At 40.7% G+C, this 117,061-nt stretch overlaps 6 protein-coding genes, 1 non-coding gene and 1 pseudogene across 8 annotated transcripts; 5 read left to right on the top strand and 3 right to left on the bottom strand.

Annotated features, from left to right (window-relative positions):
* The first annotated feature begins 1,643 nt into the window (after positions 1 to 1,643).
* LOC118899527 (olfactory receptor 56A1-like) lies at positions 1,644 to 2,584 on the top strand. Its single transcript, XM_036861304.1, is given in 3 exon segments — positions 1,644 to 1,739; positions 1,741 to 2,201; positions 2,203 to 2,584. Coding segments are annotated over 3 exon segments (939 nt in total).
* A 19,488-nt stretch (positions 2,585 to 22,072) lies between these two features.
* LOC118899526 (olfactory receptor 52E5) lies at positions 22,073 to 23,638 on the bottom strand. The gene is given in 3 exon segments (XM_036861303.1): positions 22,073 to 22,119; positions 22,122 to 22,688; positions 23,626 to 23,638. Coding segments are annotated over 3 exon segments (627 nt in total).
* Positions 23,639 to 25,617: 1,979 nt separating this feature from the next.
* Positions 25,618 to 33,249, bottom strand: TRIM6 (tripartite motif containing 6). Of its 2 annotated transcripts, none has more exons than XM_036861628.1 (7): positions 32,812 to 33,249; positions 31,924 to 32,019; positions 31,024 to 31,254; positions 28,501 to 28,523; positions 26,706 to 26,806; positions 26,394 to 26,420; positions 25,618 to 26,180 (listed from the first exon to the last, which is right to left on the bottom strand). In XM_036861628.1, exons 1-7 carry the CDS (start codon positions 33,232 to 33,234, stop codon positions 25,618 to 25,620), a joined length of 1,464 nt encoding a protein of 487 aa, XP_036717523.1. In that variant the 5' UTR covers positions 33,235 to 33,249. The 2 variants fall into 2 exon arrangements, with proteins under 2 accessions (XP_036717523.1, XP_036717522.1); XM_036861627.1 differs by having other exon boundaries at positions 31,024 to 31,248; positions 32,812 to 33,234.
* A 20,678-nt stretch (positions 33,250 to 53,927) lies between these two features.
* LOC118899736 (olfactory receptor 52B6-like) lies at positions 53,928 to 54,935 on the bottom strand. The gene is given in 1 exon segment (XM_036861638.1): positions 53,928 to 54,935. A coding segment is annotated over 1 exon segment (1,008 nt).
* A 7,158-nt stretch (positions 54,936 to 62,093) lies between these two features.
* UBQLN3 (ubiquilin 3) lies at positions 62,094 to 64,729 on the top strand. Its single transcript, XM_036861637.1, has 2 exons — positions 62,094 to 62,153; positions 62,433 to 64,729. The coding sequence occupies exon 2, from the start codon at positions 62,470 to 62,472 to the stop codon at positions 64,447 to 64,449; it is 1,980 nt and encodes a 659-aa protein (XP_036717532.1). The 5' UTR covers positions 62,094 to 62,153; positions 62,433 to 62,469; the 3' UTR covers positions 64,450 to 64,729.
* A 9,493-nt stretch (positions 64,730 to 74,222) lies between these two features.
* Positions 74,223 to 75,794, top strand: LOC118899525 (annotated as a pseudogene).
* Positions 75,795 to 88,616: 12,822 nt separating this feature from the next.
* On the top strand, positions 88,617 to 93,416 carry LOC118899524 (olfactory receptor 51I1-like). Its single transcript, XM_036861302.1, is given in 3 exon segments — positions 88,617 to 88,815; positions 88,818 to 89,376; positions 93,230 to 93,416. Coding segments are annotated over 3 exon segments (945 nt in total).
* A 16,792-nt stretch (positions 93,417 to 110,208) lies between these two features.
* Positions 110,209 to 110,371, top strand: LOC118900343. Its single transcript, XR_005021120.1, has one exon. It is a non-coding gene; the product is annotated as a U1 spliceosomal RNA (small nuclear RNA).
* The last annotated feature ends 6,690 nt before the right edge of the window (positions 110,372 to 117,061 follow it).

The following is a 117,061-nucleotide window of genomic DNA, read 5'->3' as shown; positions in this document are numbered from 1 at the left end:
TTTGGGCAATAGAGTCTTTCCACAAGTAAGTGGCGAACATGTGATGAACGGAAGCAGATAAATAGGAGAACTGATCAGTGAGTGGTCTTTGAGGAGAAGCATGAACAGGTGTGAATATTATGTCAAACAATGCTAGAAAAGGACACAGCGCTAAGAAGGGCACTCATCAGGGATGAGAAAATAGAATATGGGGAGAATAAAGTCAAGAAGGAGAGGAAAGATCGGTGCAGGGAGATGAGATTTTGTATGGATAAAGTTGGTAATAATTTAAACAGAAGGAAATTCAAGAAAATTCTTACTAACATATTAGGAGCAATAGAGTGGTTCTGTGTTTGTTTTAGGGCAAGGGCAAAAGATTTATTAAGTCAGAGACCTAGCCCAGGGTTTTACCACTCACCAAGGGGCAGGCTCTCGAGGAGCACCTGCAGACAGTGGCATGAATAAGCCTCCAAGTTCCAACATGCATTTTGTGTCATGCCCAGTCCATCCTCTGAAGTCCGCCGCACAGACCCTCAGTGACCACTATTTGTAGTATTTTTAAAAAATATTTATTTAAAAAATTTTAAATTTTAAATTAAAAAAAGTTTTTATTTTATATTGGAGTATAGTTGATTAGCAATGTTGTGACAGTTTCAGGTGTACAGCAAAGTGATTCAGTAATGCATATACATGTATCTATTCTTTTTCAAATTCTTTTCCCATTCAGGTTGTTACATACTATTGAGCAGAGTTCCCTGTGCTATACAGTAGGTCCTTGTTGGTTATCCATTTTAAATATAGCCACCATTTGTACTATTGATCAGAACTTCTCCTTTCCCTTCCTCAAGGTTCCCTTCGGCACTGCAACTCTGGTTAATTCTCTACTTTCACTTTCCTTCCTTGAAATTTTCCATCATTGTAAACACCAAGGTTCAGGAACTAAAAAACCTTTTTCAACAGGCTTTTGTTAAGAATCTATGAGGTGTTAGAGAATGTTGGTGTGTATAAATGAAAAGTGCATGTTATTTGTCCTCAGATATTTGAGTGGGGTGGAGGGAGACAGAGGGGTATAAAATCTATGTGTAAAGGGCTACAAAGAAACTATAATAATAATAGAAGTTGCATTCTCAATGAACTAACTACTTCATTTATCTTACTTTCCTTCTGAATTCATAATCTTTTTCCAGACAAATAGGTATGCTACAGTATGTTTCATTTCTGTCTTGCTCTTTTCTTTACTGACAAGCTTGAAACGAACCTTTTAGCTACATAGTCAGCCCTCCCTATTTACACTTCCTCACTTACGAAATCTTCAACTCCTTTCATTCTGGTTTCTAGTCCAATGAATTAGTCATGTTCAGATCACTAATGATACCCTTTAAAAAAAATTTAATGGTCATTCATATTCTCATGTTATTAAACTTCTGCTTAGCTGACAAGTTGGTCCTGTGCTCCTTAAAATTTTCATTGAGAAAGCAACTTCTATGTTATACTATTGTTTTGCTTTTCTTACACTGGTACCATACTGAATTAATTTGTTGCACATTTTTAATATTGTAAGGTTACTACCTATTGTTACTCTTGAAGTCAATTAAACAAAATTACCTCTTGTATCTGCCCAAGAAAATAGTCAAGAAAAGACTTCTCAGCTCGAGATTCATTGGATGGCATCACCCAGCAACTACTCCACTGCTCCAGTCTCTGAATTCCTCCTCATCTGCTTCCCTAACTATCAGAGTTGGCAGCACTGGCTGTCCCTACCCCCTCAGCCTCCTCTTCCTTCTGGCCATGGGGGCCAGCGCCACTCTTCTGATCACCATCCAGCTGGAGGCCTCTCTGCAGGAGCCCATGAACTACCTGTTCAGCCTCCTCTCCCTCCTGGATATGGTACTCTGTCTCATTGTCATCCCCAAGGTCCTGGCCATCTTCTGGTTTGACCTCAGGTCCATCAGCTTCTCTGCCTGTTTCCTCCAGATGTTCATCATGAATAGTTTCCTCGCCATGGAGTCCTGCACATTCATGGTCATAGCCTATGACTGCTACATGGCCATCTGCCATCCACTGAGGTGCCCATCCATCATCACTAACCGCTTTGTGGCCAAGGCTAGTGTCTTCGTTGTCATACGAAATGCCCTTCTCACTGTACCCATTCCCATTCTCTCTGCCCAGCTCCTCTACTGTGGGAAAAATGTCATTGAGAACTGCATCTGTGCCAACCTGTGTCCAGCTCTCCTGTGAGAATTTCACCCTGAACAGAATCTACCAATCTGTAGCTGGTTGGACCTTACTAGGCTCAGATTTCATCCTCATCTTCATCTCCTACATCTTCATCCTAAGAGCTGTGCTCAAGTTCAAGGCTGAGGGGGATGCAGTCAAGGCTCTGAGCGCGTGTGGCTCCCACTTCATCCTCATCCTCTTCTTCAGCACCATCCTGCGGGTTGTGGTGTTGACAAATGTGGCCAGAAAGAGCGTCCCCATGGACATCCTGATCCTGCTCAATGTTCTTCACCACCTCATATCCCTTTCCTTGAACACTATTGTATATGGGGTTCAAACCAAAGAGATAAAACAAGGAATTCAGAAATTGCTGCAGAGAGGGATGTGAATATGTAAAATAGATTTCTAATTCTCTCTCCCCTTCCTTCTCAGTGATTTTGCCCAGACATGAGCTAGAGAAAAGCCTGACCCAGGTTTCTTCCTTTATTCTTACCTGTTTCAGGATGGGGTAGGCAAGAGGAAGAAACTCATTTTTCTTGAGTAACTGCTTTGAGCCTGGGCAATTATAGTGAAGTAATTTAATCTTCACAACATTCTTGTAGGTACTATTACTTCCATTTTACATAGCAGAAAAAATATAATTTTAAGAGAACAAACTGCTGGAGATCATATATCTGGGAAGTGATAGAGCAGAGATTAAAATCTAGGCTCTACAGCCTGGTGTCTTTCTAGAGAAATGCCCCTTCTTGTGCAATTGAAGCTGGAGACCAGGCCTCTACCCTACTCTCCTTCGCCTGTGTTTTGTCCTTCTGGATGTCCACAGGTATTTCCTGCCTGTACCTACTACTTTGCGAGCCAGGGGGTTCTCAGAGAAGGCAGAGTCCTGTCTGACAAAGCATCTGCAGGACCACAGGGAAAGAGCACTCATAATAATATAAAGCAATGCCAGCCTCCTACTATGTCCTACACAGCCTCACAACCTTCAGGGAGTCTAGAGAATGAGGATACATGTTGAGAGAGGGGTATGGAGGGGGGATACCAACGGGGTAAAAATTGGGAAATCAGGTCAGTGGGTTGACCACTTCTCCACGTGTTTAAGCTGTACATGCAGTGAGCTGAAAGTCAAGTCTTATTTGTTGACTCTTCCCAAGAGCTCTAGTTGAAGATGGGAAGACACAGCACAGTGTCAGGTTTCTGGGTAACTAACAGTGGGTCCAGTCAGGAGAAAATAAATCCCGCTGGTATTTTTAGAGAATTTAAGGTAAGCACTTGATTAAATAAGTATTGGAGACTTGAAAACCAAAAAAAAAAAAAAAAAAAAAGGGGGGGGATGCTGAGGTAACACAGAGATAGTACCTGCAGGAAGAACCTTATACTTGGAATTCCTTGGTGGTCCAGTGGTTAGGACTCTGCACTTCCACTGCAGGGGTCACAGGTTTGATCCCTGGTCGGGGAACTAAGATCCCACATGCTGCGTGGTGTGGCCACAAAAAAGAACAAAAAACACTGGTCATTTAAAAAAAAATAGAACCTTATACTTGGGAAGCATTGTGTCATTAGGAGACAGCAGGTTGGCGGGGGGCTCGTTGAACTACTTTCACAACTCTGAGGAGGGGTGCTGCCTCTGAATGCTACTAGCGTCACAGGAAATCCAAGAATGTGCCCTTACAGCCTGGACTGAGACCCCTGAGGAAGGACTCTATCCTGCTGCTGGTATCTCTTAGGGAGTTCAGTGAGGCTGATTTGATCCTGGGAGTTCTAAAACCCAAACAAAACGTAAACCCAAACAAAATCCAAAACCCAACCAACCAACCAACCAACCAATCCTGGAGGCTAAAACCAATTCCACTGCCAGGAGGAAGAGTCATTGCTGAGGGAATCCGACAAGAGGAAGAGACAGGAGGGACCAAATATCCCCTCCCCTGCTTCAACCTTCCAGTCTTTCTCTGTTGCTCTCTGTAGGTGGAAACTAAGAGGGAGCCGGCTGACCAAGGGTCCTATAGTCTAAGCCCCAGCATCACAAGATGTTTGGATGGGAGGGTCTAGGGCTGAGAGACAAGAGTTAATTATTGGCACAGCTCCAATTGCTTGAGTCTGAAAACTTAGTACCACATGAAGGACAGCTATAGCAGAACCCTGCAGTACAGCATGCCTCCCAGTGAGACAGAGACAGAATCAAGTCCTCCAGTTCAGACAAAAAAAGAGATGTGACATAATGCTATAGGGGCAGCTTTCATAGTTAGGAAGGAATTTGGCATTAAGCCGGCAACAGGAATGGAGATCAACTGCCCCACCCTGTGGGGTTTAAAGCAACTGCAACTCAATGCTGATGTGGGTTCCAGGGGCAGATTCTCCTAAAGCCACACTCAATAACAGCGGGAAAGAAAAATGACATCCATTTCCCTACAAGAAGGGGCTCTTAATGCCCTCAGACATGCTTCTCATTTACTCAAGGCAGAGCCACAGGTATGATTCAGTATTTATCATTTTTTTGAAAAGGAAATCTTTAATAGGAATTCTCTCCATCTCACGGTTGCTGGAAGAATTTTATGCACCACCATCTCCTACTGTCCCTCAGAGGACAGAAGGGCCAACTTCAACACCACTTGCCTAATGATACTAATAATCTCAATGTCCTTATATATTGATAATAATTATAGTAATAATCATGAAATGAAAAGCTCAAATATTTTGAACACTTGCAATATACCAGTGTTTGTGCATGATAACGTTTAATTTTCATGAGAGCCTTCTGTGGATAATTATAAAAATGAGTTTTAAAAAAATGATCTAACAGAAAGAATATAATTCATAGGAATATGGTACGTATCGTCAAGGAATATTTTCAAACATCTGGTCTACTCTGTTGGCCTGTAGGAGTGCTTTCTCTACCTTTGTTATGCTTTGCCAGCTGCAAACCCAGAAGGAACTCAAATAAGAGTCTGTTAGTTGGACAAAATTCAGGTCTTAATTCCTCAGCTAGGCTTCTCTAGATCAATGCAAACAGCTGACATAATCATGAGAAGCTTGACTCAAACTGGGAGCACACGGGGATAGATACTACCAACTTGTTGTACGGATTTGTAAGGATGTAGGGACCAACACACCAGTTGTCATTCCTCACAGTAACTAGCACAATTCTTGCACATCCAGGGGCTCAGTGAACATCCCCTTACTTACGAGACTGAAGTGACTAAGTCAAGAGTTGACAGTGTCTACAGTGCATCTCTAGTTTCATAGAAGCAGGGCACAAACAGATATGCCATCTACATAAGGGTGGCTCTCTGCTCTGGTTCTAAGGAGAGAAGTTAAGAGGACCACAGGTTCTCACAGAATTGTCAAGCCCAGGGCAGGTGGTTCAAGGAACGGGACACAGTGGTCCTAAGATAGGCTTTGGGGTGAATCTACATGTAGATAAAGAGGATGGAGGAACAGGATAACTCAAAGAGCCCAGCCTTGAAGGTCAGACACAACTCTGCTGTGAAGTTCCCATAGCATTAAAAAATATACTTAGTAGAGATCTTTGAACACTGTCTTGAGTGGATAGAATGAAGTAGCATAAACTGAAGGCAGTTTAAGTTGGTGGGGTATAAATATACAAACTTCCAGTTATAAATAAGTATCAAAGATGCAATGTCCAGCATGATGACTATAGTTAACGCTGCTGTGAGATATATTTGAAAGTTGCTAAGAGAGTAGATCCTAAAAGTTCTCATCACAGGAAAAAAGCATTTTTCTTTTTCTTCTTTTTGGTACCTATATAAGATGTTGGATATTAACGAAACTCTTGTGGCAGTCATTTCACAACATATGTATAACTTAAACTTTTAAGTGCTGTAGGTCAATCATATCTCAATAAATCTGAAAAATAAAATAAAATAAATAAAATGGTGGGATACAGATGTTTTTTCAGTTTAACTGAGATCTGTGAAGAATCACGGTGCTACAACAGGCTGACTGTGGTCCAACTGTCCTGGAAGGGGTGCACTAAGAACATGAGAAGGGGGGAGAAGTGACCTACCAAGGCCACTTACTTTACTCCCCGGTTTGCAGGTTAGTCACATTTGCATGAGGAACAGAGAGCGTTTTGAGAAAGAAGATCTGATACCACTGAACACTGCTATTCAGGATCAGAGCAGATTTAAATCAAGACGCAGTGGCAAGAGAGAGCAACAAGTTCCCTGGAATTAAATTATCTGGAGGAAAAAGGGAGTCTATGCTGGTGACCAATGCCCAAAACAAAGACCGAAATATTGCTGAGGGAACAAAACTACGTTTTCCACAGTGGAGTTTGGGGGCCTCTTAGTACATAGTCATCTGATACTCTACTGTGCTTCGGGATATATTCTAAGCGTACGGGTGTTAAGGATGAGAGCTGTGACCTCAGAGGCGGACTGTGGAACCTCAAGGCTGTGCAGCCAGGGAGCCTAAACAGGATGGCATTACTGCAGAGTAGAGAAACGCTTCGTTGCTGACATGTCAATAGTGCCGCCCTGTGGCTATAAGTAGGAATAGCAATACTTTAGTTCTCAACCTCTGCTTGTTTCTGAAAGGGGACTGACAACTCTGAAAAACTGGCGTTCCAACACTCAGGGGGAGTGGTAGTGAGTAGCTTCAAGAAGAAAATACTGTACTTCCTGCTCATAAGAATGTGGGGAGCTGAATGATTAATTTAAAAAATAAAAGGGATATAATTTATTCTCTGGTTTCCTTTTTTCTTATTTTTTCTGGTTTCCTTTTTTTCAGTGACATTTAAAAACAATGTCAAATCAATCGTGTGAATCAGGTATTCATAAGGGTATATTGTATTATTATATTTAATAAGATGTTATATTAGCAGTATTTTGCTAAGGACTGTAGGTAATAACAACATTTATTTATTTCTTCATCTGCGCAACCAAAATTTAGTTATTGAGTGCTTTACGTGTGATTAGCACAGTAGTGATTAGCATAGATGTTACCAAGAGGTAAACTACTTTCAGAGAGATTATGGTCAAAATAGCCCATGAATTATCATTATTCCCAATTTTGCAGGCTAGGCAACTGAGTAAAAAGATAAAATTCTAATGGTCATTCAACTAACAGGGACAAGGATGAAGAGAGATAAATTAGGCATATTTGCTACTAAATCTACTTTTCCTATTATATTGTCTAGGGATTGAGCTACACTTTTTGACTTCAATTAGATAGATTTGTAGTTTTCTGAACTTTTTCATGTTCCAGATTATAGATAGCAAAGGCAGTGCACATCAAAACCCGTCATATATTGAATTAGTACATACACGTAAAGTTAGTTACTACAATAAAGATACCACAGGAACTTAGCACAGTATAAGTTTACTTCTCATCCACATCCTGATTTCAATGCATGGGGGCTTTGCTTCATGTCAACATTTAGGGACCCATGCTTCTATCACATGTGGGTATTCCACATTACCCTTCGAGACCTCCACAGGTCCTTTTGAATCTGGCTGTCACACAGCGAAGGGAGAGAAAGTGCAGGATCTTGCGGGATGTTTCTGGGGCCAATCTGGGAGAGATTTACATCATTTTCTCTATCATTCCATTGACCAGAATCCTCACATAAATCTAGCTGCCTAGAGGAGAGGCCAGGTGACTAAATATTTATTTCTTAAGAGAAATGACGTAAGAGAGACTCTCACATGTAAAACGATTGTAACCTCTTCCCAAGTGAGACTACCCAAACTCTCATCTAGTCACTGTATACAGCACAGAGTCCAAGATCTCCAGGAGTGTGTGGTCATCTCCATCCTGATGTGGTTCCTCTTGGACCAATCATCCTCCTTCTCCCACTACATATTTAATGGTGGAGCAGAAACTGGGTACCAGCCATTAAGATTCCCAGTTGAAAGTGAAGCACAGAATACATTTAGCAGGAACTTTTCAATAGTAATGCTGGAATACTTTGGGGGCAGGCATCGCAACATTTTAATCTCCTGACAGTTGGGGAAGATCCCTGACTAGACACTGGTTATGTTCTCTGGGACAATGTCTCCTGGCCATTGTTTTCTATATCCCCTTGTTCTGCTTTTAGGCGGTTGTGCCTTCTTCAATGTCCCCAATGACATTAAATGAAGCAGGCATTGGAGCATGTGACTTCTTTTGCAGGTACCATATTTGCAGCCTGTTTCCTGCTTATAAAATATTAGAATCAATAACTATTTTAATTCTTTACCAAAAGCTTTCTTTAAAAGCCAAGCTCATGTTTCTTTGGCAATGAAACCCCTCAAATACCTAACAGGTTTCTGATATATTAGTATTAGGTCAATTCCACGTGCTAGAATCACAGTGTAGTGTAAGCACCCGACAATTAGCTTTTTTGATTGTAATGTAAGTGCCTAACGTTAAGCTTTTGATTGCTGAAGCATCCACTTTAAAGACATTCATCTCCTGCAAATCAAAACTACAATGAGGTATCACCTCACAGTCGTCAGAATGGCCATCATCAAAAAATTTACAAACAATAAATGCTGGAGAGGGTGTGGAGAAAAGGGGACCCTCCTCCATTGTTGGTGGGAATGTAAATTGATACAGCCACTGTGGAGAACAGTATGGAGGTTCCTTAAAAAACTACAAATAGAACTACCATACAACCCAGCAATCCCACTACTGGGCATATATTTGGAGAAAACCATAATTTGAAAAGGTACATGCACCCCAGTGTTCATTGCAGCACTATTTACAATAGCCAGGACATGGAAGCCACCTAAATGTCCATCGATGGGTGAATGGATAAAGAAATGTGGTACATATATATAATGGAATATTACTCAGCCATAAAAAAGAACAAAATAATGCCATTTGCAGCCATATTGACCTAGAGATTGTCATATTGAGTGAAGTAAGTCAGACAGAGAAAGACAAATATCATATGATATTGCTTATATGTAGAATCAAAAAATGGTACAAATGAACTTATTTTCAAAACAGAAATAGAGTCACAGATTTAGAAAACAAACTTATGGTTACCAAGGGGGAAAGGGGGGGAGGAATAAATTGGGAGATTGCGATTGACATGTGCACACTACTATATATAAAATAGATAACAAATAAGGACCTACTGTATACCACAGGGAACTCTTCTCAATACTCTGTAATGACCTACATGGGAAACGAATCTGAAAAAAAAGTGGATATATGTATGTGGATAACTGATTCACTTTGCTGTACAGCAGAAACTAACACAACATTGTAAATCAACTATACTCCAATAAAAATTAATTAAAAAATAAAGACATTCATCTCTAATAAACACATTACCAATGACACAACTAGGTAAAGAATCAGGATACCCGGTCCGTGAACTTCCCCTTTTTAGAAAGCTCTGGTTCAGTAGATGAATGACCTTTTGAATGCCCCTGGTTTTCCCTTCTTGCACTTTAATTCCTGCTCTTATGTTTTAAATTCACCAATAAAGAGTGAAACTGTGAAAATCTGGGGACCTCACCCTTGACCCCAGTAAAGGCAGAACCTCAGGTCCATTCTCCCTCCCACTTCTGTACCCCTGACCTTGTTGTGTGGCTCAGGTATGCTGTTTACCCTACAGGACTTGTGAATAATAAACCTTGTTTCTCCAAAGTTTTCTAATGGTTGTGGCTGAGGTCGTCTTGTAATCATAATAAGAACTCTGAGGGCTGGTCCAGCCTCAGCATTGGCTCTGGGTGGGAAAATGTCTGTGGGAGCTCCCTGCAAGGAGGAGGAGCCCACATGAGTGCCCCCAGGCATTTCTAGCCAATAACATCACTATCCATAGACTGACACCCACACAAAGCGCACACCCGAGGAATTTTCTTAGGCATAATTTAACATTTTACTTTCTTTTCTTTATTGTCTTTCCCCTTTCCCCGTGCCACTCCTTTTCTACATAATGGTGTCTATTTAAGGCTATCAGTCTTGAGTAGGATAGCTATCCGCATAATCTAGTCTCTTCTCAGGGCCGGTTACCATGAGTCTTTGCTACTTAAAGACATTCTAAATCTTTCTCTTAACCTTTGATATCCCAAGCAAGACTGTATATTTATGGACTTTCTCTATTATGATTAATTTCTGCTTGAAAACCAGCTTAACTTTCTGCTAAGCTCATCTGTTTCTCATAATAACTTGTCAAATGAAATCAACAACTGCAAACACACACTGTTATTCTGAATTCTTCCAACCATTTCCCCTAGAATTACCATTTCGTAGACATGTCAGCTTTCCTTGTTATGTGATCTTTCTAGCATTGGATGCCAATTCTCTCGTTGTCTTCAGCCTTATTCAGGATAACTTGGCAGCTGTCAAAGCAAACAATTCCAAGTTGTCAGTGGTTTAACACAATACAATTTTATTTTTTGATGACATCCAGCCCAATGCACATAGAAAGGGAAAGCTCTCTTCCATGCAGTCATTCAGGGTCCAAGCCTCCTCCAGTGTGTGGTTCCACCATTTTCCATGGGTTCTTGTCTTCCAGTGGATTATCTGCAACTAGCCAGAAGAAGAGGATAGAGCGCAGAGGGCATCAGGGAGGTTGTAAAGCCATTCCTGGAAGAGGTGCATGCCATTCCCTTGGACAGGCTTAGTCTTATAGCCCCACACAACTGCAGGTTTGCCTGGAAAATGTAAATTTCTCTGTGTTTAGGAGGAGGAAAATTTACTTGTGTAAATTTATTGTGTTAGAGTTTTTCCAAACTCTGTTTGGAAAAACTAGACTTGTCTCTGTCATTTATATACATTGATTATCAAGCTAAAATCCAATTTGTGGAGTGAGAATGGTAAGAAGTGGTAGGAGAACTTCTGGAGGTTTCTGTGATTCTCCTGGTCTCTCTGAGACACTGTCTGCCCTAGAGCCTGATCTACATCTTGTTTGCCTCTTACAGATGTTTTATTAAATAATTCACCGTCTTTTATTTTAGACTCATAAGAGAGAGGCAAAGGGACGCTTTTAGATCCCTTCCATGTTTTCCAGTCATCCCCCATCACCTGTGGTAGGAAGGAAGAGAAGGCAGTGGGTGGAACGTCGGTAAGCTGCATCTCAGGGATAGAAGTTCAATGGATGGGGTGCAGGGATTTGAATCCTTCCCCAGACCCAGTTCCCAGCCCAGGACCATCTAAATGTATTCCTGAGACCTGCCTTGCCATTCTGCCATGGTGACATCAGGAGTCCCGTGTATGATTCAAACAAGCAATGATTTTCTACTCAGCCTTTGAGTTTATGCAGTTTGTTGTCTGTCAGGAGACACTGCTGTTGGGACATAATTGGGAAGAGAGACTAGAGGAGTCAATATTCTAGGGACGAACAGACCTTGATGGATTTCCTCAACAAAGGCACTGAATCTATTACATTTTCTTGGATGTTTATAATAGAATTAAGAACTGTGTCCTGCTTGAGAAATAGGCTGAGAGTTTCCTAAGACCTGTGCTTACTCCTGTAAAAGTAAATATTGATCTGTCTGTAGACTGAGCCGAAAGGGGGATATTTATGGGTCCATGTGTCTTGCTTCCTCACGGCTGAGGTGAGAGCAGTCTCCTTGACTCCCCAGGTACACTACTGACTTAAAAGGAGTCTGAGGAGTTCTGTACCATGTTTATCCAGCCAACTAGTATCAGCAAGAAGATATTTCTGAGATGTTTTTTTCCTGTTGTGGGAAAATACTACCTTGCTTAGTATCATCACTTCACTTTCCTTTTGCACCAAAGTCTTTTCTTCCTAGCTAGACGGATTGCTTAGTTCACCAAATAGTAAACATGTGATAATGATCGCCATGCCTCATTCTTCCTACTCTCCACTGAGTGACGGATTGATCAATATGCCATATACTCTTCGAGAAAGAGCCTCCTGACACTCACTTTTTGCTAAAGAGACTTGGATTTTAATATTTGGAAGTCACATTTAGTATCCTGGCTAGGCTGTTGCTAGCTATGTGAATTAGGCAGATTATTTAAACCCTCCATATTTTAGTTTCAATTTCTCACAAACATGGACAAGAGCAATTTTTTTTTTTTTAATTTAGTTATTTTTGGCTGCGTTGGGTCTTTGTTGCTGCACACGGGCTTTCTTTTTTCTAGTTGCGGCGAGCGGGGGCCACTCTTCCCTGCAGTGCGCAGGCCTCTCATTGTGGTGGCTTCTCCTGTTGCGGAGCACAGGCTCTAGGCGTGCGGGCTTCATTAGTTGTGGCACGTGGGCTCAGTAGTTGTGGCTCGCGGGCCCCAGAGGGCAGGCTCAGTAGTTGGGGCGCATGGGCTTAGTTGCTCTGCGGCATGTGGGATCTTCCCGGACCAGGGCTCGAACCCGTGTCCCCTGCATTGGCAGGCAGATTCTTAACCACTGCGCCACCAGGGAAGCCCAAGAGCAATTTTTTAACTGTGTGATTTTTAAATTCATTTGTACACAACATTAACTACAATCATTCAATAGATTTGTTCTTTTTCCTTATTTATCTCCAGTCTTCTTCTTTCCCTCTCTCCCTTCCCTTTTTTCTTCCTTCCTTCCTTCTTTTTCTCTGCTCCTTTTTTCTGCCCCGATATCTCCTTCTCCAGCAGTTGTGGGTAGGAAAGTGTGAGCTGTAGAACCCGACTCCACCTGCTCTCCGCTCTCCGTGATTCCTGTGCACAAAGCTCCAAAGATCCTCCATTTAGCCTGAGTGTCCCTATCCTAAGAAGCATTTAAAGACCTTCACAGGAAAGGCTAATTTTTTAGGTCCTATTTTCTTCAATTCAGAGTGGTGGCTATACTAGTGACAATCCCATTTGTTTTCCCAAGAAAGCAATGCTAAGTGTTGCTCTGTATAAGACATGTATTGTTAACAGTAGAATTTCCTACAACCACGCTTAGGTGACAGTTAGACAAAGAACAGCCATGAAGGTAAAACCCTGGACAGGAGACCACTGTGTAAACAGGGTCACTACCAGGTATTTGCTTGGGTCCAGACCACTGATCCTCCCATTGCATGAGATGGGACCACATGGAAAGTGCTTCCTGGCCCCCACAGTTGTCTGTGGTCCATGCTCCTTTGAGGTCCCTGATCCTTTGATTGCTGGGGATGTTCCTCTGGTCACTTCCCTCCTCAGACTTATAGTTCTTAGGATAATTTATTCATTTCCTTCTCCACAGGTACATCCATAGAAGTTTTTCCTGAGAAGATTCTCATCACTCAGTTTTCTTACCCTTCTTTTCTTGGGGTTTCTTTCTCTTTATTTAGACTCCCCAAGAGCCTCTGATCTCTCTGTCTTCACTCTGTTCACGATGCTGAATTAAGCCTTTTATAATATTCTCTCCTGGGAAATAGACCATAGGGCCTCAGGGTCCAGGTGTCTAACAAGGGCACCAATCTCTGTGAGCAATGGAGATGGAGGGGCATAGTGGAGCCAGAGTCTATAAAATCAGTCTTTAGAGCCTTTGGAGGGGCCAGTTAAGGCGCTTTTTTTCAACAGCCAAAAACAGCAGCAGTGCGAACTTCTGAAGCTTGTAAGTCTCAAGCTGGGGCCAGGAAAATTGTGAGGAAGGAGACAATGAGGAGAGGAGGTGAGTCCAGGAGCCTGGAATGGAAAGGAGATGGAACTCTTTCCATAGGGCCTGGTGTAGATGTCGACCTGCCAAGATGCTTAGATCCTGGGGCCATACAAGTTTTGTGGGCCCTGAGCAACTGCAGGTTCAAAGCCCCCCACCCATATCATGGCTAGGAGGCCAAGGCTGTGTGCCTGGCTGGGTCAGGATCTTCCTTTCTGCTCTTGTCTAAATCCATCTATGAGCCAAGATGATCACTCCTGTTTCTAGGCAATCATAGCTAGGCTTGGATCTTCTGTTATAATTTTGGTAATTTAAGACTTGTCTGACCTTTCCAGATTCTCAGTATCTCATGGTCAGAGATCATGTTTTGTTCATTAGCGCTTGGAACAAAGAACTACTGCAACCATCCCTTTGTAAATATCAGTCTGTGAGTATAAACTAATGGAATTGCAGTATTGAAGATCAAAGCAATGCCCCAGATGGCCAATGATTTCATTGAGGAGAGTATGTATATAGAGAAAAAATGGTCCCCGCTATAAGGAACTTAAAAGGGACTATAAGACAGAGTTGAAAGTATACTGCTACAATATATCAGTGTTATAGGAGGTCTGAAAGGGACATTTCTTCCCTGTGTCATTTAAAAGACTCTTGGTGATATTCTTGACTCCAGTCTCTCTGTGTCCGCTGCCTTTCTTACGCTAAATCCAGGTGTCCTCCCCACCCCTCATATACATCCTTCTCCACCTGCATGCCTATGTTCAGATCTTGATCACTTTTCCTTTGGCCTATTCAGAACTCTCTAAAAGGCTGCTGTGTGATTCTCCTTTGTCCCATCCATAGCACATCATTTCCCTGTGTCAGATTTCTGTGATTCCTCACAGCAGTGCACATGGCAGTGCTTACTGCCAGGTGGACCTTGTATGACCGCATATGCTCCTGTATGCCTTTAAACCTTGTCTCCTGACACTCTGCTCTCCTACCTCCTTCCCCCAAAGAGCTTAGGGTCTACCAGTCCCTAAAACCACATCATTAATCATTACTGAACATCCACCTAGGCAGATCTTTCTTCTCTTAGCATCGCCTACAAGGGTAACCTTCCCCTCTTCTTTTCTTTAGATTCCATATATATGTGGTAGCATACAGTATTTGTTTTTCTCTTTCTGACTTACTTCACTCTGTATGACAGACTCTAGGTCCATCCACCTCACTACAAATAACTCAGTTTCATTCCTTTTTATGGCTGAGTAATATTCCATTGTATATATGTGCCACATCTCCTTTATCCATTAATCTGTCAGTGGACACTTAGGTTGCTTCCACGTCCTGGCTATTGTAAATAGTGCTGCAATGAACATTTTGGTACATGACTTTTCTTGAATTATGGCTTTCTCAGGGTATATGCCCAGTAGTGGGATTGCTGGGTCGTATGGTAGTTCTATTTTTAGTTTTTTAAGGACCCTCCATACTGTTCTCCATAGTGACTGTATCAATTTACATTCCCACCAACAGTGCAAGAGGGTTCCCTTTTCTCCACACCCTCTCCAGCATTTATTGTTTGTAGATTTTTTGATGATGGCCATTCTGACTGGTGTGAGGTGATACCTCATTGTAGTTTTGATTTGCATTTCTCTAATGATTAATGGTGTTGAGCATTCTTTCATGTGTTTGTTGGCAATCTGTATATCTTCCTTGGAGAAATGTTTATTTAGGTCTTCTGCCCATTTTTGGATTGGGTTGTTTTTTTGATATTGAGCTGCATGAGCTGCTTGTAAATTTTGGAGATTAATCCTTTGTCAGTTGCTTCATTTGCAAATATTTTCGCCCATTCTGAGGGTTGTCTTTTCATCTTCTTTATGTTTTCCTTTGCTGTGCAAAATCTTTTAAGTTTCATTAGGTCCCATTTGTTTACTTTTGTTTTTATTTCCATTTCTCTAGGAGGTGGGTCAATAAGGTGGGTCAATAACAGCTGGCAATAGCTCAGCCAGGACACTGAACCTGGCTTCCACACTTAAAATCCAAGTCTCTTTACACTGAAAGTGAGTGGCAGGAGGCTCTTTCTGAAGAGTATATGGCATATTGATCAATCTGTCACTCAGTGGAGAGTAGGAAGAATGAGGCATAGTGATCATTATAACATGTTTATTATTTGGTGAACTAAGCAATCCGTCTGGCTAGGAAGAAAAGACTTTGGTGCAAAAGGAAAGTGAAGTGATGATACTAAACAAGGTAGTATTTTCCCACAACAGGAAAAAAACGTCTCAGAAATATCTTCTTGCTGATACTAGTTGGCTGGATAAACGTAGTACAGAACTCCTCAGACTCCTTTTAAGTCAGTAGTGTACCTGGGGAGTCAAGGAGACTGTTCTCACCTCAGCCGTGAGGAAGCAAGACACATGGACCCATAAATATCCCCCTTTCGGCTCAATCTACAGACAAATCAATATTTACTTTTACAGGAGTAAACATAGGTCTTAGGAAACTCTCAGCCTATTTCTCAAGCAGGACACAGTTCTTAATTCTATTATAAACATCCAAGAAAATGTAATAGATTCAGTGCCTTTGTTGAGGAAATCCATCAAGGTCTGTTCGTCCCTAGAATATTGACTCCTCTAGTCTCTCTTCCCAATTATGTCCCAACAGCAGTGTCTCCTGACAGACAACAAACTGCATAAACTCAAAGGCTGAGTAGAAAATCATTGCTTGTTTGAATCATACACGGGACTCCTGATGTCACCATGGCAGAATGGTAAGGCAGGTCTCAGGAATACATTTAGATGGTCCTGGGCTGGGGACTGGGTCTGGGGAAGGATTCAAATCCCTGCACCCCATCCATTGAACTTCTATCCCTGAGATGCAGCTTACCGACGTTCCACCCACTGCCTTCTCTTCCTTCCTACCACAGGTGATGGGGGATGACTGGAAAACATGGAAGGGATCTAAAAGCGTCCCTTTGCCTCTCTCTTATGAGTCTAAAATAAAAGACGGTGAATTATTTAATAAAACATCTGTAAGAGGCAAACAAGATGTAGATCAGGCTCTAGGGCAGACAGTGTCTCAGAGAGACCAGGAGAACCACAGAAACCTCCAGAAGTTCTCCTACCACTTCTCACCATTCTCACTCCACAAGTTGGATTGTAGCTTGACAATCAATGTATACATATGATAGAGTCGAGGCTAATTTTTCCAAACAGAATTCTTTTTCCTCGTAAACACAAATAAATTTACATTTTCAGACATACCTGGAGTTGCGTGGGGCTATAAGACTAAGCCTGTCCAAGGGAATGGCATGCACCTCTTCCAGGAATGGCTTTTACAACCTCCCTGATGCCCTCTGCACTCTCTCCTCCTCCTCTGGCTAGTTGCAGATAATCCACTGGAAGACGTGAACCCATGGAAAATGGTGGAACCACACAGTGGAGGAGGCTAGGACCCTGAATGACTGCAAGGAAGAGAGCTTTCCCCTTCCACATTGCATTGGACTGGATGTTATGAAAAAGTATAAAATTGTTTTGTGTTAAACCACTGAAAAATTGGAATTGATTTTTTGATAGCTGGAAGGTTATTCTAACTAAGGCTGCAGACAATGAGAAAATTGACATCCGGTGCTAGAAAGATCACCTAACAAGTTGACATGTCTACTAAATGGCAATTCTAGGGAAAAGGTTGAAAGAATTCAAAGTAATAGTGTGTGTTTGCGATTGTTGATTTCACTTGACAAGTTATTATGAGAAATAAATGAGGTTAGCAGAAAGTTAGTTGGTTTTCAAGCAGAAATGAATCATAATACATAAAGGTCATAAATATAAAGCCTTGAAGAATTTTCCTAGTACTTGGGAAATCAAAGGTTTAGAGAAAGATTTAGAATGCCTTTAAGTAACAAAGACTCATAGAAAGCAGCCCTGAGAAGAGACTACATTATGTGGATAGCTGTCCTACTAAAGTCTGATAGCCTTAGGTAGACACAATTATGTAGAAAAGCAGCGGCATGGGGAAAGCAAAAAGACATTCAAAAAAGGAAAAAAAAATAAATTTTACCTAAGAAAATCCTTGTTAAGTTTCGAGAGGGTTCGTTGCCAAAGAAAGATGAGCTAGGCTTTTAAAAAAGCTTTTGATTAAAAATTAAAACAATTTTTAATATTTTACAGACATGACGCAGTCTCCATATGTAGTATCTGCAAAAGAAGTCACATTCTCCAATGTCTGCTTCATATAAGGCAGCGGGGGACGTTGAAGAAGGCACAATCCCACATATGCAGAAAAAGGGACATAGAAAACAATGGCCAGGAGAGATTCTCCCAGAGTCATATGCAGGACCTAGTCAGGAAACGTATTCTACTGTCAGGAGATAAAAGTATTGCAAAGCCTGCCCCCAAAGTATTCCAGAATTACCACTGACAAGTTCTTGCTAAATGTATTCCATGTTTCACTTCAACTGGGAATCTTTTTCACTGGTATTCAGTTTCTGCTCCACCATTAAACGTGTGGTAGTAGGAGGAAGATGACTGGTCCAAGAGAAAGCACATCAGGACCTGATGGAGATGACCACACACTCCTGGAGATCTTGGACCCTATGCTACATATAGTGACTAGATGAGGGTTCGCTTAGTCTCATTTGGGAAGAGGTTACGTATGTTTTACATGTGAGGCTCTCTCATATAATTTCTCTTAAGAAATAAATATTTAGTCACCTGGTCTCTCCACCTAGATTTATGTGAAGTTTCTGGCCAATGGAATGATAGAGAAAATGATGTAAATCTCTCCCAGACTGAGTCCCTACAACCTCCTACAAAATCTTGCATGTTCTCTCCCTTCACCTGCCTGACAGATTCAGAAGAAACAGTGGCAGTCTGTAAGGAACAGGAACATGAAGGATCCAACTAATGAAAGAAACATGGGTCTCTAAATGCTGATGTGAAACAAAGCCCACATTCATTGGAATGGTATGTGGATGAGAAGTAAACTTTTATTACATTGTTACTGTGATATCTTTGTGGTAGAAACTAACTTTACTTGCATTGACTAATTCAACATATGCTGGGTTGTGTAGGGCTCTGCCTTTGTTATTTACAATCTGGAGCCTGAAAAACTTCAGAAAACGACAAAACTATCCAGTTGAAGTCTAACTATGCAGCTCACTCCTCGAAAATGTAATAGGAAAAATAGATTTATGTAGCAAATGTGCCTAATGTCTCACTCTTGACTCTGGTCACTATTAATTAAATGATCATTAGTAATTTATCTTTTTGCTCAATTGCGTAATCTGCAAGATTGGGAATAATGATAATTCATGCGCTATTTTGAACATAATCTCTCTGAAAGTAGTTTACTTCTTGGTAACTACCTATGCTAACCACTACCATGCTAATCACACATAAAGCACTCGATAACTAATTTTTTGTTGAAAAATGAAGAAATGAAGAAATGTTACTATTATATATAGTCCTTAGTCAAACATTGCTAATGTAACATCTTATAAAATACTGAGATATACTCTATCCTTATGAATACTTGACTCATGTTATTGATTTGATATTGACTCTTCAATGTCAATGGAGAAAAGAAAATCAGAGTATAAACTGTTATATACCTTTTATTTTTTAAATTAATCATTAAAATCCCCACGTGCCTTATGATCATGAAGTACACTATTTTCTTCTTTAAGCTATCCCCTGACCTTCCCCTAGCATTGGAGATCCCAGGAGTTTTCTGATTTGAAAGTTGTCAGTTTCCTTTCAAACACCAAGCAAAAGTTAACTGGAATCACTTCAGTATTGCTATTCTGGTTAATAGCCACGAGGAGGCACTGTTGAGTTGTCAACAATGAAGCATTTATTTACTCCTGGCAGTAATGCCCTGCTGTTTAGACTCCCTGACTGCCAGTCTTGATGTCCCACACTAGGCCTCTGAGGTCACAGCTCCCATCGTTAACACCCATATGCTTAGAATATATCTGAAGCATATCAGATGATTATGTACCAAGAGGCTCCCAAACTCTACTTTATGATATGTGGAATACACAGTTTTATTTCCTCAACAATATTTAGGTCTTTGTTTTGAGCATTGGTCACCAGGATAGATTTCTTTTTCCTCTAGATATTTAATTCCCAGGTAACCTGTTGCTCTCTCTTGCTACTGGGTCTTGATTTAAATTTGCTCTGTTCCTGAATACTGTTCAATGGTTTCAGATCTTTTTTCTCAAAAGAATCTGTGTTGCTCATGCAAATTTCTCATGCAAACACAACAAACCTGCAAACCAGGGAGTGAGGTGGTAGGTCCCACCTTCCCCTTCTCTTGTTCTTAATACACCTGCTTCCAGTACAGTTGGACCATAGTCAGACTATAATAGCAAAGTGACTCTTAACAGATTTTCTCAGTTAAATTGACAAAACATCTACAGTCTACTAATTTAAAATGCATTAATTAATACTAAATCTAGCCAACCAAGACTGTGCTAATAGGACATTTTTTAATACTGTTGGAACTTCATGGCAGAGTTGAATCTGCCCTTTAAGATCTGGCTCTTTGAGTAATCCTGCCCCCCCACCTCGTCTCCTTTATCTGTATGTAGACTCACCCCAAGCCTGTCTTAGGCCTATTGTGTCCAGTTCCTTGAACCACCTTCACTGGGTTTGACAATTCTGTGAGAACTTGTGGTCCTCTTTAACCTCTCTCCTTAGAACCAGAGCAGAGAGCCACCCTTAAGTATGTAGCTTGTCTGCTACTTATAGTTAGGGCTTGACTTCTATGGAACTAGAGATCCATTGTAGACACTATTTGTCAACTCTACACTTAGGCACTCCAATATCATAAGTAAAGGAATGTTTACTGAGCCGCTTCATGTGCCAAAATTGTGCTAGTTATTGTGAGGAATGACAACTGCTGTATCGGTCCCTACATCTTTTACAAATCCCTACAACAAATTGGTAGTATCTATCCCTGTGTATACCCACTTTGAGTCAAACTTCTCATAATTGTGTTGCCATTTGCATTGATTTAGAGAATCTGTATTTTCTCTATTTTCTGATTTTGTCATCAGGATAATGTTAATTTTCTAAATAATTTTCAAAGCTTTGCAAATTTTTTAATATTGCAAAACAGTTAATATAGTATAAGAAACATACGAAAAGTTATCATGGTCTACCATCTTACTTGGAAGAAAATCTGCAATGACTTTTTTTGTCATCTTCCTTCATATTTTGATATGTTTAGTTTTTTTCTAAATCTTGTTTGTGTCAATATTGTAATTTCTATTTAGAAACTGATCATTCGGTCATTTTTCTTTATAAATTTATACAAAGTATCATTTTTTTCAGTTCACTTCCTCTCTTAGTTTACATTACTATTACTTTAGCCCTATTCTCTGTATATTCCTTGCTCATTCTACCTTAAATTTCAGCCAGGGTCCCATTTCCAATTAGAAGCCAACTTCATGTTTTTGCAGCTCCTAGAATACCCAAAGAAATCAATTATCCTATCTAGCTTCCATACTCAAATGAGAGTGACTTTATATTAAGTCAGCAGTCATTCTATTTCATTCTGCCCTGAAGCTCACCCTAACCAGAACCGCAGGGCATGAGGTTTCACTGAGTCCTCTAGCCCAGAGAAAGCCCTCTTAACTCTTCAGGCTTTATAGTTTTCTAAATGAAATGCTCTGACCAAGGTAAGGACTGAGTCCCTAAAGACCCCCAAGCAATGGGGTCATCTGGAGCTGGAGACCTCACTTCATACCAGTGACTGTAGAGTAGGATTGGATTTAGTAAGTTAAATCTACATGCACCAGAAGTAACAACCACACTAGAAATACATGTGTTTATTTGTTGTCAAACCTTTCTACGTTCCAGAAGCTGCAAAGATTTTCACAACAGTTTTTTTTTTTTTTTGAGTTATTTTATTGGTAAGGATACCGAAGCTCAAAGAGCTCTAAGTGACATTCTCACGTACATCTTCCAGTCAAGGCCAGAGCCTGAATTTAAACCTGTATCTCATGACTCATTGTGCATTTCTCTTCCCACTATATCCTGCTTGGTTTTCATGAAATTCATCATTTTTATAGTCATGAACTTCAGCTTCTGACATGTGAATGAAGAGAATCCCCATGAGAAAGAAAAGTATTTAAGGTAGTTAGTTACTGGGGGCACTTTTTCAAACCTTTTTCTCACCTTAGGAATTTTGTAGTATCAGTGGGGTTTAAATGTGAGAATTTTTTGTTGTACTTTTCCTGTGGCAAAAAATAGAGTGATTATTTTGGAATCTTTGAGCTCTGCCTTCTAATGTGGTGTACGTTATGACTAATGAGGAAAATGTAGTAGAGGATTACACGTAGAGGATTTTAGCAAAAATATTCCAGTGTTTACTTCTGTTTTGATCTTATCATTCCACTGAATGATCGTGGAAGATCCTCTTGGGGTTAAATATCAATAGCTTTTAGGGTTAAGCATCCTAAGTGCCCGCTCTCTTATCTGCTTTGTCCTGACCCCATAGATTACAGGGTTAAGGGCAGGGGGAAAAACCACATATAGATTGGCCAGAAGTATGTGGATATAATGAGGGATGTTGTGGCCAAAGCAGTGTGACATGAAGGAGAAGAGTGCTGGCAGGTAGAAGGCCAACATTAAGCAGACATGGGAGCCACATGTCCTGAGTGCCTTGAGGTGAGCATCCGAGGACGGGAGGTAGAAGACTGCTCTGAGGATTTGGACGTAGGAAAATCCAATCACAGAAAGGTCAATATATCCCATGGAAAAAGCAATCAAGCCATAGATAACAGTGACCTTAATACTGGCACAAGCCAACTTTGCCAAACCCAGGGGTTCACCATAGGTGTGGGGTATGATCTGGACATCACAGAAAGGAAGGCTCAGGATAAGGGCTCTAAAAGGAGTCACAGACACCAAAGTCCGGACTATGATGGCTATGCCCGGGACGGCTGTCATCTTATTGGTGAGGATCGTGCTGTATCTCAGGAGGTCGCAGATGGCAAAATTCCCTTTAAGTTAGAGTCAAATGTAAAATGCCAGCTCTAGCAAGCACAGACTTGTTGGGAAATGTTAGGATAACTATACCACTTGCCTGGTGACAGTACTACTCTTTATGAATTTAGGCTACAGGATAGAATAAACATAGCCCCAGAAAAAAAAAAGTGGGTCTTCTGTGATAAAAGGAGTTCTTTAAGGTTCTAGGTACTCCTGGAATCTATGTAATAGACACTAGATCTCCACCAAAATTTGCGTTTTCCTTCCTTTGAAATTTGATTGTACATGACTGTGTATGGAAGACATTTTTACAGTCTTCCTTGCAGTTAGATGTGACCTCATGGCTATTCTCAGCAACAGAAAGTGAGCAGAAATTATGAATCCCATATATGAACTAAGGATTTAAGAAGTAAATTGCCTCCAGTTTTCTTTACCCTTCTGCTGGCTTGATGCTGAGAACAGTACTGTCCTAGGGGATGGCAGAGCCACAGATGGAAGAAAGTTTGGTCCCTGAATCTCACATGGAACAGTGCCACTCACCCACTAGTTACACTCATCATAGATTTTTATATGAAAAAATAAATTTCTTTAATATTTGATGCATTATGTTTTTGAATTTATTTTTTCATAGCAGTTTAGCCAACTGCATCACACCAAAAGTGTCAACGCCAATAGGCCTCTGCCCAGATCCCCTAATCCCTCAGGAGACAGTCAGGGCTGCAAACTCATTCCAAGGATCCTAATAATTCTCGTCAAATCTACGATTGAACAACCTTCCCCAGATACCACCTACAGAATACTAGCAGGTACTTTGGCTTTCCTATTATCTAAGGTCATTCACTGGACACTTCCACAGATAGGGGACAGCTGGGCTAACTGCTTTTGCCTGGGATTTATTATATGAGAAAATAAGTGGGAAGGGAGCAATTACTCAGACAGATTCTCTTTTACCATCATCTCTCATCCCCCCAAATCCACCAGCTGCATGAACCCGGGTTTGCCTGTTCTATCTCCTTTCATATTTCTCCCAATTGAAATGCAAATCAAGGTGAAGAGTATGCATCTGGCCTCTAATCTCCCAAATGAAACCCTATCCTAGACCAAACCAGTACTGGGCTTTTACTATATCCTTTACTTAATCTCACCACAGACACCAGAGCTGAGCCCCAAGGATGAACTCAAACCATGAAGGAATGTCAAGTGTCCAACCGACCGAGGGCCAAAAACAGGGACCAGACTAGGCAGTATGGCATATTCTCTGGCTATGAACCCTTCCTACAATCTTCCAAATTGTAAATTTCTAGGTAGGTTGAGATCCAATTCTCTCTGCCACTACCTTCTGCTATAAATATGCCTCGGAGGGGTCACGAGTCCCTGAAGAAATAAACACATCTGCCTTACACTAGGGCCCCCTTGGGGATAAAAACTGCATTACAGGAAGAACTGTCCAATAGAAATGTAATGCGAGCCACATACGTAATTTTAAATTTTAAATTTAAATTTTAAATTTCTAGTATCTACATCAAAAAAGTCAAATGCAACAGGTAAATATATATTTTAGTTAATCCAATATATCAAGGTATCATCACTGCAATCTATAATATGAAAATTATTAATAAGATATTTTACATTATATTTTGAACTAATTCTTCAAAATTTGGTGTGTATTTTATATGTACGGCACATCTCAATTCAGACTAGGCATGTCTGACGTGTTCAACAGCCACCGGAGCCCCTTGGCTATCATAGTGGACAGCCAGATCTTGATATTCAACTCCTTGATATTCATTCCATCCTTACAGCCCCCTCATCATAATTTCTTTTACAGTTAGCTCAAAAAGCATATAGCATCCCTCTCCCAAAGGCAAAGCGCTCACGCACAAGCTGTTCATGTTTGATCGTAAAGAGAAGGAGGTATGGAGAAGCTAGAAGAAATCATTCTCTTCCTAAAAGTGCTTCATATTGATTATTTTCTTTTTACATTTTCCTCCCATTCTGACAGAAAAATCTGTATTGGGTTGATCATTTTCCTCTTCTCCCCTGTTTTTACTTCAGTGTGTTTAATTTTTTTCAATCACTACCTTAGATTTTTAAGATCCATGAAGTTTGTAGTAAAAATTGAAGTTAGAATCTTTTTTTAAAATTGAATTTAAAGCCACCCAAATTAACATTATAATGGATTTTAGCACTCAATCCTATATATACTTACATAAAAAAACAGCAATTTCTTTGCCCACGTATTGCATTTTACAAAACCTGACAACGATGTTACAAGAATGTAAAATTACAGGTCAATTTCTTTCATAAACAGAGATAAAAACAAAACCTAAACAACGTATAAGCAAAAACAAATCCAGTATTGCATATGAAGAATAATAGTGGTTTATTCCAGAAATCTGTGTTAGATTTAAAAATGGAAATAAATCAATGTATTCCAAGAACAGAATAAAAATGACGTGTGGTTATCTTAATAATTACAGCGATCATATATGTTGAAATTCAACTTTCCACTCAGTACAAAAACTGACATCAAATTAATAAAAGAGAATTTCCTAAATTTGATTCCATACATCAACAAAGAAAAATCTCCACCAAATACCATGCTTAATGGTAAAATGTTGAGGGAACAGTTCTGAGCTTTCTGAGATGCTCTTCCCAGGTTATAATCCTCAAATTTGGCTCGAGTAAAATTTTCCAATTCTTTCTTTAAAAAAAAAAAAAATGGAAAAATGTTGACAGCTACCCCTCACCCATCTCAAGATCTGTAATTAATCTGTCAAGGATGTTCAGTCACCACCGGGTCACTCAACTCTAGCACTGAGTAAATGTTCAACAGGAAAGGAGCGAGAACACAGGAAAATCGGAGGTAAGAAAGGAGAAACTGAGATGCAGAAGAGCCTTGGAGTAGAGGGTACGGCTCAGATGGTGGGAACAGCAGGAAGTTCAAGAGCTTGGGCGACGCAGGGTCATCGGGACTGCACAGTTGCAAGGATTAAAATACGGACAAAGGGTGGTAGGAAAGTAATACTTAGAGAAGGTGTAGATGGGGAAGCCGTGGTTGGTGACATTGTAAAAGGAGACTGTGCCGGCCTCATAGTCTAAGAACACCCCAATTCGGCGAGGGGGCACCATCATGGAGAGGAGCAAGGAGGTGGACGATTCCTCGTAGGCTCTGTATTCGTGCTTATGATGTAACCCAATCACCCAGTATCCACTTTGAGGCTGGTATCGGGAGTAAACGTTCCGATTGTTCGCAAACTGGTTGAAAGATAACGTAGGTCCCATTGAATCACTGCACACCCCCAGGATCCAGTCAGTCTTCTTGGCCACGTCCACCTCCCAGTAATGCTTTCCTGAGGAGAAGTGCCGAGAGCCCAGGACACCACAGCCATAATGCTCTTCCAGATGAGACCCAGACAGCTGAGCGCCCACAAATCTCACCTGCCTCCGGTTCTTGGACAGGACAAGATTTAAATTAGCCGTGTGTGGATTCAGAGTCACGTCCACTGTGGGAGAAAGGTACAGCATCAGCAGATGAGAATGAGTATGTGGGTCTTATGACTCTGAGAAGAGGAAGCGCAGGATATGGGTGGGAGGAATTGGAGCAGGTGGTGGGGGGCTGGGGGGAAACAGCAATACCTCATACCTGAGAGTGTGTGTGGGTATGTCTGGCAAGGATAAGAACATGTCAGCTCAAAGAGGCCACAGTTTCTACTCACCCCAGTAGCTCTGGACGTCTGTCAGCTCTGTAATGATAAAGAGTCAATCACATTATATAGAACCATCAGTCTCAGGTCTGCTGTCTCTCCCTTACCTGGCTGAGAGGTGTGGCAGGGTATTCTATAAGGATGTGAACTGGCCATTTCATTCCCCCTTCAGTATGACCTGCATCTTCTTCAGCACATTGTGTCCCTCCCTCTCTGATCTCTCTCTCTGACACTATTCCCAAATACCAACCATACCCTTCATTCTTTTTATTTCCTATACTACCATGATCCCTCATCCAAACGCTGTTCCCTGAAACTCCTCACCTCTAAACACTCGCAGCATCTTTTTCAGATCTGGGGCTCGAAACATACTCTGCAGCTTGGTGGGGAGAGCTTCTGGCTTCTTCAGGGTCCAGAACTCACTCCTAGAGAGAACAGACACTATGAATCTTCAACACTGCTAACCTTGGGTGTCTCTAACACCTGTCTCCTTCATCTCCCAGGGCCACTGGTGAACTTCAACACTCTTTCTTGAAGAAAATTAGCATCATTCTGCAAAGACCTCTGGCATAGGAGCCAGAAGAACTGGACTAAAAACTAGCTTCTCACCATCTGTGTACATACTGATAAGATTTTCATTCTATTTTTATTGGCCGTGTAGTATCTCTCTCTCTCTCTGTATATATATATATATATATATATATATATATATATATATGCCACATCTTCTTTATCTGTTCATCTGTTGAGGGACACTTAGGTCACTTCCACATCCTGGCTATCATAAATAGTGCTGCGATGAATACTGGGGTGAATATATCTTTTGTACAGAACAAGGAATATAGCCAATATTTTATAATAACTTTAAATGGAGTATAATCTATAAAAGTATTGAATCACTATGTTGTACACCTGAAACTAATAAACTCTTGCAAATCAACTATATATACATCAATTTAAAAAAAAGTTAATAGGATTTATCCCTCAAAGCCTCATTTTTGTTTCTTTGTTTGGTTTGTTGTTGTTTTGTAAAATACAATAATTTTCCCTTCTTTCTCTGCATCCTAGAGACTGTATAATATTAAATAAAATAATGGCTGGGAAATCCTTTGCTACCTCTAAAAAAGTTACAAAATACTTAAAATGTCAGCGCCCTCTTAGAGGGTCTACAGGTATCTGTGTTGACAGGCAGGACATCAGGACCTGCTGCTAGGGCTTTCAGAGTATCAGGTGAAGGGCTCCCTTAGAAGAGTCTGTGATTTAGATCTCAAGGTCTTGCAGAGGCCTAGGGAGAAAGACCTTCAGAACAGCCTCTTAGGATTCTCGGTCTCTGGGAACGTTACGCCAGTCGGAGAAAGGAAACGTCCTCACCTCCAAACTGAGAATAAAGACTTCTGAAGGGACAAGAGGCTCCATAGGTCATGTGTTCGTGAGGCGCTTCAAGGTACCAGATACGTGGGCTACTTTAGGGGTCACCTTGATGAATGAAATTCTAGAGTAGGTGATAGAGAAGAGAACATGTTTTTGTTCCAGGGCCAAAGCCACTCTTTTCAAGACCTCAGGTCTATGTTTTTACTGGAATTGAGAAAAATGGAAGTCTGAGGAGAACTAGGTAGCAAGGCATGGCCTGTTCCAAAGCCAAGGGGGAAAGGGAAATTTAAGCAGCTGTCCCAAGAGCTGATTTCTGGACCTTGGAAAAAAAAGCAAATGGGAAATTTCCCTCTGATAAAGTATGTGGGCAAAGAAAATCCCTGTGTATTTTGAGGTAGCTATGAACTACTAGAATCAAGACTGGAAAGCAGGTACAGAGGTTTGTGGGAAAGGAGTTCCCTCACGAGGTACGTGGGGAGTCAGTGATACGGTTATCCTTGATTCTTAAGAACACTACTGTCCCAATTTGTGACCTTCTGCCGCTCAAATTCTCCTACCATAGAAACCAAGTCATTCCCTTTACTTTGGGGGACCCCAAATTCTCATGAAAAGCAACTCAAGACACCACAGTCCTAAATCTTCCCTGCTTTGTGATTTTTGTTTTCCTTTCCCACTGACCACAAGATAACTCTATGGGTACAGGAATCTTTTGTCAACCCAAGGGAACCACGTCATGTTCTACACATACCTTTTTGCGACATCACTCACATCCTAGGAAAGAAAGAGACAGGTTAAGTCAAGGGTAATAGGCCTTGTCCTCTACTACAGCCTCATCCATGTCCCTCATCCCATTCCCACCACCCCATGATGATAGAGCTAGAGATGATCCAATATGGAGGCCACAAAGTAGAGATAAGAACTCAAAGCAGACTCTCCCTGAGACCCTATGTAGGGATGTCAGGAAATGATTCACTTCATTCATTAGTACCTTTATTTTTTACAACAGAGTGTGTGTGCGTGTGTGTGTGTGTGTGTGTGTGTGGTGTTATATATGTACCTCATCTTTTATTTGCCAGGCACTGTGCCTGCTTCTAGATGCTCTCATATGACTAAGTCCTAATTTCTGTCCTCGAGATGCTCACATTCTGGTTGCTGAGGACACAAGGGCCATAAATGTGGTTGTTTCTCAAATTCCACCTCCCCTAACCCTCTATGCTACCTTTGCTGACTTTGCGTATTTTTCTTGATTTCAACACACACATGTGTTGATGATTCCTAAATCTGTACTTCTGCTTACATCTCTTTTACATACCCCAGCACATAAGCCATGGGCACCACAAATTCAAGATATCTGAAAGAAAACTTCCCTTTCCTGCAACCATGAGGTCTCTTCTGTTATCTTCCATCTTCCTCAATGATCCCACCATCCAGTCACCAAATGTAGACAAAGTACTGTCCTAAGAACTACCTGCCATCCCATCTTAGACCAAGCCAGTGCATTTCACACCCTTACTGTTCTTTACCATCATCACTGCCACTGCCCGCCTCAATTGAGTAGAATTATCTCATGGCCTCCGAATTGGTCTTCCTAACTTCTGCTCTATACACCTCAATGCAGCAGAAGAAAAGGCCAATGGTTTGATCTATGTAACACAGGAATAACTATTTTCATGGTATTGGAGCTATTTTTGGTTGTATTTGACAAAAACACAACTCAAACTGGCTTGCATATGTAAAGTGGTAGAGGTGGATCCAGGATTGTAGCAATCTTAAGGCCTACTTGTAATAAGGAACTCAAATGATCAAATCAGGGTGACATTTCATGCCTCTTCCTCTTAGGTTTATTCTCAGGGTTCACATTTTGAAACTTGAAAGCTGCAGGCTTGCATCCAGCTGTCAAATCTTAATGGTAACAATGTCAAACAGATATGAAAAAGAGAAGGAGGAAGTGTCTGTGATGGGCAAGTTCTGGAAAAATTGACTGTGAGATAACACTCTAGTTAAAATGACCATTGGGCAGTCATACTAACTAGTGGGTAGAAGAGTCTAGACAGGTGCCTGGACTAGGTATTATATAAATTGATGATCCATTTGCACCTATGAAGCAATTTTTCCAGTTTGAAGAGACTTGTAAAGGGGCTAGAACAAGTGGGGGAAGGAGCAAGCATTAGGGCAACCCAACATCAAAGATGAAGAAAAAAGCAAGAAGAATAAACTGAAGATGTGAAACCAGAAGCAGTGAATGAGGAAAAGCTCCAACAGGTGGAAAATCACTACCCCATGACCCCAATACTAGGGCCCAAGTATAAGTAAAGAAATTATTATTCCACCAGGAAAGGGAGCAAGAGGAAAGCAAGAAAGCAAACAGAAAATAAGGAAGAGCCTGAAGGTTCCAGAATGTCACAAGGTACATCCTGTTTCAACTTAATAGTCACACTATTCACTCTATGAAGCCAACAGCTGCTCAGATTTCAACCTCAGTTCAAATCTCTCCATCAAATCTCTTTGGATTTGACAGCTTGCACCCTCCCAATCCACATACACACACAGACCAGAGCTCATTGTTTGTGCCTCAAAAGTCCTGTTCAAACTTCTATTACATGTTCAATGATTCTGCCCTAGAGAGGAAAGTGAAGCAAAGAAGGGCTGGTAATTACATAAAAAATCTCTAAGTACTTGAGTTTGGTATGTGTTTGCCTGTGACTAAGCTGAGTGAAAAGAACCTGACCAATCCCAACACGGCATCAGAGACAACAGGTACCTAATGGCCAGTGATTCTCAACAGGGGGAGGGAGGATAAGTTCTCCCCAGGGTCACTTGGCAATGTCTGGAGGGTTTTTCTGTTGTCACAGCTAGTGGGATGCTGCTGGCATCTAGAGGGTAGAGGCCAGGGGTGCTGCTAAACATCCTACAATGCACGGGGCAGCCCCTCACAGCAAAGAATTTTCTAGCCCAAAAGGTCAATAGTACCAAGATTGAGAAATGCTGCAGTAAAACATCACTCGATCTTTTACATTGTATCAAATGAACTTTTGGACTATCCTTTATACATAAGAAATAAAAATGAGACATTCCTTTAGCATTTGTACTTTTAATTATCCTATGCTTTATCCATGAACTTTGAACTGTTTAATAGGGAAGAGGCACTACAGGGTCAAAGGAAATTTTTTTCTTTCCCCCACCAAGGTAAGGAGTCCCACCTCAGAAGGGAAGGAAAGTTAGTCTCTCTTTGCCTTGACTGTCAGACCTCGGGCTCCTTGGCGATTCCTACCTGCAGCAGCTCCGTTGTTGACCCCTGACACCGGCGCTCCAGGTCTGAGATGAGCTCTCTCAGGGACTGGCTCTGCTGCATCAGCTCACCCTCGGCTTCTGCTATGATGTTCAGCCCCTTCCTCTCCTCCTCCTCCAGCTTCTTCAGCTGCCGCTTCTCCTCTCTGTCCAGGATGCTCCTCAACTGATCAAACTGCTTCTGGATCCTGTGTCTCTCAGGTTCCATCTGACTCTTCAGGAACATGGAAGAGAAAGAGGCTGCTAGTCTGCAGAGCTGATGGTCTCCTGTATAAGGGGTTGGGGAGGCAGGCTCTGCACTGCTTTCCTGGTGGGTCTCACTGGGAGGGGAATGAGCAAATGAGGGAGTAAGTCCTGCAGAACCTGCCCTTTTCTCCTATTCTCCCTTCAGCTCTTCCCAGACCATTGGCCCCAGGCTGTCTTATCTAGGCTTCTGAGATAGAGACTTTGACTCCTAGGTGAGATTTAGATTCCAAGCAGCCTCTCTGGCCTCTCAGGACTCACCATCAGCCTCCCCTTCCAGTTTTCAATATTGAGATCGGCCTGTGCCTGACCTATTTTTCCAACGTTCAGAGCTCGAAACTATAGAACAAAGTCCAGAATCAGGAATTAAGGGCTGCCAATGCCATGGTTCCTCTCCCATGATTGTCTTCAAAAACCTAGATTCCCTTTGATATGTTCATTTTCTAACTTCCCCTTCTCTCTCCCTGGCTCTGCAGCAAGAACAATGCCCTTGTTTGGAAGGGTTGCAGTGAAGGACGAGGCAAAGGGAAGCTCTTCTAGCTACATCAGGGAACAGACAGAACTAGGTCCCCTTTGCCCTCGGCTCCCATGCCCTGCCCTGATCGCCGTCCCAGGACACCTTCAGAGGAATCTCTCTTACCTTCCAGGATGCCCTCTTCTCTCTGATAACAGCTGTTAGTTTCTCAGCTTCCTGCTGCTCTTGCCTCAGCTTCTTCAGAGACTCCTGGAACTTCTCCTGGAAGAAACACATCAAGTCAAGCAGGATCAAGTGTCAAATCGTTTCAGTGCGGAGACATGGAATGAACGGGGGAGAGATTATTACGCTGACCTCAGGAGATGCCTGTCCTGGAATGGAACACTGAGAAGGTCAAAGTTATCTTTTATAAACAGGGGATAGAAACCACTGGGAATAGGCTGATTCTCTTTTCTCCAGGGGAAAGAAGTTGACCATGAACCACTTTAAGTCCTTTACTCTCACTGCCAACATATGCCCTGAACTCAACCTGCCCCGCGCCCTACTGGTCCTGAGCAGCGTCCTCTACTCATGCAGAGCCAATCATGAGCAGCGAGAAAGAGCTAAAGTCTCTGCTCTTGGCCAGAGGGGCTTTTTCTAGGTTCATCCTCTACATACATAGGCGGACTCGGGCTTCCCTGGTGGCGCATGGTTGAGAATCTGCCTGCCAATGCAGGGGACACGGATTCGAGCCCTGGTCTGGGAAGATCCCACATGCCGCGGAGCAACTAGGCCCGTGAGCCACAATTGCTGAGCCTGCGCGTCTGGAGCCTCTGCTTCGCAACAAGAGAGACCGCGATAGTGAGAGGCCCGCGCACCGCGATGAAGAGTGGCCCCCACTTGCCGCAACTAGAGAAAGCCCTCGCACAGAAACGAGGACCCAATACAGCCATAAATTAAAAAAAAAAAAAAAAAAAGGCAGACTACAAAGAAATTAGATTAGAGCATAAAGAAAAGTTAATAATCTACCAAAGAGTCTGTTCCCACCTGCCTTCCCTCCACCTGGGCTCCCACCTGGTACTCCTGGGCAACCTCCTCCATGAGGAACGTGTGGTGACCACGGTGCTCCTGGGACCTCTCGCACAGCCAGCAAATGAGCTTCCCATCCTCCTTACAGAAGAGCTGGAGTTTCTCTCCATGGTGCGCACAAAGAATCACCTTCAGCTGCTTCCCCAAGCCCAATACCACCTCCCTGAGCCTCTCCGCTATGTTGGCCAGGTGCCGATTGGGCCGCAGGTTCCCAGGCTGGTAGCTGGTCTGGCACACAGGACAGCTGCTCTCTTCTTCTTGGCCAATACCCAACTCCTTGCTACTCCCCGTGATGCAGGCTTGGCAGAAGCTGTGTCCACAGTCTATGCTCAGGGGTTCTGTCAGGAGCTCCAGGCAGATGGGGCAGGTCACTTCATCCTGGATGTCCACCAGGACTGCTGAAGTCATTGTAGCCACTCTCCTGGCTCCTGCCTGCCCAGCCCTGACTTCTAAGGTGTTTCTTGTGTATAGAATCCTGGGTAGATGGCCAAAAAGAAAGGGTTCAGGGTAAGAAATGAGGCAGACAAAGGCAGGCTGACTGTTCTGGATAAACAGGTCAAGCACCTGGGGTAACAAGAGCTTCTCATTCTAACTTCAAACATGTTCTTTGCCCCTGCTCACATTAGACAGCAATTTGCACTCTCATTAGAGCAATGATCACGGTTTCCTTTTACTCCTACTGGATGAAGGGACAATGATGTGCTGGAGAGAAGTGGCCTTGGGTAGCCCACTGTTTATTTAACCTTTTCTCAGCCCACCAAAACACATCCTCAATGTTCAAAGCACCAGAACATGCTGCTGCCTCAGGATTCTTGCACTTGCTGTTCCTGCTGCAAGGAAGCCCCTTCACCCTGGTATGTGCATGACTCTCTGACTTCATTCAACTCTCTCCTTACATGTTTTATCAGAAGAGTTTGCCCTGTCAAGCCTAGCTAAGGCATGGCCACCCACACCATCACTCTCAATATACTTACCTGCTTGATTTTCCTTCTTATCACCACCTAATATGGATCTTTAATTGTCTGAATCCTCCCACTGGAACATAAGCTCCATGGGATCAGAGACTGCTTTTGTTCATTATTGAACTAGCTCAGTGTCCAACACACAGGTCCTCAACTTTTGATGAAGAAAACTCTAGAACCTCCTCATCCCTCCATAGATGATAAGACCTTTCTCATGAGCTCCTTCACCTCTCTTTCACATGGCGCTGGCATTGCTCTCCAGGATCTAATCTCCAAGATCAAAAGTATCATTTATTGTGACGACACGTCTACCTTCTAACAGCTCTTTACAGAGCCCTTTCATCTCTCATGGTCACCTTCCCAAAAAGACCCAAAGAAACAAAAATGACCACAATAAGCTGATGTTATATCTTTACAATTAACACTTGTATAACCAGTTTTGATTTAGAAATCATATTCCCCTGTTTTCTTTATCTCTCATAGGAAAACTCTGAATAAATGAGTATTTTTAGCCTCTTGATAAAGAAATAGAGACAGTAAGTGACTTTATAAAATCACACATCTTATAAAATCATAGATGTGTTCTAATAAGAACCTGCTGTATAAAAAAATAAATAAAATAAAATTCAAAAATTCAAAAAAAAATTATGCTTCGAGGTAGGGTCAGTATACCCATTTTACAGGTAAAGAAACCTGGACATGGAGGTTGAATCAGCTCTCCTGTGAACTGAGAGTGAAAGGGGTGGCCCAAAGAAAACCAAGAGACTTGTGAGAAGAGAAGGCACAGTGGGCAGGTGAAACAATGGATGTTTACTATGTCTACTAGTTGTCCCTCAGCTACCGCCCCTGATTCATTCTGTCTGGTATTATGGTTAGATGCTTTCATGTGTATCTACCCTCGGATTGAGAGCCCCTGAGAACTATGTATCTGGACTATGTATCTGTTATCACTGTATCTCCTGGAGGACCCAGGACAATCCTCCGAATATAGTATATGCTCAATAAATGTTTCTTGACATTATTGTTTCATTAAACTAGTTTAAACCAGAAAAAAATCAATAAATAAACGTAGAGTTGGCAAAACCTATCATGTCCAGAGTCCTAGTTCAAAGCTCTGTCCTCAAACCTCATAACTTTAACCAAAGACAGTGGTGAAGGTGGTCAAAGTCAGGCACAGACCTGGTGCTTTGGGAGAAGAGATTTCACCAGGCCTGTCCAAAACTCTGATAGGAGTCTTAAGGTGCCCGTGTCAGGGGGAGAGAGGGGACAGGTGGGAGAGTCGAGGCCACATATGTTCCAGAGAGAGTTCACAGAAAAAAGATCTGAGGCAGAGGTATGCAGGTGGAATGGTTGGGACAAAGAGGTCTTATAGCATTTGGGGAAAGCATTTCAGAATCGCTAATAGGAGAAAAGTATAAAAATGGAGGAAAAAGAGGAATGAAGTATCAATACATGTTATAACAAGATTGAGCCTTGAAAACATTATGCTAAGTGAGTGAAGTCAGATACAAAAGATTACACACTGTATAATTCCATTTACAGGAAATATCTAGAGTAGGCAAACCTATAGACATGGAAAGTAGGTTGTCAAGAGTTGGTGGGAGAGGGAAAGGGAAATAACTGCTAATGAGTCTGGGGTCTCTTTTGGGGGTGATGAAAATATTCTGGAATTAGATAGTGGTGCTAGTTGAAAAACTTTGTGATTTTTCCCAAAAAATGAATTGTATACCTTTAAAGGATGCATTTTATGGTCTGTGAACTATATCTCAATTTTAAAAAAATTGTATCAGAGGAAAATAAGAGGGAGAGGCTATCTTGTGACTTCTGGTTCAGAGCTGTCCCAACCCCACAGCTTTTACACAAGGCATGCTGTGGGAGAGGATCTAAGAGACAAGCACAGTGCTATAGTTGGTATGGTGAGATAACGGTGAATGAAATATACTCTACGAGGAGGTGTACCATTCAGACTTCGAGCAAGAAACACATCCATTTTTGAACACATAGCAAAGACAATCATCATTAATGCAAGCAAGTATATAGGCATGCAGGTATTTGTTTCAAGGAACAGTGGAAGGTAGAAAATAATCAGAGACCATCTTCTGATCGCTTTTTATGTGAGGTAATGGCTGAACTCTTTACAGGTAGTATATTGATATAACCCAATCCCACAATAACTCTATCAGATACGTTTAATAACACCTATTTTACAAATGTGAAAAGTGAACTTCTTAAAAAGGTATTCAATTACCAAAGGTCTCAGAATGAATAAGTGACAAAGTAAAGGTTATAATCTAGTTTTATGCAAATTCAAACCTCAGGTTGTTGTCTGGTCCTTAAAGGAAGAGAATGTTTCCTTTATGCCCCCAACACCACCTGCAAGCATGCTCAGGTCACAAAGTGGCTCAGTTTCTTTCTACCCACCTCCTGACTGGTGCTCGTCTCATTTTTTGGGCTGCACTGATTCAGCATGATCGTCCCCTTCTTCCTAGCATTTGAAGGCATCCTACAGCTCTTCCTAAGCTATGTGTAGGCTCCTTCTCCAGCCCTGTTCTGCTTCATTCCTGGTGGCACATCCCCAGGACTCAGGCTGCTTCCCTTGCCCTGGCAGGGTGAGGTGAGAAGAGAAGGCACCTGACACTGGAGTAACACAGACACAGGTCTGAATCCTGAATTTATCTGTCTCTAGTTCTGGAACACTGGGGTAATTCCTGATCTGAGATGTGGTTTAATGTTTTGTGTATTGCCGATAACAAATCCTCCCTTATAGCACGCTTGTGATAAATTATCTGAGCCAATGTGTAGAAAAGTCTCAATAAAAACTAGTTGTCACTACATTTATACTGTCATTGTGCTTCAGTCCTTCAGTGCTCTGCCCTCTTACCATGAGGAGAAGAGCCTCTTCAGTATTTTTACCAGAAATAGGGATACAGCAGAGTCTGGGGGATGAATAGCTCTATATAAATATCTGTATAAGAATGAAGGCATCACTTTCTCACCCCCTTTCATATCTTCTTCCTTGTTTTGGACCTAGGAGAAAAATCCACCACCTCAATTCATAACAAGATTTAATAAGATGGCATTTAAGGACAATGTGAGAACGCTGGACCTCACCCAGTAGTTTCTGTGTGCCTGGCATAAATAAGGGTCAGTTAAGAAAGCTAGTAGCTTCTCTGACAAGACAACTAAAGATGCTGGAACTAACCCTAACTTTATTTTTTGTCTGGGCTGAATTAATATGTATGTCCCCACTGAAAAACATCTTATTCTCATTCTTGAAAGTTTTCAGTCATCAAATTATATTACTGTTGTCTTAAATCACATAATTTTTTTCTGAATTTTATTTTATTTATTTACTTTTTATACAGCAGGTTCTTATTAGTTATCTATTTTATACATATTAGTGTATATACGTCAATCTTAAATCACATAATTTTGTAAAGACATTTAAGATTACTTATTTATTTATTTTTACTATTCCAGTATTGAATTACTCATTGGAAGCCATATGCTCCGTTTGCCTAGCTGGAGTCTAGTTTGGGCCACCAAAGAAGAGCCAGCTGACAAATGCACTGCCTAGTTGGAGGCTCACTACCCCTGATCCCAGCTGTGACCCTTGTGTACAGGATGGGCCACAGGGTGACTGAGAGCAGATATAATTCCATAGTGTTTCTTTGGCCCCCTTGCAAAGGCAGATGTACACTGATGTACAGCGTGGTCAGTGTGGGCATAATTAAAGAACACAAGGTCTGTCAGCTAGGCAGCAGTAGGGAAGGGATGGGGTTAAACGAAGGTGTGCTTTGTTTTGCAGAAACTAACCATTAAGTTGCATAAAGTTCCAAACACCAGATGTTTCAAAAAGGTTACAGTGCATTCCAATCAACAAGCTATCACAGTATAAGCAAACAACCAAGCACCTGCTTGCTTGCAGTTTTTGGCAACCTAGAGAAACCCGTACTACATGGAAGATCATGCCTGCCCCTGAATGAACACGCATGCACCCCAGACATAAAACTTCCCTGATCCAGCTATTCGGAAAGACAGTACTTTGAGAGCTATCTCCCTGTCTCCTTACTGGTCACAAGTAAGAAATGCTTCTACTTTAATCAAAAGTACTTGGTGTGTCCATTGGCTATGCACCCCAAGTGACGGACCATTGAGTCTAGTAACAGGTCCTGTAACTGTCACCAATTTCCCCCTCCTGAGTGCGTGGTAGGATAAAAAATATCAAATTGCCTCCCAGTAATAAGAAGCCCTTACAGGAGAAAGGGCCTGAGAAAGTGTCCCAGACTAAGAAAACAGTCTGTGAGATACAGCATAGATGAGCAGGGTGAGTACAGGGCATTGCTGGGGATCGAGTGAGCTGAAAACATGATCTCAATGAATATTACCAACCAAGAAAATGGATGTACTGATATATACAACAAAATAAATCTCAAAAGCACTATGCAAAGTGAAAGAAGCTAGACAGCAAGGATAAGTTGCTGTATGATTCCATTTATACGAAATACTAAAAAAGACAAAACACTACTATTTGAGATCAGATTAGTGGATACCACGGCCCAGGGAGAGAAGGGGATGAATTGCAAAGGGACACAAAAAAATTTGGGGGGGTGAGAGAAATCCCCTATATATATCATGATAGTGCTGTTTGGACAGCTATATACAAGTCAAAACTCACGGAATTGTATGCTTAAAATTGCTAACTTATTAAATGTAAATGATAACTCATTAGAGCTAACAAAAACAAAATAGAAGAAATGCAATGAGAATAACTGAGGCTTGGTTTTTTGATCTTCTAAGCACAAGTAATAGCTGTGTTGTCAAATATGGTAGCCACAGGTGGCTACTGAGCACTTGAAATGTGGCTAGTTGGAAATGAGATGTTTTAAGTATAAAACACACACTGGATTTCAAAGATTTGGTAAGAAAAAATAATCTAAAACATTTCATTAATGGATTTTTTACATTGATTACATGTTCCAAATATATTTTGGAAGCATGGAGTTAAATATATTAAAATCAATTTCATCTGTTTCTTCTAACATTTTAATAAGGCCAATAGAAAAATTTAAATTATATATGTGGCTCTATTATATTTCTCTATTACTTTTCCATCTAATGCTCTGCTTGAGATATTCAAGGCAGAGAAAGAATCTTGAACAGAAAAGATTATGTAAGAGTTGATGTCTCTTGTTAAAGAGTATAAAGTTAAGGCTGGGAAAAGGAAGGCGGGGAACAGAGTCAGCTAACATTCAGTTAGAGAGGGTTTGCATAGCCCTGCCCACATGCCAGCAGGGGCTTGACCACTAGCTACTCCTGATGGCAGCCTAGAGGACACAAGAAAAGCCAACAGAGTCCCTGACTAAGGCCACATCTCAAGAGCAGTGTGGGTGGCAGAAAGATAAGTCTGGCTGTGTGAGGAGTGCAGATACCAGACCTTAAGGGGAAGAACCTTGAAGATCAAATTAGCAAATGAAAGAGGCCAAATTCACCACTAGTGCCAGTTAAATCAGAAGCAGATGCCAGAAAAAGGCCCTGTGGTCTGCTAACTAGCCTCAGTGGCATCCAGTGGAGCTCTTTATGCAGAATCTCTAGGCCTCACTGAGACCAATTCAGTATCTGCGCTTTAATAAGATCTCAGGTAATTCGTATGCACATTAAGGCCTCAGAAGCATTGCCTTAAATACAGGAGCCTTCTTCCCAGGTAAATGCAATTTAGGGTGCAAAATAGAAAAGGGGGAGGGTGGGTGGGGAAGGCCAAAGAATGGACTGATATGTAGATCTGAAGCATCGTTTAGAATGAAAGCTCACAATTAGATATTGAAAGGGCTTTCAGAATAACACTAGTCCAGGCTGGGGCTCAGACTGAAAGTTAGAAATAAAATGGGTGGGACTGCCCCCCGAGCTGGGAGTTCTAGTGAAAACAGGGTAAAAATCTAAGCACGTGGCAACTACACTCATAAATGAGTTGAGATTGTGCTGAGGAAATAATTTTTTTTTACCCTTTTGCAGGAAGCACTCGATAAATATTTGATTTGGAACATAATTTACATTTTTTTTAAACTTCAAAAAATCACTACCTCATGCATTCAAAACTTATAATGATTTAATAACTTTCCAAATTCTTAAAATATTGTCCTGCACAGGTTTTCTTCTCCCTGAGTGTTAGATAATCCATTAACCGAGTGTCTTTTTTTAGGTTAGATAATAAAATTCTAATCATTTTTTTCTGCATTTGTGATATTCCACTTGTAATTCCTAATCGTTTAAACCCTGCTGTATTTTAACTTGTTGAGATGTCAGAAGGAGTCATAGTCTCCTTTATCATAGTGCATTTTTATGTATTTTATTCCCTACTCTATTGTTTCAAAAATTGTTTTGATTTTGCATTTTTTAAGGTAGGCATTGAGTTTGTCCATAATAATGACTTAATAATTTGAGTATTTATTATTTTTTCAGGCACTCTCCTGTGTGTTTAAACTTCTGCCTTACTTAAGCCTCACCAAAACTCTATAATATAAATATTACTCTGTCCATTTTATAGACGGAAGAAACTGAAGCTCAAAGAGCTCAAACAACAGGTGCGGGGTACGCAGCCAGCGTCTATGTCAGAGGCAGAGTTGGAACCCAGGCACTCTGTTCGCAGCACCCACGCTCCTAACCACACATCTCTGTCTTCACTGATTGACAGATTAAATGTTGTTCCTGATCTCGCTGAGCTCATTCGCAGTGAGGATGAAAAGATAAATTATCTGTATCATGAGCTCCTAAAGGGAAGGGACCCCATTTCTTTTACCGCCCTGTCACTTCAAGTGACAGTAAGTGGCCCAGCCACAGATGGCATACATCTCCAGGTGACCGGCACACGGGGGCTCCAGATGTAAGGCTCCACGTGGTCAAAGCTCCTCTGAGCAAACCAAGGAGTTTTACATAGATTCTGAGCAACTGAGAGCGCTCACTCCTTTGGTCTTTTTTCTTGAACTCAACCGCGCAGGGCCCTGCTACCTAAGGTGAAACGCAGGGCTCTCGGGCCAGCCCGGCCTTTGCACAGACTGAATGCGGAAGGCTCATCTCCCAGCTCCCTCTGGGAGGAGTCAGGGCCTCCTGGGGCGGGGTGGGGTCGGGGGGACGGTAGGATAAACGGTGCTCACTTCCTGGAGCAGAAAGGCTGGAGATGGGGGGAGGGGCTGCTGACCTCTGGATCCACACCAGCCGCAGGGTCTGCCATCATTCCCTATCAAAACTTTCAGAGCTGCCTCCCCTACATCCTTCAGCTTCCAGAATCAGGGTTTCATTATCACTATCTTTACACAGGCTACTCCCAGCTCCAAAGGTGCCTCTTCCGTACTCTCTTCCTGAACTTGAGTCAACTCAAAACTGCAGAGTTCTCCCTCACCCTGCCTCCAACCGCGAACCTCCCAACCAACCTGTAGGGCGCGTCAACCTCTGAGTACTAGTGGCGACAGCGGTGGCTGGCCAGAAAACGGATTTGCTCACCAACCTGGAATCTGTATCTTGGATCAGAGCCGAGGATTTACAGCTGCCGCAGCTTCCACCAAAGCAGAAAGGCGCAGGGGGAAAGGGGCGGGGCGAGGGGGGAGGAGATGCTGCTGATTTGTCCAGCGCGGCGTTAGGACCTGCACTCCAGGGCCCCGTCCAGGGGCAAGAGAGCTGTGCCGCTTACCTGATGAGCTGAAAATTCTGAGGCCTTGGAGAACACCTGAAGGCCAGGGGTGGCATTGTAAATTGTCTTCACTTTAGCTTTCCGACCTCATGTCAGTGTTAATAACACTGAGAATACACCTGTACCCCATATTAAAATATCAATGAAAATGTCTGAATAAAAAACATCTAAAGTTATATGAGTAAGGAAAAATTACCACTTGGCATTATAATGGCATGTTTTGCAAAAAGATCATTAAAAGTTATCAATTTAAAATTACATTACAGATATAAGTTTATATCTGTGATTTTAATCTATATAACTGAGAGAGTGTACATGTTTGTCCTTAGGTCCTTATGCATACACGCAAAGCTTATAAGGCCCTGGGAACTATAACTATAGGGTTTCAATAGCACAGCAACTCTGAGAAGAAAAGGAAGGCTAAACTTCCTGCCCCAAGGAAACTGACCTGGTCTGGGAAGGTGAGCTGTGGGAGGAGGGCCTGGACCTCCAAGGGTGTCCAGATAAAAGTCAGGACAGAGGGCTGGGGGACCTAACGTAATATTTTCAGGGTTCATCTATGTTGTATGTTGTATGAGTACTTTGTTCCTTTGATAGCTGATAATACTCCATTGCATGGATTTTCCACATTTTGTTTATCCATTCATCAGTATTTTAGACATTTGGATTGTTTTTACTTTTTGGCTATTGTGAATAATGTGGCTATGAATTTTCTTGTACAAGTTTTTTTCTAAACATAGGCTTTTTATTTCTCTTGGGTGTATACCTAAGCATAGAATTGCTGGATCACGTATTTACTTTTTTGAGGATCTTCCAGACTATTTTCCAAAGTGATTGTACTGTTTTGCATTCCCACCTGCAGTATAAGAAGGGTTCCAATGTCTCCATATCTTTGCCAATACTTGTTATTATATGTGTTTTCTATTATAGTCATCTTACTGGGTGTGAAGTGATAGCTCATCGTTATTTTAATTTGCATTTGCCTAAGGACTAATGGTGTTTATCATCTTTTCATACACTTTACTATCCATTTGCATATCTTTTTTGAGAAAGGTCTATTTGGATCCTTTATCCATTTTTTAAATTGCGTTATTTGTCTTTTTTCTGAGATCTTTCTACATTCTAGATACAAGTCCTTTATGAATTCTGTGATTTGAACATATCTTCTCCCATTCTAAGGGTTGTCTTTTCATTTTCTTGATTGCATCCTTTGAGGAACAAGTTTTTAATTGTGATGAAATCCAATCTTTTTGTCACTTGTACTTTTGATGTCATATCTGTGAAGGCCTTGCCTGATCCAAAGTCATAAGGATTTACTCCTATATTTTTTTCTAAAAGTTTTATAATTTAGCTCTTACACTTAGATCTAGGATCTATTTTAAGTTCATTTTTACTGTGTGAGATAGAGGTTCAATTTTATTCTTTCAATTTTATTCTTTGGCATGTGGATATTCTTTTGTCTCAGGACCATATTCTTTCCCCATTGAATTGTCTTGACATTGTCAGGAAACCATCATTAAGGAGTTTTGTGTGTGTGTGTGTGTGTGTGTGTGTGAGACAGAGAGAGAGAGAGATGGTAGGGGGCAGATGAGGAATGACATGTTTTGAATGTCTAAATGTTAAGTGAGAAAAGGTCACCTGGCAGCCCTGAGCAAGTTGAAGAGGTCTGGAGCTGACAAAAAATGCCTAAATCCAGGACGAGTAAATGGCCAGTTATTGCTTTTAGTATGGAGGAAAAGTTGCTTAACTAGATGCTACTGAGTATAGATAGAAGAGAATTAATTTGTTAATAATTGGTTTTCTCTTCATGAGATTGGTGACAATGTGTAGGTGGGGATTAAGGATAAGTAACTCTAGATGTACAACCAGGTCTCTTACTCTCACATCTCAATGAAGGACATTAAGAAGAAAAAGTACGTAAGTTAAGAGATGCAGAATACAAGTAAGAAGAGAAATGAGCTGAGCAAAGCAACTATACTCCAATAAAAATTAATAAAATAATCTTAAAAAAATAAAAATAAAAAAGAAATAGAAAAAAAAAAAAGAAATGTGAGCTGATACTCAAGGGAGCACACTGAAGAAACTTATTTCTAGGGAAAGTTCCTTGAAGGAACAGAGCAAAAAGCCAAGGCAAAAGCTCAAGGGAGCCTTGATATTAAAGAAGACCAGTATCTAGGTCTGGGAAGGAAAAGATTCAAAAGAAGGTTGGTATCTAGCACAAGAATTAACTCAAAATTCATTTCATCAAAAGGTTTTTTAAACATGAGGATGAATAAATCAAAGAGTTGGTAATCAATTCCATTCAATACAACTTGCATTTCTTTTCTGATTTGTATTTCTCTTAAGAGACCAGCTACTTCAAAATTCCAAGTCAAAAGTTACACTGCTGTTTTTAGAATATCTTTTTATCTTTCAAGTTCTCCTAACAAGTTTTCCTTGATCTTTCTTATTTCCTTCACCCCACCGCACACTTTTGAATCCCTACTTTATTCAAGCCCAATCCACCCTCCTTCACCCCTTAAAGGTATCTTCATTTGCTTTTACAGATTCAATTTTTGCACTTAAAATTCAGCTTATCACAGAGAAGTTTGTGAAAGATGGAACATGGTCTTTACAAAGAAACTCTGAGAAACTCAATTTACATTTGTTTGCCTAAAATTAACTGGCAGATCAGGTACTGAATAGCTGTTGTTCTGTAATGTATCTGCTCATCTACTTTCCATCAATCAATAGCTATTCCATGATGTTCGATTTTATTCTTTTACAGGCAATGGAAAATGCAGTAATTTGTATTTTGGGTAGATCTGTTGGGTGACTGGGTAGTTGGAGGCTTGGAAGTGCACAATGCTGAAATCAGGGAGATCCATTCAATGACTATTGAAACAGTCCAGATGAAACTAAATAAACTAAGGCAGTAGAGTGAGACTATGAAGGAACTGATGAAACAAGTTGCTAAGACGGAGTGATTAGGCTGTGACAGCAGCATATTGGAGGAAGGAAGAAGGAGGAATCTAAGATTGATTCTTTTTCTTTTTTAAAATTTTTTATTGAAATATAGTTGATTTACAATGTGTTAGTTTCAGGTATACAGTAAACCGATTCAACCATATATATATGTGTATTATATATAATATATATATTATATATAATACATATATATATTCTTTTTTTATATTCTATTCCATTATACATTATTACAAGATATTGAGTATAGTTCCCTGTGCTATACAGTAAATTCTTGTTGGTTATCTACTTTATATAGAGTAGTGTGTATATTTTAATCCCAAACTTCTAAGATTGATTTTTGCGTTAAGCTATTGGAAAGATGGTGAGGCTCTTCACCAAGGTGGGGAATTATGGAAATAAAGCAATTTGCTGGGGGAAAAAAAAATGCACATTTGTTGTTGTTGTTTTTTAAACCAAGTTAGAATTTTCTGGATATCATTCATATGAGATTAATAAATTCTGGATTCCAAGTAAGCTGTAGCCACTATATTTTACTCTAGATTTGTGAGTCAACACACTATGTGAGGGTTAAAGCCACGGGATACAATTATAACCCTAAGGAGTATATATGGAATGATAGGAAACAAGAGGCTGGAGAATAACACTCTGAACTCTTTAAGGCCAGGGATCATTTCTGTATTCATATGTGTATATCTAGAGTGTAGAACAATACACAGAATGTACTAATTATTCAGAATTGGCTTGTGGAAGGAAGAAAGGAAGAAAGTACATGACTTCCTTTTCAGGGATCAGATCACCAAAAGAAAGTAATATAGACTCCTCTTTATATCCAGCAAGTCTCTCTGGCTGTAGACCCTGGAGTTCTTATTTTTGTATCTTCTCATGACCCCCAGTTAGTTCACTGGAATAATCTGCCTGGACCCTGATCTTGTTTTTATGATGGCAGTACTAAGCCTTTCTGAAAGGGGGCAGTGTTTTATGACTTCTGGACTGAACCTGTTTTTCTTTTCTCCCACAGGAGGGGAAAAGTGTCCCAGAAAAGAATATATGGATGGGGGTGGGGTGGGGAGTGTCAGTCACTTTGTCTTGTGAACTGTGGTATGAGCCCTTGTGGGAATCATAGGGTAGGGAAGATGGGATATTGAGCAGTTAGCAGATATGGGTCACTGATCTGGGTATTAAGGATTCATGATCAGCAGGAATGGGCAAGTGTCTATGGTAAGAGAGTTTGGCAAGTTCTCAAAGTCAGTGGGGGATGTGGAGTAAAAAGAGTCTCAGGATTGGTGATTCTCTTCCTGTGTCCTCACATTACTTTTATTACTGAAAACTTGTTTATTGTGCTATAGAAATTTCAGTCTGAGCCATATTCTGCCTGTCGATCTCATCACTGGGAGTGTTTTGACTCACTTGCCTCTTCAAATTCTGAATCAATTCTGGGAGTTGTAGCATTATGACCCATGCTTTCCATCACAGTAGAAGGAAGAACTCAAGTCTTGCCCTCAGGCCATATAATACCCATACCCTAGATCATGGAATTTCTAGAGTTTTTCCATACTTAGTCACTCAAAAGCCTCTCCTGTGGGGTTGATGTCAGGTTAGATTGTCCTTCTCTGACTTCTTTTAGTTCTTTCTATACTCACCTTCATGTCCTCTATGAAGCCTTGGCTTTAGTTGAGGAGGCAAAGAGTCTGTTCCTTTGAACTGTAGGAAAGACTCAAGACAAATTGAACTCTAGGTACTGAGAGTTGTACTACACTTCAGCAAGATGTTCTGCACTTATTATATCCAAAGACTTCAAGAAGTAAAGCTAGGACAGACTGACATCTGATATAATAGTGTGTTTTTATAATATATCAGTTATCTCCTGAGTCAGACCTACAAGATAGTGGAGAAAGGGATATCTCTTTTTAGGTAGGAAAGAGGCTGGGATCAGGAGCTACCTTCTCTCTTAGGCAGTCAACCACATTCTCTCTTGTAGTCCCCCAGTATCTCCAGTAAAAGCCAGGAAACGTACTTGGAACAAGCACAGGGAAATGGCAATTTCAGGTCTGCACTTCATTGAACAAGCCCAGAGACACTGCTTTTTGCTGTGCAAATGCCCAGTTTGGTAGGTAGCTGGAAAGCCCATTTCTGTGAACAAACTCTCTACCATTTTTCTTTCTTCATGCTTGTATAGTATATTTAATTTCACCAAAGACTTTCAAGCCATTATTCAATTTTCATGACAACCCAGGAAAATAAAACGGGCAGAGATTATCATCTTCTTTAAGAGATGATAGCTGAAGCATGAGCTCCAAGAAAAATAAAACAGAAGTCTAAATATGAGGCATCTACCATTCTAAATGAATTGGATTTACTTTAACATATTTTTATTCATTAATTAATCTTCCTAACATTAGATTTCTAGTCCCATTCCCAGGGGTATAAATGAGGGCTAATTGGGACATGGCAGGAAACTGTACTTACCATCATTAGCCATAGGGAAATACAAATCAAAACCACAATAAGATACCATTTCACACCCACTAAGAGGGCTAGAATTAAAAAAAAATATTAATAACAACAAATGTTATAGAGTATATGAAGAAATTGGGAGTTTCATGCATGCAAGTAGAAATGTAATTTGGTATAGTCACTTTGGAAAACAGCCTGGCATGTTCCTCAGACAGGTAAACGTAGTTACCATATGACTCAGCATTTCTACTCCTAGGTATAAACCCAAGAGAAATTAAAACATAATTCTACAAATACTTGCACATGAACGTTCATAGCAGCGTTATTTATAACAGCCGCAAAGTAGAAATAATTCAAATGTCCTTCTACTTATTAATGGATAAACAAGATGTGGTATATCCTTACAGTGGCATATTATTCAGCTATCAAAATGAATGAAGTACTGATACATGCAGCAACATGCATGAACCTTGAAAACATGAAAAATGAAAGAAATCAGTCACAAAAGATCACACACTGTATGATTCCATTTATTTCAAATGTCCAGAACTGGTAAATCTATAAAGAGAGAAAGTAGATTAGTGGTTGCCTAGGGCTGGGGGTGGGATGGGAGAAAAATGTGAATGATTGCTAAGGGGATACACTTTGTTGGGGGCAGGGGAGTAATGGTAATGTTCTAAAATGAATTGGGGTGATAGTGGCACAGATCTATGAATATAATAACAAAAATATTGAACCATACACTTGAAATAGGTGAATTATATGGTATATAAATTGTATTTCAATAGAGTACAATTAAATTTAAAAAATTTTCTAATTAATTAATTAAATTTTTCTAATTAAAATTAAAAAAAGGAAGAAAAGAAACTGGACTTACTTCCTGTAGCAGAAAGAAATGTGGGCTGCTGGCCTCTCAATCTCCTCTTATCTCATGGCTGAATTCCTTTATCCAAGGGATTAATCCCTTTATCCAAGGCTTCAGGGCTCCCCCTCCCATCTCATTCAGCTTTCTGGGTCAGGGTCTGCTGGACAATGGCCTTTACACAGCCACTTCATGGCCCGAAATCAGCTTTTCTATGTTTCTCCCCAAGCTTGGATTACACTTTAAACCTGCAAAATTCCCTACATTTCTCTACCCAACCCCAGCCAACTGCTGAAGTCTGGTGGGTGAGGTGAAACCCTCTGAAGGGAAGATGAAGGCTGCCTGACTTCACTCACCTATACTTGCACGTGCAGAAGAGGACAGAAAGTAAGGAAAGCTTCTGGGGGTGGGGAAGTGTCTTCAAGCAACAGGAGCAGCCAGAAAAGCCTCCTATAGAGCCAATTCAAACACATTCAGTCATTCCAAGTCTAGAACTCTGCAGCACCAATCAGAAAGTGGGAAGAGGAAGAAATGTGTGCCCTAAGCAAGAAAGAACTGTGTCAGGATTTTAAAGAACAGCAGGTACAACAGGCTTTAATAATACCAGAGGCCGATAGATAGCAGTATAGAGGTCTCAGCCTCAGTGATCTTTGCTTTTCCATCACAATTTAAAACAAAGAAAACATGCCTACATCCCACCTATTAAAAGTAATTAGGAGAGTTGAATTGAAGCATTATTGAAGTGTGGTTAATAGTGAGTTAAGCATTGATAATTTTGGTTTTGTAGCTTACTCTCCCCCCTATATTAAGGAGTTATTAGGTCCATATTGTTTTTAGGATCCAAATATGTTTATAAGCACTTTAAAAGTTATGGAGTCTAACATTGTGTACTGAAGGCATAAAAGAGCCTGGGAAAACTTGACTGCCTTGTGGAGAATAGGTAAAGTCCATCTTGTCCAAAAGGGGAATGGAATGTTGGGGTGATGCCCCAGGAATCAAGAGAGTGCTCCCCTGCTCCAGAGAAGACCAGTCCCTCCCCCAGCCTCCACATCTCCATTCTCACACGTCCCTCCTCATAATACTCCCCACCACTCACTGCTTTGAGACCACTGGGAACTATGCTATTATGTATCTTATCCCTGTTTTGTCAGATGCAAGAAGCTCATGATTCAAGGTCATCACTCAGATCCTCATCTCCATAAGGCTCCGGATATCCCTAGTTTTGATTCCATATATCATCTGTCTCCAACTTTTGAAATCCTTTACTGAGTAACCTGTGACTCATAGTCAGCTATCAGCAAAATTCCCTGTATTATCAACTTCTCCTTGGAACGTTCTCTTTACTTTCTTGGCTAACCTAAACCTGTCTCTCCAGAGTACACTTGTTCATTCTCTCCCACACTTCTCAGATCTCCTGGCCTGGAGGTCATCCCTGCACCTTATCACTAATTCCCTCCCTTCTATTAAAATATAAAACCCTAGCATCTTTATGTCACTTTATCATACTACACTTCTCACTAATTGTCCATATTCCTGTTACCTACTAATTCCTGTTTTTTCCTTCTTTCCCAGGTGGCATCTGCTTCTGCTTCTGAATCTTTGTCTTTATCTCTCTTCTCTCTCCCCTCCCCTCCCCTCCCCTCTTCTTCTCTCCTCTCCTTTCCTCTCCTCTCCATAATTATTCTCTTATCACAATCCTTGATGACTTCAATACTGATGTAGATGATCCTTGCTTATTCTGAACTTCAGTTCTATTCACGACTTCTCCAAAAATGAGCGTGTCTTTCATTGTCATCCTTCCCCAGTCTCTCACTCCCATGGACTTGCTTCACTTTAAGTCTCTCAACTTATTCAAGGCTATTCAGACCGAAGGGTTAAGGACCAAAGGGAAGAATATGAGGTGAGGTAGAAGCAGTTACCAAAATTTGCTAAAATGGAACAGACACCTTAGGTTTGTTTAATTCAAATCCTAATTGATATGGACATAGATAGGCAAATACATTTTTTAATAAACTTTCTCATTAATAAAACTAGCATAAATAAAGGATGGTGACCATCAGTAGGCTGTGACACCTGGAAACTCACACACAGAAAAGTATTATCTGAAGTCTTTTGATGTTTGTTCTAGGGCTAAAGTTTCAATTAATGAGATTGAGGGCTGTGAGGCTTTGAAAAGTGCAAGTGGGATGGGGAAGGAACTGTTCTAGCTTTTTCTTCTTACTGTTCTTTCAATTTCAATTCTTTGGAAATCTGTCAAACTGAAAGGTAAAGCCATCATTCATTTGGGCATTCTCAGAGATACTTGAGAATAACTCTTTAGATAATGATATGGGAGGGTTGAGATGGAGACTTGAAAGATTGATAGGGACTCCATGAGAAGAAATATCTCAAACCCCTGGATACTTTTTTATATAAACTATGTCATACCTGCTCGATTACACCTCCTTTATTCAATCTCCCTCTCAGATTCTTAACCCTCAATCCACAAGGAAAGGCTCCCTTGCGGTGTTCCTTACATGAAAAAGGGAAGATTCTCCCTTTGATTCTGGACAAGAACATGTTACTTTTGTGGAAATAACATTAGGGAAGCTTTGTGTTCCGCTTTTCAAATTTAATTCTTTACTAATAGCACATGTTAATTTTGTAATTAAAAATATAGGGAATTCTCTGGTGGTCCAGTGGTTAGGACTCAGCGCTTTCACTGCTGAGGGCCCGGGTTCGATCCCTGGTCCGGGAACTAAGATCCCACAAGCTGTGCCACCAAGAATAAATAAATAAATATAAATAAAAATAATAAAAATATAAAGAAGATATAGAAGAAAATTGTGTCGAAAAAAAGAAAAAAATAATAATTTATCAAAATTTCAAGAATGCATTATCTATGACCTAAATGTTCCACTTTTAGACATTTAACCTATAGAAATACAGTCCTCCCAGAGGTGCACGCGAATATATTCCACCTCTTTTATAATAGTGAAACAGTGAGAGCAACAAAATGTCCATTAAAACTCCAGTTATTTATTTTGTTATATGTAGGTAATCTCACTAATAATCAAAACTACTCTGAAGTAGGTGTTATTATCTTTTTTATTAAAGAGAAGGAAGCCAAGGCTTTAAGAGGTTAAATATATTTCCCAGTGACAAATAGCTAGTACGTACTGAATATGGTGAGTGCAATTCTGACACAAGTCTGAGTGACTCTAAAGCCTTTGTGTAGCTTGGGGACAGTTACACTACCAGTAAACATAAGGGTGTGGATTTGGAATCCAGGAATTCAGACTCCAGTGAAGTTGTTTCGAATATTTTAGTACTACAAAAACTTTGCCATAATGACTAACCTTGTGTGTATGTTGTTTTATACCTATGAAGGTACATTTGAAAGGTAATTTCCTATAATTGTGATTCAAAAGAAAAATGCATAAGAATTTTGTTAAGATATTTCCTAATTCCGCAGAAACTCTATCACATTGTTTATTCAGGAGCAATGTATGAAAGGGCCTGTTTTCTCACATTGCTACCAATCCTTTTAATTTTTGCCAATCTGACAAGAAATGGTGTTTTGGTGTAGTCTTCATTATATTTTCTCTTGTTAACAGCTAAGCTTACTCTAATTATATTTTGTCCTCTTTTTCATCAAACTTTTGATAATTTTTTCCCTACATTTTAAGAAAAAATTAACCTTTTATCTATAATATAATTTGAAAATATTTCTCCCCAGTTTGCCATTGACTTTTGACTTTGTTTATGGTGGGGTTTTTTTCCTGTGGAAAAAAAGGGAGGCATGGTTTTTGTTTGTTTGTTTGTTTTACTGGAAGATTATAATTATAGAGATGTCTCAGTGAAAGAGACATATAAACAGAACACTGAGTAAAAGGAGGGAGTGTGTCATTTAAAGATATAGGAAGTGAGCATTTCAGAGAATAAGATTAACAAGTACCAAGCCCTGAAGAGGAAATGAACTTGCTGTATCTGCAAAACAACCAGAAGGCCTGTGTGACTTGAGTGGCATAATTGTATTTAAAGCAATGTCTACAAAGATTTGTAAATGCATTTAATTTTGATATTTCAAAATCATATTTGGTTCAATTCAGTTACTGTAAACACTAGATTAAAATACTTTTCTTTTGATTCTTGTTTTCTTCCTATTTCTTGATAGAGAAACAAAATTGGAGTATAATCCATGCAATAGGCTTAGGTCTCAAGACAACTTTTTATTAATTATGAGGTGATGAGCTATTGAGTTGGATGAGCTATTAATAATTAAAACAACAATACAAGTAAAGCTATTATTTGTAAAGCATTTATTATATGCCAAGCACTATTATATGATATATATGTGAATATATACATATATATGCATATCTTATATATGTATATTTCTCATCAAATCATTAAGAGAAAGGTACTATTAGTATTTCCCTTTTAACTGAGAGAAAGTTGAAACCTAGAGAGGTGAAGTAACTTGCCCAAAGTCACATAGTATACAGAAGAGTCAGAATTCCCACAAAAATCCAGAACCCCAAAACTTAACCGCTACTCCTGTTTTCTCCTCCACATAATAAATGTTAATAACTTCTCTCTCTAATTCTCATTATACTATCTCTAGGATAAAGAAAGTTATGCAGAAAGCTATGTGGAAAGAAGAAAGAGCAAAATGAACTGAACAATCATTGAATGCTTAATATGTAATAGATAAATGATGTTACATCATTCTCATCTTATTTACGGATGAGTAGAAAAGGAAGTTCATTGGGATTATGCAACCTCTAAACTCATCGAATAAGTAAGTAGTAGATCCAGGCTTTAAGTCAAAGCCTGGCCTCACACCTAACACCGTTCTCTCCTCTACTTGACACTGAATCCCAGGGCTGAGAAGAGCTCACTCAAAGAAGAATAAATGTGAGCATAAAAGTGATATTAAAAAATCTTTAAAATAAGAATTTTATGCACATACACACATATTGCATATTTGCTATGAGCAGGTTCTTACGCTTTGGAGCAATAGAAATAAAAAGCCTTTCAAAATAACCTCTTTCCTCAAGGAATACATTCTAGACAGGGCAAAAAGGTACCCACATGAAAAAGATCTTTAATAAAACAAGAAGAAATAGTCTCAGGACCCAACAAAATAGTGATTTAGATGAAAAGAGGTGGAGAATCTTGAAAGATGGCTCTTTCACTGTGGGCTGAGTATGGAAGTGGGCAGTGTTGAGATGTGAGCTAGGTTTTTGAGGATGAATTGGACTTGGGATAAATTTCAGGCTGAATTGCTCTTCTCAATCTTCGAGGACATAAGGCTAGACTAATCTCTTGTGTCAATAAGTAATGATTAGTGGGCAAGCAACTAAGTTACATGTAAATGTTTATATTTCTTTAACAAGTTATTAAAGAATATGTAAGTCTATGTCTATTAGATAAGAGTAGGTATTTGACTTTTCATTTTAATGATGACTACAATTTTTAAATACAAAACATATTTGGTTAGAAAAGAGTACTCTATCTCTATACTATTATCTTTATTTTGAGGAAAGCTCTGTCTGGAACAGGTAACAGTGGCCCAGGCTTATTTGATAAAAGTTTTTGAAATGGTATGTTCACATTTAGCTGGTGATAAATGGATGTGTCCACCTACTGTGTATGCTACTGTGTGTTAGTGTCTCTGAACTTGGGTATTTAAATATGTGTAATTATGGACACGTGTAGCTGGTAATAAAAATAAGTGTCATCCCAGGGAACTATGAGTTTCTAGACATGACAGTTCTCAGGGGTTTCCATTGTGAGGAAGATATTGAAGTGGCAAATCTAAATGTCAAAATTATATGAGTGATCAGGTATCACATTTAGGAGAAAATGAAAGTGGATGCTGAGAAAAGTACTATTTAGGTAATAGATGCCAGATAAGTTATCACATTTCCCCTAGTTAGTTTTTCTTGAGATAGTGGGGGGATCAGAAGTTATTTGAATAATAGATAGAAGAAAGTGGGGTGGGTATTACTATACATTTTAAAGAAACTTAATCAAAGGTAGATTTGAGTAGAACATGTATTTAATTAATTGGAACATGGGTGAGAATAACACAGGGATAAATGGAAGATGTAGAGATGAGGAGGGGTGAATATAGAACAATTAATAGGTATAGAAAGGGATTAATTTGAGGTCAAGCTGGGAGCATTTATTTATATTTCTTGGCAAGATTTGAAAACATCTATTTAGCCCCTTCCAAAATCTGCTTGGTCCTCACTCCATAAATAATGGGATTGTGCATAGGTGGGATGACCACATAGAGGTTGGCCAGGAGGATATGGACATAGTGTGGGATGCGGCTTCCACCAAACCTATAGGCAAAGACAGAAAAGAGGGCAGGGATGTAGAAGAGTAGGATGACACAGACGTGGGAGCTACAAGTAATCAGGGCTTTGGAACGGGCATCTCAAGAAAGGAGGTGGAAGACAGCTCGGAGGATGTAAATGCAGGAAACAGTGATAAGGATGATGCCCAGGTCTGTGGAGAGTAGAGCAGCTGCCAACCCAAACCAGACGTTGATGGAGATCTCAGAATAGGACATACGGGCGATGCCCACGTGCTCACAAAATGTATGTGTAATGATGTTGATCTGGCAGTTGTGCAGGCGCTTGAGGAGAAAGATGGGTGGAAACATGATGAAGAAGCTGTGGGCCAGCGTGGCAGCGACGATCTTCCCAATGACTGTGCTGGTGAAGATTGTGGCGTATCTCAAAGGGGAAGAGATGGCCATGTAGCCGTCAAAGACCATGGCCAGGAGGACTGCAGAGTCAGCCACGAAAAGGAAGTGGATGAAGAACAACTGGGCGAGGCAGCCATCAAAGGAAATGTGGCTCCCTAGCCAGAAGTTAGCCAGTGCTTTGGGCATGGTGGAAGTGGAGAGCAAGAGATCAGCACTGACCAACATGGACAGGAATATGTACCTGGGCTCCTGCAGGCTTGGCTGGGAGAGGATGACACAAATTAAAATGCCACTGCCTGCCAGAGCATCTACATACATGGTGCGGAAGAGGATGGAGAGCCAGATGTGTAGGTGCTCCAGCCCAGGGATGCCAATAAGGAAGCAGCCCGCCAGGCAAGTATCAGAATTGTTCACAGCAGCTGTGTTGTTAGCAGATAGAACGGCCATGATTTTCTGCAGAAACCTCACCTGTGCCATAAGGGAAAAATAGCTTCAGACTTCGTATATATTAGCAGAGTGCACATAAAGGCTTGCCATCAGCCACAAGGTCTGCACACACTCACAGGTCCTACAACCATGTTGGGCTCTGCACACAGGCATATTCTCTATAGGGAATCACACCCAACATCTGCACAAAGTACAGAGCTCTAGACCCCCACAGACAGGCTCTGTGTCCTTATTCAGAGGCCCCCCATATAGTTATAAGACTTTCAGGCACCTGCAGGTCTCAAAAACATTGCCAGACTCAGTAGAGTGCCACCAGTTTGGAAAAGAGCAGGAATAGCTAGAAAATCAAACAGTCTCTATGAGTATGTGAACTGTACTGAGCTCTGCAAAAGCCTCAGGTTCTCCCACAAAGGGCCACAGTCTCACACCAAAGAGCAATTGCCTCTGCCTGGTGGACTATGTGGAAAAGTAGGGTTGAGGGCAGTGGGCACTGCAGACCCTATGTCTCTTTTCCCACAGTCACAGACGCTCTGACAACTACCAAGGCAGTGAAGGCTGCTCTGGCATTTACGAAGAACACTGGACAGGGTGTGAATAACTCTAGTTCAGAGATCTCTGTCAATTAGACTGTGCGATTTTGGACAAGTCGCTGTCTTTTCTGAGAAACAATTTTCTTTTTTTTAATTTTTAAAAAGACTTTTAAAATTTATTTTTTAATTGAAGTATAGTTGATTTACAATATTGTGTTAATTTCTGCTGTACAGCAAAGTGATTCAGTTATACATATATGTAAGTTATTTTTCATATTCTTTTCCATTATGGTTTATCTCAGGATATTGAATATAGCTCCCTGTACTATACAGTAGGACCTTGTTGTTTATCCATTCTATATGTAATAATTTGCATCTACTAACACCAAACTCCCGGTCAACCCCCCTCCCCCTTGGCAACCACAAGTCTGTTCTCTATGTTTGTGAATCTGTTTCTGTTTTGTAGAGAAGTTCATTTGTGTCATATTTTAGATTTCACATGTAAGTGTAAGTGATATCATATGGTATTTGTCTTTCTCTTCTGAGAAACAATTTTCTGATCTTGAAAATAACATAATTGTTTTTCTATCAGTGTGTTAAATTAAATTTTGTCTGTGGAAGCCTTATTAAATTGTGTGGTGCTTCCTGAGTCACCTATGTGGCGCTGAAGTGTGGTGCTATCACCCAGAACACGAAGGAAGGTGTGGAACAATGCTTTTCAAAGTGCGGTCCCCAGACCACCATCAACAGCATCACCAGGGAACTTGCAAGTTCTGGGACGCTACCACACGCCTAATGAAACAGAAACTCTGAGGTCAGAGCAACAATCTCTATTTAAGCCAGATCACCAGGTGATTCTGATTCATGTGAAAGTTTGTGAACCACTGATGTAAGAACGTCTTTACTTTCTTCCCTATCTGGTCTAGAGGTCTATCTCACAGGACCGATAACTTCTCCGTCCCAATTAGTTTCTGCTGCATTCTCTGTGAAAATGCTCAGGTTTCAGCTAAATCTAACCAGTGCTTTCCTCAGCTCGCATAGTCAGGATGTGAAGAAAATGACATAATCATACCAATAGCCTTTATTACATGTTAGGCTACTTTACCCCTCCTCAGTCCTATTAAATTATTCTCACAACGACCATACAACTTTTACCACTGCCCAGGTTCTTGTTTCTCCCTACGTTCCCTCCTACTTACCTGAGATTTCGAGACTGTCAGGAGGCAACTCCTCGTCTTTTTATTCCACTCCTGTAAATTGATCTTATCTCTGAAAGCAACCTCTTCTCTTGTCCTTCACTCTCAGAGGAAGTAGTGTTGATGTCTCTCCTGCATTTCGATGTTTCCTACCTTAGGGCTGTAATATATTTTACTTTACCTAGGCACAAGAAAGCCCCCTAAAGTAGTTTATGTATTTGTTTATTTATTTAGAGAGTACAAAGACAATATAAATCAATTATATTTTTTATACTAGCAGCAAACAACTATAAAATTAAATTGAACATTTTCTTTCTATATTTAACTCAAACTGTCAAAGCCTCTACACAAAGAATTACAAAATATTGCCAGAAGAGATTTTTTTTTTAATGTAAATAAATGGAGAAGTACACCATGTACACAGATCAGAAGTCCTGATGGATTGTTAAAATATCAATTTTCTCAAAACAAATATGTAGTTTTAGAGTTTAATTTTTCCAGCTTTATTGAGGTATAATTGACAAATAAAAACTGTATATAATTAAGTGCACAACATGATAATACATGTATACATTGTGAAATGATTACCACAATCAGGTTAATTAACACTTCCTTTACCTCACACAGTTGTCATTTTATTTTTGTGGACTTAAATTATTTTTAAAACAACCTGGATATACAGACACACACGCACAAAAAACCACAAAAACCCCACAAATGTACATATATAGATACTTGCATGCATGCATATGTTTATAAACATGCACATGTATATACATACGTATGTATATATATTTTCAAGAATAATTTTACCACTTATTCTCTGAATTTACTTTCTTTCCTACCTCATCAGGGACTTTGTTCCATCAATTATCTCCCCTCTTATTTACCAGCAGTTACTCCTAATTTCCTGAATCTTTACTTATGAAAATTCAAATATTTTAAATCTTAAAAGCAATCAAGGGGCTTCCCTGGTGGCGCAGTGGTTAAGAATCTGCCTGCCAGTGCAGGGTACACGGGTTCAAACCCTGGTCCAGGAAGATCCCACGTGTCGTGGAGGAACTAAGCCCATGCGCCACAACTACTGAGCCCGTGCTCTGCAACAGGAGAAGCCACTGCAATGAGAAGCCTGCACACCGCAACGAAGAGTAGCCCCCGCTCACCACAACTAGAGAAAAGCCCATGCACAGCAGCGAAGACCGAACGCAGCCAAAGATTAAATAAAATAAATAAAATAAAAAACAAAAATTTAACAACCACAATACAAATATTCTATTCACCTTGCCTGTCTCACTTCTTCCTTCAAAATCATACCTTTCATTAGATACTTCTTTTGGCTTTGATTTGTTTACCATCCACTGGTTCTTCTCTTGTCCCTGACCTTCCTTTTTAGGCCTCATAAAGGGTTCATCTGTCCCTGAAGGAAGGTTTACTGTTGGTATTTTCTATTGGGGTCTCTATGCTGCCCTCACTCTTCACTCTACCCGGCCCATCTTGTCACCTGCTTTGGTTTCATTTAGCGTGCTTGTGCTGAGACATTCCAAATCTATAGTTGCCATTTATAATGCTTTTCAGGCTCCAGATCTACTTATCCAAAGACCTCCCAACTGGTCTTCTAGCCTGTAGTCCTTCCAGTCTCTAAACCAGCCTCCATATATAAACTGTTTCCAAAAGGTAATTTTGAGCACACTACTTACTTGATCACAGATAATAATTTCCCATTGCCTAATAGATTCATACACACATACTATGCTTTCTCCACTGATACTGGTTCAGATGCATGTCTCTGAACTGGCTCTTTTATAAATTCCACTTCCTCTATCCCCAACCTCCCCTTTGATCTAGCCAGTTTATATTTCTCATTCAGGAAGACTTTCCTCATTTCCCAAGGCTGGGTTATGTACTTCCTCTGTACTCCTATATTCCCCTGCAGTTATCTACTTCTCTCTCTAGGATTTATCACACTGAAATATTTTCAGCCCCAATATATTATGAGCTCCCTAAAGGTCAGGCTGTGTCTTATTCACTGGTGTCTGGGATAGAGTTGACATGTAGTGAATGTTAAAAAAAATGCCAGAATAGGTAAGTTCCCACTCATTCAGCTATGTGAGTTCACACTGTGAAGGACACACACAAATATCATAAAAATCATGGATTTATAATCATAGATATTCTGTCCTCACAGTCTTCTCTTGTCTGTAGTCTGTCATTCATTGTGCTCCTTTCTGCAGCATCGTTCAACATGTTCATCCTCTACTACGTGCTCCCACCTTTGTCAGTCACATCAGCACCTGCATAAATTTTCTTCTCTGATTTCAGTTCTTTTTCTAAATTATCAGCTTCCCAGGCAGACTCTGTTTACATTATCTCTCCATCATTCATTTATGTGACTTCTGTTTTCCTGCAATTCAGGAACCCATTGATGTTGCCACACCCTCAAACCAGGGAGCAACCTCAGGCACTCTGCTTAAAGTTTGTCTCTCTGGCAGCCTCTTTTTTTCAGAACTTCCACTTTGTTTTTAAAAAATTATTTATTTATTTTATTTATTTTATTTTTGGCTGCGTTGGGTCTTTGTTGCTGCACATGGGCTTTCTCTAGTTGCAGCGAGCGGGGGCTACTCTTCGTTGCATTGCACGTGCTTCTCATTGTGGTGGCTTCTCTTGTTGCAGACCATGGGCTCTAGGCATGTGGGCTTCAGTAGGTGTGGCACAAAGGCTCAGTAGTTGTGGCACACAGGCTCTAGAGTGCAGGCTTAGTAGTTGTGCTGCATGGGCTTAGTTGCTCCACGGCATGTGGGATCTTCCCAGACCAGGGATCGAACCCACGTCCCCTGCATTGGCAGGTGGCTTCTTAACCACTGAGCCACCAGGGAAGCCCAACTTCCACTTTTTAAATGGCCAGTTTCCTTGCCCACTGATTCCTGCTTCTGTCCTCTTTGGAAAAATTACCAGAAAAAGTATCCCTTATATTTCAATGAATTCCTTTTTCCACCTGTTTTTGAATCCTTTACCTGACTGCTCTGTCTAGGAACATTGTTCTTTTTAAGTGGTCCCCCAAATGCAGTAGAATAACTATTAATTTTTTGTCAATGTTTGAGGACAGAACCTCTGCATCAACTTCTGCATCCTCCATAGGAGCCAAGGATCACTTACTCATCAATCTCCTCATCCTCACTTGGAAAGTGACCCTCCAAACTGCCCTTCTCCCATCTGACTTCCCAGGAAAACACAATTCATTCCAGCTACCCTAGACAATTTTTTCCAACAGCCTTCCATTCCTCCTTGAACATTGCCACAGAACTTTCCTATTACCTGGTTCCTATTCTCCATCCATCTGGCCATATTAATAACCTTCTCTCCTTCCAGAAATATCTGACCCAGACTTACCTCTCCACTGCAACCTTCTCAGACTTACAGTTTCTCAATTCAGTATTTCATACACAGCTTAGGCTTCCTTAATATATAGAATTGAATCTCACACCTTGCCTCATATGGTGTTTATTCCCTCCTCTCCTTCGGGAGCAGAGATTCTCCTCCCTTTGTGTCCTTCCCTTCCTCAGCTCCAACTTCATCCTCTACCATTCAGGCCAATATGCCTCTGTTCAACACAAGGATCTAAGGCACATAGGGATATTGTTTGGCACAGAGCCAGATAGAAGAGAGCTATTGTTAGACACTCTGAGCATCTAAGTGGGGGTGGTCAGCACCAACTCTGAGTCTCTTAGCCTGAATGTTTCACTGAACTTGTTTTTGCATTTCCCATTCCAATACTAGATCCCTTTCACGCTTTCAATGCTACTCCTTCTCTCTTTCTCTCGTCTCATTGTCCTTCCTAAAGCATTTCCTCTTAGGCTTCTTTCATTCATAACTTTCCTAGTGTCTGTTTTCAAATCCTTGTTTATTTTTCACCTTGGGCTTCCCTGGTGGTGCAGTGATTGAGAATCCGCCTGCCAATGCAGGGGACATGGGTTCGAGCCCTGGTCCGGGAAGATCCCACATGCCACAGAGCAAATAAACCTGTGCACCACAACTACTGAGCCTGTGCTCTAGAGCTTGGGAGCCACAACTACTGAAGCCCGCGCACCACAACTACTGAAGCCCACTCTCCTAGAGCCCGTGCTCCACAACAAAAGAAGCCACCACAATGAGAAGCCTACACACCACAATGAAGAGTAGCCCCCACTCGCCGCAACTAAAGAAAGCCCACGTGCAGTAACAAAGACCCAACGCAACCAAAAATTAATTAATTAAAAAAAAAGCATGTTGTAATCATCTCATCTTAAGAAAAAACAACAACAACAACAAAGCCTTTATTCCCCCATTTCTATGCAGCCATCTGTCTTTTCTCATTTACAGTACTCTTATTGGATTCACTTTCTTTCCTATGCATTTATTTTTAAACCCACACCAATCAGGTTTTCTGTCCCTACCACTCTTCCAAATTGGCCTCATCATGGCCCCCGATCTAACCTGTCTCTCTTGTTCAAATCCAGTGATCAATTCTCCGTCCTCATCTTTTTGACCTACCAGGATCATTTGACACAGTTGGTTACTCTCTCCTTTTTTTGAAACTCTTCTCCTTCTTCATTTGGCTTCTTTCTCTAACTTCTTTTTCTGACTTAATGTATTATTTCTTCTCAATTTCCTTTGTTGAATTCATCTAACCTTCCAGACTTCTAAATATTGTACTATCCATGACTCAGTTTTTTCTCACCTCTATCCTTTTACTATGCTCACTAATTGCACTATTCTAAATGCTCTGTTGTTGCTGATGAACTCTAGACTCACAATGTTGAACTACTTTCCTACACTTTCATTTGGATGTGAAATAGACATCTTAAATATATGTAAAACTGAACTCAATTTTCCATTTAACAACCTTATTTCCTGGTCTTTTTTACCTCAACAAATAGCCAATCCATTCTTTGAATTTTTCTGGGGGATAATAATAATGGGAAAAAAAATAAAAAGTTTATTTCATCCTGAACCTTTCTTTCATACTCTAGATCCTACCCATTAGAAAGTCAATATGTTGAAATATAAAAAAAGAATTCATGGCTAATGTTGAATCAGAGAGGAAACAGGAACATATGATGCCAGGAAGAGGTTCAACTGGCAAGCAGCTGAATTTGGGTTTTCATGGGCACACAAGGGATTAAGGACCTTTCCTTAATTGTCCAATCCCAGTCTGAGTCTCCACATACCACATACCAGCTGTGTGAAAGCAGAACTCTTGGCTTGAGAAGGAAGTGTCAGCCCAGGCCCCTCACTATGAAGAAGGCAATTGAGACAAAGGAAATAGAAGAGTTGAAGGGTGGGGGGAGATGAAGCCCACAGGGATTCAGAGCACCTTGGAGAAGTCTCAAAAATCCATTGTATGAGGCGGTGATGTCGGTGCTGAGGTCACAGAGGAGACCTGATGGAGTGAGTTCTGGCTTAGAAGGCTTCAGTGGTGGCTGTTCAGCAAGATGAGGGCAGTTTCGAGCCTTGTATAAGAGGAAGGACAGGGTCACAGCTGACTGGTATGTTTCCCCAAACTGGGCCCTTCATGCTGCCCTTGCCCCTTCACTCATCAACTATAGACCTCTTTCCCAGGGCCTCAGGTTTCCCTCCCATGACCCCCGACATCTCTCAAACCCAACATCTTCCCAAAGCATCCTATCCCAGGGACCTCATAACCCCTTCCATGTGGACCCTCCCGTTCCCCTACCCTGAGATCCCAGATCCTCTTCCTGCTCACCTTTCCTACTTTCACCCCTGCCCAAAAGGCTGATCTCTGTCTCCCATCCCCATCCCCCTAGCCGTGTTCCCACAGACCTGGGCCTCCTGCTGCCCACCATGGCCAAAAGTGGAGAGGCCCTGCCACAGGGCAGCCCAGTGCCGGTCCAGGGTCCTCCCCTCATCAAGGTGACCGTGAAGACGCCCAAGGACAAGGAGGATTTCTCAGTTACAGACACTTGCACCATCCAGCAGCTGAAGGAACAGATATCCCAGCGCTTTAAGGCCCACCCTGATCAGCTGATCCTCATCTTTGCTGGCAAAATCCTCAAGGACCCTGACTCACTGGCACAGTGTGGGCTCCGAGACGGCCTCTCTGTCCACCTGGTCATCAAGATGCAGCGCCGTCCTGTGGGCACTGCGTGCCCAGCTGCTTCAGTCCCTACCGCAGCCCCAAGCCCTGGATCGCTCCCTCAGCCAAGCTCCATTTGCCCAGCAGACAGGCTACCCACCTCTAGCTTAGGTGTCCTCACAGGCCTCAACGGGCTAGGTCTGACCTCTGGTAGTTTCCCCGACCAGCCAAGCTCACTGATGTGGCAGCATGTGTCTGTGCCTGAGTTTGTGTCTCAGATCATTGATGACCCCTTCATCCAGGGTCTGCTGTCCAACACAGGCCTGGTGCGCCAGCTGGTTCTTGACAACCCGCACATGCAGCAGCTGATCCAGCACAACCCTGAGATTGGGCACATTCTCAACAACCCTGAAATCATGCGGCAGACGATGGAGTTTCTATGCAACCCTGCCATGATGCAAGAGATGATGCGTAGCCAGGACCGGGCCCTCAGCAACCTGGAGAGCATCCCTGGTGGCTACAATGTGCTCCGTACCATGTATACAGATATCATGCACCCAATGCTTAATGCAGTGCAGGAGCAGTTTGCTGGCAATCCCTTTGCTACCACCACTACTGCTAATGCTACCACCAGCAGCAGCAAACCTTCAAGGATGGAGAATTGTGACCCTCTCCCCAACCCCTGGGCTTCCACATTTGCAGGCTCAGCTGGTAGGAGAGGCAGGAGGCCTGGGGACCAGGATGTATCCGAACTTAGAAATAGGGTTTCCAATATTCTAGGTAATATAAGGCTCTATGACTATCTCCAGCAATTACATGAGAGCCCCCTGTCCCTGGGAACCTATCTGCAGGGGATTGCATCTACCCTCAGCCCAAGCCAAGAACCACCACCACCACCAGGAAGCCAAGTTCCCCCAACTTCACCCTCATCCCAGGAACTTGAGTCAGGCCAGCCTCTCCCCAGGGAGTCAGTAGCAATCAAGGGGAAGCCCTCCTGCCCCTCATTCCTGAGATATCCCACAGAGAGCAGTGCTAGAAGAGATGGAAGCCAAGATGGTGCAGGGAATGGCTCCACTGCCCACGGCACCAACAAGCCTGATCTTGTCTCCAGGCTGGAGCGTGCTGCCAACAAGGTCCCATTTGTTCCTTCCCCACCTTCACCCACGGCAGCTACCGCTGGAACCCCTGAGCATGTCTGGCTGCCGCCACCAGCTTATCCAAGATCTCTGAGGCCAGCCGGAATGAATCAGGCCCCACAGTTGCAGGACGAGATGCGCTGGCAGCTGCCACTGCTGCTGCACCTTCAGGCAGCCATGGCAAACCCTCGTGCCATGCATGCCTTGCTGCAGATTGAGCAGGGTCTGCAGATCCTGGCTACTGAAGCCCCTCGCCTCCTCCTCTTGTTCATGCCTTGCCTAGCAGGGCTGGGAAGTATGGCAGGAAGTACAGAGCCTCGAGAGGGTGCCCTTATGCCTGCGGATCCTCCCCTAGCCCCAGCTCCTGAGGTTCCCTCAGCACGAGGCTCTGCAGAGCTGGGCCTCCGCTCCATGCCCTTCCTCCAGATGTTGCAAGCCCTAGCTGGCGCCAATCCCCAGCAGCTGCAGCCCGAGACTCACTTCCGGGTGCAGCTAGAGCAATTGCGGGCCATGGGCTTTCTGAATCCTGAAGCCAATCTGCAGGCCCTCATTGCCACCGGAGGTGACGTAGATGCTGCTGTGAAGAAGCTGAGGCAGCTGAAGGAGCCCTAGTGGTTCAGACCGTATCTTTTCCTCTGTGCCTTTTCCCCCATATGCCCTACCCTAACTCCCCCATTCTTGAATGCAGCTGCACTGTGAACCAAATTTACTATGATGCTTTTTACTGTGGAGACAATGTTGTTCCAGAGTCATTGGGAAGAATGAGAGCCAGAACGGGGTAGGGGTGCTGTGAGTGACCCAGCCATCCCTGCCACCGTACCATCGTGGGACCCCAGTCTGAGCTCTGCTAATGCCTATCTTGAGATGCAATTACATCCAATCTCCAGTGTCATCTGCTGCCTGAGTCTGATTTTTTGTGGGCTATGAGAAAAGGGGGGGTGTATAGGAGAAGAGGTGGTGGTTAAGAGCTGTCTCTGCATGGATGGGAGGGCTTGGATGGGAAACCTAAAGGTTTCAAGTTAGAAGATTCAGAGGCACGGGGAACAGAGGAGGGTGAGCTGAAGACTGCAGCTTTCCTGGTGTCCTTCCAAAGGTCCCCCCCAGATTTGGTGTCCTGTAGGAGCTGCCACCATGCACTCTGTGTTCTTTGGGGCTCTCTACCATCAGCCAGACTGAAAAGTGGGCACAGCTTCTTATTTTTATTGCCTCTGAACACTATCCTACAGGCGGCTCTCACTTTTGGGATTTGATTCTGATCTCTGAGTGGATAGCAATAGAGCAGGAATCAGGCTGAGTTCTAAGATTCCCTGATCTCACCAAGTTTACAAAGTCACTGTCCCTGGTAGCCAGATTTATAGTTGATTCCACTGCCATGGACCCAGCTTGTTCTGGATTTTGTCTTTCTTGCAATATCTAGCTCAGAAATTGAGGACCTACCCTGTGCTCAGCATTCTGCTAGGGATTAGGAATTCAATGTGAGTAAAAGAGGCATGGTCCTGCCCTCATGAGTGTATGACGGTAGCTGGAACTGTTCAAACAGTACCAATTATATATAATCACAAACTATGATAAGTGCTATAAAAGATGGGGAACTGTGAAATAGCGTTACAGAGACTTGGTCTAGTCTGGGGAGAGAGGGAAGGGTTCTGTGAGCAGGTACGCCCATCTAAAATCTGAAAAGTGGTAAGAATGAAGTAGGTAAAGATTCGAGAGGGGAGGGAAAAGTATTCCAGCAGAAGAACCGTTATGTACAAAGGCGCCGAGGCAGGGTGTGCATAGCACACAGGAAGTGCTCTCAGCATCTCAGACTAAATTCTCATTTGCCCTCAGGGATGCTTCCCAATACCCATGTGCTTCTGGGGCAAAAGTGTTACAATCGATGAATCAAGTGAGTGAACCATGCCTTCCAGCAAATAAATGTGCCAGTGGGCTCACACAGGTAAACACGCTATGGAGTAATACACTGACACAAAATGCATATTCACCCTTTAATACACCTTCACATGGGCACACTTTTGTGCACGCGTATGAGCATACACACAAAACACAGTCTGTTAGAGTTTTATCACCAATGGGGGGTATAAACAAACAAGCAAAAATCTAATGCTATATTCTTGTCAAGGAAAGAAAAGGGTCTTTGAAAGAGGATACCACTATAGTAAAAGTGGCCATGGTGTGTGTTTAAAAGTCAGAGACTCAGTGTTGGGGGTCCTTTTAGGGAGAAACAGGTTCTGCCTGGAACCTAGGATGCTTGGACCAACCTGTCTTTACCTTTTAGCTACCAGCACATGGCTTAGAGATGAAATGAGCTTTGGGGGCAACTTTCTCCCATTGTTTTCTGTTTTAATCTCTAGGTAAAGCACAAGGCTTCAAACCTCCTTTCTATCCCTTCTTCACTCCCCATCAGTGAAGGAGTGCTTGTCCAGATCAAATGAACTGTTGTTTCTGGTGGGGCTAGGGGAAAGGCAGACGAAAGTCTTGCCTCTTCATTTCCTGCAACTAAGAAGTCTCTGGGACTGCTTCTGACCGCTGAAGTTGTACACTGTAATCTCTAATTTCAACCCTTGGAAGGCCAGGTAGGTCTGAGAAAAAATTCAGGGAAAGAAATGTTGCTTTTATTTCCCTTTCATATGGGCCACGAAAAGCCTGAGGATTCATGTGACGTAAATTCCAGTTCACCAGGGCAGACAGTAGGTGGGAATCTGGGTCTAAAAGTCCTGGGGAGAGAGGAGATCACTCATTTATTGGATTGTTTTCTGGTCCTCTCCTATGGAGAGCCCTCAATTGTTGATTGTGTGTTTGGAATCTTTGCTCTGGCCTCATTGGAGACTGAACTCAACAGCTCCACGTTCAGCTCTGTGGTGGTGTCCAAAGGAAGGAGGTTGCTGGGGTGGGGAAGGTCACTGTCCCCCACCTAGCAGCTGATGTAGGACCTGGCACACGGGAAACATTCAATAAATGATTGAATAAATGAATGTTGAATGATGAATGAAGAAATGAGTGACCAAATGAGAAAGTGGTTGAGGAGGTTAGGTAGATATGAATCAAATAAACAATCTCAGAGGACCAGGGCTTCTGCTTGGGAAAATAAAGACTGTTGGCGTTTGGGGAGGAGATGCCTGCAGGCTGATGTTACTGAAATGGCAGGCCTCCAGAGACGTCCCATTTACAGTCCCTTCTCTGACTCTCACACGACATCAGCAGTGGTCTCAGTCACATATCTGGGCCTTGAAAGGACCCCACACTAGGGGGTTGTGTGGATGGAAGAGAAGCAGAGTCATAGTTTTGGTCATATTGGGCCTAGTATGACCTTGCTCTTCCCAAAGAAAATGTACCCTTTCCTCAGACCAAGAGATTTTTTAGAAAGCCAAAGAGCAGTGAAGCTTGAAAAGCTGATTTGCATCACAAATAGCCAGCCCGGTAGTTGGATAGCAATTTAAGAGAAAGGTATTATCCAAAAACCAGAAAGTGCTTTTATGCAACTGTGTTCTTTATTTTTTAAAGATGTTCCCCTAATATCTCTGTCATAAATACATGGGTACATTTTTTTCTAGATATTTTAGGGTTTCACTACTTACACTTAATTTTAAATAACAGTTAACATTATTGAGGCTTTCCTCTAGCCAGGCCCTGTTCCAAGCTCTTTACATCTGAATCCATGCAATTGTCCTTTAATGCAAGTAAGTATTATTATTCCTAACTTCAGATGAGGAAAACTGCGGCATAAAGAGAGAGGAAGTACTTTGCTTAAAGTTTTACAGCTCCTGCATAATAGAGCCAGGATTTGAAATTAGTGTACTTCCAGAGTCTACACTCTTAACTGCTGCACTAAATCAAGTTAATTAATGCTTTAATCCTTACCTCTAGAAAGTGAAGAGGGGTACGATTTGTGGTATTTCATTAGAATTTTTGCACCCCTGACTCCTGCAAGTATCTACACTGGATTGAAATATTTTCTTTACCGTATCCTGCATATGTGTACATGTGCATGTATTTTTGGTGTTTTTTAATTTAATCTACTACTTCAATTTTAACTTTGAAATATTTAATGACAAAACACTCAATGCTTGACTCATTATTCCTTTGCCAAATGCCGTTGTCCAATTCTGGTTATTTTTCTAAATATACTTTATAGTAGATGTCAAATTTCATAAAAGACCAAAGGAGATCTTGAATGGCTTTCTATTACATTCATAAATTAGAGGAGAATTGAGGGATTTGTAAGAGACAGTCTTTCCTTTTAAAACAGAGAATGTTTCCATTCAAGTTCCACTTGTGTCTGTAGAAAGAACTGTAGTTTCTTCACATAAGTCTTACTCGGGTTTAAGCACTACATTTTTTTTTTGGTTATTTTGAGTGAAAATTTTTGCATTGTACTTTCAGAATGGATATTGCTGTGGTGAAACTATGCTGTCACCAGTTACACTATGAATTATTATTTTAGACAGTTTTTTTGATTCTCATGCAAGCAAACATGTGCATCCTTGAAAAATAAAACTTCCACTCTTCTAATAGTTAATTAGACCTCTTTTCTAGAAACGTAAGTTGACTTATTTTCACAGTTTGAGCTATATATATATGATAATATATATTAGATAATGTAAATGATTAAAATAAGAATATAAAAAACATCAATAATTCCACTATCCAGATAGCACTGTTATTAACACGATGGTTGTCTTTCCACATATTTTACAAAACTGTGATTATATTGTATATAGACTTTTACAACCTGCCGTTTCAACATGACAATATACCATGAAACTTTCCAAGTTATTAAGTAGCCTTTTGGAACTCATTAGTTTAATAAATAATTCCTAAACCCTTCTTATATGCCAGAAAATGTGCTTGGTAGTAGGAATACAATGGTGAACAAGATAGATATGGTTCCTGCTTGAAGAAGCTTACAATATTGTAGAGATAACAGACCTCCAAAAAAAAAAAGAAATAAAAGAGTAGCTAACACAGAGCACTCACTGAGAACTAGGCCTGTTCTATAGACTCTATGCCTATTAACTCATTAAATTCTTACAACCCTATAAGGTAGGTATTATTATTATTAACCTATTTAACAGATGAGTAAAGCAAGGGATAGCTATGTGGGTCTAGTCCAAGGTTGCACAGCTAAAAAATGAAGGAGCTGGGATTTGGGCCAGTGCTTCTAGAGACAACACCTTTTATCTCTATTCTATATAACTTTCTATTATATAAATAATTATTGAACTACAATTCAAATTAACTTCGTGCAGGGAATAAACAAGGCATTTTGCTAGTGTATATAAGGGAAGGAGGGATATAATTTTAGAAGGGTCAGAGCGTATCTCTCTGAAGGGAGTATTTATGCAGAGACTCGAAGGATAAGAGGAAGCCAGACATTCAGAGAGCTGGGGGAAGAAAGTTTCAGGCAGAGGGGAAAGTATAAAAGAGTTCCCTGAGTTTGGTTAGAGCTCGATACATTTGAAGGGAAAGGAAAGAACGCCAGTGTGTCCAGAGTAGAGAGAATGAGAAGGAGAGTGCTTCAAGGTGAGGTGGGAAAGAGACGTGAGTGCAAAATCGCACAGGGTTTCGCTGTGAGTGTGGATTTTATTCTCATCTATGTGGAGCGTGAATGAGAGGGTAGCTGTGGTGACAGCTGAGTCAGGCAAAGACCCCTGCAGTCATTCAGGTGAGAGACTGTGTTGGCTTAGACTGGGCTTCTCCACTGGGGCAGATGACAAGAAGTGGACAATTGAAAACATGTTTTGGAGACTGAATTGATAAAACTTTCTGATAAGATGGGGTGTGCAAGCTTAAGAAAAGGGAGGAATGAGAGATCCATTTATTTATTCAGCTAATATTAATTGAACACCCTCTCTATGCCAGGTCCTGTCCTATGTCCCAGAGATAGGAGGTGTTCTAGATCACAAAGCCTTGCCTTCACGAAGCCAACAGAGAGGGGACAGTCACCAAGTAATCAATATAATTTCAAGCAATAGGAGAAGCTAAGAAAAAACACAGGCTAAAGAGGAAAATCGACAGTGAACTGTTTTGGAGTCTTATCAGGGAGACCATCACTCAAGAGAGCATTTAAGCGGAGATGTGAGTTAGCCAAAGCAAGAGTTCCCAGGCAATAGGGACATCAATTAAAAAGCAGGCAGAAGCAGGAATGCAAGAAGGCTGCCGTGACTGAAGCAGGGTGCTCAAGGGGTGGGGTCATGGAGTCAGGCACGGGCCAAATTATTAGGGCATTTTAGTCTTGGGAAGGCATTTAGATTTAATTCAAATGTAATAGGAAAATCTTTGGTGGTTTTGGGTGAAGAGTTGAGGTTAATTGATCTATAATATATTTTTAAAAGATCACATTGGCTACTTGTAGTGTCAGCCCGGACAGTTTTTTTCTTTTTCTTCTTTTGTACTGCAAGAGCCTAACTGGGGCTTTGGTTGCCCAGGCATCCAAATCAAAGAGACATCGGCTTGAAAGATGGCTATCTCCCCAAAAACACATTGCTAGCCACAGGACTACATAAAGAGTCAGGGTGCACCCCCCTCTGATATTTCCTTTGCTTTAGAGGTTATGGATTTCCATAACTATTTGAGCCACTTATTTTTTTCTCTTCCCACAATTTAAATTCTTGTTCTTAAGTTTTAAATCCACCAATAAAGAGTGAACCCATAAAATCCTAGGTGCCCACCCTTGACCCTAATAAAAGAAGAACCCCAGACCCTTTTGTTCTCCCTCTACCCACGACATTGCCATGTGGCCCCAAGTGTGCTATGTAACTTCCAAGACCTGTAAGAAAGAAACCTTGTCTCTTTCAAAGTTCCCTGATGGTTATCACTGAGGGCGTGCCATGTAACTTCCAGGACCTGTAAGTAAGAAACCTTGTCTCTTTCAGAGTTCCCTGATGGTTATCACTGAGGGCGTCTTGCAATCATAATAAAAATCACAAGGCCAGGTCCATCCACAACGTTGGTGATGGATAGACTGAGACCAGCACAAAACACACTGTGGAAATTAGTCAAAAGTGGACCAAGAAAGGAAGTAGGGAAACCAGCGAGGAGGCAATTGCAGTATTGAAAGTATGGAGGTGATCAGATTCAGGATATACTTTGAAGAGAAAGCCCCTAGTACTTGCTGATAACTTAGATGTGAAAAGAGAGGAATTAAGGGTGATTCCTGTGTTTGGATGAATGATAATTTTATTAGAAGAGCAGAGAACTCGAGGAAATGGCAAGTCTGAGATTCTGTTCTGACATTAACTGTCTTGGGTGTAAAGTTAGTTGATGTGGGGGAGACTGAGAGAATCAGGTTTGTGGAGAGAAAGTCGAGTCCGTTCATTGCTATGTATTATTCCCCTTATCATGGCAGCAAAGGGTTCTAATATATGCCAGCTCCAGGTTTGTCCTATAAAAGAACAAAATTTGCCACCCTAAAATGCGTCTCTTTAACATGAGGATTAATTTAGGCTGATTATTTTTAAGAGACATAAGACTCAGGAAGTTTTTCTTGTTATCTCCTCCTCAATTGCCCAAAATAATTTAGATAAAGGGCCAGTTCCAGGAAGAGAACTATCAGCATAAATAACTAAATTATAATATGAACTAGGTGTGGTAAACTGGGGGAAGCTTAGCAAGTCCTATTTGATCAAAACCCTGTGTCCCATTGTCTCAGTACTGCCAAGAAAACATTTATTTACCAAACATTTGCCTTTCCATCTCCATGTGAATTGCCTTCCTCCCCTTTGAAATCCCAAACCAAAAGACATAATACTCAGTATTTAACAAGTATCTGCTCTGTGCCAGGTACTGTGGGTTGCACTTTATAAACATTATCTCCTTGAATCTTGAAAACAAGTCTGTGGAAAACGACCATATTATATATGATAAAAAGTAGGCTTAAAAAGGGTAAAAGACTTGTCAAAGGTCATGAAATTGTGACTGTGGGATTTAAACCAGGGCTATTTGGCCCTAGAGACTCCAAGCTCCCTTTTTTTCTTAATAGTAAATTTTAAATTGATTAAATAAATAGTAAATTGAGTGTATTATTTTATTTTATAAATTTAAAAGAAATATATGTACACCATCACAGAGGAATGGATAAAGAAGATGTGCTACATATATGCTATGGAATATTACTCAGCCATAAAAGGAACGAAATAGTGCCATTTGCAGAGATGTGGATGGACCTAGAGAGTGTCACACAGAGTGAAGTAAGTCAGAAAGAGAAAAACAAATATTGTATAATATCACTTATATATGGAATCTAGAAAAATGGTACAGATGAACTTATTTTGCAAAGCAGAAATAGAGTCACAGATGTAGAGAACAAACTTATGGTTACCAAGGGGGGAAGGAGGGGGTGGGACAAATTGGGAGATTGGGATTGACATATATACAGTACTATGTATAAAATAGATAACTAATGAGAACCTGCTGTATAGCACAGGGAACTCTTCTCAGTGATCTCTGGTGACCTAAATGGGAAGGAAATCCAAAAAAGAGGGGATATATGTATACGTATATCTGATTCACTTTGCTGTACAGCAGAAACTAACACAACATTGTAAAGCAACTATACTCCAATTGAAAAAATAAAGTACAAAATATGAAAAAAAAAAGAAATGTATGTACCATATAAAAATAGTCAAATGATGCCAGCTCCTCAGGAAGAATAAAGTGTGGTTCTTACGACGAAGAACTCAATGGGCTGTGTGGCCAGGACCCCTACTTGAGACACAAGCCTGTAAATGGACTGGGAAAGGTCATCAACTTGGGCAGGAGACATTTAGACACTGACAATAGAGCCTGTAGGAGAGAAGAAGAAGGATGGTTCACCTCAAAGACTGTGAGGGAAAAAAACTTCCTGGAACTATGAGATGTGCAAAGGTGATTCCAGACAATTGTTACCTGGAATGTTCTTCGACCTCTGCTACACATTAATGTAATAGCTATACTAGCTAAGGAAAAGCCAGAAACGTTAATTTGAATATCTGATTCTGCTGAGGGCAATCCAAATGGAATCCCCAATGGGAACTGGGTTTGGTACTGATATTTGCATAACAGAAGTTGTCCTGAGGCCTGGACGTTACCAGGAGAGGCCCACTAGGCTGCTGGCTGCCAGCCAGCCATGAGGATCACTCTGTGAAATTTACTGGGACTGAAAAAGTCTTTTGAACTCAGAAATGACAACTTATCAGGGTCTTGATATGGGTTGGACGTGGAGGACACTCATTCAAACTAACTGAAGTTTAAGAATACATATTAATATATCATAAACAATGTGGTTGTAGAAGGATCTAGGTGTTCACGTTGCCCACATCTAACAGAATCTCCTGGCATTCTAAGCAACCAAATCCTACCTTTGTAGTCCTTTGAAATTCTAGAATCAGAAAAAATGGTCAAGTATATAATGGAAAAAGCCTAAGACAGCCTGATGTATCCATCTTCACAGTAAGAAATATAATTGTTTCAGGGATTAGACATTACTCTTGGGGCTCACTTGCTTGGTGGAGTCAAAACAGTGCCTTAGAGAGTCACTATTATCTGCTTTTACAGCTGAAATATGTCCCCTCCCAAGTGACAATTCTCCTCCTCAAATATACCTCAAATCAAATAATTAAGTCAGAAAGACTTAAAGTCAAACCTTACTTTCTCATTAATTTCTCTTGTCTTAGGTATGACCCTCTGGGACTTGAGATCATAGTTTATCTCTCTAGGAGCAACCTTGTTTCCAAATTCTCAGAGACCACGATGCTGTCTTTCTTAGAACCATGTAGCTGGGTTACCCAGCCTGGTGAGCCTGAGATGCAAGCTGCCTCAAGACCCCAGTGAGGCTGGTGGACTAATTATACATATCTTGATTCCATTCATACAGAAATAGCAACTTGAGGCCTGACTGGGCCATGGATGGTATACAGTAATTTAGTAGAAGATAGGTGACTAGAATTAGCACTTCCTAAGCTAGTTCTTAGACTAGTACATTTTCTGCTGAGCTATATTCACCTATCAAACTCAAGTGGTATGATTTTCAACAGTGAAATAGGTTGGTGCGAAACGTGTTTTTAGACAGGAACGTTTAAATTTTTTTTCTACTGTTACTTAAATCAAATGGTAAAGAAAGCCAACTTCAGGCAGGTGGTAGAGACCACTGCCCTTCCCCCATTCATGTCTACCTCTCAACTGTGACCTCATCACTGACGTCCCCCGAAGGCTGGCTCTGGAGAAGGGCAGCTGCCACCCCACGGGAGACAGGTGGCTTCAGGGCTCCACTGGGAGGTGGGGTCCACAGGACTTGGGTGAGAGGACATCACGGGACACCTACTGGTCCCTGCACTCAGGTGTGCTCAGTGCCACATCTGGGCTTCTTCAGATCCTCAGGGGGCCCTGAATTCTGCTCTTGAGGAAACATGGCACGGGCTAGGGAAGAAGCAGGGGACAGCTGGCTGGTGTCTGGTCGGGAGCCACAATCACACATCATCAGAGTGTCTGTCAAGACACCACAAGACGGCCAGGAATTTATGCTGGCAGAAAATAGCAGCATCCGCCACTTTAAGAAACAGATCTCCAAACGCCTTCACTGTGACACTGACGGACTGGTGCTCATCTTCTCCAGAAAGATCCTTCGGGATCAAGACATACTGAGCCGGCGAGGCATCCTTGATGGCACTATGGTCCACCTGGTGGTGAGGACCCGTGTGAAAGGAGCACTGCCCGGTCCCAGCACTCTGCCAGGCCCTGCCGGCCACTGCACCCATCGTTCGGAACCATCCACCTCGGAGAGTGCTAGGATGCTAGCCAGGCGGGCCGGCTGGCCCAGCGCTCTCCTGAACTAGCTGACTTCCTTGGCCAGCTGACTCAACTCCTGTTGGCTGCCCCCGAGTCCGTGGGGGGTGGGGGGAGGGGGCCAGTTCTTGGAAGACCCTGTGGTTCAAGGCAAGTGAGAAATCAGCCAATGCCAGCCTTGTTCCTGAATCCTCAAGACCAGTACAGAAACCCGAGCCAGCTCTTAAGGCTCTGGAAAACTTGCAGAACCCGGCCCAGTAACAGGAGCCACTGCACGCGGACAAGCGGGAGCTGGAAGGCTTGAGGCAGTGCCAGGTGGTGCCGATGCTACACGTCCGGTCTGCTCTGATATCCAGCACCTCAGGCTCTCCACTCTGGCCCCTTGGGTTGCCTCCAAAGGCCACAGCCCAGGTTCAGAGCCTTGCAGAGGGGGGGCCAATCCCCACCGCAGTACTAACACCACCACCACAGTCCCCTCAGCCTTTGCACCTGCCAGGCCGTTGGCACAGGAAGTCAGTGCAGCCGTAGTTGTCCAGTCCCGGCGCGTGGTTTCAAACCAGGCTAATTCAGGGTGCAGGACTGGACTGTCAGACTTACACTCAGGCCAGGGTCTTTCCTCCCAGGAGAGCCAGCAGCCCATAGGGAAAGCTGCTCCAGCCGGTCGGTCGGCTGAGACCGTCACCCTCTGTCTTGCGTAAAGCCTTACACGTCCTGCAGCAGAATCCAGCTCTGCTCCACCAGCTGGCAACAGGCAGCTCCTGCGACATCATATGCCCCTGCTTCCCATACTCACCAACCCACGGGCACTGCAGGCATTAATACAGATAGAAAAGGGCCTGCAGATATTGCCCAGGGAGGTGCCTGGGTTGGGACCTTGTTTATGGGATCCAGGCAGACCACATGAGGCTAAAGGAGCTTCTGAAACTAGGGCTGGAGGACAGGGTCACAGAGCAGACCCTGTGCAACCCACCTGGGCCGTTCTTCAGCTCCTGCACGCTCTGGCCAATGCCTGCGCCCGGTCTACCCAGTCCTCAATGTCCTCATCCCCCCTCACTGAAGGCCGCTACCGGCAAGAACTGGAGCATCTGAAGGCCATGGGTTTTGCTAATCACGATGCCAATCTTCAGGCCTTCGTGTCCACGGGTGGAGATATCCATGCTGCCATTGAGAGGCTGCTGGGAGTACCAGAGGCCTAGGTCCCTCCAGCAGATGCCCACAATGCACCACCCCATGGAGAGGAGGGAGGCATAGGAAAGAGAAGGGGAGGGAGGGGAGGAGCTTATTTTGGGAATTCCTCCTGCTCAGATCACGTGCACACTTGTAGAGCCTCCCCTCACTGCCCAAGCCTGTTCAACATTAAAAAAGATTGCTTGGATCTTATGTGTGTTGTCAATTTGGGGACAGGTGGGCCCAAATTGTTGTTTGGGGGGAGGGATTGATCATATTATATGGTCTTGGGTCTGGGCTTCACCTGTTCTCATAACGCTAGTCTCAGACTGTTTTCCAAATTTGAACATGAGGTGGGGAAATCCTGAATTTTTTTCACTATCTCTACTTCTGCTCAGTGCACAACCCAGTTCCCCACCAACATTACTAACATCACCACAAGCCACCCTATTACAACTCCAGGGTGACTGAAGGGATCCTGGCTTTTGCTCCCCCGGGAACGCATGAATTTCTTCATGGGCTCTGAAAGCCACCCACTTTTTGACCTTGTTTCTGTGGCTTGAGGTCCAATCTCTTGATGTTGCAGAAAAGGTGTTTAACTTCCCTTTCAGTTAGGGTTTCTCCTTTGCTACCTGCCTATGCCAGGATCCTCCTCTTAGGAGGTCAACCTCCACTGCTTCTGAAACTCCATCCTCTCCGCCTATGCAGGCTTCTTTCCTTTATATTGCAAAACGTTTGATTCTGCTGCCTTATCAGGTACAGAACCTCATCTTTCCTTTTGTCTCTGAATGTCTTCAGTGTCTCCCTTTCCAGGGATCATGTTTAACAATCCTGTGCAGTCAGAGACTTGTCCCCAGTACAGAGCAGAGGCTTTCTCAGAACTGCTGCTCCTTCCTAATCTTCCCAAATTTTTCTACAGAATTTGATATACTCACCTTCTTTAAGTTGCCTCTTTTAATATATTTTCTTATCCATTCTCTTATAAAGTGGTGCTTCCTAAGACTATGTTATGCCGATTCTTTCTCTATTCATCCTTCAAAGAGTTTGGCCATTTTCTTGGCTCCGGCTCTTACTTCTGTGCTTGTGGTTCCTAAATCTCTGAGTCTATTTGTACTTTCCATAATCTGCTAGACTTTTGGTCGGGTGTCCCAGAGGAAACTCTGCCTCAGTATAGATAGAATGGACACAAAACATCTGGGCCAGGCAACCACCAAAGGAAATCTCACCAGCTTAGAACCACAAAATGGCCAGCGTCTTGGGCACAGTGGTGGAGCTGAGAGCCAGGTCAGTGAGTGAGAGGAGGCAAAGGAAGAGCTACATGGGTGCGTGAAGGGCACTGTCTGTCACTATGACTAGGATGAGGGCGACATTCCTAGCCAGTGCTACCAGATACAAGGTATGAAAGGAGATGGCGATCCAGATGTGGGCACACTACAGCCCTGGGATCCCTGTCAGGAAGAGAGTGGCTGGGAGACTGTCATCATTGGTGTTGGAAGCTGGCATTCTGCTTGGCAAATAAAGGGTTCTGTCCAAGGGATGATGGTACACCTGTCCTGTAACATGTGAGATCTGGTTCATTCACATAAAATGATGACCTTTCTGTCAAATCGTCTTTTTTAGGCTAAGAAAAATATTTATTGTTATTAACTTGTTTAAGAATCTTGAAACGTTCGATCACATATAATCCATTTTCCATCAGCTAATTCCTATACTCATCAATCATGTTTTGAGTTCCATATCCCAAACACCAAGCTAAGAATTTAAGCATTTGCCCTGTCTAACCCTTCTAGACTTATTTCCCACCACATTCTGCACATCATTTACTTGTCTTTTGTCCATGTACATCTAGGGAAAGTTTGTGCCTCTTTTTAAAATTTTATAGTATTCCCTTTGCCGAAGGAGCTTTTTCCCCTTTATTTTCTTTCTCTCTAGTTTCTAAACATCTGGGCAAATGTCTCTGCCTTCCAGAGGCCTTTCCTCTCTAACCTAGTTCTTTAGTCATCTTTATTTTTCGTTCACCCACTATTTTCCAAAATCCTATTGGGCTGAGACTGTCTTTATCCAATTGCAACCTCCACACAACATGTGTCTGTAAGTAGACAGTTTGATCAATATTCACCATAAGACTCAATCCTGATAACTCTTAGTAACATAGCATTGACTTCTGGCTTTAATGCCATAATGTTTTGCTTACTTAATCTGTGTTTGTACGGTAACTGCCCAAATATACACCAAATGGCTTATTTTTATGTTTAACCTGAAGTGCCTATAAAGAGGCTAGGCAGTCTGAGTATACTCAAATACCCCGTAACTGAATATCTCCAGTATTTTGAGTACACATGTGGGTACAATGGAAGAAAGCAAGAGATGCAGTAGACATGCTAGCTGGGGAGACAGCACTCCTAACTATGGCAAAGCCAGCTCAAAATCCTACATTCCCACCAGTATAATGGTTGCACGTAAAGGCCAGATCAGAATGTCAAGTGCTGATAGAAGCAGATTGAGGGAGGGAGTAGAGGGTCTTAGGGTTCACCAACAGTAGACATCCTGGAAGAGTGAATACATTTTTGTTGTAGAATGCTAGTATTATATACATCTTCCCTCAGTAACATTTTATACCTAAAAGAATCCTTTGTAGGATGCCTAGAATTTTGAACTTTAGTTCTGAGTCTGTCACAAGAGTGTTACATGACCTTGAGAAAATCCTTTCCCTTCTCTGGCAAGTCTCAATTTATAAAAAGCAGCAATTCTGGAATCCTTGTTTCAGCTTTTCTACCTATTCACTATTTAGCATTGAGTAAGTCCCACAACCTTTTTGAGAGTCAATTTTCTTATTTATAAATTGGAAATGGAAACACCTGGCTTACTATTTTGTGGGTGAGAAAGAGTAAAGTATACGGTAGTAATAAGTTTGGACATCAAAAATAATGTTCTCCCCATTTTTACAAGCTCTTGGTCCCATAGCCACATATTGGAGTGATGTGGAGTACAGTAACTGTTGTACCTCTGCCTTAGCAAAATGAAATCCAAGTTCAGAGAAATGAACTGATGTAACCCAGATCACAAAGCATGTTACTGTCAGAACTGAAATTAGGTCTCAGATCTCCTGATTCAAAGTTTGGTGTTTTTCCCTCACTGAACTGTCCATTTATATAGCCAATTCTTTAATTCCCATCTTTTTCTTTCAAGGCACCCTAATATCTATTGCTGCAATAATTACTCATTATTTGGACTCCAAAGAGACAGATAAAAGTGGAAAGCCCCTCTTATTTGCTTGGAAACTTTCACAGATGGCCCCAGCCACTAAAGGAAAGAAGCTTGTGTACCACACAAGAGAGCCAGAGTCACTACATCTTCTCTTCCTCTCTTTACCCCGCCTATTCTTGCCCACAAAGGAAGATTTCAAACGGTTATTGTAAGGAAGCTGCTACTCTGTGAGCATCTATGGATGTGAGAACCACAAAGATAAGTGTAAGCAAGATTGCTTTCCAGGGAAAACCATAGAAAAAGAGACATTGTGCTGGGGCACCACTCTGGGTGGGATGGGGGAATAATCCCAAATTTGTCTCACTCAGGTTTGTTTCTGGATCACTACAGTGGCTAAGTTTTTGAGGTCTCCCTCTAAGACCTGGACTTCAATCATTGAACTTTGAGTTCTTTCTCTGAACACAGTATTTTCAATTTCAAGGACAAAGCTGTGTGATGACATGCATTCACATGTGGAGCACGCTGAGGTTGGAGCTCTGTGACGGGTGTCCTATATGAGTGTGAGGCTACGTGGGAGAGTGTGTGGAGGTTTGTGCAGGTGCCTTGTACCTGAATATATTTTTTTTTTTTTCAGAGATATGAAAGTTGTTATTTCGTGCAGATTGTGTGTGTGTGTGATTTAGAGGATGATGGGGTCTGAGTGTATAATCTGAAATGTCTGATCTGGTCTCAATTTTATGTGCTCAGTGAGCCTCTTCATCTTAGCTCTGGGTTCCAGCCTCCTTAGGTCAATGGGCTTGGTAAGTGCAGTTATTTGTTAACTCTCTGTGACTCTCAGGTATGAAAACCCAAGGGACTTGCCCTAGGGATTTGATAGAAGCAGGGATAATTGGATACACACATGCAAAAGACTGAAATTGGACCCTTGTCTCAAACTATATACAAAAATTAACTCAAAATTGATCAAACATCTAGATGTAAGACAAATCTACAACATCTTTAGAAAAAAAACTTAGGTGTAAATCTTTGTGTGCCTGTATTAGACAATGGTTTTATGATATGACACACCAAAAGCACAAGTGACCAAGGAAGAAAATAGGTAAATTGGACTTTACAAAAAATAAACTATTTGCACTTCTAGGGACAGTGTCAAGAAAGTAAAAAGACAACCCACAGAATGGAAGAAAATTTTTGCAAATCATGTATCTGATAAGAATTTTATATGCAAAATATATGAAGAACTCTTACAACTCAACCACAAAAAGACAAATCAATTAAAAATGGATAAATGATTTGAACAGAAATTTCTGCAAAAAGAGATATACAAATAGCGAATAAGCACAAAAAAAGGTGTTCAACTTCATTAGTCATTTGGGAAATACAAATCAAAACCATTATGAGATATCACTCCACGCATTAGGAGGGCTATAAACAAAAACACAGTAAAAAACAAAAACAGAAAATAGCAAGTGTTAACAAAGATGTGGAGAAATTGGATTCTTCATACATTGCTGGTGGAAATGTAAACTGGTAAAACCACTTTGGACAACAGTTTGGCTTTTCTTCAAACAGTTATACATAGAGTTACCAGCGACTCAGAAATTTCACTAGTAGGTATATACTGTAAGAACTAAAAACCAATTTTCACACAAAAGCTTGTATAAAAATATTTAAAGAAGCATTATTTCTAATAGTCAAACAATGAGAACAGTACAAATAGCCATCAACCGGTTAATAAACAAACAAAATAAGGTGTATACATACAATGGACCATTGTATCAGGAAAGAAGTACTGATATATAATGAACTTTGAAAACATTATGCTAAGTGAAATAAGCCAGACACTACAAAGCCACATATTTTATTATTACATTTAAATGAAATTTTTAGCATAGGCAAGTCCACGAAAACAGAAAGTAAATTAGTTCTTGCCAGGGGCTGGGGTAAATGAGAATGGAGAGTGACTGCTAATGGTAATGGAATTTCATTTGAGCGTGATAAAAATGTTCTGGAATTAGATATTGATGACAGTTGCACGACTTTGCAAATATACTAAAAAGCACTGAATTGAACACTTAAAACTGAATTTTGTGGTATGTGGATTATATATTAATAACAAAATTTAAAAAATAAATCATAGACTCGCGTAATCATTGAAATTTAAAAGTTCAACTGCCTGGGACCTATTTATTTATTTATTTATTTATTTATTTATTTATTTATTTATTTATTTATTTTTAAACATCTTTATTGAAGTATAATTGCCTTACAATGGTGTGTTAGCTTCTGCTTTATAACAAAGTGAATCAGTTATACATATACAATATGTTCCCATTTCTCTTCCCTCTTGCACCTCCCTCCCTCCCACCCTCCCCATCCCACCCCTCTAGGTGGTCACAAAGCACCGAGCTGATATCCCTGTGCTATGCAGCTGCTTCCCACTAGCTATCTATTTTACATTTGGTAGTGGATATATGTCCATGACACTCTCCTACCCTGTCACATCTCACCCCACCCCCTCCCCATATCCTCATAGGACCTATTTATTTATATGACACTACAGGTAAATCAAGCCCTGGATCTGGGACCTAATATAGGCCCTTCATTCAGATAGTGTCTAATGATGTGAGAGCAGTATGAAAGAATAAATGAAAAAATGAATGAATAAATAATAATGAATAAGAGAAGGAAATCATGAGTGAACAAATTAATAGATGAATATATGAACTAATAATGAATTTCCTTAAATCAGAATCTCATATCAGGAAACATTTCCTCCCCCTCTGTGCTCCATAATTTCCTCTATAGAGAGAAATGCAAATTAAAGGTGACATATTTTTTCCCATATTCTTTTATTCTCCCAGGTTTATTGAGATATAATTGACTTATAACATTGTATAAGTTCAAAGTGTACAATGTGATGATTTGCTACACATATATATTGTGAAATCTTTACCACAGTAAGGTTACTTAACCCATCCAAAGAGGTGACTTCTTGAGTAAGCGGACTAAACTCAGTCTTAATTTCCTCATCTGTAAAATGGCATCTCTCATTCATCTACCTCATATGTTTATTTTAAGGAGCACATAAAATGAACTGTTCTAAAAATTTTATAATAATACACACAGCTTATTTACTTACTATTTTTATTCAGCAAGAACCAACGTAAAATTTAATGTTTTGCTTCAAAATACCACGTAGCTGCAACTAGAGAGCCCATGCATCGCAACTAAAGAAACCCGCACACCACAATGAAGACCCAGTGCAGCCAAAATAATAATAAAAAAATCATGTGCATCAGCCATAGTCTATAGAAATATTTTGTCTAAGATTTTCTTGAGCCCTGAGTAGAACTGTTCCATGCCTGCTTTCTGTCTCCACTGTACTTGGAATGTACTTTAATCATATCAGTTAGTTTGGGGAGTTTGTCTCCTTAACTAGATTGTAAGCAACTCATGAGCAGGGACCCTGTCTTATTTATCTTTGTATCCTTCAGTCTCTAACATAGGGCTTGAAATATACAAGACATGCAAAGTAGTTGAGGAATGAGTTAATAAATGATTATATTTGCATATATTTGCATCTCAACCATCTCTATACTTCAGTGAATTAACACATACTAAAATGTTTTACTCTAAAATAGATCATAATTTTATGAAAGAATAATTTTGCATGAAGATTGTATATTGTTTATTATCTAAATACAGTATGCATTATAGATCTGACCAGAGTAAATAAAAAATAAATTGTACTTGAAATTTTCAAACATGCTATAAATGTACCTTACATTTTTATATTGCTCAGACTTTAAATACCCATATCAATTTAAATAGAGTGCTCATACTGTGCCTGACCTTTAATAGGTGCTTAAATAAATATTTTTTGAAAGAATGTTGCTGTTTAATGATTTTGGCTCTGTTACAAATATGACTTACAGTGAAGTTACTGCCATAATAAGTGGACAATACGCTTTCAGTGCCAGTATTTTTTCTTGCTTCTTTAAATCTGAAGGACTTGGAAGCAACAATTTGGCTCATTTATGTACCTGTGAAAAGCTGTCTGGAAACTTCTGGGCTAATATTTTCCACATCACATGCTATAAATTAAGATACTCTGTCTCCTTCCCTTGACCTTAGAAATCTGCCCAGTCTGAAAGAGGATCAGCAGATGATTGCTGGCAACAGTCTTCTTCTATTCCGCCCATTAAATAGGAAGTTCATGGCTCTGCCTGGATCTGTAACTTGCCAATATGGAGAAAAAGCTCAGACACTGTCCCTAGTTCACTGATGAGAACCGTAATTACAGCAATACTCTCACGATCACAGGGCTCTGGTTATCCAGGTCATCAGATACATCTGATCTGAGCTCTTGGCTTCTTTAACATCTTCCTATGATTCAACTTCCACTGTTCATGTAGCCTTATTGGTTTCATATTCCATTCTTTTAGAACTATAAGATGAATTACACCTAGTCTCTTTAAGCAAGATTAGGGTCACCCATCTTTTATGGGTTGGAACTGGGTCCAGGGTCCATCTAGTCTGTGTGTCTGTCTGAGCTGCTGGAAGCAAATGCCAGAATATTTGCTTTATGCAACAGAAAGAGAAGACATTTTCCACATCGGTGCTAGTACGTGGAGAGCCTCCTGGACCCACAAGATTGGAGTATAGGGCGTAGGAGGTATTACTGGATTGGATCTGGGTCCTGTGTGGGGTTATTTGACATTTTGCCCTTTTGAATACATAGCTACACAATTCTACACATGTTCTGCACCCATTCTCCTCCTTCAGTGTTTCCTTTTAAGCGCTCATACCTGTGTTCATGTTTTCACATCTGCCAGAAATAACCCTTCTTTGTTCTCTCCCCTTCCACTCCCTTCTGCCTGAGGCTCACTGTATTCTTTTCTATTGCTCCTCTAACAAACTATCGCAAATTTAGCAGCTTAAAACAATAAAAATCTCTTATCTCATATTTCTGTAGGTCAGAAATCCTGAAACCCTAAATGTTTAAGGTCTCTGAAAGCTGAAATCAAGGTCACTGCAAGGCTGGGTTTCTTACTGAAGGCTCTGGGAAAGAATCTGCTTCGAAGCTCATTTAAGTTGTTGGTTGAATTCAGTTCCTTGTGAATGTAAGACTGAAGTTTCATTTTCCTTGCCGACTAATAGCTGGGGACTAGTATTTGCTCCTAAAGGCTGTCCACACTGTTTCCCATCGTTTTCATTTAGTTCCCTCCACTAGTTGTGAGATGAGTGTTTCTCATGCTCTGAGTCTCTCTCTGACTTCTCCTTCTGCCGCATATTTCTGATTCCAGCCTGAGAAAGTTCTGTGCTTTTAAGGGCGCATGTGAGTAAACTGAGTCCACCTGGGTAATCCAAAAGGAAAAAAAAATCTTTAAGGCCCATAATTCTAATTATAATCTTCAAAGTCCCTCTTGCCATGAAATGCACATGTACATAGGTTCCAAACATGGACATCTTTGGGGGGAGCATTCTTCCTACTGCGTTCATTTTAATAATATTTGCTCATTCTTTGAGAATCAGGAGAGATATTACATGCACCAGAACGTCTCCTCTGACTGCTCTAGAATGTTGCAAATTCCCTTCCTTTGTTCTGCCCTAAATCCTCCTTGTATCTATTATCATTGCATTCACTGAGCTATTATAAGTGTCTCCTTAGGAGTCTCCCAAACTAGACGATGGATTGTTATTTTTATTCATCTATACATTCCCATGGATACATTTGTGTTTAATGCTGAATAAATGACTTGATTTATAGTTACTTTTGTAAACATACACCTTACACCATAGATGTTTAAGGTAGGGATTGTGACCTTGTCATAAATGAAAAGATAGTATCTTTTTTCATCTGAGAAAATTAAAAAAATAGACTTATAAAAAAGGAGCAATAGACAGAGAATTCAGATAAATCCATGCTTGTTGATCAGGGCTTGGGTGACTTCCTGACCTTTTCCCATGACAATTAGTGTGACTATGAGAAGATCTAGGAGTATATTAGGTGATGCACTAAGTCCTTTGGTCTGATCTATGCCTGAGTGGGATTCTTGAAAAGCTACTGCATTTTCAGCCGGGTTAGTCTCAGACAAATATTAGGTATCTGAGAGATTCTTTCTGACCCCAACTTCTTTACTCTCTCCCTGATCTGGTTCAAGTATGCATCTCCTGCTACTAATCACTATTCCTTCCAGCTATATCTGCTAGTATTTTCCTAGAACTGAGTTGTTTAAGCTATTCAAGAATTTATTCTTATTGTGTTGTACACTTAGGTTAATATCCACTCCCCATTGTTTTACTTTCAGGACCTAATGTTTGGGATTTAAACATATCCATCTATTAAGTGCTATATGACAACAAACAGGTTAAATGCCTTTGCCTGACTTCTATTGCTTAGTCATCCCAATCATTCTATGATTGAAGTATAATTATAACCTATTTTAAAGGTAAAGAAACGAGGCTGTATGTGGGTTAGAAACTTTCTCAAGGCAAGTGGACTCAAGCTCAGGTCCATCAAGCTCAAAAGCTTATCAGCTAATCCTCATTACCTATGTTGTCTCCCTAGTAGGTGTCCAATAAACATTTGTGAAGAAGGCACCAGTGTACACTAACACTTTCTTAATCAGGGCAAACACTTTTATAATTTGACCTATAATTATGCTGTGTGTGTGGTCAGCCACAGTGTATCAGTGCTTATCGTGCTGGGATCAATTTCAAGGATAATCCAGGTGAGAATCTCACATGTTCTAGTAAATCCAAATGCTTAATTTATATGGGTCATAAGCACTCTTTATAGGACACAGCATTTCTTGTCGATATTGATCATAGTTATATAGTGGAAAGGGCATCAACTAAGCTAGAAGACCTAGGTTTAGATATTCTGCCACTAACAAGCTGTATAAAATTGAGATGTCTCTTTTCCTTTCCAGGCTCTAATGACCTCTTCTATAAAGCGAGGGGCTAGATACAATATCCTCGCATGTCCCTTCCAGTTCTGATCATTTCTACTCCTACATATCTCCATGGGCAATGAACTACTAGGTCAGAGAGGGCAGAACACTGTAAATGCCCCCATATTCCCAGCAGTCCGTGAGCTCCTGAGCTGATAAATACTCAAGGGGCTTCCCGGATGCAAACTTATACTGTTAAGCCTAGGGAGTTGGCAGAGGTAACTGGGGGCTATGGGCAGGGCATGCTGGGGCCCCCATACTGCTCTTGCTCTCTCTACACCTTCCTTGCACAGAGCTCTCTCAGGTGGGTAGAGTGGAGTATCAGACACTCCAAACTCCGACCCCAAGGCACTCTGACCCAGCTTAGAAATCCTGAGTGTTATAATATGACAAACTGAAGAAGGAAAGGCTGTCCCTAATTGGAGTCAGTTTTTTTTTTCCCTACGTGTTTTCACATTTATCACCTGCCTGGTTCTATATTTTCTATTTGTTGCTCTTATTCTCTGAAATGCTACCATGCTTTCTGCTTCAGACATTACTTTCTCAGCAGGGATACTCATCAGGCTTCAGTTTGACTGTAGATATCTTGGTATAAATAAGCACCACCCCCCCCAACTTTTCTCAGAATAAACTGGTATGGAAGCGGTCTGTAAAAAAACACTGGCTGCTTTGGAAGCCACTTGGAAAGACCCAAGTTTTACCAAAAAACCCCTCCAAATCAACGGTGTTTGTATATTGCATACAGAGGCAAACAGAAACATTTAGAAACAGCTTGCAGATAGGGAAAACAGAGATTCTATGAATCTGGAATGGAGAAAAAAATGCATCCTGAGAAGAAAAGATAGAGGAGTCCTAATGCAGATGGAGGAACAAAGGCAGATGAAAGGCTGGAGGTGAGGGTTTAAAGCAGGTTTAGAACTCAGAGTTGCAAAGTATTTGGTCCTAAGAGTTTTCATAAGAACTTACATTTGTATCTTTACAACCTCATTAGCAAAGTTCCTTAGCCTCTCCAATTTACAACAGAGAGAATCAAAACCCAGAAGGGGATCAGTGACTTATTGAGTGCATCTCCTGTGCTAGGCCTTGCACTGAGCACAGAAGGGACTAAAACAACGAATAAGAGTCAGAGCTGAGTTCTTGGAGCTGGTGAGTCAGGAGGGAAGATAAGATTCATGATTCAGTAGGAATTATTATAGCTGCATAATAGGAAGCTATAATGCAGAACAGGAAGAGAAACGGGCACGAAAGGAGATGCGAACCTGTAGCTATGAGAGTGGTGGGGGAGAAGAGAAGTTACCTCCACTGGCAATGACCAAATTTTCATGGAGGAGAGAGGGCATCATTGATCCTGGGCCCCGGAAGATGGACTGAATGGGTGTGTTCACATGTTCTGGGCAACTCTGGGAGCTGGGGAGCTGTAGTTCATGTTTGAATAACAGCAAATAAACCAATCTGGGTATGTGAGGTACAAGTAAGGAAATTTTGAGAAATGAGACCAGAAATATAGATTTAGTACTGACCACAGAGGGCCTTTAATTCTAGGCTCATGAGTTTGGATTTGACGCTTTGGTAATGAGGGGACATTCAAGGTTTCTAATCAGAACAGTGCCATTTTCAGATTTGCCCTTTGAAAATATTAGTCCTATTCCAGGTTAGAAAATGAAATAGAGGTATAAGATTCATGAGGAGGGCATTATTATGGTATAAAACTGAGATTTCTTGGATCTGAATGTGAGACTGTAAATGGAAGGAAATGGAAAAAGCTGCTGGCGGAGGCACTTAGGAGTCAGTATTTACACTGGTTGTTGCCCTGTTAATGTAGTAGGAAAAGGAAAGAAAGAGTCAATGCGATGTTTGGATTTTGAGTCTCAATCTCAGGCATAATGATAGTATTATTCAAAGAGATGGAGAACACAGATAAGAGCCAATTCCACGGTATAGAGAACTGATTATTAATCCCGTGGCTTTCAGGAGCTAGGTGCTATTCAGTTCTGAAGGAAATTATTTAGAAAAGACTTTCAGTAAATTAAGTTATTCATGGAGAAAAGTAATGCCACAAGATAAATGGATAGAAGAATGAAAAGATGGATGGAAATATGGGGGTCTAGTGCATCTTGGTGAATGACTGGAAGGTTATATCTGTGGATGGATATCTTTCTGTCTGGATGAATGGGAGGAAGAACCGGGAGACTATATAGGAGTAAGAAAACCAGGGAGTCATGATAAGGTAGTCAATGTTCAGTAGAGCAAGAGAGTGGAAAGAGGAAAATTTTATGGCTTGATAAACAAGTGGAATGCTCAGGAAGAGGGTAGAATAGTCAAGGAAGTGGTCATCAATAGAATTTTGTCTTAGGTCTTGAACAAAGTGATGCCTGTAGATTGATAACAAGTTCATAGCTGTGAATGTGAGAAAGAGCACCATGGCGACAGGCACAGGTACAGAGGAAGGCAATGTGACCTGTTTAGCCAGCTGGATAAACTGAAAAATCTCAGACAATTCCAGAAATCATGGGGACAATAAGAGGCAAGGATGGGTGATTTGGTGAGCCAAATTGATTAATGCTATAAAGTGAAGGGCTGGATGGCATAGGAGAGTCTTAAAATATTAGGCCTATGTCATGAATTAACTCTCTGTCTGTCTTCTCTACAGGATAGTGGTCCTACAATCTAAGCATTTGTCCCAGCATGAGACATAATCCCCACAACAGCTCAGAGTTGCCAACTTTCACCCTGACAGGGCTCCCAGGGCTGGAGACCTTCCAACACTGGATGTTTTTGCTCTTTGGTACCCTCTACATTGTTTCCATTGTGGTCAATGCCCTTATCCTTTTCATTGTCAAGGAAGAGCATAGCTTGCATTAGCCTATGTACTACTTCCTGTCCCTGTCTCAGTTAATGATCTAGGTGTGTCTTTCTCCACACTGCCCACTGTGTTAGCCACATTTTGCTTTCACTTAAGGAAGATCAGCTTTGGTTCTTGCATGGCTCAAATGTTTTTTATCCACCTCTTCTCTTTCATGGAGTCTGGGGTCCTGCTGATTATGAGCTTTGACTGCTATGTGGCCATCTGTAACCCACCACGCTATGCCATCATGCTCACAGATACCCGTGTTGTACGCATGGGCTTGCCTGTCATCATCCGCAGCTTCTGCATGGTTTTCCCACTGCCTTTCCTTCTAAAGAGGTTGCCCTTCTGCAAGGCCAATGTACTGTCCCATGCCTACTGTCTGCATCCAGATCTGATCCTCCTTCCCTGTAGTGACATTACCCTCAATAATATTTTTGGTCTCTTCATTGTCATTTCTACCTTTGGCCTGGACTCTGCACTCATTCTCCTCTCCTATGTGCTCATACTGTGCTCTGTACTCACCATTGTATCCCGGCAGGAATGGTTAAAGACACTCAGCATGTGTGTGTCACACATGTGTGCTGTGCTCATCTTCTAAGAGACGAGCAACTTAAAAGCACCTTGTATATATAGAGACTGCTTTGTCAAAACCTCATGGGAAATGCAAACCAAAAACTTACAACAGATACACACACAAAAAGGAAAAAGCAACCCAAACACAAAAGCTGGTCATCAAACCACAAGAGAAGAGAACAAAAGAGGAAGGGAAGAAAAAAGACTTACAAAAACAAACCCAAAACAATTAAGAAAATGGCAATAGGAACATATATATAAATAATTACCTTAAATGTAAATGGATTAAATACTCCAAACAAAAGACATAGACTGGCTGAATGGATACAAAAAAAAGACCCGTATATATGCTGTCTACAAGAGACCCACTTCAGACCTAGAGACACATACAGACTGAAAGTGAGGGGATGGAAAAAGATATTCCATGCAAATGGAAATCAAAAGAAAGCTGGAGTAGCAATTCTCATATCAGACCAAATGGACTTTAAAATAAAAATTGTTGCAAGAGATAAGGAAGGGCACTATATAATGATCAAAGGATCAATCCAAGAAGAAGATATAACAATTATAAATATATACGCACCCAACATAGGAGCATCTCATAAGGCAAATGCTAGCAGCCATAAAAGGGGAAATCGACTTTAATCGATAGCAGGGGACTTTAACACTCCACTTATGCCAATGGATAGATCATCCAGACAGAAAATTAATAAGGAAACACAAGCCTTAAATGACACATTAGATCACATAGACTTAATTGATATTTATAGGACATTCCATTTGAAAGCATCAGAATATACTTTCTTCTCAAGTATATATGGAACATTCTCCAGGATAGATCACATCTTGGGTCAGAAATCAAGCCTTGGTATATTTAAGAAAATTGAAATCGTATCAAGCATCTTTTCCAACCACATTGTTATGAGATCAGAAATCAATTACAGGAAAAAAAATACTGTAAAAAACACAAGCACATGGAGACTAAACAATATGCTACTAAATAACTAATGGATCACTGAAGAAATCAGAGAGGAAATCAAAAAATATCTAGAGACAAATGACAATGAAACACAATGACCCAAAATCTAAGGGATACAGAAAAAGGAGTTCTAAGAGGGAAGTTTATAGCAATACAATCTTACCTCAGGAAACAAGAAAAATCTCAAATAAACAACCTAACCTTACACTTAAAGCAACTAGAGAAAGAAGAACAAACAAAACCCAAAGTTAGTAGAAGGAAAGAAATCATAAATATCAGAGCAGAAATAAATGAGACAAAGAAAACAATAGCAAAGATCAATGAAGCTAAAGGCTGGTTCTTTGGGCAGATAAACAAAATTGATAAACCTTTAGCCACACTCATCAAGAAAAACAGGGAGAGGACTGAAATCAATAAAATTAGAAATGAAAAAGGAGATGTTACAACGAACACCACAGAAATACAAAGGATCATAAAAGAGTACTACAAGCAACTATAAGCCAATAAAACGGACAACTTAGAAGACATGGACAAATTCTTGGAAAGGTACAACCTTCTAAGACTGAACCAGGAAGAAATAGAAAATATGAGCAGACCAATCACAAGCAATGAAATTGAAACTGTGATTAAAATCAAATAAAAACCACAATGAGGTATCACCTCACACTGGTCAGAATGGTCATCATCAAAAAATCTAGAAAAAATAAACGCTGGAGAGGGTGTGGAAAAAAAGGAACCATCCTACACTGTAGGTGGGCATGTAAACTGGTAGAGCCACTGTGGAGAACAATATGGAGGTTCCTTAAAAAACTGAAAATAGAGCTACCATATGACCCAGCAATCCCACTCCTGAGCATATATCCAGAGAAAACCATAATTCGAAAAGATAAATGTACCCCAATGTTCATTGCAGCACTATTTACCATAGCCAGGACATGGAAGCAACTTAAATGTCCATCAACAGAGGAATGGGTAAAGAAGATGTGGTACATATATACAATGGAATATTACTCAGCCATCAAAAAGAATGAAATAATGCCATTTGTAGCAATGTGAATGAACCTAGAGATTGTCATACTAAGTGAAATAAGTCAGAGAAAGACAAATATCATATATCACTTATATGTGGAATCTAAAAATGGTACAAATGAACTTACTTACACAATGGAAATAGAGTCACAGATGTAGAAAAGAAACTTACAGTTACCTGGGCGTCAGGGGTGGTAGAGGGATAAATTGGGAAATTGGGATTGACTTATACACATTACTCTATATATTCAATAAGACAGATAACTAATAAGGACTTACTGCATAGCACAGGGAACTCTACTCAATACTCTGTAATGACCTATACGGGAAAAGAATCTAAAAAAGAGTGGATATATGTATATGTATAACTGATTCACTTTGCTGTACACCTGAAACTAACAAAACATTGTAAATCAATTGTACTTCAATAAAAATTAAAAACAAAAAGACCCACACCAGCAAAAACATTGATTCATGGACAGCTCAAAAAGTCCTTAGCATTTTTTGGCATAAAGTATTTTTTAATTAAAGTATGTACATTTTTAAAGGCATAATGGTATTACACACTTAATAGACTATAGTATAGTCTATTAACATAACTTAGATACTCTGGGAAACCAAAATATTTGTGTGGGTAGCTTTACTGTGATATTTGCTTTTATGCAGTGGTCTGGAACAAAACCCCCAATATTTCTCTGACATATGCCTATATTTCAAAAAATACTATAAATTTGAAATGTCATTAGAAATATAGATATCATCTAACTCTGTTCCCTCTGCCTATGTATATTGATGACACATTTCTTTTTGTTCCCCCTTATGCCTTATGTTATTTGCCTGACCTTTTTAGATTGAAGGCAAGGATGTGTCATTTTGGCTTATGTATTCTTAAGATATAACATTACCCCTGGAATTAAATGACTAAGTGATATATGCTTGCTGAAATTTCTGAGAACAAACATGAGAGCCTCCAAACTATTTCTAAGTCTCTAAATTTTTTTAAGTTTTTATTTTATATTGGAGTATAGTTGATTAACAGTGTTGTGTTAGTTTCAGGTGTACAGCAAAGTGATTCAGTTATACCTATATGTGTATCTATTCTTTTTCAAATTTTTTTCCCATTCAGGTTATTACAGAATATTGAGCAGAGTTATTAAGGATCCTGACACATTACCTAAAGATTTGGAAAAAAGAATAAACTGAATGTTTATAAATAAAGTAACTGAATGTTTGAAAATTTGGATAATTATAATAATATAGCAACAATTAGTATAAGAGCAGCTAATGAATACTTAAGCCATGATATGTCTCAGGAAGTGTCCTAAGCACTTTCTAAGCATAATAATTGTCGTTGACATACTGAAAATAAAATTAAGGCAAAGAAAGTTTAAGTGACCTGTCCCAAATCACACAGTTAGTAAATTTTCAAATTATATTTTGAATCCAAATTTGCCTAACTCACAACCCCTGAGGGAGAAAAATGCAATATTTGTGCTTTCTTAAAAAAAAGGATTGCTGATTATACTGGGGAGAAGGATATAAAAATTTTTTTAAACTGTTCTGTAAAGAAAAACACTAGTATTGTTTTATTATAGAATAAGTAAACTGAGTTACCTTTTGTCATTATACTTCCCTAACTCTAAGTTTATTTAAAGTTACAATTAGTGGTAAAAAAAAAAAAAAAAAAAAAAAAAAAAAGACTCAGTATATGATAGAGAATATTGCTGGAAAGTTCCTGGTTCAGTGTTTTATATGATGAATACTTCATAAAGAGAATTTGCTCCCAATAATTTTTCCCTTTCAAAAGAATTCCAGAAATTCTCTGTCAAAAGCATCTCTAGAGAAAACATTTGCACAAAGCTTTTTGTTTGTTAAGTTCGTTGGTTTGATTTTGCTCAGGTTTTCTTTGGAAAGTCAGCTTGGAATCTCTGTGCACTTCTTTTTGTCCCTTATCTACATGTGGTCCAGAGCAGTACATGCCACACAAATCTTCCTTGCTTCTGTCCCTTGGGATCCTGTAAACAAAGAAGATACATCCTTCCCTGAGGACCTGTAGGAGCCTATACGAATCCTTCTACTCAGCAGGGTGAGAAGTTCTACAGAAAGCTGAAGGCACTGGCAAGCAGAGACAGGTGAGGTACATGGTCATAGAATACAGAAAAGATGAGATAGGAAGTGAGGCTAAACAGGAAGAGTTATTTCTGTGAACTGAACAAAGAAATATGCACCATCTAGCTTTGGCTTCATCATCTTCTGCTCTCTCTGGGTAGAAAGACTCATTACAATTATCAAGGAGGAAGAAATTTTCCTCTACCCTTCTAGGTTCTTCTGGTTGGTCTAAAAATTAAATTGATATGAGACAGATTAACAGGAAAAAAAAATTCCCTGAAAGTTTAATAACATGTATGGGAGAGACCAGGAAAACTAAGCTACCCTTTGAAGTGGCCAAAACCCTCACCTTAAATACCATTCTCCGCTAAAGACAAAAGAGGACTTTGAGGGTTGGGAGAGTCAAATATGGGAGGTTACCAGGAAAAACACAGTTAACAAGGGTGTGGTTGTAGTTGCTATGGGGATTTAAGTCATTGCCTCTGCATTGATAATAGTTTCTAGAGATTTGGTCATCCCCCTCTTCCTGGTACAGCTAGGGAGACACTGCTACAAATGGAGATTTCCCTTATAAATGTAAATGTTTCTTACAAAAGGGTAACTCCTACTTGGTTTTCAGAATTTCTCCCATGTCTGCTATGCCTTAGAAAATAGTATGCCAAAGAGAAGTATTATGAGGTGGCAAATTCTGCTCCTGTACAATATATGCAGTTGACCCTTGAACATCTCAGGTTTGAATTGCGTGGATCTACTTATACATGAATGCTTTTCAATAAATACATACAATAGTACTACACAATCCAGGGCGGTTGAATCCATGGATGGGGAACCAAGGATATGTAGAGCTGACTGGAAAGTTGTACATGGATTTTCAACTGCATGGTGGTTGATGCCCTTAAATCCCACATTGTTCAAGGCTTAACCATATATCGTACAGATCTAACATGTTAGAAACACAGATCTAACATGAAAAAGAACTAGCTAAGAAAGGACCAAACAATGTAAAAAAGTCATTCAGTTCTGTAGTTGGCCTAAATGATTTTGCATTATACTGAATGAATTATTTAATAACAATTAAATCCCTCATTACCAAGCAACAAGTTTTATTTTTATGCAAAGTTGTTGCTAGCCTGGTAATATACCTCCTTGTGTTTGCCTTCCCTTTTTCCATGTTTTTTCTTTCCTCTCCTTCATTTTCATTACCTTTAGATTATGTCCTCCAATAAAGCATTATTGTAGGCTTTTTCTCAAGTTTTGTTCTAAAGCATTCAGACTTATTTTGGGTTCTGGGACCCAATTCCACTTTGTGGGGAGAAATTCTTGGACACCAGCCGAGTGTCCTAGAATTCAACTCGATTCTGACACAATCCTCCTGGAGATAGCGTCAGATCCCACAGTTTTAAGTCTCAGTCCCATGAGACCACCCTCCACTTCCAACTGCAAGCCCAGGTTACCACCCATGCTTCTAACCAACCGGCTACAGATTGGAGGTTCCAACAACCCCTTCATCTCAGGATGCCAATTAAAAGTCCAGGTGGTTACTTGTACTTCTGACTGACTGGCTACAAATCAGAGGTTCCCTCAACCCCCTCTTTGGGTTCAATCCATTTGCCAGATGAGAACTCAGAGAAACATTTTACTTACTATATCACCCATTTATTATACAATAATGTAATTCAGGAACAGCCAGATGAAAGAAATATAGAGCGTGGTGTGAGGACAGGAAGTGGAGCTTCCATGCTCTCCCTGAGCGAGCTCGCCACTCTCTCAGCACCTCCACATGTTCACCAACCTGGAAGCTCTCTGAACTCCCTCCCTTTGTGTTTTTTTTATGACGTCTTCATTACACAGGCGTGACCGATCAAATCATTGGCTATTTGTGATTAATTCAACCTCCAGCCCCTGTCCGTTCCTTGGAGGTCAGGGGGATGACACTGAAAATTCCAACCCTCTAACCACATGCTTGATTCTTCTGGCAACCAGCCCTCCATCCTTAGATGGGGTCCAAAAGTCATCTCATTATCAACAAAAGACACCATATGCTCTCTTAGCAAATTCCCAGGGTTTTAGCCCTGTGCCAGAAATGGAAATAAAGACCAAATATATATTTCTGATTATAAATCACAATATCACAGTGACCTAAAGGGTATGGCTAATGTGGCTTCAATCCTGCATGAATTGTAAAGAAAAATGAAAATAAAAACATTTAATAGATTCCTGAACACGTTATCTTCTGAACAAGTTGACTGATTCATGAACTTTAAGGTTTTTATCTAAAACAAATTAAATTTGGATTCTCTAATTGTTCATGATCTCCTGTGGTATTTCCGTTATTAACACTAAAGTCACCCGTTGGAAATAGTGAGTTATTATTTTTTCCCTCAATTTATAACGTCAGCATCTTTAGGTACTGTTATCACTACCTACTGAGGTACCTCTGCCTCTGGTCACTCTGTTAATTCTTTACGATGGAATTTTATACCTCTAGGCTATAACTCAGGTTTTTACAGTTTGGTCAGTTTCCCTACTAAAATATTAAAATCCTATATTCACATTTTCTTTTGAATGTTTGTATTTTATTTAAAAAAAACCCATGAATATAAAAGACCCTGGTTCCTGGGAAAAGCCTATGAGAACTGAGGAATAAACATCAGAACATCAGAATGTGGTGTGCATGTCACAGTCATGTGCTAGTGCCCTGTATATACTAGAAATGTGGGGAAATAAATCCAGAACAAGGTTCTTACTTCAGTATCCATGGTGGTCTATAGCTAGGGCCAGCAAAAGGGAGGGTTCAATCACTATTCTGATCACTACGTGCCTCTGAAAAAGGCAGCCCCCTGGGTAGTCACTTTTCTGAAATATGGTCATTTGGCTCTTTTCCTGCTCCGTGTTCATTGGCTGGAGCTCCAGGACCAATGGTGGTAAGGCAAAGCTTTCTCCACCCCCATGTCTCTCCCATCACACCCTAGTACCTCCTCTGAGAGCCCTCAGTTGTTGCATCAGCGATGTACTTCTTTCTTTGTTATTCTCTATTGCATCAACCTTTCATTTCTTTCATAGCAGTTACATAAAGTTGTAATTATTCATTGTTGCATTTAAAATGTCTTTATTTGTCTTCCCTCTTAAAATAGAAGCATCATAGAGGCAAAGAATATATGCAGTGGTAGATCCTTGGTAACTAGTACTCACTAAAATTTAGGGACTTTCCATTAAATAAATGAATGATTAAATAAATAATTTTCATTAACTAACTAAATAAAGCAGAATAGATGTTTTCTATCATTAAAACTCAATGTCCGGTGATAGAACAGTAACATATCAAGAAAAGTGCTCCTCTAGGGATTTGAGTTTAATTTTTTCTATAAATGACTCTGACCTGATGATCTGGCCACTTTAGTTTAGTCTACATAGATAATATATGTATTTCTGTCTCACTTTTCTGTAGCAGTTCCAGTCTTGACCAGTCAGTATAAGAGGTAGATATGTTCTTCACCTATCTGATGTCTCATAGCATTAATAATCCAAACTCTGAAATTTAGGGTTCACTATAAAACACTGAGACTGTCAATGATAGGAATAATACATAATAACTACCTTCATGATTATTGTTGTCATGATTGCTTTTAAGTCACTATTAGTAGCCTGTAGCATTTTCTTCTTATTTTCTCCATTTTTCTCCAGGAGCCGCCTGTAGATGCTGTACAAGCCACAAGATGGCAGGAGTGGTTTATGGAACTGCTGACTCAGCTGGGGCCATCCAGGGGGCCCTCTGAGGGAAGAACTTGTAGACCCCATACAAGGAGGGTTGGAGACGGGAAACCAAGGTCTCTTTCCCCACTTCTTTTTCCCGAGGGGAAATGCTAAAAAAAGTCCCTTTTCTTTCCATTTTTGACAGCAAAGACAACAAGGTCATCACTCTTAAAAAAACATTGGCTTCTTTGGAGTCTTAGTCTGTATTCACGTTAACCCAAAAATGCACACAAGCCAACAATGCTCTTAGTGTAGGATGATGGAAACAGCCCCACACAGCTCCTGGCTCCAAAAACAAGACTGTATGCTTGAGTATTTTCATACATGTGTATGTAAGTGTGTTGAAAAAAGGGCAGAGGGATTATAAATAGGGATTCTCTCTAAGGAAGGTACGAAGGTAATGGTGAGGGGTCTTTCACTTTATATTTAATATGTATGAAGTATATCTATTATGTTATATTTGTATCATGGAACTATTTAAAGTCTTCATGGAAATTTTAAAAGACTCAATTATTTACTGGTTACATGATCTTAAAAGATTTTCTCAAATTATCATATTTTATTTTTTTATTAGTAAAAATAAGATGTAAAAAATCTGTTTCACAGAGTTTTATTGAGGAATAATGAATGTAAATCTCCTCATAATGCTGCATGTGGCTCACAGTGGCTGCTAAAATACCACTGCTAATGGATTTCTACTAACTATTAATTATCACTTTGTGCCTACCACCCCACATGCATGCACATACGTATCATCTTCTATCATGTTGGCCTCATGCAGTGCTAGATAATAAGCACGTGCTTAGCTTATATTTGTGAATGAATGAATACCTACCTTTAAAAACTTCATCCTCCCTAAATGTCTAATCCTAGATCCTGGTCATATAGCCATATATATTTTGATATCCCAAGCACTCTAGCACAGATTCTACTTCAAAGGCACTCAACAAATGTTGGTAAATGAATGTCTGTCTAATCTGGTTCACATGACTGACCCATGATGTAGGCTTCTTACAGGTCTATACTAGATTTGTGAGGGCCACAAGGAAGGCAAAAGTTTCTGAGTAGATGCTTCTAACATCCTCAGAAAAGAGTTCCCCTGAATCCTCATGAGAATGTACAAATTCAACATTCTACTCCCAAGAACACTTTGGCCTACAGAGGAAAACCACCGCTAGCTCTGTAAGTTTGGTTCTTCCTGTTTCTAAGCATAACACCTTAAGTCACTCAGTCTCTGGGAACCTCAAAAATCTTGTGATAAATAGGACTAAAACTTCCACCAGGTTCTGTTTTTCTCACAGGGTCTTCGTAAGAATAGAATACAAGTCTTTCCATTAGAATATCTTACATACTATCGAGCACTGTGCTTGTAAGCAAAGTTTTACAAACTCCTTGCTTTCTGTGGCAGGTCAGACCAGGTCTCTACTCATCCTGAATATCCAATAATCCCATTTTCACAAAATGCCTAATAATAACAATAATAGTAATAATAACAACTAAAACATTTATAATATTTACTATGGGCCAGGAGTGATTAGGTGCATTACATGTATTAATGCATTTCATCATTAAAACAATCCAACAGGGCTTCCCTGGCGACACAGCGGTTAAGAATCCGCCTGCCAATGCAGGGGACACAGGTTCGAGCCCTGGTCTGGGAAGATCCCACATGCCGTGGAGCAACTAAGCCCATGCGCCACAACTACTGAGCCTGTGCGCCTAGAGAACGTGCTCCACAACAAGAGAAACCACTGCAATGAGAAGCCTGTGCACCGCAACGAAAGAGTTGCCCCCGCTCACCACAACTAGAGAAAGCCCACGCACAGCAACGAAGACCCAACGCAGACATAAATAAATAAATAAATAAATAAATAAATAAATAAATAAATAAATAAAAACGTAAAAGCTTTAAAAAAAATTAAAAAAAAACAACAAAAGAACAATCCAACACACCAAACAGACCAAAGCACAGAAAGATGAAGTGATTTGCCAGAGTACACAGCCAGTAAGTGGAAACTGACATTCTAAACCAGACCGTTTGATTCCAAAACTACTGCGCTAGTTTATGTATAGAGAAGCATGAAACAGTGAGTTTTTAGAAATCCAGAGAGGTAACTGGACTACCCCTGCTGAGCCATAATTAAGTGGTTGAAGGTGCAACAAATCTGAGTGAGCTGGCGGCTCCACAGGAGCAAAGAGCCAAGTGAAGCTGGGGTTCCTTGTGAGGTGCAATTGTAAGAGGGGTAGCTTTGCCTTGGTAGAAGTAAAACTTTGAAGACTGTCTGAGTCCTTACTCACTGCTGAGTAAGGACCAGGAAATGCTTCATCTCGGTCAAGATTTGGTTGTGAGGCATGAGATAATGAGAATAGATACAGGGGGAATGCTTAAGGAAGAAGATACATTTGAATGCATACATTGTGCCAGTGTCTCTGTTGTGACAAGTCAGCACATCAGAAACATCATTTTTCTTCTTAACTTCAAAAACCTCTGTTAAAAATGGCTTTATTCCAGTTAACAAAGAAATGACTAAAACCCTGTGGTTAAAGGGCTTTGCAAGTTCACGTGCCTGTGTTCAGTTCTTTTCCATCTGAACCACATTGAGACATTAGAGACTGTTTTCTGCCCCTTTCCTAGAGCCTTTCTTCTAGTTCATTCACTGTTTGTGGGGGGGGGGCTGTATTTGCAAAGCTTGGGAGGGGAGTGGTTAGAGACCATAAGGTCTGTGGCTGAGAGATAAGCCTCCAAGTCCTAGAAGGGGCTAAAAGTTTGGGCCTGTGTCTCTGGGCTCAGATAACAGCCCCACCTTAACCCTCCCAAACCTGCATGCACAGGAACTCCTGCTTGGGCCTGGATAGGGGTTAGTTCTTGGTGAAGAATTATTTTCCTGAATTTTTTTGGGACCCAGAGGAACACCCTGATTTCCTGTCTTCTTTTAACATCCTACCCACAGAAAGACCTTCCCTTTTCTGATCCTCACTTCAATTTTCTGGCCCTTTCTCCTTTGTCTTCTATAATCTTTTCACTCATTTTCCTTTCCCTTTATTCCACTGACCTTTCACTGCCCACCTAAGGCTTGTTCTGTCCTCTTCACTCACTGTTTATCTTGCCCACTTGGGCTCATCTCTAAGGCACCTAATCTTTAGCACAAGCACAAAAGCTGGACAAGCAACGCATGCCCCTTAGGAGCTCTCGTATTATCAACTGGCCCACAAACATGCTTCACAGGGTGGTTGACTGATTCTAAGCCCCCCTCTAACTATCTCCTAGCAGTGCTTCAACTTGTATGTTTCCCAGAGCAGGTGATGGTGCTGGGCCTCCCCTCTCCAGCCTGCATTCATGCCTCTGTGGCCACAATCAGACACCTCAGATCCCCCAGAGAGGCAGGCAGAGGTCCTCTGTGAATGGTCAGGGACATAAACTTCATCCTGTCTTCAAGCCAGCATATATCGAGCATCTATGTTGTGCTAGAGAATGTTGATTTAAGTGGAGGTGATGCCTGGACCATAGCCCCTGCCCTCAAAGGTTATTGGTAAAGAATTTTTTAAAACGCCGTATAATTTAAATGTATCAGTTTGTACTAAATTAAATCAGGTGTGCTTTATTGCAATGTTAAGTCTCACCAGGGCCTCAGTGCACCTGGAATTATGTGAAGCTAATAGTCAGAGTCACACCCAGAGCCCTGTCAGGGCAACAAGATGACATGTGTATCTCACTAATGTGTTAATTCATGAATATGCTTTATGGAAGGACTGCTTTAGGGTAGTAAAACAATATCCACTCCTGTGATTAGAGGAAAAGATGGTTGCTGACTGGCTGTTATTCTACTCTATCTAAATGCATCTCTTCACAGTATTTTCTAGCACATGTTTACCCCAGGGGAGGCGGGATAAGTAACTTTGATGACTCATTGCCAGGCTGGAACTAGCCTAGCATTGTTTTGTCTTTGCCATCACTGTATGCTCTAATCCCGTGGTTTCCATAGCTGGCAAACAGTAATGATATTCTAATCACAATGCTCTCAAGGCCCTGAACCTGTTGCTGAGTGACCTCTGGTCCCTCAGGCTCACCAAATACTTCCATAGACTCATGATGTAATAAAGACCTTATTATAAGATCTGGCCCAGTTCATGGCGTAGTGGTCTAAATGTCTATAGAATACCTCACCAGACAAAAAAAGAACTGTTCTTTGGCAGCTGCAATAAACCATCACTTGGGTTCAAGGTTATTGCCAGCATTATTAAAGACATTCTTGGTTTTACGGGGGATCTCTTATTTGCCCCCTGCTGAGTCAAACAAGTGGCAAAGAGGAGAAGTAGCGGTAGTAGCATGAGCTATCCCCTGTAGCCTACTGTTCTGTATCTCTTTTTTGTTTTTCTTTTTTTCTCTCCGTGGGTATCCAGCAGCTCTTGGGAAAATGTGGAGACTACAATGATTGAAAATCATTCACTAAAAATCAACCTTTCATACAACCACATTAAAATGAAAATTCACCAATGGAAACTTAAGAAAGCTGAAAAATTTGTCCTATGAGCTTGGCTTCAGTATACTCAGAAGACACGCTCAGGAAAGAACTGGCAGACCGCATACACAAGGGGCTTAGGTTATTCACTCTGGGACGTCTCCTGTCACATAATGAATGGGCAAGCAGCTTAAAGGGTCCCCCCAGAGTGACAGGGGCATCCAGAGATGTACATGGAGATGCAGAAACAAGACGGATAGAAAGACACAGGAACAAAATCACTCTTAGTTTATTATTTTATTTAATAAAGAACATTTTATTAAGCTCCTACTCTGTTCAAAGCATTGTGCTTAGAGTGGGTTTTCTAGTCCAGCAGGGGAAGGGAACTGATAAATATGGAGGGGGGAATTTCAAGTGTGACAGGTATGTCTAAACAGAAAGACATGCCAATCTCATGGGCCTGACAGAACATGACACATTACGTAGAGATAAAATCAAGGAAGAGTTCCTTTTATTTAGCTTACATCTCCCTGAATTCATTCCCAAGAACATGAGGAAGGAATGAACTCATACTTAAAGATTTGTGATCTTATATTTTCAAGGGTATTAGATGAGAATACAACTTAGGATGTCTAAATATTTGAAGGCATTGTAGGGCATAATAAGAAGACATTCAGGAGTCATGTATATTCAGACACATAAAGAGACAGAAAAACCATCAGACACACAAGACAGACATGGGTCACTTTAAGTTTCATTCATTTTAATCAAAACTATATTTTATTAAAGATTATCCATGTGGTAGTTTCCATAATACAGTAGGGAATAAGACCTATATTATCATTATTCTCCTGAAGTACACAGTCCACAGCTATGAAAGAAGAAACACAAATGTCACACATAATTACAGACAGACATACAGCTGAGTTGAGTAAAGGTAAATAAATAAATGAATAAGTGAACAAACAAACAAATAGTCCCTTGAACTGATCTGATTAAGATCATTTACTAGCCTGGAAGCTGCTAAAGATTTTGTTTCATGTTTGTTTTCTCCATGTTACTCATAAATCCCAGAAGTTCTGGGAAATAACTTTCTGTGACCAAGAGTAGGTGAAGGAGTCAGAGACCACTTTGAATGCCAGTATAACAAAACCCAGAGACAGGGTCCATCTATGAGAATGAAGTGGCTAGCCACCGGGTGGCCCCATTGTTGGCTCACAACCTCAGGAGCTTCCCAGGTAAACTCTAAGACTGGCCCTCACACATGGAGAGACAGAAGACAAGGCAAACCACTACAGATTGGTAGGTGGCAGTTTAATAAACAAGGGAACTTCCATAGGAGGCTTCTCTTGCGTGACTGCAAGATGAGTAGATCTCTGCACCCATTTGCCAGAACCTTAAGAGTTTATATAGAGGCCTTAACTGGGTTCAGTCACATATACTGTCTAGATGGTCTCAAGAACACATCATTATCTCAAGGCTGTGTCCCTGAGGCAGCTTCTAGCGCAGGGAAGAGGTGGAATGCACATTCCACATACAGGGAAGAGGGTGAGGGGCCTCTGATTGCCCAGGTCCAGGTCGTCAGTCAACTGGTGGTCACTTCCACTCCTCCAGTGCCCTTGTGTAATTCTATCATTTCATCCTCTATCTTCCGTTCATAAGATTATATTTTTGGTTCACTTTAAAACCTGTCATCTGAGTCATAGGTCCTGGCTCTTCAGCTGGTCATAGAACCGTGAACCCCCTTTCCTTATGCCTAGACTGTGAACAAAATCAACAAAGATATTAATATATTTGAATAGTGCCATGACAGCATTGGAACTTCCAGGGTGTTTTTCATGGTGCTCCTTATCTTGATTGGTGATATTGAGGGTAGATATAAAGGTTTCCCAGAATGTATGAAACCTAAGAGATCAGTAGAAAATTGGCTCTAAGCACAGTTGGGAGATCAAGTATGAACATCCTATGGCAAAACAAGCCAACAAATATAAATAAATAAACAAGCAAATAAATAGAATAAAATAGACTTAGCTGATTTGAGGGAATGACTAATAATATATCTGGAGGGAAAATTCAGTTGATGAAGCACTAGAGACTTTGGGGAAGCTGCAAAAATGATGAGTTAATTGTATGCATTTATCTCCAAAACACATAGATGTCAAAAACCATGTTGCCTAGCATCATAATGCCTTAGTTATTGATGTGCTGTGTCTCAAAGAATCCAAAATTTTATCATATAGATACAAAAACTAGCTATAATACGTGGCTGTTATGATAAGCATTTAAGAGCACTAGTTGTTAACAGAATGAGACAAATTATTATTGGCATATCACCTATTTGGAGACACAAAGATAAAAATTAGTTATTTAGGTAAGTTCAGGAGAATATTTCTTAAAAGCTGTGGAGTATGATGAAATTTAACAAAAGTGAGAACGCTCTGTAACATTCAAATTTTTAAGGTATCATCTGGTACAGGCAACCAATCTCTGGGAGTATAAAAACTGTGAATTGGTGGCATCAGCCAGAGAAAGATGAGGCCACTTTCTCTTATGGTTGGTGTGGACTGTACATCTCACATGCTTTGAAAATTGCATCTTGGTATGAATTTAATGCCTGATTGTCAGGACTAGTTTTGCCCATGACAAAAATATCTGCAAGATTACTGGGCTTTCATCTTCAGAAGAATTCGGTTGAAATGCCAGCTCTGCTACTTTGCAACAATAATAATATTGGGGAAGTTACTTGATCTTGGGCTTTGGTTTCATTATATTTAAATGGTGTGAGTAATTTTTGCATTGCCCAGCCATGCTTTTTACACAGGCTGTGGGGAATGTGTTTTGCAAGGGTTAAGTTATTCTTCACTTTTGAAGTTTTATTATTATTACTGAGAAGAGACTCCTTGGTCTCTGTCTGGTGGGTATACATCTGTATTATTCATTCACCCCGAAATCAAGGATTTAGTCAAAACACCATTCTTTTCATCATCTTCACAAAACCCTGGCTGGTGGGAACATTTATTTTAGAAACTCCTCTCCAGGGTGCATTCCTGATTTAGGCCACTCATTGTCTTTCCCTCTCTGTCCTCCTTCTCTCCCTCCTTCCCTTTTATGTTTCTCTCCTTCCATCTTCTTCATCCTTATTTGCACACTCAACTTTGGAGATCTGGGGCTTTGAACAGCAGTCCCCAAGTTCTCTGTCTTAGCTTTTACTTAAGTCCTGTTGCTAGGAGAGTGATTAATTATTTATATCTATTATAATATGGAAGGGGGGAAGTAGACTAGTTATGGATCTGGAATGAAACAGAGTTCTTAAGGGAGCACATTCCCCCAGCTGTCTGTGAGAATTCCCATACCCTGCCCTTAAAGTGAGGAATGCATACAAATTACAGGAGAGCAGTATATTTGTTTTGGTGAAGTAAAAGAGTTCCCCCATCCCATCCTCTCTCCCCTAGTTTTGATGTCTGGCTGCAGCCAATGGGAACCCAGAACCCTGTCTCATGGAAGGGAGCTCCCCTTTCCAGTCTCTAGTTTCTCGTATCCCTCTGACTATGTCCTTCATACCCATGTTCTCTATAAGGAGACAGGGAAGGATGGATGTCATTTTCAGACAAGTCATAAGTAAGATATGGAGGACAGAAATCATAATGCTAATTGTCTGGATGCTAGGGGTCTTACTATCTTCCCACAGAGAAATGGAAACACAGTATACATGTGACTAAGAGCATTAATGTTGGGACTTGAGTACCTTGTTTACATTATGACTGTGGCTTTTGTTGTGCCCTTTGGACAAGTTATTTAACCTCATTGTACCTTGCCTTCCTTATCGCTGGAATACATTTAATGATAATTACCATTGCATAAAGTTGTTGTGAGGTTTAGATACAAATCACTTAGCAAGGTACTCAATATGTAATAAGGAGTTAATCAATGTCAGCTATTATTACCTCTGCCATAATCAATCACACTTACTTTAATTATTTGTATTTTGGACCATCTTTCCCTATTGAACAGTGAACTGTTTGAGAAATAGACTCGATCTTTTTTTTTTTTTAAGTTTTTAATCATTTATTTATTTATTTATTTTTGGCTGTGTTGGGTCTTCGTTTCTGTGCGAGGGCTTTCTCTAGTTGCGGCAAGCGGGGGCCACTCCTCATCGCGGTGCGCGGGCCTCTCACTATCGCGGCCTCTCTTGTTGCGGAGCACAGGCTCCAGACGCGCAGGCTCAGTAATTGTGGCTCACGGGCGTAGTTGCTCCGCGGCACGTGGGATCTTCCCAAACCAGGGCTCGAACCCGTGTCCCCTGCATTGACAGGCAGATTCTCAACCACTGCGCCACCAGGGAAGCCCAAGACTCCATTTTTTAATGGCATGTAAATAGCCAAGTGATTAAACCATAGAATCAATGTCATAGTCCCCAGTATCTACTACTGGATGTAGATGATGTCACAGGCAATTTAGTTATGTGTCTCTGATTGAGACACATGACTAAAGGTCTGTTTGCCTTTCTATATATGTACTTTAAAAGTTGGTGTACAAATAATTTTATTATTTACTTTATCTATTGAAATATTGGGGCCACACTGACAAAGGCCTTTCTGTTTTCAGATTTATTTGTATATTTTCTTATACTCTTGCATAATCTATTTTCATATATCCTGTTTTATAATAGATTTGTGTTTGGAGGAGGATAAGGGATTTAAATCAGCCCTCATGTGCCTGTTTTCATGGAAGTAACGATAAGAGTCAATCAATTATTAAGGAGCAGTATGGGGCAGGCACTTCGCTAAGCAAAAATGATGTGATAGCAACAAACAGGCAAAAACCATTCCCTCTTGGAATTTTTAAATAATTGGAGACTCAAAAGTTTAAATCAATTCAAATTTAAGTTCAATCCTGTGATTAATAATAAAACAGAAAGAAGAAACTGCTTTGAAATTGCTGGTCTCAAAAGAGACCACATTCTGGCTTGAGGTAAAGGTAAGTTTCCCTAAGAAAGTATCCCATTAGCTGAGATCTGAAAAAAAGATTACAAACTAACTGGTGGAAATAGGAGTAAGGATATTCTACGAAGATGATTAGTACATGCGTAGACGTCCATTGCGATGGATTGTGGAACCACCCATGTATACAGAATGGCTACTTGGGGAGGGGCATTACTTTGAGGAGAAGCTGAAGACAGAAGAGGAGGTCAGATCACAAAGCCCCCTGCTGGCCACGGTAAAGGGTTGAATACCCAAAGATTCATGGAAAGCTATTGAAGAAAGTAATATGACTTCACTGAGGTTTTAAAATCATCGTTTCAGCATTATTGATAAAATAAATTTGACAGAGCTGGAGACAAACAGAAGAAATAGTCAGAAGATGTTGAAGTAGTTTGAAAAAGAGATAATATTAGCCCAGTTTAAGAAAGTGGAGATGGGAGGTAATGGACCGATATGAGACATATTTTGGGTCTAAATTTAATAAGATTTACAGGTTTATTTTTAGAAAAACAGAGGGGCGAAATGTTGGAAAGGAAGCAAAGATAACCCTAAGTTTCTGTTTTACAATATCTGAAGAATGACAGTACCAACTGAAAAGCAATTATTGGTTATGTATTAATTTATAAATAAGAAGGAAAAAATATATATATATATTTAAATTCTGGGACTTTGAGTCTAAATGATAAAGTTGTGATTTAATAAAGTGACCAAAGGAACTATTCCAGGCTGTAAGACTGGGCTTTTAAAAACAAAACATTAGTGTATTAATTAAATAGTCATTCACTGAAACTATGTGCAATATTGCAGTATTCAGTTCATTTTGCCTGATTGTAAGAATCATAGTAAAAGCAAGGCATGTTTCAGAATATGCTGAAACTTTAGCAGTGCAGGATAATAGAAACAAACTGAAGCTGATGACACCAAAAGAAGCTCATAGAACAAAAGTGTGTTTGGGTTCTTAACCAGGGAGAAAGCGTGATAGATCAAGGTTTTTCTTGGTTAACTTTCACCCGAGTGGAGCCAGTTCTAAATCAGCAGTCTAAAAAATACTGCCAGATATAAGGTAATACATAAATTATGATATGATGCAATGGGTTAGAGACAGAGGATCTAATACAAATACACAAATGAGGATGCAATGGGGAACTAAAACCTGCGTTACTCTCTGAGCAAATAACAATAATATATTGGAAAATGAAATTCTTTCATAATGGCTTACTTAAATTACTATATAGATTTAAGGCATATCTTCATAGATACTCAGACATAGATCTCCGAGAAGAAACACATAGAACTGAAAAAAAAAGCCTATATTTGATTCTCTCCCTCAAGTGAAATTGTTGAATGAATTACCCTTTTCAATTTATAAAAACAAAATCAACAAATCATCTCTAAGATCTAAGAGACTTTATACTGCTCTGCTCATGTGTATTTGTGTGTGTGTGTGTGTGTGCACACATATGAAACAATGATAAATCTATCAATGTTTTCTCCTATAAATAATTTCTGATCTCAAAACTTACTTAAGTTTCACAATAAATTTAATGAAGTAGAATGAATGTACTGAATTATTTTTATTGTGGTTTTTTTTTAGTTTGGTTTATATGTAGTTTATATATTATGATATATATGCAGATTATACAAAATTTGCCATTTTAACAGTTTTTGAGTGTACAGTTCCATGAACCTAATTACATTCACGATGCTGTTCAACCATTGCCCCTATTTCCAGAACGTTTTCATTATCCCAAGCAGAAACTCTGTATCCATTAATCCACAACTCCCCATTCTACCCTCCTCCCAAGCCCTGGTTACCTCTAATCTGTTTTGTGTCTCTATGAATTGGCCTATTCTATATATTTCATATGAATGGGATCATACAATATTCTCTTGTGTCTGGCTTATTTCGCTTAGCATGACCTTTCCAAGTTTCCTCCGTGTTGAAGCATGTATCATAACTTCATTCCTTTTACGGCTGAATAATATTCTGTTGTATGTACATATTACATTTAAAAATCGATTTCTCTGTTATAGGCATACTATTACTTCCAGATTGTTTATTTTTGGCAGCTGGCTAGCCAGGTGCTCTCCCCCTCCCTCACCCCCCTCCCTCAACTTGCCTCCTCCCCAAACTCCCCAGCTGGGCAGTAGGAAGGAAAGAAGGAAATACCGATGGAGTTACTAGGCTAAGATGGGTGGAGCCTCCATATGGGGGGAGTGTTGAAGGGGGTCTCTTGATTGAAGGTGGGTGCCCCCACCTTGCAGAGAGAAGGTATCTGGGTACCTCTCCCAGCTTCCCTTTTCCCCAGTAATGTCCCCTGAGATAATGGCTAACAGTAAAGCAAGGGGTAGTAAAATATCACCTTGCATTTTCAAAATGTCACAGACCTTCAAAATGATTTTAGATATTAATCTGTCTTTATTTATTCCAGGATTTCAGAAAGGACAATATTACCTTCAATTTAACATAATGGAAAGAGCTTTTTCAAGAGATACACAAATATTGAATCTCTTTCCTCACCCCTCTGTTCCTTTTTCCCTCTCTCCCTCTCCACCACAGCTTCCCTCACCCCATATATCAGAAGTATATTCTGCAAAGTTTCACACCAGACTGCTAAGGCTGGTTTCCTTCAGGGAGAGGAATGAGATTAGGAAGGTAGGGTTGCATAAGAACTTTCAATTTTTAATTTTTATGCATTTGTATTGCTAGAGTATTCTATAAATGAAATTATTTTCTAGCTATACAATGCTTAAATATTTTATTGCATGTTCTGAGTTATACTTTACTCACTTGGAAAAGGGGGATAAATGCTTGCTGCATAGTTTATTAATGACTCAGTGAGATATTGCATGTAAAGTTCAGATCAGTAAACGATATGCTGAAGGTGCTTAAAATATATATATTAAAAGGTAATATTTATAAGGTTCTTACTTTATGCTAGTCACTATAATAAGTATGTCGATGCATTAGATAATTAAGGTCTAATTTAAACACTAGATGGGAGACACTATTATACCAATTTCATGCTGAAGATCTCTGGACTCATACAAGTTAATTAAATTTCTCAATGTCATATGTATGTTTCAAAGACTGAACTCAAACTGCAGTTTGTCTAATTTTGGATAATGCCCTCCTACACATTACACTCTTCTGATATTTTGAAAATTATTATTCTGTGGTTATTATGAGGATATTAAAACACAAAGAAGGCAGGGTTTACTCCCCCCAAAGCATCTCAAAATTAAGCTAAGCCATTAACAGAGACTTGCAAGGTAGTCTGGGGACCACAGGGGGGCAGCAGAGTTGTACTTCCACTTTAGTTCAACCCTGAACACACATATCAACACACACAAACACACACACACACACACACGGAGACCTGAGCACTTACATACTATTCTACATGCTAAGCTTTTTGCTTACATTTATGAATGAATGAATATGATAGATGATAGATAGATAGATGAATAGATGAATGGGTAGATGAAGTAAATGCTTCCCTTCCTGATTGTCTCCTTACCCTGTTTAAAAAGCCCAGGTCTCACACTTACCTGGCAAGGGAGATACCATGATCACAAAGGTGGTTTTCTGAGGGCAAGGCTTATCCATTGCACTCTGGATGTGCTGACCCTGCAATTTCCCCAAATGTGGGAAACTCGACTGCATAATTTGTGCTAATGGGGGCAGGACAGGAGGAAAGCCCCAGGTCTCAGATCTGAGATACTGGCCTTATTTAATTCATCAGTGCCTAGGTTAAATTCTGATGTCAAAGGAAATCAAAAGATTTGGAAAAAAAAAAACCAATTTCTGACCGACAACTCATGCTTCACAGATGATTGAACTAAAAAGTTTCAGGAGCATTTAATAGGTAACGAATGGTATGAGATCACTTGTATGTGGAATCTAAAAAAATAATTCAAATGAGTGTATATGCAAAACAAAAAAAGACTCACAGATATAGAAAACAAACCAGAGGTTACCAAGGGGAAGAGGGAAGGGGGCACAAATTAGGAATACAGGATTAAGAGATACAAACTACTATGTATGAAATAGATAAGCAACAAGGACATACAGAACAGCAGAGGGAATTACACCCATTATCTTGTAATAACTTTGAATGTAGTATAATCCACAAAAATACTGAATCACTATGCTGTACATCTGAAACTAATATAATCTTAGAAATCAACTATGGTTCAATAAAAAAAAAAAAAGAAAAAAATAGGGCATGAATTCTAACGACTCTTCTTTCCCTGAATCTGAGATCCCAGGTTCTCAACACTTTCAGTCTCTCTCCTACTGTGTCAGCCGCGGAAGTAGACAGGAGAGTTGAACTTGGTAGACAAAGAACAGTATGTCAACCCCCAAAGTCACAGTCCTAAACTCTTCAAGTCTTTCCTCACCCTGAAGGTGGGCCAGGGTCACTCTCTGCTGACTTTAAAGGACAGGAAAAGGACTTGTTTGCACTTTTTGTATGAGAAAAAATATTACCTCCAGGCAGTGGTTTTTTGGGGACCACTAATTCTTTACAGAGATTCCTACCTGAGGATGGCTAAACAGGAACTACAGGACCTCAGACTACTCATTCCATCCAGTCCTCACTGTTAGAAAGACCCAAGCTCCTGTTTTTGACTTAAGCTCTTTTTGATTATTAACAATTAAATTCTGACCTCCATCCCGACCCTGCTCTAGTCACTTTTTTTGGAACATTAACTATGTATTGTCTACTGGTTACTATCCTATAGTCAGGGTCAGGAGGTTGTCACTGGAAAACTCTGCAATGCCTTTCCTTGATTTTTTACCATGTGTCAGGCACTGGATTAGGTGCTATATATACATTATCACATAACTGTGTTCATTTTATAATATTTATATTATTGATAAAAAAACTAAGGCCTAGTGATGATAGCTTTTATTTTCTGAACTTGTACGGCTTTCTCTTTTATTCACCATAATGTAACTTTCCCAGACACTAACAATTAAAAGCTATTGTGAATTTACACAAACACAACAAAGTTGTTGTGAAATTAAATCTATTGTCAATTTATGGGGAAAAAATTATGCACTTTCCCCACTAAGTCACTGAAGCAAGAGAAACAAGAAAAAATTGAAATAGTAAATTTTTCAGTGATTCCTTTACTATCATGTAAACACAAGCATGTGGACCTGGGAGGAAAGGTATGGTCCATGTCGGGTGTGGGGTGAGACAAGGGTTTGTATGATATGGCATATAGTGCAAAGACCTCACCATCGCTCTGAGAGCAGAGAGCTCTTTAAGGGCTAAGGCACACAAAAAGGGATGCAAGGTATATACAGACCTCTGCGTGTCATTCCTTTTCTTAGGGGGAGAAGAGTCATAGCCTGAGTTTGTGGACTATGAGCCCTTTCTCCTCTCTCCCACTTAGCATCCAGGTCAGAATGATACGGCTTGTCCTGCCCCTGTGCTAGGCTGACTCACTTCAAGGCCCAGGCACGGGAGGGGCTCTATGAGGTCTCCGATAACACTATCTGTAGGGCCAGGACCCAGGACAGGGCAGCTTCTCCCTCCCAGACCCTGAGCAGGGTTTGCTTATTTCTGTATTCAAATGCCATATTTATTTTTAAGGAGCTAACCAGGAGTCCACCCAGCCTGGCTGTGGCATGGAAACTACCTAAGATATTTTAGATTCCATCTGTTCCTTCTCTCAGAAAGACCACAGTTCAAGGCAAAGGGGCTCAGGGAAAGTGCATTGGAGAGCAAGTCAGGAGCTTCGAGTCCTAGCCTGGGCATTTCTATGACAAATTATATCATACTGAGAAAGTCCCCATCCTTCTCTATGCTTCAGATTTCTCTTTTGTAAACAACAGGCTAGAGTAAATGGCCCTTCTGCCAGGAGAGAATTTCTGTTGATTAAATTCAGAAGTTCCCTCAACTCTTAAACCAGGACTTCTTTGAACCCAATACTAGCAAGACATCCTCAGGTCCTCTCATTCTTCTTTAACCAGGCCCACTGGGTACTAGCTGTGTGTGTGCTGGCTCACTTGTGCATGTGGAGAAGAGAGAATGCCCTTCTTCCCTCTCTTCTCATACCTTTAGGAAAGAACTTGACACCCTTCCCACTTAACCATCACCACTAACTCATTTCAGAGATTCAACCCTTTACTGGAGGGAAGTCTTAGGCGGTAGAGAGCAGTGGTTAAGAGAACAGACTGTGGAGCCAGACGGCCTGAGTGGCTGAACTCAGCAGCTCTTTGTATCTATATGACTCAGTTCTCTCACCTGTAAAATGGGGTTTTAACATCCTCATAAGATTGTTCTGACATTGAGAGAGTTAATATATGCAAAGTTGTGGCTTATATATGCTAAGTACTCTTAGAGACCTTTGCTATTTTTATTGTGTCAAACGTGCTACCGCAGACCACTATTTTATTCTGCACTTTACATCAGTTCATTTATAACAGTAATAGTAAAATAACTGACATTTATTGAAGGCTTACTAATGTGCCAGACATTGCAGTAAGGATTTTGCATAACTTATATCATTTAACTTATTTCTCTGAGGTCAGGGAAGAGTATACCAAGTAGAGAAAGGGTGGTGATTGTGATTATTGTCTTCGTTTAAGTAGTTGGCTTTGTGAAGTCAAGGATGTGACTCTCTGGTTCACTGTTATGTCACCAGCACATGTTGCAAAGCATGCAATTTGGGTTTAACAAATGTATGAATACTCCAATATGGAAGGGTTATCTTCTGAAACAGGGATTTGAGTTATACTATGTGACAAAGGGTTAAAGGATTTTCATTTGCATAAGAACTTTGTAAATATTATGTTGTCTAACAAAAACAGGGGCTCAGTGGAAAAGCCATGAGTGGCTCCTCATGTTAGAAAGTGCTTCACCCATGATAGTATGAAACAGGGGTGTTTCAGAGGGGATTCCTGCCCTAAGCAGAAGGTAGTTCTTGATGAATGCCTAGACTCACATAGCTCTGTGAAGGCCTATGCCATTACATTTTATTCTCTGTTTCCCCATCATATACACGATGATGGATGCACATGAGAAAAGGTTCTCTCCACACTTTTTTTTCCCACAAATTTATTTATTTATTCAGTTATTTAATTTTTGGCTGCATTGGGTCTTCGCTGCTGCACGTGGGTTTTCTTCAGTTGCTGAGAGTGGGGGTTACTCTTTCTTGCGGTGCGCGGGCTTCTCATTGTGGTGGCTTCTCTTGTTGCAGAGCACAGGCTCTAGGCGTGCTGGCTTCAGTAGTTGTGGCTCATGGGCTCCAGAGCGCAGGCTTAGTAGTTGTGGCACATGGGCTCAGTTGCTCCGCGGCATGTGGGATCTTCCTGGACCAGGGCTGGAACCTGTGTCCCCTGCATTGGCAGGAGGATTCTTAACCACTGCGACACCAGGGAAGTCCTCTCCACACTTCTTGATTGGATGAATCAAACTATCGCGGGGATGTCTTGAGGCAAATTGGGAACCAGAGTTAGAAAGAGTTCCAAGTGAAGTGAAAACCACAACATTCTCTCCCCATTCAGGGCTCCAGTAGATGGGAATTTAGGGCTTTGTGAAGCCTGGCTGAAAATCAGGAACCCCATAGGACATGCTTAGGCAAGAGACCCAGTGCCCACATGGAGCTGGTTTCCTTCATGTGACAGGGAGCCCCCTCTTCCAAACCTCCAGAGCCCTTCTCTTCAATCTGTCCTATCAGAATGTCCTCACCTCCATCCAGAAACTGTTTTTCCCAGTCTGTGCCCCTCTTAGTTGAAGGAGTTTCCCATGAGGAGACCCTCCCAGCATCCAGAGACTGGTCCTCAGCTTCTTACTCTCAGTTTCCCGAATCCAGTTGCCCAGGGTTCCTTCCTTGGCTCCTGCTGTTGACCTTGATCCTCCCTCCTCCCCCTGAACCCTGCTGAGATGATCCATTGGATGAGTACGGCTCCTTCAAGAAATATTTCACTTGTTAACAGCTTATCCCCAAATCCCATTCTAAATATCCAACATCATTATAAGTAAGAGAGAATGAAGAGGAATATGGGGGAATAAGGAGAGAGAGAGTGAATAGGAGAGTGTGGGAGAAACTGGACAGGATTAATGGATGATAAAATCTACTACTATTTATTAAGAACTTTTCTAAAGTCTAATTAAATAAGCTACTGCTTCACAGTGTGTCATATTTCTTTCCAACCTCATACTAACTCCATAAGATGGATACAATTATTATCCCTGTTTTTAGATGACAAGACTAAGCTCAGAGGAATCAAAGAATTTGCCTAAGGTCAGACATGTAAGAGACAATGCTAGTTCTTGGACCCAAAGTCAGACACTGGATCTACTGCTCACAAGCCCTTTGCTGCACTGTTGAGGAGCATTAGATGGATAGGCCTAGGAAAGCAGGGAACAGGGCTCTGGTTGAAGGAAGCAGGCATGGAGAAGTCCGTGACTATAACTTTGGGAGCAGGAGTTTCTTAGGCCTTGAACTTCAGCGAACTTTGACTCAGCAAACCCGAGGTCCTCATGGGGACACTGGGAGCTGCGGTCCAAGATGTGTCTATCAGAGGTCACAGAGAGGGCAGGGCCAAGGCTAGCTGTCAGCTATCAGAGTCCAGAAGGGCTACAGGTCTGTGGGCTCAGATAGGTGGTTAGGGCAGGTTGGCGGCTCCGGGTGGAGTCCTGAGTCTCAGGGCAGATAGACTGAGTACAGAAGCGAGCACGGGAAAGTGGAGGGAGGCACAGCATAGCAGCAATTTACATTTTACCACCACGTGAGACTCCCCATCCCCTCAACTAGGGGCAAAGAACTTAGTCCTGACATCTGTAAAATAAGAGTAATAATTACATCTATCTTTTGGGGTTATGAAGGATCAAAAGTGATACACACTGTCTGGACCAGTAACAGCAATTCAGGCCAGAGCTATGGGTTCCCTAGGGACCAGATGTCTCAAAGCAGCAGGTAAGTTCTAGAAAAATAACACCAATCACTCTTAAATATGTAGAGACTCTCAAAGCCCAATATATCATTTAACAATGGCCTGAGACGTCATGTGAGAGGAGCCTTCCCCTCCCTCAGGAGGGCTATCTTCCCAGGTACTGTGGCCAAAGTCCAGAGCCTAGCTTTAAGGCTGAAACACCTGAAGCCACAGGTGCAGATGAAGGCAGCTGACAGCAAGTTTGCCCTTTAAGAAAACCTCACTTCACATAGAGCACGTACAACCCTAGATTCTGAAGCGTAAGAGATCCACTAAGAATCTGACCAGAAGTTGAACAGGAAACAAGATGATTAAGGAACTAGAGACCACAAGAAAAATATTTGAAAAAACAGAGGAGATTTAGACTAGAGAAAAGTTAAAAGAGGATGAGAATTAATACTTACTGAAATCTTTCTATATGTCAGGTACCATTCTAGGGTATTTAAATAGTCTCATTTAATACGGTAGTTCTGTGAAGTATATATCATGAAACATGTTGTAATTCATGCTAATGATAAGTGATGTTTCTTGAGTATTTAGTATATACTAAGATATAATTTAAGTACATTATATGAATTAGTTTATCCTCATACCAATATTCAGAAGTCCATTAATGTTTCTCAACTGATGAGGAAACCAAGGTGCAGAAAATGTAAGACAATTTCTTGAATAAGTAGCCAGTTTGTAATCTAAACCCAGGTGATCCAGGCTCTCCTACTGTCTACATTACATTGTCTCTTTTTAAGTGTGGGGGACTTGAGGGTCAAAGAGATGAAATAACCTGTCCAAGCTCATAGAGCTAGTAAGTAGTGAGGATAAGATGTAGGCCCAGTTCTGCTGCTGCTAAAGACTGTGCTCTTCCTACAACAAAACACCAACACGGACATCTACTGTGGACCCAAGAAATAGAAGCAGATTAAACTGTCCCTATTCCCCACTTTTATACCTTGGATATTGGAGATTAGGGTTCAAGTCATAATTGCAGACCATACATCCTCAACATGGGTGTGTCTCCATAAGAAAGTCTGAAAGAGAATGAATTAAAGAAAAAAATTGGAAACAAGTTCAGAATAAAAAGAGGCTCTAGCTTGGACTACAGAGATTGTTGGATTGTAGGTTATGTATAGGTCCCCGAGAACACTGGAGGTCTATAGGGGCCCAAATGACCTCTTGACCCTTGGCCAAGCCACAAGTTTGGTTAAGGAAGAGAGTGTATTATATTCTTTAGTTATTCTTCAGACCTAACCCCCTCCTTCTCTCTTTACCTTGCACTGGCTTGGAAACTCGCTGCACCTAAAACATATGCGTATCTGTTTATTTAGGTCTGTGTGACATCTTAATTAGTGCCAAGCACTGAGGACACTAAACCATGCCATGGGCAGTGCTGTGGTGATGAGTTAAGAATATAAAAAATGAGAAGAAGTTCTGCAAGTTCCCTGCACCT

The sequence above is a fragment of the Balaenoptera musculus genome, chromosome 8 (assembly GCF_009873245.2).
Source record: "Balaenoptera musculus isolate JJ_BM4_2016_0621 chromosome 8, mBalMus1.pri.v3, whole genome shotgun sequence".
Classification (NCBI taxonomy): Eukaryota; Metazoa; Chordata; class Mammalia; order Artiodactyla; family Balaenopteridae; genus Balaenoptera; species Balaenoptera musculus.
The sequence above is the reverse complement of the archived record's forward strand: the minus strand, read 5'-3'. Positions and strand labels throughout refer to the sequence as shown.

What these genes read in the sequence shown, in the direction of transcription:
- UBQLN3 (XM_036861637.1), top strand. Translation starts at nt 62,470, where the DNA reads ATGGCCAAAAGTGGAGAGGCCCTGCCACAGGGCAGCCCAGTGCCGGTC.
- TRIM6 (XM_036861628.1), bottom strand. Translation starts at nt 33,234, where the DNA reads ATGACTTCAGCAGTCCTGGTGGACATCCAGGATGAAGTGACCTGCCCC. An exon ending in AGAAGAGGGCATCCTGGAAG is followed by an intron (nt 31,255 to 31,923) that starts GTAAGAGAGATT and finishes ATGTTCCTGAAG; the next exon opens with AGTCAGATGGAACCTGAGAG. An exon ending in CAACAACGGAGCTGCTGCAG is followed by an intron (nt 28,524 to 31,023) that starts GTAGGAATCGCC and finishes TTTCTTTCCTAG; the next exon opens with GATGTGAGTGATGTCGCAAA.